This window comes from Boleophthalmus pectinirostris, unplaced genomic scaffold, assembly GCF_026225935.1.
Source record: "Boleophthalmus pectinirostris isolate CB_2022bp ecotype Guang Dong unplaced genomic scaffold, ASM2622593v1 HiC_scaffold_19, whole genome shotgun sequence".
In the NCBI taxonomy this organism is placed as follows: domain Eukaryota; kingdom Metazoa; phylum Chordata; class Actinopteri; order Gobiiformes; family Gobiidae; genus Boleophthalmus; species Boleophthalmus pectinirostris.
In genome coordinates, this window is record NW_026571140.1 from 16,895,663 (window position 1) to 17,023,245 (window position 127,583).

At 38.3% G+C, this 127,583-nt stretch overlaps 2 protein-coding genes and 1 long non-coding RNA gene across 5 annotated transcripts; 2 read left to right on the forward strand and 1 right to left on the reverse strand.

The window, feature by feature from the left end:
- Positions 1 to 8,653: 8,653 nt before the first annotated feature.
- Positions 8,654 to 9,333, reverse strand: LOC110175515 (uncharacterized). Its single transcript, XR_002319223.2, has 3 exons — positions 9,207 to 9,333; positions 8,952 to 9,141; positions 8,654 to 8,872 (listed from the first exon to the last, which is right to left on the reverse strand). It is a non-coding gene; the product is annotated as an uncharacterized LOC110175515 (long non-coding RNA).
- Positions 9,334 to 11,368: 2,035 nt separating this feature from the next.
- Positions 11,369 to 114,221, forward strand: LOC110175351 (carbohydrate sulfotransferase 8). Its single transcript, XM_055154844.1, is given in 4 exon segments — positions 11,369 to 11,525; positions 111,857 to 111,894; positions 113,039 to 113,267; positions 113,270 to 114,221. Coding segments are annotated over 4 exon segments (1,320 nt in total). The 3' UTR covers positions 114,166 to 114,221.
- Positions 114,222 to 122,948: 8,727 nt separating this feature from the next.
- LOC110175499 (uncharacterized) lies at positions 122,949 to 124,948 on the forward strand. 3 transcript variants are annotated; one of them, XM_020941690.2, is made up of 5 exons: positions 122,949 to 123,064; positions 123,501 to 123,648; positions 123,930 to 124,184; positions 124,459 to 124,525; positions 124,656 to 124,948. In XM_020941690.2, exons 2-5 carry the CDS (start codon positions 123,504 to 123,506, stop codon positions 124,840 to 124,842), a joined length of 654 nt encoding a protein of 217 aa, XP_020797349.1. In that variant the 5' UTR covers positions 122,949 to 123,064; positions 123,501 to 123,503; the 3' UTR covers positions 124,843 to 124,948. The 3 variants fall into 3 exon arrangements, with proteins under 3 accessions (XP_020797349.1, XP_020797348.1, XP_055010707.1); XM_020941689.2 differs by having other exon boundaries at positions 123,027 to 123,064; positions 123,498 to 123,648; XM_055154732.1 differs by having other exon boundaries at positions 123,049 to 123,074.
- The last annotated feature ends 2,635 nt before the right edge of the window (positions 124,949 to 127,583 follow it).

Below are 127,583 nucleotides of genomic sequence, written 5' to 3' on the forward strand. Positions count from 1 at the left end.
AGTCCTACTAGTCAATCAAAGTCATAAGCTGCTGCTGATTTCTTGCATTAGGCTGATTATAGGCAGGCACAACCAAGTGAAACTGAACCGAAACGAGCTTTCGATGTAGACAAACTCTAAAAGTAGGCGACAAAGTGTATTATGTAAGCATGCATTTGGCTACTAGATTCTCCCAACAAGAGTCAGCATTTTTGTTTTGTACAAAAAGTGGCAACCAGTGAATCAATACTAGCCTTTTAATAAACATAGACTGTGCATTTCAAATACAAGAATATGCAATTTAGTTTTTTTCCCATTTGTTACAACAAAATAAGCACCTTGGATTAGTGTTGTGCCTTTCATGGCTTAAAATTTAAATTTTATCTTCATGACTCCGAGCTAAACTTTGCAAATGATGAAAAGTCAGTGAAGCATGCACAGTTGTTAACACTTGAATGAGCGTGCCCTACACCTGTGGCTCTGATGGTCCGTTTAGCCAGATAGCTGCAGGATAGTGTTAGATAGAAGGTCTTACATCAAATGGATTAATTAAAATGCTGATTGATTTTTCCTTTGTTTTCCAGCCCTGCTTTTCTGCTGTTCTTTTTTTAGTTTATTGAAATGTGTGGGAGTTTTCATCAAATGCTCAGCCCACACATAACAAGCTAGAAATGTGAAATCATATATTATACAATTTCCATCCACTTTTCTTTATTGTTGCCATAGAAGTGTGTACGTGCATATTTGTGTTTTTTGTGTTTGTAAATTTGATTGTAGATTTGACCCCATCTTTATCAGTGCCATATAACCTCTCAGGAGCAGTGGGCGACTAGTGCGGCACCCAGATCTTCATCTCCAGATCTTTAGCCAGGATCTTGATCAGGATTTCCTGAGGATTAACGTACTGTGCCTTTTTTTGTCTGATGGGGAAAACTGGAAGACCCAGAGGAAGTGAGTGATAAGCAATAACTGCAGGAACAATTTATGAAGCAAACTGTAAAAAAATCCTTACCTGCATGTTAAGTTTAGTTATGTTTATTTAAAGTATTATTAAAGAATAGGGTGTGAGAGAAGCTGAGGGGTACAAGCAGTCTTTTTTCATTCTTTTTTTTTTTTTTTTTTTAAATAATGGCTTCTTAAGCAAACTACCTCAACACATAGATCATTTGTAGACCTTTGTGTTGTGAATCAGATAACCCCATTGGATCCGGGAGCCTATCTTGTTTGGGTCCACTCACATGACTTGTTCTATCTAAAAGGGCATTAAACTTAAACACCAAATCCTTATGTGGAAATCACTGTACAGAATAAAAAGTGGAGTCACTTTTCAAGAGTGGCTTTATTCCAGTCTTCAATTGTTTGTCTTTTGCTTATCTTGCAAAAAGCATCTAGAATTAACCAATTTTTTTTCCAGATTTAATCAATTGCCCTGTTAAATCAATAACCTGCCCCTCCAGTAGCCAGTTCAGGATGGAGGGAGCGCAGGTGTCATCAAAGCAGAATGGGGCTCCTTTGAGGTGGTGGGAGATGCAGGCTTCAATGACTTCAGTCAGCTGGGTCAGCGGACACACACACAGCAGAGCTTTTGACACATACAAATTGTGCTCTGAGACGCTGCGGCAATGGGTCCTGGGAGGCTGCACAAGCTGGCACAGCACCAGCAGAGTGGGGACATTGCACTCCAGATGGCCCGGAGAGGCCTGAGGAAGAGCCCAGAGAGGCCAGAGGGAAAGAGCGGAGAGGCCAGAGAAAGACTGTGGAGAAGCCTGAGAAAGAGTGCGGAGAAGCCATAGAAAGAGTGCGGAGAGACAAGAGGAAGAGAACGGAGAGGCCAGAGAAAGAGTGCAAAGAAGCCAGAGGAAGAGAGCAGAAAAGGCTAGAGGAATAGTGCAGAGAGACCAGAGGGAGAGAGCGGAGAGGCCAGAGAAACAGAGCAGAGAGTCCAGAGAAAGGCCCGAGGAAGAGTGTGCAGAGGTCAGAGAAAGTCCAGAGAAAGCAAGAGGAGAGGTCAAAAGATGGGCATGGACAGGTTAGAGGAAGAGCGTGGAGAGGTCAGAGGAAGAGCTCTGAGAGGCCAGAGGAATAGAGTTGTGTTATACTTGTGTGTGCACTACAGCTGATATTCCTTTTAGCTGCAACTGGAGGAAGAACTGCAAGATTGTGGATAGTTGCTTTTGCTAAAGTTTAGGGAAGTATGTCTTCATTCATTCGCCCAGGAGTGATTCACTGTGGAGAAAGTTTCATCAACCATTTACAAGTCATGATACTGGTTTAAAGCACTAAGGAGCATAAATTCCCAGTACTTCAAACCAGTACCAATAATTGAAAATGGCGTCTTACACATCTTGATTGCAAAAACACTGTCCAGAGGCCTCATCTATAAAGCTTGCTTACACAATGTGTATTGCGCCCTCTTTGCCACACGTGGGATTTATAAAACTCCTACTAGGCACAGCTTTCTGCACCAGCTGGGACCTTGGTGTGCGCAGTCCGCAAAGTCTGGAGACACAGGGAAAAGGCAACAGTCATGGAAAGGATCAGAAGTGAAGAGAGTTTGAGGAAGTGTTTGATCAGGAAATCATCTGAAAATTTATGTATGTAAATAATTTGCGCTTTTAATCAGATATTAGCCAAAACACTGAGAAGAGCTGTTTATTCCACTTATTATTTAAATTAAGAGAGATGAGCCATTGCAATCACTTGGTTCTTCGTGGAGTGTCTCCCCCTCCCTCTCTGTCATGTTTAGGTAAATCTCATTCACAAGTTAATATGCATGGTCCTTTTATTGTGAAGTGGAGGTGCGGAGAGGGTGTGGTCTGTCCTTTTATGATGAATTGAAGGTATTGAGAGGGCGTGACGTGAGTTCACATGCGTTCCAGCTGCAGGTAAAATCTATAGAGCTGCTTGCGTGGTGGAGTGCACACGCAGGGTTTTATAAATCTGGAGTTTGCATGGTGGGCACCTCCACTGGCCACTCGGAGTATGCATTTGCTTAGGAAAATTCCTATGCAATCCTCTCAGATGAGGCCTCAGATGACCACTGATGAAACTTTTTCTGCAAAGTCTAGAGAACTAAAAATATAATAAGGGCCAATTTTAAGTAGCCTTTGGTATCATCAATTATATATCATTATCCTTTTTTTTTCTCTTTTATATTGATAAAAATTTGAGGCTATTGCCCTGCCCTAGTTAGAATGTGCAGGAGTATAGGGATTGTGGATAGTGTGGGAGGTTGGAAAATCAAGGAGTTTATATACGTCTTTCTTTGTGTTTGAGTACTCGGGTGTTGAAGGAGTGAGAGTAAGGCAGGAAGTGAAATGAAAGCGAGATTGCAAAAGAGCACACTGCTCTTGTGTGGGAGGTAGAAAATATAAAACAAAAAAGTGTATTTATCTGACGTGTTTATGTTTGCAGAAATCAGACATGAGATTATGACCACCTGTCTTATTCTGCATTAGTGAATGTTCAGACCACCTGCCCGGCCCCAAAATACCATCCAGGAGCGGACAGTATTGAACAAATGAATTCTTCTTCATTTTAATCTTCTTTTTTATATTACCATGTCCAGATATGAATCCATCAGAAATGTGTTAAATGTGCCTGTTAATGTGTTGGTTGAGGTTAGGGCTGGGCATCTTTGTAATATTTTTGTGTACCAGCTTGAACGATATCACAGTTTAATCACAGTACAAGTCTCAGTCAGAACATATCTGTATTATTTATTATATAAAATGACAAAACAGAATTCTAAATTAGAAACACCCTATTGTGCACTTGCCGGACATGCTAGTACCTTAAATTTTTCTTCTAAAAACCATACCGTTACTTTTTAATGGTAGTGGTCCCAGTGCTAGGCGTGGTCCCAGTATTGCACACAATATGAATGGACTGTAAAATTGCGAAACTGTTAAAATAGTTATTAAAAACAATTACTCAATTTTTTAATTTAGCATATATCGCAGTATGACATATATTGCAGTATTATTCATATTCATTTCATCTCTGTGAAGAATGTGAGCACAGGGTTTGAATATGTTTGGATCCAGTTGTCTTGCTCAGTTCTGCCCTTGTCTCAATCAAACCTTGCATGCTAGTTTCTAACACATCAACATTGAGAAGGACTCTCCTGTTGACTGTCAAAAGGAGAACGTCACAGTACATGGGCAGAAAGAGACATTCTATCTGATGATGTGGTTTTGGATGGACTCAACGTAGACCTTGCTTTGGCTGGTATGTGAAGAGAAAGTGCACACATGAGTGGCCTTCATTACTGTGAGATAATGAAAAAGTAACTGGAGCACACTGCACTAGAAAGGTACAATAACATTAAACACTAACAGGATTTTTTCTAGGTGTGTGTTCCCTTATTGACCCACAGTCCCTGAAATCTACTTGCATTTTGATTCCCCCATATCACATGATTTGATTTAGTTTTACGTTGTTATTTAAAGTTAACCTGATGGAAAAGTTTATTATCAGAGCTTATCTCTATCTAATCTTATCTAACTGTTGCCAGCTGAGATGAGGTTTAATTCTTTATTTAATCCTCAACACTGTGTACAGGCCCTTTTGCAAGTTTAGAATGAGTGATATGTGCATACATACATGATTTTACAATTCTAAGGAGAACACAACAGTATAGACAAAATAGTTTTATACTATAGTTTTATATTATATTATAGCATCTTTCACATCAACTATAAGAATATTAGGTGTGTTCTTTTTCTCAGTGTTTCATGATGAACCAGTCTTTTATGGAGTAGTCTCAGCAGGTAGAGTGGGTTGTGTATTTAATCACACTATTTTGATGTTTTGACCATAATACATTTTTCAACATATTTCTGCAGCAAATATATTGGGTCTTGCGCATAATTTAAAAAAAAAAAAAGTTTAGAGTTATTTGTCCTATTATGGGGATTTTCTGTGATTTGAGGTGAGTCACTGGGTCATAAAAATCTTCTGTTTTTGATGAAATGCACAAAGATGAGGGTAGGCTCCACCTCATACACAGTGAATAGGCCCGTACATTCAACATGTTCACGCGCTGCTTCACTTGTTAGCTAATGAAATACTCTTAATCAGAGATTATTATTAGACGCTGGTCTGATGTATGGTAAGTTAATATTTTTCCCTTAGAATGTATAAACAAAACTATGAATTATAGCTAAGTGACAGTATTAACAAAAAAGTGAATATTGTGTGTATATGTTGTGAGTGTGACAAAGTGCACTGTTTGAGCTGCACACTTTGCCTCACCCGCTGTAAACCTTACCATCACTGAAATTTTGCTCATCCAAGCCTGACTTTAAGAAGACCAGCTGTACTATGTCTTTTGGAAGCTATACTTTCTAAGATAGAGCTTTGCTAAACCACTTGTTGGTTAACCTTTATTTAGTAAGCTGGTAGAACTGGCTATGCTAGTCTGGGGTCTCCAAACAAAGCTTACAGTTGTAGACAGCTAGCATGACAGTGAGATTTTTAAGTATGTTAAGTAGTAGCAGTCTCTTTCGCCCTTGTAGTTGTTATTCCCCCTCCAAATACATCATCCAGCTTTGCATAATTAGAATTTGCTATTTGCAACTTTCCTGAAATCGTCCCTCAGACTCATCGTGAAAGCCCATCACCTCTAATGGGAACAAAAGGTCAGTGCTTAATTATTCATCCAGGATGTCAAACAATGCTTGCAGGGTGTTATTTAGGGTGGGGGAGACCCATTTAATAATTCAGCGGAAGGATTATATTTCTGTGAAAATCAGCACAGAGGTTCAGATGTGTCCCACAGCCTTATCTCCGTTTGGGGTCCTGTGCCTCTCTCTCCTGACCTTGGCTGTCACAGTCCGCTAACACTGAAGGTGATGGAGATCTGTGTTGGACTCCTGTTTGCAGAATATCACTATCTAACTTTCCTTACAGTTTGGGCCAGACAGTATGGGTAGTTTGACTGGTGTAATATACTGTAAAAAGCAGATTAATCTTTACACACAATGAGCTCCTCTGCATTTTACCCGAGGTATGTGGTACGCCAGCCATGTCTTTTGCTACTAATCGGCTTTCTTAAAGTGAGGGTGTTTACTGCAGCTGAAGAGGCAAAAGCAGATATTAATGCTATTATAGGACATTAAAGTGGAGAACGCTCTAACAGTTGCTTCCATGAGGGAATTAGAGCCAAAGCTAATCTTGTTACATGTTGTAGGCAAAAATCAAATAAACAGACAAGCAGTGATAGCCGACAGAATGGAGCTATAGAGCTAGAAGAGAGGAGAAAAGTTAACTAGAGCTTCAAAGTATTTTTTTGATGATGTTATTTAATCAAAAAATTAAAGATGGGATTTTCATGGATCTGGTTCGCAGGTGAGGATCCAATGCAACCGTGTGAATAGGTCTTTTGATTCAAATGAACTCAATGTGCTTGTATTAAATATGAGCTGGATAATCCTGTATGTGTCATTGTGGGTGGCTCACACCTTCTGCTTTGCTTCCTCTCACTATGAAGCAACCAAACACCCCGACTATGCATTACAAAAAGGGTATTTTGTGGTAAAATGTAAACAAGATTATTTTTACAGCATCCTTGGATCACCCTTACTGGTGTTCTGCATCATTCTGAGAAAATATTATTGTTAAAAAAATCATTGTGTCTGACAAGTGTCTGACAATATGAGAGCCTTCATGCAGACACTGTTATGTTAAATGTGTGTTTCCATGTGCAGTAGTTAAAATTATATTAAGGTGATATCAAAATGCATTGCTCAAAACGACTCTCAAATCTCATTCCCCCTGCTTACATTTTTTTATAACCTCATCTTCTGGAATTGGTTCTATTGTCCCAGATTTAAGCAGCCTCAGTGAACAGCTATCCACCCTCAATTTACATCTTATACATTTTTTATGAGCAATTCCCGCTCCACCTGTCGCTGTGTCCTTCAGATTAATGTGCAGTTGACAATATTTCTGTATGTAAATGCATGTAAAGTCAAGCATATCAACAGGTGACTGAGACCCCTGGAAATATAGATACATGTTTAATATAAAATTGTTTAACATGTATCTATATTTCCTGGGGTCTTGGTCACCTCGATCTATCCATATGATTTTTGTAAAATAAACAAAACAACTTTACTGTGTTTAGCCACTGAAAAAAAATGAAATGAAAAAAAAACAAGAGTGCATCCATTTTGCCTCAGCAGCGCCCCCTGAAGCTAATATGGGCAGGGCACCGGTTGAGCTCTGTCACTTACAAAAGTTGCACTTTTCTTCTCACCAGGACGTGGACCTTTTCTCACATAAGTCTATATGTTGCAGCTCTGAGAGTCATGGATCGTAACAATAACAACTTCAATGTTGATAATATTTTACTTCATACACTGTTAGCATACACAAGATATTTAAGCTACTGCATACTAAACCATTGTTCAGTGATCAGTACTTTCACCTCTGTAATTACACAACCCTGCCTGAAAGAAAACTAATCCATTTTTGGTGATTTGGTCTGTTGTATGATTAGACAGACAAGAACCAAAGGCAGTTGGTTGCTCATTCAATTAGTGTTTCATTTAGCACATTTAATTACCCACAGTCCTCTGCCCTCCTTGACCCTGTAGGAAACCTCATATTAGTAATGAGTACTTTTCTGATTTCCTAGCCTGGGAATTACATCAGTGACTAATTCCCCTTCCCATGCACCTGCAAGAGAAGGTTGTCCTCTTTCACTGAGCACAGTGCTGCTTGTCAGGGCAGCTTCCTATCTCTGAAACAACCTTTTTGGTAAAAAGACAGCCTTATCTTCCACCTTAAGTTATATTGTATATCTATCCAATCCTAAAACAAGTGTGTAGGGAAATTCAAAATCTTCCTCACTAGATCAGAGCTATTTCATGCCCCAGGAGTTATTTGCTCTGCTAAAGCCTTAGTGCGACATATATATAAACAGTGCTTATATGATGATGTCACTAGGCTGTGGGTCGGTTTGATTGCAAGTGTGAGTGCGAGTGGCTACAGAAAACCCCATAATTGTGCTAGAGCACGGCTCAGCCTATTGTGAGTTACAGAAGTTACACACCGCAAAAAAGCTTGGCTAAAATTAAGATAAGAACACTTAAACCTATCAGAAAATGACTTAAAAGTAGTGAAATTATCTGTCCATGCAGCAAGATAATTTTACTTAATATGTTATCTTAAAATAAACTACCTCTAGACTAGAATTAAGCAGTCTCAGAACTAGTAAGTAGATAATAAATCTGAAAATAAGATGAATAACCAGATATAAGTGTTTAAATCTATGCAAGATCAGATAAATTTGTAGGACATATTCTTTTTTCCAGCCTATTGGGTTCTGTGTTGTGTGCTTGTGCCATACTGAAGGTAAAAAACCTCTCCGTGGGCATGTTAATGACAGAACCAATCTCCCTTAAAGCTGTGTAGTTCGTGCTAATGTTTGTTTTTCCTTGTTGTGTTTTTATATACTTAAGCTAACTTCTAATTGTGAAGTAATTGTGCATATACAGTATTTAAATACACATGTGGCGAGCGGGGCATCCGGGAGGGGTGTGAGGAGCACCCCAAAGTAAGATAATCAACATAAAACCAACAACGCCACTGGGCGTAGCCCAGAACTAAAACTAAATTTACTAAACTAAAAGGCTCACAGGTTCGTCAATTGACAGAGACAAGTGACTTACAAAACATGAAATTATTTATTATTGCCATAATTCATTTGTTAGATTAACTTTAAGAGTAGACTATTCACTGTTCACATAACTGCCGATAACACAGTCACCAAAAGCAGCTGTACGGTGATTTTGTCCTTAAAATTAAAAACACAGTAAAACAAAGCAGCAGCTCGTTCACAGGGCCACCGCTCCACCAGATGACATGCCGAAGACCACCCTGGACCCTAAAATGAACATTATATTTTATCATTCACTTGGTGGTAGCCCCATACATGAACCTAAACCAATGACCAGCCAACGTACCACAAAACACACGCTTCTACATCCACGAGGCTTGACGCCGAGCGGCCGGGGCATCTGACAGCAACACCGACCCAACCGTGGACAGCGGCTAACAGTGGCGCTTGTGGCGATCAACAGCAAATACATGCAGGAGCTTTACTCACGAGCCATAACTTCGATCAGGCACGTCGAGACTCTAGGAGCGGTGGCACTACAATAAAGCCACACATTAAATTATAAAATTGTAATTGTAATTAGAGAACAGCGGTTGTTTACCTGTGCGCGACAAGGCGGAGCCCTATCCCGGAAGTGCGCCGAGGTCAGAGAACGAGACGCTACGGGGAGTGCCCTTTTATAAGCCCAGGCGCCACCTGGTGGCAGAAGGCAGCAGGCGCGCACTGCTACACACAGATCCAGTGACAATATATTCATTGATGCACATAATTTATGCTTCATAGCATCTATTCTTGCCACAGCTGTGGATGCCTCTGGGAGAAGGGCAGTTTAGTACTGCCTGAGTAAGCATCTCATTTGAATATAAAATAAACTCAGACTGTTATAAGTGACCATCTATACTTAGAGGTGAGCAAGGTTGACAAAAAAGAATGTCTCAATATTTTGTGGGTGCAAGAGTGACACAAGTTTTTATTCTTTTTACATTTAATAACTTATTTTATAACTTTTTGACCGCTTCAGCTAATTCAGTATTGTCCCTCTTTCTACTCTTATAGTTTGAAAATAAATCCTTTGGCAGTAGAATGATTTACAGTAATAATCAGAACCCTGCGTGGCACTTGGCAGAATGGCTGTCCACTGACTATTGTAGCAGTGTGCTGCTCTGTGTCTCTGGGGACTTTTAGTGTGAGTGTGGAGACATAGGACTCAATAAAACAGTCTTGCTTTCCTACACACAAATGGGATAAATCCTGTATTTCTGTTATCTCCTATATATCATTATTGATATAAAGGGCAGATGTGCTGCGTAGTAAATGTTTTCAAAGTCTGAAGAACACAGACTGAGAGATAAACGCTTCAGTGAGTTTTAAACAAAGCCATAGCTTTACCAGCTGTTTATCTGGGTGCCACCCTTGTTGCCTAGCGACCCAACTTGGCAATTTTGATTGAATTTACAAGTGGATTATAACACAAATGATTGAGTTTCAGATGTTTAAGAAGAACATGCATGGAGATAGAGAAGAACAATATACAGTAGTTTGCATGTTGTAGGGGGATAGTTGGCTGATCTATAAACCAGACATTTTCATTTTTGGTTCTTTTTTTATAGAATAGAAGTCTCATTAGAGAGTAAGACAGCATGTTTACAAATAGGCTATGTGCGGCTCTTGTACTGGTCTAACAAAGTGTGACTCAGTAAATCAGTACAGTCATGTAAATGAGTTTAAAAAGTGTATTAATTTCACCAAAATATTTATACCATAGATGATCATGTGTAAATAAGAGAACTTTCTTGAAGCTGATGGAGGCCAGGGACCCTCAAATTAACCATACAGCTGACCTCCATTGCAACATTAAGTTGCCAGCGGTACTAATTTCAAGTGGCAAAACATGTTAAATCAGAGCCCAGAGTTGTTACACATTAATGGAATGCTGTCTGGTTGTTCCATTAAATCCGAGTGTGCAGAGCAGTACTGAGTCTGTGGTGTCTTTCCTCTTGTTGTTGCTGTGACACTACAGGGTACAGCTCCTGTGTGAGGCAGAGGCACAAGGATATTTGGGAATAGGAGAACAGTTAGGGAATGATCCTGTGGCACTGATTTGCATGGCATAAGAGGTGATTCACTGTTCTCACATGCACTTTGTGAAGTGTCATTAGACATGGTTCAGGTTGTGCCATCTTAATGATACAGTAATGGATGCCTTTGCCCTTGAAACTTGTGGTTGATCACTTTTCGACCTCAGACCTGGAGGCGGGATCAATCCTGCACTCTGAGTTGCACAGGATTGCACCATTTGCCTTTTAAGATGAAGGAAAGACATTTCTAGCATTCCACGCTCATTTAAAAATAAAATATACATTTTTTCTGTGGTTCTGGGGCTATATTTGCAATGCAAACTATAATCTGGATGTAATGTGTATGCTATGTTCACTGTAAAGACCAAGTTAATTTTGCTAAACAAGAACAGTTGCCCCAAACTCTATTGCAACATGCTCAACATGCAACATTCAAAGAACCTTTTCTGGCATTGAGGAGTGAAATATTGTATATAAAGATTCAAACGATATGACTTCAATCAGGCATTCAGACTTTGAATCAGGTCTTCAAATTTGGAGGAGCACTTCCTAGATTGCCACCACATGATGTAGACCAATGACTTCATGTTCTCCCTACAGACACCTTTGAGTTCCATCCATTAAACTTAACATATTTATTTCCATCTCCAGGTGCCTAGCGCTCTTTCTTCTCTTGTGGACGACCATGCTGTGGATGAAGTGGAGGATGGTGCTGGGGTCTCTTTTTGCATGGAGACGGAGGTGGCTGCGGTCTCTCTGGTTCCTCCTGCTCTTCACTGCGGGAACTTTAATCGTCTTTCACCAGCAAGATCTGTCTGACACAGTGCAGCAGCAAGGCCCAGGTACCATTATTCTCATATACAACAAATTTATTGTATTATTGGCATGAACTGATAGACTGATTGCCATTCAGTACATAAGGCCCAAACCTCCAGAAAATCTTAATTAAAGGGGAAGACAGAAAACATACCAGAAAACATACCAGAAAACATGCCAGAAAACAAACTGTTACAGCTATTTCACTTTTTCATTAAGTTCATAGGCCTTCAGACATTATGAATAGGAGAATAATATATATTTATATAAAATCATGAAATGATCCCTGCCTCAGTTGAGCATGTTCTTAAGGCTGGGCAGAATGAAGTTAAAGCGTGCGCCTCTGAATGATAACTATAAACATAATCCTTATATTGTTGGAGGAAATGTATCTGTTATATGAATTTAAATTACTTTATTATCAGCATCGGCAGTTGGCTGTGCTCCCATTGGTGCGGTTTTGGAGATCATAGTCCCTCAAGACATTTGAATTCAGTCTTTCCAAATGCTACGGCTATACTAGAGCTTGATCTGTGGGCAGCTGTTTTTTTTTATTTGCATTTGAACTTTTGTAAACTTGTGGTTGTGTTCTTATATACTGTAAGTTAGACCATCCATTTTCCTTATGTTGTTGCATTTAATGGCTGTCCAAAATGCTTTTCTAAATACATTAGAAAAGCAGGTAGCATTTTACAGTTATGTTGTGAAAGGACTGGCAAAACATGTTACCTTAAGTGTAAATATGGTAATTATATGATGTTTACTTTTGCCATTCTACTTTTCTCTTTTAATTATGATTCATCCTAACCCTACCCAGAATAATGCCTTTCAATGAACTGGAAACATGGTTCATATTTTCTTAATAATAGAAATATTATAGTTCTGAAAATGGCATATACACAGAGGTTGTATTTGGGGTTACCAGTTCACCAAATTGTGCAGAATTGATTTGCAGACTATTTTTTAAATATTTTAAAATATTTAAAATTATTCAAAGTGACCAGTTCAGACTCATGCTAGACAGAGATCAACAAAATATTTTTTTTTACATGAACAATAAAAACACATAAACAAGCATGTCATTAATATATCGATGCACAGACTGTTTTTGTTAGTACCACTCAAAGTTATGCTGATGAAGTAGTCTTGCTCTCTCTAGACCAAACCTTTGACAAGTGTACTGCAGGAGAAGTTTGTGTCTATGGAGTAGTGTTAGAATCATGTGTCAACAGCAGCGTGAATGATTATGAATATCATAGCAGTGTGACACTCCACTGAAATAAGAGCCACTTAGCCAGAGTGCAGCCTCTCCAAATACGTAATGCTCCCTGATTGTCGAATGCTTTCAGCCGCGTGTCAGGTCGGAAAAGGCTATTTGAAACACTACACGTATGCTCATGCAAGAGGCTGTCTCCAGTGTAGTCTGTCATTTTACAATTTAGCCTTGTTAAGCTGCAATTGTCTTATTGGTAAAATGAGGGGCATCTGGCATATTTTTGAATGGTTAATCCAAATTGTGATTTTGTTTACCTGACCAGCCAGAACCGCGTGCTTTCACAAAACTTTACAATAACATTGGATCCTGTCTCCTCAATTTAAGGGGCGTGATTGACAGGCAGTTGAACTAATCAGAGAGACGCTTGCTCTGTTAGTGTCAAAAACGAACATGGCCGCTTACTCTCAAAAAAGGGGAAAAAAGGACTGAGAAACAGCATGGCTTTTTGTAGGATTAACAATCGATGCACCAAATTATTACTTATCTCAGGTAAAAGAAGTTATATATTTTGTTCTGGATGACACAAGAATTTTGAAGAGGAAATGTCTTGCTGCATTTGAGAGATACATGCATGCATTAACTGGTTGGATCGTGTTAAGTTTGGATGGAAGATTTTCACCCTCTAATACCCAGTTCAAGTTTCTTCTTTATTCGAATAGAATGTAGAAGGGACTGGCTGATCAGGAAATGATTTTGTTAGTCCCAAAGCTAGCAGGATTTAATTTAATAACCATGATGTGATGTTTTTTTTTTTAATGTTCTATTCCCAACAACTTCAAAAACACCTCCTGTGATTTGGACACCAGAATAAATGGCTGTTGTAGCTCTCCTTCCCTGCATGTATATGAGCCAAAGTGGTTGGCCAATTCAACTGTTGATGGCTGTGGGAGATACTCACCATCTGCATACTCACATTACAGAATTTTCCATATCTTTTTCTCTACAGCAACATTTCAGTTAATACAAGCATTAAAATGAAAATATATGAGACCAAAATTGTGTATTGTAAATTTTGTCCAAATTTCATCTCGTTCTTGTGGGCCTCATCTTATATGTAATTTTGTCTTGTAAGAATTATCTCTTGCTCCCCTGCATAGAAGTATGCGAATAAGTATAGTCAATGACTTTGTTCGTTCTTTGATCTCCACACAGTGACTGACCGTGCGGCACAATGAGCTTGCAGTACCTCGCCTTAAGCCCAAAAGGGTCAGTCCATAGCAAAAGCTCTAATAAAGTGGCCTTATAATACATGTCAGGTTATATCTGCCTCCCCTTCCCTTCTCCACTCTATATTCGGCTTATATCTACTGCATTTCCTATGGTGAAGATTGCTCACACCATAGGTCCAAAAACAACTGGAGTTAAACTGAGAAGATCATCTCTCACTGGTCGCTCTTAGAGGACGATGGGAGAAACAGCAGATGCTTTTAGACAGGAGCTGAGGCCTGAAGTGCTAACAGTGATGGAGATAGATGGTGTGCACAGAGCACTTTGCAGAATGGAGGTTCACCTTACTGTCAGGAGCTACAATTGTTGTCCCTGTTTTCTCTGTGTTTAGCTGTTTTTGTCAAGTATGTGGAGGTTAACTATGCAAAGTGTAAATATGTTTTGTTTTTGTTTTTTTCAAACTGCAGATGATAACATAGTTCATGTTCACATTTTGCATGGCACCAGAACTTTTCTGAAGTGGGATTTTGGATTATAATTAATCATGAGCCCATTTACCACCCTTCTCCATTTGTGAGTCTCCCTGCTGCTCACCAGGAGCAGTGCATATTACCATGTGCTGCTCAAAGGTAAAATTTGATCTCTCTGTCAGAGGGCCAGTAATCTCTTAAGCCCTGTCTGTTTGCCCAGTCTAATTTAGCTGTCTCTTAATGTAATTAAACTGTGCCTGTGACCTTAACCCACACCCTGTATTTCAATCCAAATCTACTGTGTTTGTGGAAAAAATAAATTTAATTAATGTTAGCCCCAATATGCAGTGTGCAAAGCTTTACAAAGCATGATGTGTGATCACGTAACATAGTCCCGCTCTGGTTTTACACTATTATGTGAATGTATTGATAAAATGATTCTGTACTACAGATGTGTTTATTAATTTGAATGGCCACTCCATATTTGGGTGCCTGTTCTTGTTTTTGCCTTCAGGAGTAACCTAACTTACAACCACCATCGGCAAAATGCACCATCCTAATATAAAGGTGTCAGTGCCATCTAGACCCCCCCCCCAGCTTAATCTAGACATGGTCCAAACAGCTTTAAAAGAGATTTCCTCTGGGGCAAGTGCAAGGTCACATAATGCCTCCGGTTATGCCAAGGGTACCCAGCAACATAATCTAGTTGTGTTTGTGCCATCTGATCCGCCTCATCTGTGCCCCTGTGCACCTGACCATACTGCTTTGGCTCATTTTGTGATTGTGGTTCCGGTGTGCAAAGAACACCTCCAGCTATACTTTGCATTAGTAAAAATAGATCGGCGAGATCATTTGACATCTCTAAATAATAAAGACAATTCTATAAATGGAACTCTACCAAAATCAAGCAAGGTAGAAAATATGAAAGCACTAAGACTTAGACAAAACAGAGTTTTTAAACAGAACTAGTTCATTTTAAACAGTTCACTTACCTAATGCATTCCTTGCATACTAATCATTCACAGCCATACGTTCATGTGCTGTTCACAGCTTTTGGTTTACTGTCATGGTAGAGCTAACAACAACTAATGTGCTATGGGCATGCCTCCTGTTTCACAGAGAATAATTCAATGCAGACAGCAGCAATAAAAAGCAGCATATATGCTGAAACATTCAGGAGGTTTTGCACACAGGCAAACAGCAAAGTTCTAAAAAGAATGGTGGACATGGTAGTGCAGGTGAATGACTGTGGTGCAATCTTGGAAGTGGGTAAACACTCTTTTTGAGCCAGCCCAGATGACAGGGTTAGGGCCCCGCTGAGCAGCAGAGCAGGGGTGGTCTGTGCTGCTGGTGGTAGAGGACTGCAGGTTGGCCTTTCCATAGAGCCATGCTGAGCAACATTAAAAACTCCAAAGGAAATAAATCACAACAGGCTGAAGCACCACATGGAGCAAACTCTGCGTCTGATTTGGAAAAAGTCTTTGAAGACTGTAATCAAAGATTCTGCCTCATTGATGATCACTGTACATGCAGAGCAAATAACACAGGCAGGCTCTATTCAGTTTTATGGTTGTGGTCACAAAATACATTTTACATGCTCTCTATGTATCAAATGAATTTCAATGTAATGATATACGAGCTACTAAGAACCCTGTGGTGTCTATATTCAACAATTACATTTGAAGAGAAACATTTTTGCATCAGGGGATTTTATTTTCAAAGCTCACATCAGGCATTTAAATTTGCAGACATTTTTAGATCATTCCATCAGCTACCATGTAATTATAAATTAGTTGTTGTATAGACTAAGTGTCTTTCATCTACAACGGGTTCAACCATTTCATTACCCAATCTTACACAATGTGCATTTAATTAGAGAAGTGTCTAAATGAAACAGAGCATTTATTCAATAGAAAAACTGTGCTTCAATAATAATAATAATAATAAAGTACTTCTTTACTGTGAATTAAAGTTCCATTTGTCTGATTGCCTATTCAAGCATTATACTTGAATGAAGAAGTATTTCTTTTGCACAAAGAGGTAAGCTGTTTTGTTCAAACTACACTTTTAGAGCAAAATGTATGTTAGAAGAAACCCTTTAAACCACTAAGGTAACCTTGTCTCATAACTATACAGAAGTGCATGAACCAAGATTATATTAGTTGCTCCTTCCATCATCATCTGCTACAGCCTCAAGACGTCAGTAAATACACTAACCTTTCTTTTTTGGGTGGGCCATTGTGATCAGAATATTGTGGAGGAGGTTTCATCCTTACAGACTGGAGTCATATATGGTCTATTATCAAATTGAGCTTGTGCCTATTCCATTGCAACTTTTGAATAGATATCATTGTGCACAGGAGTGGCTTCTCTGTAATCCCTCTACAAAGTGCAGCACTCCTAAAGAAGATGAAAGAAGAGTGGACCATTCACTGTCTATGTGTGTGTGTGTGTGTGTGTGTGTGTGTGTGTGTGTCGGTGTGTGTGTGAGTGCAAATAGTGACCTGAGCCAGCCACTCCTTTGCCCTCCTCCCTGTCAGAAAAGAACAAAAGATTAAGGCCTCCTGCTATAGCCCGTGATAACAAGCTGTCAACTTCTAAAATGTAATGCGCTGACTGTGACTGTGGGAGGAAGTGCTGGTGTCAGTGGAGTGGGCCAGCTGATGCTATCTCCACAGCGCTGATGGAGAGTGTCTGGGCCTGGCTGGCAGATACACAAAAGCCCCTAGTGTCTGCTCGCAAACAAGGGATGAGCTGGGGAAGCCGTATCATAACTGCTTTTCAGCATATAGTCACACATCATGATGCAAGGACAAAAACTGTGAATGGAAAATGTTAAGATACGTTGTTAATTGCTACAACAATGCAAACATATTATAGACAGTTTAAATGTTTTTTGTAGAGTAAATCCTAGGGATGCGACAAGGCAATATCTCCATTAGACGAGACATGAGATTGGGTCCTCAAGAATGAGACGTGAGAAAGATTTTGACATTTATAATAAATAATTTGCTTTCTTTTCTTCATATACAGTAACAACTATATGATTTGATGCTTTCACTATACCTCTAAAGCTTAATAATTTTTACTACACTCTGTTCAAGGTACTCCAGTTGTTACAGAATAATGCAGTTTTTCTGGCACCTCCTCCTGTACCTTTGTAGGTTAGTACTAAAGACCAAGTTTTAGTGGCCAGCCCTAACAAGTTGTTTATTCCCACTTCAAAATAACATAGAAGTGGGTATCCTAAAATGGCCATACATTAAATACAAGATTAGATTATGTAGATTTTATACCACTGTGACATAAACAGGCAACATGACACCACTGAAAAGCATTTACTCTGAACAAAATTGATGTTAAGTACCAGGCACAACAGTGTCTCCATTGCTGAAAAAGGCAAGGCTTTCTTGTATTTATTTTGATTAAGAGTTTTCTGCATTGATATACCTCTGTTTGTCTACTCCATTGTGCACTCAATACGTTGATAAATGACATTAATAAAAGCCAATAGACTGGGGATAATAAGACTTTTGTCCTGACAATGTCGACAAGAGGGTCCCCTTTGTCCACTTGCCCATCCAGGCCCTTCTGCAGCCATAGATTAAACTCTCAGTGTCGCCACCCCAAGTCCTAATGCACACTTGAGTGGACAGTGGGCCGTTATGTGGAAGCTGTCATCTGTCCTATAGAGCCACTAAATCAATCCAGCGCCAACATAATGCTGCTTCTAACCGCACTATTGTCACTGTGCTAATTGTCTGTATGTCTCATAACAGTCCCATAGCCCTTGTCAGTCCTCTGCCACCACTTTGTTTGGATCTAAAATTGTCTTTAGATTACCCAGAAGAGCTGCCAGATGGCTAATAGAGCATGCACAGCCATCTTTGATCCTATTAGCTATTGATGAAGCTATGTGTGCGTACATTTAAACAAGGAGAGTGCCTGTGACCATTAGCCAATCAAACTGTGACATTTTTTATTCTCAAACTATAATTTCTGCAATACGCATCCTTGCTCAATGCAAGGTGTTGCATTGTTTTCTGTTTCATGTGACAAAGTTAAACCGAAACAGTTTCCTACTAATAAAATAGATTATTAGGTCGATGGATTTGTCCTGACATAAGCATTATTGGTTCAGTTACCTGACCAGCTGGAACCACTCGTTTGACAAAAGGTTACAAAGACAGGTTGTTCTGGAGTTGTAACCTGTCTCCCTGATTTGAGAGAGTGCGATTGACAAGCAGATTAACCAATCAGAGAGACATAAAACACATAAAAAGGGGGGAAACAACATATAGGACTGTAGGAAGAATCAACAATGGAAGCACCAAACCCTTATTTCTCTATAGTTAAAAGAGTCATATATATTTTGTTATGAAGCAAATTTTCAATAGATGTCTTCTGCATTTGAGAGACAAGTGATACAAATTAGCAGCTGTGGTTGGATCGTCTCAAGTTTGGATGGAGAATTTTCATGCTCCATGGTCCAGTTCCAGTCCCTTCTGATTTCAAACAGAATATAGAAGGGACTGGTTGGTCAGGCAACTGGTCCACAGGTTGGTGGTGCGATTCCAGTTCCCATAAGAAATACTGTCCTTGGGCTGCCTTGCCCTGTCTATGTACACTGGCATATGAATTTGTAATGAATGGGTAAGTGCTTCCTTATGGTAAGCATGCCTTGAAGAAAGTCCCTCAAAGAAGACATATTGTATCTCAATGGGTTCCTCCAGGAAAATAAATGTGATCATTTACCATGTTTGTTCTCTTTTTAACTAGGACATGTGGAACAATCCTCTGTTGTCCCATCTACACTACAACAGTAAAATAATCAGCTCAGCTCATTTTCTCCTCCTGCACATATAGCATAAAGGACCCTCACTATTGTTTATATAACCAAACATTTTAACAATTCCAGCAAGTTTTTAGACTGTTGTTGTTATGACAAGCACTTATGATCTCAGCTGATGGCACAGACAGGGGAATTAGTCACACTGGAGCTATTTCAGGCAATTTGATTTTAGGCCAAAACCAATGGGGGACTTTTCCCTTGTGTGCTCACTGTTATTGATCTAGAAGCACCAGTCATATGATCTGATATAGATACACTTTCTTTTCTGCACAACCAACATAAGAGAGAGAAATGAATTTGACCTAGCACGATTTTTCAGTCCTTTGGAGTCACTGAGGGCTACTGATGATGCCCGCTTCAAAAATGTACTTGGGGACAATGGTTCGATAAAGCAGCAAAACAAGGCCTGATGTATTTTTCTCTTTTTGTAACTTGATTCATTTAAGTGTGATGCTATCATGCTCTGTTCCAAATTGAGAACAATGGACAATATATAACAGAGAGGAACAAAGTGTACTTACAATGGTTGACAAATAAAGAAATCTTGTCCCTGGTTATAGAAGTCAATACCCTGCCCTGTGGGGTAGAACATGTAATTCTTCTAATCCCAAACAACAAAAGAATAGCACTGATTTATTTGATTTATTTATTTGATTGTTTCTAAACATTGAAAACTCCCTCCCCTTCCACAATAATAATAATAATAATTCAGTTCGATTCGATATATTTCAAATTGATTCAATATGGTTCAATAAAAAACAAAGGCTAAATGATGGCTACTGATACTAAAGGTCTTTGTTAAATCACTTTATTGCACAAAGTTAATTGGGAACATGTCTATTTTAATCATCAAAACAGTGAAAATGTCAAATGTGCTGCATAAATGATTTTCCTTCCTCTAAACAAGCAACAAAACTGTAGTACTGTAACAAAAAATACTCTTGGTGATACATCGATAAAGTATCATCACATTAAACTATATGATATTTCAATATTTCAATATTTTTGCACTTCCATAATAATAATAATAATCATCATCATCATCATCATAATCATAATCATGGTACATTTGCTATTCTTAGTCATTAAGGTCATTATAGCAGTATTCACTTAAGTGTTGGTTTGCTGCTTTAGTATAGGAGCTACACGGGGGCTGACAGAAATGTTTCACAGTCATACTTTACACAGGCAAAGTGGGTGTCCACAATACACAAAGAAGGCTTAAACTAGCAAGAGTGGAATTTGAATCACCAACCTCCTGGTTATAGAATGGCCATACTCTGCCGCTGAAGCCATGGCTCACTTACTCTGTTGGCATTTTACTTATATTTCATTAAATAGATACCCTGAAGCAAATACTGCCATGGCCCTGCATATTAAACACATATCATATCACAATGGATTTTTCTGTGGGTTTTAATATGTCTAAAGCCACTTTTATAAACAGACTAATCTATATACAAAAGCTTAGTTAGATCACATTCATTTAAATGTTCTCATCTTAACATGCTGTCTAATGTCTCCATGTTGATTGTAGTTTTTCAGACCACCACTTGGACCACACCACAGCATCAGTGATGGTAAATAGAAGCTGCCCACATCTTATCTCAGCGGCAGAGCTTTCTTGGCTAATGGCCTCCAACAACTGTATCACTAATGTTGTCAGTGCAGATAATGGGGCCATCAATAGAAACCTCCTTTCTCAGTCGATTACAGCTGTCAGCCCATGTCCATATCTGTGACTTGCCTAATGAAAAATCACCTCCTATTAAGAGACATCTTTTCACTTGACACATACATTAACCTTTGAAATGACTAAATATTGACCCTTTTCACAAATTTCTACGTCCAGACTTTGTACTAAAGCGGCTATTTTTCTTATAGCATTCACCAATAAGAGCTTTCCCAAACAAGCTTTTAGTCCTATTTCCGCAAGTCTTTTTTCACTACGTTTTAGCCTTGGCCCACAACACACTCAAGCCATTAAATTACACCAGGACAAATTGAGCTGTTCTCCAACCCGTTCCAATTTTCTCACACGTTCTAAAAGAGTGTATTAGACATAGATCCTCTTATATTTATTTCCTGGTCTGCCATGTTTTTTTTTGAAGCATTTTTCCACCCAGTGCCATAAAATAGTGCAGCGCTTGTTTTATGAGCACAAGTGAAAGGACTTAACCCCTTATTCACTGTCCTTCAATGCTCAGCTTTACCAGTGCACCATGGAGACACTCACCCCCCGTGTATTCATTATTGATTGGACTGCATTTAGCGGACATTCCCTCATTGCGCTCAGCTCTAATGTGGGTGTTTTTGTGCAAAGAGGATTCTGAAGTATCAATACAAAAAAGAGGAAACACTTTGGAGAAATAAGCCGACTTCAATGGGTGGATTTGTGAAGCCCACTCAGAGGTAGGAGGGAGTGTTTTTTTTCCAAGGCTGTTTGCTGCACTTTATGTTGCGCAATGACAGACACAAAAAGGTGTCAATTAATTTCTTCTCTTGCTGTTTCATCTTTGCTGAATTGAGGATTAAAATTACATGTAAAAGCTGGCTAAAATCTTACAACCATGGTTTAAATCCTATTCATAAATCGCTTGTCTAATGCTGTTGCATTGTGCAAACTTATCACACCAAAAATATTTGAAAAGGCAAATCTGTTCACATCAAATATTGATTACATTAACAGGATCATAATCACTCCAACCCCCCACTCTTAAGGATCTGCACTTGTACATTCATTTTTCATGTGCTACGTAGGCTTTTAATTAGGTGTGGTGTTTATAATTAAATTAGACATATTATGCAAATTGGTATTTTTGAGCTTTTAACCTACTGTTGCCCCTTCATCAAAACAAGCTTGGACTATTTTTTCTTCATTTACGCTAAAATCCACAGATAAAACTCTGGACATCTCCTATGCAGTTTTTAAATCCATAAACCATCACTGGACTCATTATTAGCATAGTATTCCTGGGGGTGAATGCTACCTATTCCCAAAGTGAAAGCATGTTTAAAAAGGAATTAAAGCCACAAGAATGCAAAATATGTATAATACTGTGTTTCTATTTTATTTTTTGATGAAATGTAGGAATGAACTAAATGGACACCCATCTACTTATCTATATATCTATCTATCCACTATCTATTTAACAACATAACAATCTAATATTAATGTCAATAGGATAGGAAAATTTTAACGTAATGTTGGTTTGATAGAGAACTTAAGAAATATACGAAAGATTAAGATTTCACCTAAGAAATTAAAATTCTGTGGACAGAACTGAATCCGGACAGAAGTTCTTAAGAATGATTATGTTTTGCCATGGATCCAAGTAGTTTGAAGAAGTTTGAGTGGTTGGTGATGGAACCTACCTTGACAAATTAGAAAATAAGAAAACATCTCAAGTTTCTTATTTACAGCCTTAAAGAGTTATTTTTGTTCAGAGTTCTTCAAATCCAACAATTTTCTTAATTGACAAACTGCTAGGACAATGTGAGGCCAGAGCTGACAAACATATCTGTTTGAGTGTGTCCGTAATGGCACAGCTGACCCCTAAATGGCAACTCTATCAATTCAGTGTCAGTGTGTGTCCCAACAGAGAGAGCAGGGAAGTGAGGCAGCATTAATTATGAGCCTTCAAGCTCCCAGGGACAGTTAATCTTTGTCTTTTTGCTCTGCAGACATTTGGATCTGCCACTAAGAATGGAACCAGGTCACAGCACTTGACCCTTAACTAAGAATAAGGATTCCACTCACGCCCCTGGAAGAAGTCATTTTGCCTTTGCACACACAATCACACACAGTGCCCTAAGACCTTATCATTAGTAGTCAAACACATTACAGAGAAATCAACAAACTGTTATTTTAAGCAACAAAGTTATACTTACATGAAATACAAGCTAAAATACAGAGATCAGAGCAAGCCTCTCTGACCAGGTTTAGTCAGGTCAGTACAAAATGGGTGTGGCTGATTTACATAATATTCTTGTGTTAAACAGTAGTATTTTATTTCACTTCAGCTTTGAAGGCCCGCCATCTAACTTTTAATACATAAAAGCATGCTTTATTTTTAATAATAACAATAATTATGCATGAGTCTTATAGCGCTTTTCCAGACACTCAAATTCGCTTTACAATTTGGTGCATTATTCATTCATTCCACACTTGGTGGTGATGGTAAGCTACCATTGTAGCTACAGCTGCCTTTTAAATGCGCTCGTACTCTAAGCGGACATGTATCTCTAAAAACACTAAAACTCATAGTATAGTCAACAATAGCTAAAATAAATTTTTTATTTTTTTTTACATGTCATACATGCAAGAAGATTAATTTTCAATATACGATAGAGAAATATCATAAGATATAAAAACGTGTCAGTCTTGTTTTTGTATTTTTATTGCTTTGGGATGGTTCATGTTTTGTGTCCTGGCAAACATCAAAACACAACCAGAGAATGAACGGAATGTAAGCTAATTACACCCTCTACAAATGTCAGGATGATGGTGACAGCTCTGCCAGTTGTTGCTTGTGGAATTAAATGCGTTAAAAATATTCTCTGATTTTGCTTGGTTTTCCGTACCTAAGTCATCAGTTAGTCATTGTCCCTAAAATAGACAGGATAGTGGAGGTATCATTACCCAGGTGGAAAGATTTGATTGATTCTTACAGATGATCCAAGCAACAAAGCACCACAGAACAAAAAACACAAAAAGACTCGGTGAGGGAACACTTTGACAGAATTGGGGCATTGCCTCCATTATACCTTTTCTTTGCCCTTTTTGTGTGTTAATGTCTTTGAAACAAGACAGGTTTCTCTGCAATGAAAACAATGATGAGAATAAATAGGCACAGCCCATGTACAGTCCAGCAATTCACTTGAGACTTGGCCTTGTGAGTGCTTGCATACATTGTCTGTGGGCTGACAGCCAGTCGAGGACACACGGCTAGCATTAGGGCTTAAGCTGCAGTGCAGTATGCAGGGTCACACACACACAGGTGGGGCAGACTCCAAGAAGCCTTTTCCCAGCTGCTTATTCTTTTAATTCTCTAAATGCTTTTCCACTGGTTCTATTCCCATTCACGCCCTGTTTGCCTTTCATCTGATCTTCACCGTGCACTCAATCTTTTGCTTTGACAACACGCCGCGCCTCCAGACATTGAATAGCGCTCTCTGGAGAATATGCCACCTAGCAGACGGGCAGAGAAAAGGAAAAAACACTGGCTTTAAAGCAGTTCTAAAGATTAATGAGACTCACGTTGTTGGTGTCACTTTTGGGCCATGGTTGTGTGAGGATGAGCCTGGCATTGCAGAGGGAACAGACCTGCTCTGTCTCCAGATCTGAAGCTTTCTTATCTTTGAAATACATCTCTAAACATTTGCTTCAATCCATGGTTCATCTTTAGCACACTACAGCAAACAGTGAGTAAGCTGATGACCTTGTAAAACAGTGCCGTCATTGTCCATCTACTTCCAAAGTGCTTTACTGTGGGCCGGCAGTTATTGTTCAGCTTTTAAATACATCCGCTCCATCACTGTCTAAACAAACCACAAATTGATTTTTCATGTTGTTAGCATAGAGATGTTAATATATATTATCGCGTGTGGATGCAGGCTCAGGGGAGTTGGGCCTATTCACACATTGTTCTCTGTAGAATTGCCTCATAGACATATGATAAATTGCTATTGAAGCCTTTGTCTTTGCATGCTTTATTTAAAACTAGCACAAAGAGAATGATCCCACCGTAAGCAAAACTGTGATGTATGGTAAAATACCAGCAGTGGTGGTAGTAGAAATTCACCATGAAAAAATAAAGTAATATAGAACATATGGTTTCTATTTACCAAACTGTAAATAAAATGCCTGTGTTACATATTACTGTAAAATACACATTTGTAATTTCAGACATTTTTTACAAAACATGTAGGATTTCCAACTTTAAATCCCATCACAGAAACACAGCAAAAGTGAAAGATGAAAATAATTTACAAAAATATTTTGAATACAGTACAACAAAACAACAGTGCAAAACAATGTAAACAGTTAGCAAATATCTTGGATTGAATTTAATAGTTTTTATCTAGTATATGTATAGGTACATGTATAGACTGTATTCATGACTTGAATGCATTAAACTCACCAGTTTTCTGTGGGGTTTGTGTAGTGCAACTGGTGTAAAAGGGGCTTTTTTTCAGTGGAACACCTGTCTTGTCTTGTAGTCTGTGCCACTCTCTTCACCACAAGGATTATTAGCACATCCAAATTTGAAAAGCTGATGAGAAAGGCTTGACTGTTTACACACTGTTTAATGGGAAGGACAATGGCCTCCTTTAATACAGGTGATGGCCACCAAATGAAATATGCAGCAGCATCCCTTTTCCAGCAAAACAGCCTTGAAGATGTTACAGAGTCATTATGATGATCCACTGCTGCCTACTGTTAAAAATGAGTCTGAACTCACCATATTATACCAGAATATAAGGTTAGCACGCATTAACTTGTTACTTAGAATCTGTTAAAATCAAAGAATAAATCAAGATCAAGCAAAACAACTTTTACCTAGAAGTCAACTGTGTTTTGAATGGGCATAAGATCTTCACCACCTACCGCGTTGCCATTAACAACCATTTGACAAATAAGCACAGTTTTAGACACGGTAATTACATTGTACCTCTGATAATAGGATAAGTGCTCCGCGTGATTTGACTCATTAAACAATCATAACATAATAAACATTTAAATTTGTTATTTAATGTTTCCATGCATGTGCCATCTACAGGAAAGGCGACATGGTAATCTCACTGTATGATTCTTGTTCCAGACTGGTGCGTAAGCTACGTGTGATGTCCTAAGAAAAGTCGAAGGTGACATATGCCAAATCTACTTAGATGAGTTTCTTTTTTTAACATGTTATAACGGTGTTCCCTAATTAGACTTTTGTTTAAATCCATGAATGTTCGAATAATCCTGTGCTGGCCTGCATTTGAGGCTTTCATGAATCACCTGCTCATATTCCAAGTGATTCATGGGGATTCAAAACATGTCTCTAACAATTTTTTTTTTTTTATTCAAAGCTCTCATTCTACAGTAAAATATGTCTGTTGCTATTATTGAGCACATTTCCATTAATATTGCAGTTTTCAATAGTTATAGTTTAATACTAAATGCTTAAAAAACATGACATATCTTCTTCAAAAACATTTCACATAGAGCTCATATCATGACACTGTTTGTTCTTGGCACAGTATGAAGCAGTGAGGGACATTCATTTAAGAATGCTCGAAAATTCCCATGTTGCCCTTCAAATTGGGTTTCCTCTTTTGCCTCATATGTTCTTTTATTTCACAGCGCATTCACTGTCCACCTGGAGACTTTAGGAGCAGGTTGATATTAAGTCCACAATTGGATACAAGGAACTGTCCTGATCCTGTGCCTTAGTTCCACAGTGATTCTCCCCTTGGTGTGGCTTGTGTCATTTGGGTCAGCTCAGGGGCGTTACTGGGGTCATTGGATTCAGTATGGTCACCTTTAATTACTTCGCTCATTAACACATGGCTTCAGACACTGCACTGGTTGTCTGGACAAAGTGTAGTGCTCCTCTAAGAACACGGCTCAATTGATTGGACTCACTGTTGTTATGGTTGTTAACACTGGGGAAGTGAAACGTCTAGAATATAAGAAGATTTTACAATAATTTTTTTTTTAAATGTAATAAAATGCAATAAAAAATGTAGTTTAGCTATAGTTTAGACCAATTTTCTTCTATTCTTAGGTTATTTAGGTTCGTTAATGATACTCAGCTTGAAAGCATTAGTCCATTCGAAGCTCTGTTACTCAAGTCTCTTGGGCTACATTCAGACTACGGGGCTTATTGCTCAATTCAGATTTTTTGTAATCTCCAATTTTTTTTGCGAGCTCATTCACATTTCCAATTAGATGCAACTTGTATGTGATCTCCAGTGTGAACTTTAAATGCACCATTGGAGGACATGATGACATCACACGCAGCGAGCATGCCTCATGTTTACGGAAGTAGCCTAAACATGGATGGTAGCATCGAGCACCTGGCCATTTTAAAGTTGCTGTTGTTTGATGAATGCAACCTGGCTGTTCAGACTGAAGTTGCATGTCATTAAAAGATCAGATACAGGTCGCATAGAGGTGAAAAAATCTGATTTGGCTCACATCAGGCTGCAATCTGGACATAGCCATAGTCTTTATTTTAACACTATATGGGCAAAAAGAGCTGGTTCAGTTGGAATTGCAACTGCAGGTGCAACTGGAATGATCTGTGATCTTAAACAAGTCTCTTACACATAAAAATGCAGTCACTCTTACTTTTTTGTTGAGCATCAAACACCTAAAGAGGACCATGAACCCTTATATTGATCACAGGCTTTTCAGACTATCTTAAAACTTGTTTGTCTGTGTTTGCTAAAGTGTGCAATGTGCCATCATGGTAACATTTTACCAATAGAGATGCATGCACAACACCTCCAGCATGATGTGACAGCAAAGTATCAATATCAATAGAGCTGGCATATATTAGTCCTGCTTAAGAGACAATTCAATATTGTAATCTCCAAATAATAGTATGGAGAGCATCAAATAAATCTGTGAAACTTGGTGTAAAAAACATATATATAATGATAGACAGGTACAGCCGTAATCACAGCCATTGTTATATTAGTGTCTCTATTTTTTTTAGCTAGCTCTAATGGTAATTTCTATAATTTTTCAGAAAGCTACACTTGTAGAAGGCCTTTGAAGAAGAAAAGGGTCACACACACCAAAGTTGTGAATAATGCATAAAGGCAAAGCTTTTCAGGGATCAGTAGGCCTTCTGCTGACCAGTGATAAATCATGGCCGCACTATCACGGGGCTAAAGTTAAGCGGATGGTAAGTAAGGTGCCACCAGACAATGATAAATTCTGATCCTTTCCTTTTGCAGATCGCTGGATTTTTGGATCTGCTTGGGTATATCTTGACATTTGTGTTATTGATTTCTTTTCTTTTGTGCAGCTCTGGGTTAGCTTTTTAATTGGATTATCCTTCTGCTGGCCGGACCTTTTGGCTCCATCTTATTACAGACCTTTAGAGCAGAATATACCTAGAGGATAGGAGCTTTTGTCGTTTCTTTTCTTTTCTTTTCATCATGGAAGTATAATATAGAAAAGGAATGCTCATACCATTTTTAGCTCACGTTTGTTCAAATGTGATTGTCTCAGTTTGACATCAAGCTAAAGTTACCCCCAATGGAGTAAATCCTGGCCCGTGGCGATGGGCATATCTACTGGCACAGAAACATCTAATATAGTGACAGAGCTATTGGAGCCACTTTGTTCCATTTATTTGATTCCTCTCTCTGGATTGGGCCCATTGTGTGTTGAGGCCCCGAGTTATTGCAGCCATTTGTTTGCCAGCTTTATGGAGAGCAGCTACAGTGGAGTATGTTTTGGACTTCAGCAGGACACGGCTTTTCTACACTGGAGGTTTGACGTGATGAATATTGTCATGGATAGTATTAAAAGAAATCTATTTATAAAGTCTAAAGGCTCCAACTGAGCTCCAACCTTTTTGTTAGCAAAGAGACACAGGCAGTCATGGCTTTGTGCACCACATAAGAGTTTTTATATGACTGTTTTATGATGATACAATAACTCCTAAGGGACACAAAGCTCTGGTGTCTATTTTTACATGGGTTTCTCGATAGTCCTATCTGCGCTATAGGCTTGGTTTTCCCTTTGTTGTTTTCTCTGCATTTACGTAAGATTTAAAACTGCACATTCAGCTATTTTATGGTATAATAAACATCTTCTAGTCATTATTCTAGAATAATGCAATGCTGAGTTGTTTGTATGTATTTCTGAGGATTTTAATTCTATGTGGCTTTAGGATGACAGTCTCCTTCCCCTCAGATGATCTATTCTAAAGCTAATAATAATTGAATTAGTGATGAAAGAATTACAGAATTCCTCTTTCGTCTTAAAGGGCCAATATTATGCTATTTTCTCATCTGTAATAATGTTGTTTCCTCATCACAAACATATCTGGAGTTTAATTGTTTTATCCACACATGTTTAACACACAAACTGTGCATATTTAGGCTGTGTTCTTCTCTCAAACAGAAAACACTTGGTTCCACCTTATGATGTCATGTTGTACAAAACAAAGTGCTCCACTGTGGTTTTAACTCCTTCACTAGAATCATTTGGAAATTCCAGGGCTGAAATCATCCATTCTTTACTGAACAAAAGTTAAAAGGTAGATGATATCTTGAAAACTACCACTACATAACATCACAGTGTAAAACAGAGCATTTTGATCTTGACTAGTAATAAAGCATTACTCAAACATGTGTGAATGAAACAAAGCAAAACTCCAGGTATGTTTCTGAGGAGGTAACAACATTTCAAAATGGCTTAAAGCTCACAAGAGTCAATTTTCACATAATATAGGATGTTTAATCTAAGTATGTTTATATTTTTATTATTATTGGCTATTCTCCAAAGAATACATATACTATATTATTATATGTCTGAAACCAAATGAACAAAGCTACAAAAGGAATAGCCAAAGAGAAAGAAAAGATTCTCTTCTTCCATAATGAAAACAGTTCACATATGATGTGAACGTGTGTTAGTCAGTGTTACATCTTCACATCAAACACATTGTGAAGACTGATTGTGCAATAATATAGTCCATATTGCAGAGTTGGTACAAGTGGCTATACCCTTCTGGCTCTTGGCGCTATGCTTGGTTTGCTATGCAGCCACCCATTCATGTGTGTTTTATGTGCCCCATGACTTGTCAATGCTCACTCACAATAAACAGTTCGTTATCACAATGCATTCCATATCCATCAGCAACTCACAATTGTTTGTAATGGTGGGACACTTAGCTGGTTGTAGCACACCACAGGGTATCTGTATCTAGAGCACAAACTCTAGATGGATGTCCTCATGGATTAAAATACACTCTCTTATGCTCCTTGGGCCTGGTCCAGGGATTAATTATGCTTCAGGCCAGTACATTACATATAAACTGTACCAGAACACAGCAGTTTCCCTGAGGCTATTCACATTATACATACTTGTGTAAGTGGCTGTGGAGCTTTAAAGTTTCTATGGTAATACGTTTCGTACTGCTGCACCAAAACTTATCCAATTAATGTGTAAATTGCTCATGCCTGTTTTTCCATTGTTTAGTATTTATGTTATTTGAGCTGCTTGTGCACAAAACATTTATAGTTGAAAAAAAGAATGCATGAATAATGAATACTAGTATATAGTTTGTTTCCAACCTGATGTAGAGAATTTTCTTTTCAATAAATAAAGGATTGCAAATAACTCAAGCCAGGCAGTGGCAAGTGCTTTATTCAAGACCAGTTACATACATAATCACAAATGAATTCAACACAATCAGATCTGACAACTAGATTCACTGCTGAATAGCTAAATAGTCAGTTAATGTACATGTTATTCTTATGAACATGTCTTCCCCTCCCTGTTGTAATCAGACTAAAGCAGCAAAAGCTTTCTTCTCTTGTTTCATGCCACACTAGTGATGTCATAAAAAAGGGCCTTTCATGTGTGATTAAATAGTTTGTGCTATCACACCACTAACTTACACTGTTTTACACTCACCAAATAGGCTACAGACCTTCTCAGCAGACATCATTCACCTATCTGCTCTATATTATATAAGCCAGGGAAGTGAGTGGAAATAGCTATTTTAAAAATCACATTTGGTTAATGAGCCCAGCGATAGTTCCACACCAGCACATTGGAATAAATGAATATATATGCACCTGGAGTGCCACAGCTCTGTGGGAAAGTTGGCTTTTTTGGCCCATGGCAGCTCCAGTACTGGAGGTCTTTGGGGTCCACAAAGAGGCGAGTAGGAGAATGATTATGTCGACTTGTAGTTCTCCTCCACAGCAGGGCGGGTCAGCCGATTGGATTAGCATTTTAATGAAAGCCACTCTGGGGAGGAGCAGTAGGGTGACCTATCAGGTGCGGATGTACATGATTAATTAGATTACAATGCATTTGGACGTTAAATGAGTGAGCAGCCTGTCAGCAGTGATTTCAGTGTTGATACCTTCACTTTCTAGCCTGGTAATACAACTGATCAGATGTAGCTGTAAGCTAAATGATACACGCATTAATTTTGCAGGTAAAATAAAACAAATTCTTTTGCTTTTCTATTTTTTTTTCCTGAAATTTTACCTCAGAACAGACCTTGTGACATTCTCATGTCAAAGCGGCCCTAACCTTGTCTATTTTTATCATCTATTTTTGTTGTTTTCTAGCACTGTTTTTTGCTCAGGCATTTGTGTTAGTAGAAGTAGAATACTTTGAGAAAATTGGCTTTGTGAAAGATTCAGTTGTCAAAAAGGCATTCATGCTAAGTAAGAAAGTTGTTTAGACAAATTTTAGTTGTCTTATGATTGAATCATTCTGACACGTAGATGTCAACCACGTTGATTTCCATCATACAATAATTTTTCCACGGGGCATGTCAACAGGATTTTGATGGAGTTCAAAATCTACTGTATGATTTCCGCTGAGCCCACAGACAGAAAGATTCATTTTCAACTAAGATGAATGCCCTGAGTCATTTAGAAAGTTAAGAAAAAAGCCTGTTTATGTTTGTTATAAAGCTGAAGGCTTTATGACAATAGAATTGCTTCTCAGCAGATAATGGCTTGTTTCGTGCAAAGCAATATTAAAAAGTCTGAGCTCACTAAGTGAAGAGACACACACAGCCGAGAGTTATCCTTCTGTAATGGCAGCTGAGCCACTCTAGCCGCTAATAATGGATGAAGTAGATAATAGAACAAACAGATATTTTATTTAAATGATCCCTCAGCAGTGGTACTATGGGTAATGAGGCTTCTGTGACAGTGTACCAGGCACTTACAGAACTATGAATACAGCTTCTGCTTCTTTGGGACAATCCTAATATAATAGTACGTTGAGTTTATGCAAAATAACACTGACTATGGAATAATGACCTATTTTTGGTTTTGATTTGGAAAATTGGAAAATTGTGAATTGTATTCCAAGATAAGGAAACTCCAGCTGCAAGAAATGAATGTTACGGATAGAGCTGTATATATTCTGTAAAAGTGTCTACTGGGAATATTTAAAAGTATCCTTGTTTGGACTGTGAGCTGTGTACAAGTGTTTAATGTTTGCCTGGCTTTCGTCATTATTTTGGTTCACTGTTAAAGTTGTTAACAGTGGACCATGTGATGTTAATGTGAAAACTACCTGAGCTTCGATGTGTTTATTTGTGCTGTGGAGAACAAATAACTTGAGACCAATTAGCATGTCTGAACATCACATGCTTCATCATAAATGAGATGTCATTTATCTATATTTACTAAAAGTTTGTTTTGTTATGGTAGCCATTTTTATTAGCAATTACAGCTAAAAAAAAGTTTTAGTGATTTAAATCTGGTTGTTTAGTAAGTGAGTAGGTTGGATTTCTGTGTTCCCTCCCACTTTCAGAGTTGAGCAGCCAGGCAGATGGGAGCAGAATCCCTCTCATTTAGAAGACCCTGGAGTTTGCAGGAGGTATTTAGCATGTGAAATCAGGCGGAAAATAGCAGCCTCTAAATTATGAAATAAGCCTAGGTTTAATGAAATATTCAGGCTCGATGTCATTTAGGTAAATTTAATGTCTTGGATGAGAATTATCTCTGTGTGGCAGGCGGTTCGCTGAAGAGTGTCACTTTGTCCCAATTTCAAATTTCTTTGTCTCAGCACTTGTTGTCTTCAGGATCCTCTTGCAAACTTCAAATTGTTGTTTAAATTAGTTTTTTTAATGGGAAATTTGTGCTAACTGCTGACACAACACAACAGCGACTTAATGCAGGACACATATAGAGAGTGGAATAAACAAATATGTGTTGGAGCAAAGCTGATTATACCAGCTTCAAGTGTTTAGGAATTCAGGATGTTGGCAAGCCCATAACTTGTTGGTTGTTTGACGTCTGCTTCACCTCTGTCGATAGTCTAAATAGCTTTAATATTCTGCTTAGGAAACCTATTCCTGCTTTATATGTTTTATTTGAATAGCAAAACCTTTATTTAGCCAGAAAAGCCCCATTGAGATTCAGAAACTCTTTTATAGGCCCACACAGGTGATCCTATGTAGTTTGTGTAAGCAAAACAGCTGCACCTGCAGGAATCCTTTATAAACATGCATTTTCATGCTGAGCTCTTAGTTATTCAGTTTAGTTATAGTTATTTGTACACTGTCACACCAGCTGGTATTATTTGTAGAATGCTGGAGCTTAGTGCAGGTCGGTCGATTGTTTGTCTAGAGGAGGAGAAGGCCCATCTCTGGTGCCAGTCCAGTGTGCTGGGCCTAGACCTTTGTGCTTTTGTTTCACTTTTCTTTATTTGGTTAAGATGCTCATTAGATTGTGGACACATGTTGAAAATATCAGAGTTTATAGTATCCAGAACAAGTTTTATTTGCTTTAATTTGTTTGACAAGTCATCTTTCTCCTCTCCTGGTGTGACACATGGATGCACTCTTTCTGTGTGCAAATACAAAATATAGAAGTACTGTAGATTTTTGTGACATGTATGTACTGCACAAAACAGAACAACCAGGAACAGCACCCAGAGATCACCTGGGTCCACTGTAAAGGACTCTAGACATGTCAACTCCACACACAGAGATCTCATACAGTCTGAAGAGCAAAGCAAGACCACCTTGCTGTGACACAAGTGTATAGCTACATGCTTTAGGAAATTATAAAATGTAAGTAAAATGTAGTCTTGTTAAAATAAAATTCATGGGCTTTAAGTAGCAATGGCCCTCAGTTGCTATAGTAATGAAGCAATTAAAATAGCATTATTGTTATCTTTTGAATGGCGAAAGGTCCTCATGCAATCCTTCAAATAATTTGTCTGAAACCTATGAATAGAAATTGCTCAATGTTCTTTTCTCCTTCATTATCGCTGTAACATACAACAAAAAGCATGAAAAAGTACCATCATGTTTTAACAAGAGAACAAGTGTCGTTTAAAAATGGTCAAATCTTACTTTGGCAAAGACCACTTCTTGAGCACTCACCCCGCCGCCCTTCTCATTCCATGAATTTATTCAATGTCCCCAATGTCTTACACATCGCTAATGGAAAAATCAAATTGGTCTGCAACGCAGAGCAGAAAAGCTGATCAACAAACAAAGGCAAGAAATGATCATGTGAAATGAGAGGCTCTGTGACAAGATGGTGTCCTCAGCAGAGGTCAGATGTGTTAGGTCTATGGTGTTTCTAGATTGGATTATTCTGCTACTCAAGCAGAAGAGCTGCTTGCCACACCAAATGTAAAGTGAGGAAATGTAATGCATAAAGTGCCATGGAATACTAATAGGAATGGCATATTGGCCTGGACTCATTCAGGAGCTGCATATGATATGTTTGTAGACTGAAGAGGGAGGCTGCACTGAGACTGCTGTTTACAAGAAAACTATACTATTTATATACTACAGCCATTTTGTTCCATGCATTTCTGATCCTTTGATAATAGAGCTTAATGGCTCGCCAATGGTAAGCATCTTGGCAAGGCCCTCCTCTGCTCCATCCATTTTGCTTCATTACATTCCTCTTGATATTTTCACTGGAGCTCTGCCTCTGATTTGGGTTTTCTACCACCTGTATTACTACCATATACTTTATATGAATTTATTACTACCCTGTAAAGACTAAATCTTTTTTACCAACTGTCACTGCCTTAATGTTCAGTACAGCAGTGTCTATTAAGTTGCCATAATAAAAAACAAGAGAAAGTGAAGTCTGAGTATGTATATAACAGAGAATAATAGCTCTTCTAGTTATGGATTTTCATTTCCTGTTATATGCATCATTTTGAGGACATTTTCCCATTCATAAGATATAATATTCAGTTTTAAATTGTTAATCACTCTGGCAACCGTGCTTTTTCACCATTCTAAAACCCATAGATAGAGACCATGATTTAGTGTGTATGATATGCAAGATGAATGAGAATGGGCTTCTATTGCACACCGGCTCTACGTTACCCATTGCAATAAGCCTCTTAATTAGAGCATACTAGCAGTGCTATATTTATTGCAAGGAAAGCTCTCACAAAATGAGCCTGTCAATCATTGTGCTCTCCCTGGACTCATAATATTTCCCTGTGCTAATGATTAATGGCATGAGTGTGGTTTATCAATGTGCCATATATGCAGAATTCACTTCATTATCCATCTCTATTACTCAGCAAAAACACACTCTATATTTTTACTCTGGAGATTTTACACAGCCATTGTAATGACGCTTGTTAGTATGCTAATGCAGTTATCCATTTGAAGCGCTCCTACACCACTTGGGCAGTGTGTTCTGAGAGAAGTGACTGTTCCCTCCAGGTTGACATGCATCACACGAGCTGCACACTGGAAAGACTCAGAGCCATTAACCAAGTCATCCGTAGCTAACAAGACAGTGGTATTTTTCCTCAATTACCAAACACAAGCCAAAGGAGTCGTAGTTGGTTAAGGTCCCATATTATGCTAAATTGATTCTCGTTAGCTTTAAGCCATGTTAGAGCATTGTTACCTCATCAAAAATATACTTGGAGTTCTTTTTGTTTCATTCACCCATGTTTGAGTAACCCTGCATAAGTCTGTCTCTATCTCTAAAGCTCAAAATGCTCTATTCCACCTTGTGATGCATGTAGTGGTAATTTTTAAGTTAACAGTACCTTTTACATTTAGTTCAGCAGAGATGACAATTCCAGGCATGAACTTATTCAGATGATTGTGTGTTAAACATGTGTGAATGAAACAAAACACAATGTTTTTGTTTCTGATGAGAAAACAACATTATAGCATATACAGCAGTCCCTCGTTTATTGCAGGGGTTAAGTTCTAAAAATAAACCACGATAGGTGAAATCCGCGAAGTAGTCAACTTTATATTTTTGGAGACCCGCACAGTACTGTACCGCACCTGCCCGTTAACCCGACATTATTTCAAACTTTTGCGCTGCATACACCATGGATTGAACCAAGACTAAACCAGGACTAACCCAGGACTAACCTAGAACTAACCTAGGACTGATTCCAGGACTGAAACAGGAGGACTAAACCAGGGCTGAACTAGGACTAAAACGGGACTAAAACAATACTGAAACAGACTCACTGTCAGAACGGGCTCGGAGGTGACCGCAGGAGAAAGGACCGGCTCAGCTCCGCACCTCACGAAGGTAAACGCGGCCGTCGCCCAGTGACACTTTGCGGACACCCTGCTTCTGTGTTCTCTCTCTTAAGTCCAAGATTAGTCCTGGTTAAGACCTGGTTTAGTCCTGGTTTAGTTCTGGTGTAGTCCTGGTTTAGTCCTGGTTTAGTCCTGACCTGCCCGTGTGTAATCACTTCCCACCTGCATACCCACCTGTAAAATTCCAGAACGTTAAAACCCGCCCGTTTCAGCAACTATTTGCCCGTACCTGACCCAATGCAGGACTCTGCTACAGCGCATAACTTCTACCTTCCTTCAGCGTGTCCAGAAGTCCAACTTTTTGTGCGATGATTAGCATCCTCCTCTGCCTTTTGGGTGTGACCGCGGGAGCCTTTGTCGGTGCAGAACGTTTTGTCGACATTTTGGATTTTTGGAGAAAACTCGCAAACTTGCAGCACTTCAGAATCACACTGCTTGCGATCAAACATTTATTTAAATTTGGCAGCTGAATGCATTCTGTACTATACAGGAGATATGGCACGGATGAGACTGATTGACAGTGGTCTATGTTATCCAATCAGGACGCAGCAGGGGAGGAACGCAATACGTGTTCATGCAGTGCAAAAAAGGGCAACACAAAATTGCACACAAAAAATCTGCAAAACAGCAAAAGGTGAACTGCGACATAGCGAGGGACAACTGTATCTGCAAATAGCAAAATATGGGCCCTTTAAATCTCTACTATCCGTCAGTATCCATTTGTTTTCATCTGTAGTTTCATTATTAAAGGTACTGTATCTGTCTTGAAAAATTATAAATGCTGTGATCGAAAGTTATTTATCTTATGTATTCTGAGCATTATTCACCGTGTGCTTTTCACAGCTTTCAGAAATAGAGTTTTGCTTTCACGGTTAATCTAATAACAACTAACATGCTAACACTGCACTTCCTGATTTTCAGATAGTAAAACTTATTTATAATTAGACGCAGACAGAACACCGTAGACATATTTTGAGTTTTTGACCTCAAGCTTCTTATACAATATATTTAATGGGGAAAGACAAAGTTTACTCTAATATGTCAGAAAAAATCAGGCACATGGTCTTTAAGTGTAAAGAGTAAAGTGGTGATGGATGATGTTGACTAAGATATTTTCTAATTCGACTCCAGTGCCTGGAATGCCAAACTGAAGAATATGAACTATCACATACCGCTATAGTGTCCAGGCATTTGGCCTCATTCATGAAAGGACATGTGAACCAGCCAAACACACATTCTCTCTGTCACACATTTTCTGCTTTTAGTTCGCATGTTCAAATGAAAAGGTAGATAGAACACACTTCTATGCCATTTCCAGGGCTGCAACTAACCACTGTTTTAGTAGTTGACTAGTCAGTGATTATTTTTTCAATCAGTCGACTAGGTACAGGAATATTTCTATACCACACTGAGACTTTTTAAATAAATTTTTAACCAGCTATGGGTTGATAACTGAAGGCTTCTAAATCAAGAATACTTACCAGTTTAATTCTACAAACATTTTGACATTTTGATTTTTTAGAATGTTTTTTACGTGTGTCTGTACAGAAAACGATAATGATAAAATACGACTATGATCATTTTTTATAGTTGATAGTCCCAATAGTCGTTCAATGGTTGCAGCACTAATCATTTCCCATAACCCTGCCAGTATGTTTTGAATACTCATCCAGACAAAACCACCAGCTAAACAATGACATAAAAATACATATTACAGTTTGAAATTGAGTAATATGAACAATCAGTGTTCACGTAAAAGCTGTTATTTCTGACAGCGGTGTGGCCTTGTGTTCACATTGTGTTTGAGGTTAGTGCTCCCATCTGAAAATGTCAAGGTGAAGGGTTCGACAGCTCCCATTCACTTCTTAGTCAAGACACACGTTTTTATTTCTTTGTGTTATTTTTGTCTTGTCTTGTTTATATTCTGTATTTTATTTGGATGGATTTATGGCAACTTGATATGATAAAAAAAAAAAAAAATCAGCAGCTGTTCTAAGCTGTCTTCTCTTAACATAGTAGATAAGAGCATTTTTACCTTAATTTTTTTTATTTATTTATATATATATATATAGATAGATAGATAGATAGATAGATAGATAGATAGATTTTTTTTTTTTAAAGACATCATGTACATTTTCAATCCACTTTTTCTCCACTGCCAGGAACTTTGTTTTAGGAGTAGTCTGAGGAGAAGTAGTCTGAGAGAGTCATTCAAGTGATTCAGTATGAAAAATATAAAATAAAAACCGTGGTTAGTGGTCACATGTGTTGACATGATGTGTCTGCATAATCTTTTGTCCTGCGAAGTCATGTTTTGTTATTGCCTGTGCAAATGAATAAAAACATGCAACCAAAAGATATGTTCAGTTCTTAAAAAAAACAAACAAACAAACAAAAAAACTGTGTAACATTTATATAGCCTGAAAGCATGTGGACAGAATCAATAGTTTTACTCATCTGCGTATTTTTCTCCTGACACAACATTAAATTCGTGGCCATATTTTTACAAATGTGACAAAACTGTATCCACATGACTCCTTCAGCAGAGCAGAGTTAGGGCTACTTTCCCCATTTGCATCCATTTGCGTATAAAAAGATGAAGGAGCCACTATACTCAGACAAAGCCAGGGCTGTTTGCTCTCTACTCAGTTTGAACTCTCTGTTTGTTGTTGACGCGCCTCAGAAGCAGTGTGGAATAACTATGAGGCAGGATTCATAAATTTGGGAAAGCACAGGGTGGCGAGGGCCACCGTGGATGTGCTGCCGCCATGCTTTTATTATTTATCCTGCAAATAACAACTGTTCCCATCATGGACACACGCGTTATGAATAAAGTATGTCGGATGTATTTGTCTATGAATCATTAATCCTAATATGACATGCAGACATCAGCCCATAGCTGCTCCAAATATTGTCTGTGTCCGTCTGTCTGCGGTGAGTGGTTGCCATGGTAATATGGATACTCTGGGCGGTCACATGTTCACCTGTGTGAACACAAAGGAGGCATTTGGTGATGAGTCTCAGATGTGGAGGCGTGTTTCACAGGGTCAGGGGCAGGTGGCGCTAACTTCACACATGCCCATCTGCAAAAAAAAGGTGTCCCTGTGAAATCTTCATCTCATTTTCTATAAACCAAATGAAAGGATCTGGGTCTCATATATTTTGTGTTTGAGTTCTCTTGGGCACATTTAAGAACAATGCTAAATGTAATTGTCACAAGCTAATGTAAAGGAGAATATGAGAAAAAAAAAATAATAATTTAATTAAATTACAACTTATAAGTGATTTGGTGACATTTGGTGATTTCTTCATTGTTTGTACAGGTAGAAATCCTTAAAACTAAAGTTGAAGATAACATGTGTAAAACTAATATAAAAGCGAATAAATTTCAAAAGGTAATGTATTTTTACAGCAAATTTAGGAGCACTCAGTATATGGTAGATGAAATGAAAGTACTGGAAAATATAGCTCTTAGTTGGACCTTTGACACAACATTCGTCGCTCCCTAAATCTAAATACATTGGATGAAACAAGGGAAACTCTGGGGAAATCATTCCAAATTATTGCTCTATCTACACTCTAATAGCACTGTATGTTCTTGTATTGGTTCCATTACTATCCTGGAATTGCAGATCATGATCTCTGGTGGATTTTGTGTTGGCTGCTATTACTTCTTATTTAATTTGCATGTCAAATGACTCAGGAGTCACCCCTCTCATTTACTAGTCTATTACTGTAACAGCTATTGAGTGAATTGACACACTTCCAGGCTTGTGTGTACTATAATCAAGTGCCATTCCTTATGTGCAAGACTGTAACCACAGAATACGTATGCCGTTTAGTCATTTCCGTAACTATTGAGATCTATATTTTAAACACATTTCATTTGATGTATTTCTATTATGCCAGCTGTTAGGTCTGGGTGGTCATTCACTATGAGAGACGGGCTCGGTACCAACTGTTTCTCTGTCAGAATTATTCAACATGGCCGCTGCTCAAGAGCCAGTTTGTAAAGACATGTGTGATGAATTTACTATTGAACAGACTTGAGCATTGGGGCGGAATAAACATGAGGCACATTATATCATGATGAAGACGCTGGGTCGGCCTTTCCTATAAACTGAGTCACTCTTCGCAGTACAGATGTATATTAGCTATCACTGAGTAGGTGGAAGAGGAGGCAGAGAATTTCATATTCACGTGTATTGGATCATTTATTGAAAGAAGAAATTAGATTAGTTACAAATTATTTGGGGTGTAGTTGCTGGTTGGGATAAAGGAAATGAGAAGATTAAAGAGGTTGGTGGTTCTTCTGGAGATTGGAGTGTTAAGTTTGACATCACAGGTCCGGCTGTTCCATAAAGAGATTTTTTTCAGAACTAACAGAAACATTTTAGAGCTATGTTGAAGAGAAGTCTGTGGACATAAACTGTTATACACTCAATAATATTTCATCTATATTTCCCAACAAAACTTTATTTTTTTCTTCATTGTTTTTGTGCTGTCAAACATTTTAAAAGGAGGAATGTCTATTGAGTGGTTAAATCTATTAAAATGCTATTACAGTACATGCATTATGTACTGAAATAGCATTGCTCATGGAAATCCTGGAAAAGTCATGGAAATTGAAAATGTAATTTTCCAGGCTTGGAAAAGTCATGGAATTTTGTAAATTCAATGAAAGTTTTGGAAAAGTCTTGGAATTTTAGTATTTCTTTCATGCAACTACAGCTTTCTGTTAATTTCTCATTAGGCTATTATGATTATTTTTGTAGTTATGCATGCACCTTTTATTTAAAAGAGATGACAATAAATGCATTGGCTGTAATTTGAATGTTAAAAACCTATAATACCAGACCATACAGTAGGGAAAGGGTTAACATTTCATATTTAGCCCTAAAAGTATGCTCAGTTCTACACATGCAGGGTGCTGTAAAGTCATGGAAAATTCACTTTAGGTCATGAAAATAATCACTGAAAAGTTTTGAAATTTGTTAGTGAAAAAGAGTGGGAACCCTGTATGTAGTGGAGTGGCACTGGACCCAAAAGTAGGCTACAGTTACGGCATCGTCACATCACCATTCACCAGAATGGTGATTGGTTTGCAGTCAGATTTCACGGGCATCTGATCAGACTTGTGAATAGAGGAAAATATACAATGTTCTTCCATACAATCTTTTTGTTCTTTTTTAATAAAGCAGTATAAATGTTAACATGGCTCAAGTCAGAATTGATTTCTTCACATTTATCAAGGTTTATCTGAGTGTTGTTCTAAGTGCACTTTATATAGCCTATGTCCATGTGCCCATTTATACACATGTCACAAGACCACTTACACTCTTGCTCTGGGATGACAGGGGGCATATTTCTGAGCTGCTCCAGCTGAGGTTTTGACAGAAATACCTTCTGAAAATAACAGGGCACATATCCTTAGTCATATAGGTTGCCATAGTGAGACTAATATTGAGTTTTTATGATCTAAAGCCTTGAGCCTACATTCGAGCCCGCTATAAGCTAGTCCCTTTACTTGCAACAGACCTTATAGATATTATGTGGCTTAAACCATAATGGTCTCCTGACACTATGTTACAAAGACGATTCCTTGGTCACATAGCTTAACTATAATGTGAATGCTGCCTGCAAGTCGGTCTGGGTTTTACAGTGGGTGCTTGGAGCCCCATTAAAAACAACTCTGTGTACCAGGTCATAACTCAGACTGGTACTCCTAGCCCCTCCCTCTCACACTGACCCAGAGCTCCTTTGATTGGCCGCTCCTGTCAAAGATCGGCCATCACCGCGGGGAGGCTTTACGAGGCACAGCTAGAAGCCTTGTTTATTTTACGACAGCCTTTTCAAATAAAAATAGAAGGAGAAAACACGGCCCATGTCATTAATTCCAGCACAGAGCCATGAAATGTTGTCTTGTTTGTCGGCTACGGTCATTTTTCCGCTGCATCATGTTCAATCTCTGCTTTTATAGCAGCACTTTGCTTGTTTTATGCAACTCATTTGGTTCCAACAAACTTTCCTTCGCTCTGCTGGACATTATTACACTTCCAGCTGTTTCTCCTCTATGTGCTATAGAGGCATACGGCACTAGACATAATAGACTATGGGGTACAAATTACCCTCATTATCACCTTACTAATATACTGTAAATTAATATGCCCAATTTGAATTTATTTTATATTATTGGTTACTATTTGTTATGTACATGTCAGAATATTTTCCCATAATAATATCATTAATATGGAGCTTTACTTTTTATGCTATTGGTGTGCAATTGTGTGGGATTGTTTTGTCATAAATAAAGTTTGATTGCTATAGTCAACACATCCACAATTTTGACTCATTCCTAATCTTTAGTTTTTGTGGAAATACATGGCAATGCCCAATATCGATTTCTGATTTCAGAAGCAAGGCTAGGCCTGGTTAATACTCCTGGGAATACAAAACAGTAAGACATTGTTGTTGTATCTATAGGCAAGACACTTCACCCACATTGCATAGTTTAAATGTGATGTGTATTGTTGTTGCAGATTGGCATTAGTTCACAGTAGGTCTACTCAACACATAAATTCATTTTATGGGGAAAAACTACTGATGTTTTCTACAAATAAACCTTATCAACAATGTGCATTTCCACTGCCTCCCTTTCTGCTGGATGTCGTGCTTTTATTGACCGTGCAGGTATTCATCACAGTGACACAGTGGTCAAAATACAATCACTTTGAGGTTCGATTGCACTGCACAAATTCTCTGTTTAATCCACTGTGCCTTCCCCTACAGCCAAGTTTGTTTGGTTTGGTTTGTTCCTGTGCTTTAATTCTTTTCACAAGTCACAAGTGTTTGTTTTTATGGATTATTAAGTTAGACACTAAGCTGGTGAAAAATCAGTTTTGTGTCAGTGCCAGACCTAGATAAACATAAAGGGCTGATTTTACATGGAAAACCAATAACCTTTGACCACATGGATGACTTGACTTGTTCAAAATACCTGCTTATTACCATGGAGATAGATATGTTTAATGACACATTCTTTACCCAAAGCAAAATAGGCAATTGATCCTTCACTAGAAAAGATTTTCTCCAGATGTTAAGATTATGCCAGCATTAAACTTTAAATTAGCAGCTTGTTACAAATGTATATTCCCACATACCCTGATTTGTTTTAACTCCTATCCCATGCATTGTATTTCTGACAGTGCTAGTACCCATAACCATTAAGACTCCTGCCTGAGAATATGTGTTACAAATACATTTGGTATGAGTCATTAGCCACAGTGTGTTGAAGATAGATGGGGGTATTATTAGACTGACTGAGTTTCACAATGAATTCAAAGCCTGCTTTTAATTCATTGTAAAGTCTGGACTGTGTGTGGCGGGGTGTGCAGATCAATCACGCTTTAATACGAATGCTGCTGGAGCCGGAGACAGGGATCATGGCTTCGCTGTGTCACATATTGGCTGCTCTGTCTCGGCAGTGGGAGGAGGACTGGGGGCTTAAAATGTCTGTCTTCTGATCTACAGGCGTGCTGCCATCTGACTGACATGGCATTAGTGTTAAGAAGTGTGAATCACCACCAGAAAATAGCATTACATCTGGCTATTTAAAGTTCTTTTTCTTCATTCATTTTTTTATTATTTATTTTTGGGTGTATGTTAATTAAAGGTACATTATGTAACTTTTCTGGTAAGGGCATTCAGGGTCGCTTCTCCACAGATCTGACCAGTAATTTGACCTGGTGGTGCCAACTGCTTGTCTCCATGGAAATGAATACATTTAAGTGTTATGCTGCAGAACACATTTTTAAGTACAGCATTCTTTGTCCCATATGTAGAAAGAAGCCTGCATGACCCGTCTCATTCACTTATTTAGCAAACGTATGTGTGTGCAAACATGAATGTATTAATATGACTGTTCATTGTCCAAGTGCTGTGGTAAATAAGGGTTTATGGTGCTCGGGTCAATTCAGTTAATTTTAGTAAATATGACAGGAGATAACAACAAACATATTACTATCAACTGAAGGATAATAAGAAAATATAAGCTGCTCTCTGTATTTGTTCAGAGTGAAATGAAATACAAATGTTGTATGCTGCTGAAATTTATGATTGATGAAATTAACGAGGTTTACCTTAAAATATTTGATTAAAAAAATTAAATTAATTTCTGTAAACAGGACAGGAAATATAAAACAAACATATTAAAATCAACAGAAAGCTAATAGGAAATATAAGATGCTCTCTGTATTTGTTCAGAGTGAAATGAAATACAAATGTTGTATGCTGCTGAAATTTATGATTGATGAAAGCGAGAGCTACCTTAAAATATTTGATTTTTTTTTTTTAAATATGAATGACAGTTGTAGCTGAAATTGTGTATAAATTGTGACTACTAAAGTGGGATGATGACCCGGAATTACCTGGACAACATCAGGACTAAATCAGAACTCGTAGTGAACCAAGCCAAGCCTATATTAGGATTAAATCAGGATCAAACCAGTGTGAATGTGTGAACACAAGTTCATTTTGATAACACCACATTAGATTTTTTTTTTTTTTTTTTTTAGATTTATTTATTGTCATTGTATGAAATACAACGAAACTTCAGCAGAGCAGATCTGTAGCAGTAAAAATTTACAAATATACACACATCCTCACATCCATACCAATAAAAAAAAACATGTATTAAATAAAATAAATAGATTATTGCACCGAGTCCCTTCAGGTCTTTTATCTGTGCCTGTGCCCTTGGAGCACGTCCACTGCTCGTAGATAGAAGCTGTTGCGCAGCCTGTTTGTGCGTGTGAGGGGAGTTTGAAGTCTTCCTGAGGGGAGAGTGTGGAAGAGGCAGTTCAGTGTGTGGGGTCCTGCAGAATGTTGGAGGCCCGTGTGTGGAGACGTGAAGAGTAGATGGTGTCCAGGTTCAGGAGTGAGGAGCCCACCACCTTTTCAGCTGTTCTCACCACTCGCTGCAGGTCCTTCTTTTCAGCAGCTGTGCAGGCTCCATACCATGATGTACAGCAGTACGTTAGAACGCTTTCGATGGTGCACCGGTAAAAGTTGGTTAGGAGCTTCTGGGAGAGCCTGTTCTGGCGGAGTGTTCGTAGAAAAAACAGTCTCCGCTGGGCACGCTTTATAACGCTGATGGTGTTTAGGCTCCAGGTTAGATTCTCACTGATCTCCACACCCAGGAACTTAAAGTTGGAGACCCTCTCTACCTCTTCCTTTCTACATTAGAAACAATACGGTGTCCAATTGTACCAGCAGTGCGCCTATAGATCCAGCTTTATCCTTATCACAGATCGGACAGATTTGAGAAATAATACATTTATGATGCACTGATGAGGCTTTACCACCTTGTATGTGGGCTGCCTCTGGCCATGTCATCACCACCCCTTAGATGCAGAATTTCCAAGTGAAATCATAAACCAATTTATATTTTAATGAGTGCGACATCAGATGGAAGTGTTGTATAGGCCATGCTCAGCTGCGCTAAGCAAAGGCCGAAGCAGGAGAGAGTAGAGTCCTATTAAAGGGGAAGAGAACCGGCTGACTATGATTTGTGGTAATTGGCAAGGCGTTCTGCTCCAACGCACTCACGCCGCCCGCTCGGTCACACTGTGTGGCTGGAGCTTCAAAAAGCAGCAAAAAGTGTAATTATGTTTATTACTTTTCCCCATGTGAAGTGAGTGCGATCGATCCCAACCGGATAACTCTGCTCTTTTTCAGCTGAAATGACGCGCAGTAATAGTGTGCCTAATTATTTTTGCTGACTGATCCAAAGCCGTGTTCAATGGGCCCCACTCTCAACCTCCCCAAGTTGAATTGTTAAGCTTTCCTCAAGTTGCAGTGGAGTGGTGAAAATCAGTCGATGTAGTAGTTAAGGTCCTCCAGTTGGAATGGGCGATGATGGCTGAATGACTTCTTGTTAAGGGTGGTGAACAATTTTATGAAGTTAAAGGGAAGCTAAATAAGAGCAGAACTTTTGACAGGGTAGGATTCACTATCAAATTCACATGCCTGGAACATCTCCCAAGGCATCCAGAACAGATGCCCGAGCTACCTCAGCTGGCTCCTTTCGGTGTGCAGGAGCAGCGGCTCTACTCCGAGCTCCCCCGGGTGACTGAGCTGCTTATCGAAGGGAGCGCCCAGCCACCCTGTGAAGGAAACTCATTTCGATCACTTGAAACTGTGATCTTGTCCTTTCAGTCATTACCCAAAGCTCATGATCGTAGGTGAAGGTAGGAACGTAGATTGACCAATAAATTGAGAGCTTTGCCTTTTGGCTCAGCTCCCTCTTCACCACAACAGTCCAACAGAGCGACCGCATCACTGCAGACGCTGCACTGATTCACCTGTCAATCTCACGCTTCATCCTCCCCTCACTCATGAACAAGACCCCGAGATATTTGAACTCCTCCAAATACTGCAACAAGAATTATATAAAATATGAAAATCTATTCATTCTTGTTGCTATAATGAATGTCTATAATAATTGTTCATAGTCATGCCCTGGTACGAAGTTCTATCTGAAAGACTAAAAAGTTGAATCTCAGCGATAATGATATTCATATTTTTGTTTTGTTTTTGTTTTTGTGTATGTGTCTTCAGAGCACCTGTGGTATTGTATATGTGTCATTTTAATGGTCATTTTAATGGTCATATCTTTAGAATTTACTGAGTCCAAATTGAATGTCCCCCTTTCTTTCTTTTTGAGCAGTTTACCTTCTGCCCATCTGTTGTTCCAAATTTTAACGATCTTATTAATCTCGGCGCCTGCTTTGTGAACTGCATGTTAAACAGCCTGACTGAGAAAAACAAATTCACTGTTGTCTTATCAGTCAGATACGATTACACACATTATCAAATAGATTTTCCTAAGTGCTAAGAGTTATTGCATCCTGGAGCAATGGGAATCAATTTACTATCAGCATTTACCTTGCTAAAAGCTACATTAAAGTACTAGTTAGCTTAATACAGTGCTATGAATTATGCATGAAAAGAGTGCACCTTTTTGCATGGAAATGAACCCGGAGCTAGATCAGAGCTAATTTTACAAGTCTACTGGTCTGTGGTGGAATACTGCAGTTTGATGGACACCTTTATCAGAGCGCTATTATTGTTAAGACTTATGATTGTGCATTTAAATTGATCCATAAGTTATCAATTCTAATATACACATTTAAATGTTAGCATTTTTATAATCTATGGTTTGTGACATGGTACAGCTTTTGGTACCACTTAAATTGCCCATATTACACTATTTGCTGATCTCTGTTATAATGTAGTTTTCTCACCAAAAACATACACTGAAAAAAAAAAGAAATTAATCAATTGTGGTCATTTTTACACTGAAATAACATAATTCTGTGACAACTCCAACTTATTTATTAGCAGTGGACAAAATGCACTTGTGTACAAGTATTGTGTTTAATGAGTAACTTCTACTACATAACCACCAATACATTTTAAAGGTTTTACAGTCTCTACACACAAACCCAAAAATATTAAGTTATACCAAAGTTCTTCTGGATAAGTTCCTGGACTTGGCAGCTACGCATTTGGGCTGGGGCAGTTGTTAAGAGCATTTATCCAGTGATTTGAAGGTTGGTAGTTTGAAACCCACTTTCTACATAAAAATAATAATAAATAATATTTATATATATATATAGATATATAATGACTTGCACATTGAATAATACTTATAATAATAATGGTCTTGAGTCCAGAATATAAGACCTTTTATAATACCTACATTAATTAGCCTTAATAAACTTATCTGGCTAACTACCTAATTAAGTGGTTAGGGTTAGGAGTAACATTAGAGTATTCATTAACTATATACTTAAACTATTTATTCATTTGCATTTGTTTATTTTCTTTATTAAAGATGCACTACATAACTTTTTGGTTGGGGGTTTGTCACCTGCTTGTTTCTATGGATATGTCATTGCTCTGGCTGAAACGTTCACACAGTGTGGTTTTATAGCTCAAAAATACCTAGAAAAACAGGCATTTTGACTGTGAGTGGGGTCACCTCTTCACAGATCTGACCTGTAACTTGGTCTGGTTTGGCCTTCAACGTGATAGAAAGGTTTAATACCATACACATGAAATATTCAAGACAAAGCAATAACATCTCCATGGAGAAAAGCATTTGACAGACCCTCCACCAGAAAAGTTACACAATGCATTTTTAAGGCTAACGTAAGTATAGTTGTTATAAAATGTTAATAGTTTCTTTCTGCATCTATTTTCAGTTGAGTTTTAAATATGGATTTATGGTCTTTCTTTGTGATAGGCCTATATTACATTTTGTATATTTTCCCTGTATACCTTTTTCTATCAGATGCAAATATATTCCTTTAGATTTTCTTAGGGTTTTTTCCATATAACAGTCAACATTTTATTTATTTACAGTTGTCATTTCGCTCCATAAAATCTGTATTAAAATAAACCTGTCATGTAGAAACACAGTTGTGACACTAAATGCAGATAAAAATCCCTTCGTGTCACATAATACATTATTAAAAGCAACATCAATGTTTGAATACATCTCCGCTCCTTATTCTTCTCATTCTTAAAATAAATGCATTCTTTTTTATTTCTGCTGTCATCCTTAAAGAAGCAAGTCTATTTTAAACAATCAAGAAAAGGAAGATGGCCAGGTTCAATGTCATCCCACCATTCTTCTCGGGCATATTTATAAGCTAATGTAAATGCAATCGTCAAGGTTGTTCTGCTTTTAAAATATAATATAAACTCTGTTAGCATTCAATATGTTGCATTAAAGAATGTATTTGAGAAAAAGCTCTCTTACCCAGTACACATACATTGTATAAGCTGCTCTTGAGGTAAAAAAGAAAAAAAAGTCTGCTGCCTGCTTCTAATTATAACGCATGTGATTCTCCGAGAACCAGGAAATGTGTGTTAGCATGGTAGTTGTGAAAAGCTCTTATAAACTTATTGTTGTGAATAATATGGGTGCTCAGAATGTAGCAGGTGAATGAAACTTTTATACCTCAACACTGGTAAGGTGCAGAAAAATATTATTAGAAATGTAAACCAATGTAGAGGAAATGAATCAATACCAGTATTTACAAATATAGAGATCCCACAAGGAAAAAAATAAAATAAAAATATGAACTGGTCTTACATTTGGCTATAGTGTGGTGAGTGATTTTTGGTCTTGTTGCAATGGGCAATAGTGCCTGAGGAGGCAAAAGCATGGTAAAGCGTGGACTGACCTCCATGTGGCCCCGAGCTGGAGACTCCAGGCCCCCATAGCTCAGACGAATGCCCCTCACGCCTGCATTAATTAGTCAAGAGAGGATGAAAAGTGGTTTTGAGAAGGACAGAAAAAAGCATTGTCTGGAGGGTTTGTCATGGGATTGTGCTGAATGGGCCCTGGAGATTTCTCTGCTTTCACACAGACAGGGCTTGAGTTGCTCCCAGCTCTCGTCGTCCATGTCCTGCCCTTCTGATGTACTTCTCATGTGACGTTCAAGGTGGATACAGTTTTCACCTGTGCATAGATAGACAAAACTGCTTAAAGAGGGGGATATTACACTTCTATATTCTATTTATTGTTAACAAATAACATATTTTGATCACCATGGTACAGGTTCGGTTTGACATCACACAATTGGCATGCATCCTGCTAGTGAAACTACTGCACTGCTAACCCTAATAGTGCCCGGGAGCTATTGCAAGATTGCTCAAAATGCATTGATGACATTTAAAACTTCTTCATGCATGTTTTTGATAAGGTAACAATGTTATAGCATGACAGAAGGCTCCAAAAAGAAAATTTTGCATATTACCCCCTCTTTAAAGTTGTAATGTCACAATTTCTCATGAAATAGGAGTGATTGTGTAGTAATGTGAAGCTTTCATATCACATCATTCTGTACATTCAAATGCCTAATAGTTGAATCTGATTAGTCAAAGCATCACAACAAGTCAAAAAAACTGAACTTGTTACATTCTGTTGAGAGAAAAGCGCTTAACTTCTGCACATTTTTCACAAACAAAACAGGCCAGATTTTTGTTAAAATAAGCTGAAGTATTTCAGAGTGCATCGGCATGTTTGTTTTGTTTGTTTTCTTGGCCTTTGGCTTCCGCACAAACCTCAATGCTGCTTTGTCATTGGTCTACCAGATGCTGGGTGAATTTGAACCTTACAGCGGGAGGATGTCAAGATGGATTCTCGTGAGTTTGTGAACTCTCAAATATTGTGAGAATCCATCTTGCTGTGCAAGGTTATTCAATGAGGGAATAGGCACTCAATTTAAAAAAAAAGAATGGTGCACACCTTCTATTTCATGTATGTGCTTGGATGAGCCACAACTATGAACAGGTCATGTCAGCAGTCCTCAAAGATACGTGTATTGCAGCGCTGTCACAGTGACATTTAGAGTACTTTCCTAATAACTATGATTAAATTTTCCTTCATCCTATAAGGTATTTTCTGTGTAAATTCCTGATCTAATGTTTTAAGATTTATTTGTGCTAAACATACATGTAAACAGCTGTGTTGTTTTGGTCAGAGAGACTAGAGGCACAGAATGTCAGCCATATTTGAAGTTACCATTATTATGTCATTATTGTTACATTTGTTTTATGAATAGTAATATTGTATAATAATTTGCCTTATTTTTCTTTCTTCCTTTGTGCTGGACCAATCACCATCTCACCTTGACATCTGACAGGTAAGCCTTTTCTCTCCTGTTGTATGTCCCGCTGATACACACCACATCAATACAAACATCACAGGGGTTTGTGTTAACTAAGTCACATGTTTAATTAAAGCACAAGCAAATCTCCCCTTTTACGCCCTCTCATGCCACCGCAGTAGTTATTACATGAAAGGAATGGTGCACACTACAGCTCTGAGCACAAGCCCTCCACTCCGGCATCCTCCTGCTGGGGTAAGTCATTCTCACAGTCTTGCTGTTCTTCTTTGCACAAGAGCATCAGGCCTGTGGTAGACAGTTGTTTTTGGCACACTTGAAAAACCGCAATGAGCTGAATATTGGTTTCAAAAGAAGTATAAAGCATATTTGGGATGAGTTCCACAAGGTTGCGTGTGAACACAGCGGAAGCACATAATAGATATGCAAAACACATCCCTATGCACAGAGCAGCACTGCACAACACATTTGAGCGGAGCTTGCATACTTGCATTTGTTTGAAGATATCAAGGCTATTGTTTTTCCCCTGGAGGAATTTGGCTGGTAGGAGGAGGACATTTCGTGAATTGTTTTCTATTTTGAGGCGCTTGTACAATGTGTGTAATGAATCCACTGCATAAAAGTAACTATAGAAGTGGATATGTGTTGATGTGGATTACAAGACTTCAGAGGGCTTGTTCAAATCAAGTGTATAGAATTCTTAAGAAGAAACCACCACTGGGAATGGGTAAGCTTAACATTTTGTCTTATTTTGGTTGTTTAATAACTTTATACATTTTCAATTATTCTAATCGGAAAATCAATTTCAGCATTCCAGCCCTGTGAATGAATTATGAGTTTATGTGTTAATTCTCACGTCAATAATCCACATTTGAGTTTAATTGGATCTTGTCCTATTTCAGTGCTCAAATCCTGGTTTGTAATCTGGGCCGAGGAGGGTTGACTGTACCGCTGTGTTGTGTGCTCTCCTCCTCTCACAGATGTTTCATTAATTTGCTCTGATGATGTCGGCCGAGACCTAAATCGGATTCCCTGCACACCCAAACATAAACAGGCCCACCTCAATATACAAACATGTTCACTTCATTGGCACTCTCCACCTGCGCACCAAGAACACCCTGGGGCAAAGCAAAAGAGCTCAAAAGTCTGCAGGATTCGTGTTTGAACTGCTTTCTATGATAATCAGTGGAACAATTCACACCAGCCATGGCATCACAGGCCTATTGATTATACACTCACAATAGCATGGACTTTTCAAGCTTATACCTAACAAGGGAATCACTTTGCTCACTGAAGAGTACTTTTGTGAAATTGCACTCTCAAATATTTATTCTTCAGGGTAGAGGAGTTGGAGGGGCTACCTGTACTAGTATATTGGCTTAAAGCTGTACTAAGTCACTTTTCTGGTAAAGGGTCTACCATCTACTTGTCACCATGGAGATGTTATTGCTTTGCTTGAAATGTTCTACACTATCTCAATGGAGGCACATAGCCAAGTTACATGTCAGATCTGTGGAGATTTAGTTCTGAATGCATGTTTTTTACGGTAGCTTTCACCAATTAAAAATCCAGAAATTTAAATAATCCCATAAACAAGATGCATAAATTAAATGCCATACTGTGGAACATTCCAGGGAAAGCAACATCATATGAAAAGTAGATGGTGAATCCCCCTCTCCTAAGAAGTTACATTGTGGATGTTGTTAAAATACGTTTGCAACATGTGTCAGTCTAGACTCAGCTAAGTCCTACCTGGTCCTCCGGTTCAGCTGGGATTCTGTTGGTGGGTAAATTAGATGGCAACCATGTTAACACAGGGACGTAGCTGATACAAGCCACAGTTGCAATCTGCCTCAGACACTTTCCAGTGAAAGTGAATCATCTCCCATAGTTCATAAAGTTGCTTGAGTGTTCACGGAATAACTTTTGTCCACTCATAGTACTCACAAGCCGATGTCCACACACCCACAGCTTGTTTATTGCATTCCTCTCACTGTCTTCAATTTCCTCGGTGCTGCAGCTCCACACATCAGCTGCCATTGTGTTGTCAAGATGGCTCTTGTCACTCGCGGTGTCCGGCTTGTTCGCTCCCACACTTTGTAGAGCTGGGGCATGGCCTGGTCTATTCCTGTTCTATGCTCCCAAACTAGAGTAGTCCTCTCTCTACAGGGCTGCATAATATATCGCAATCAAGTTACATTTTGAGTTGGCGCAATTTTCAAATCTCAAAGGTTGCAGTTATTTAGATAATAGAATGTCCAATGCAAAAAAACAAAATGTCATGTCTTTTTACTGAAAAATCTTTTAAACCTCTACAAATATGTTTTGAAATGCACTGATTAGTGTAGCCTATATTTTAATCTTGAGTTAAAATAGCCTATATTTTAATCTTGAGTTAAAATAGCCTATATTTTAATCTTGAGTTGTATACAATGTACACACATAGAAAGAATCCTGTTTTTTAAAGACACTGTACTACATTTTTACTGACTTAAATCAGAATTATTATGCTAAATCTACTTTTTAGAGCTCTTAACCATGTTATAGTTGTTTCCTTTCGCAATTTAATCACCCAAAGTTGTATTTGGAATGACTCATGCACGCTTGAGCAATCTTTAATCAATTATTTTCAAGACATCATATTGCCGTTTTCACTGCCACTGGCCTACGCCTACTGCTCTCTACTTACTTCAATCCCAGTTTTATTTTCTTAATCAGTGATATGCATAGGATTCAGCAGCATCACAGCATCATCTGTAGCTGTCCATCAGAGTGCCATCTTTTGTTGTGATGACGTTTACAGTGATGGCAGGTCCCATTGAGCACAGCATTTTTCTATTCAGCGCACCTGTTTCTTTTTATTTGTTTTAGATAAATATTGCGATTTAAAATGTGCAAATTATAACATAATTTTGGTGTCAAAAAATATACTTATATTGGACACAACCACAATAGATCTTCTTTTAAAACATGAAAATCATAACGATCCACAGTTAAATAGTTTGAAGTGTTATTACTGCTTTTCACAACTCTCAGAGACCAGAGTGGTGTTCTGCATTTGTGTTGAAGCAAGACAAATACATGGGAAAATATCAGGTACAGGGCTCTAAACACATCACAAATCTAATTGCAGTTGCAATAAACATGGTAATCAGATTTTTTTTCAAAGCCCTGCCCCCTCATAAATGTAGCCTCATCTTCCCATGAGCCTGTCTGCATCACAAACCCACGCCTCTTCACTGTGGAGATTTATCAGGGTCAGCTGCCCACCGAGCGAAGCCACGCTGCCAAACTGGAATCTAATCCTGCTTCTACCCAGCCCAACAGAACCATGCAATGAATGAGGCATGCTGCTAGCACCGTGTGCGAAAGGAGCCACTGTTTGCACACATACAGACTCCTGCATCCATTTGTGGGCTTGGGCACTGTCCGCTCATAGAAAGGATTCAAAGCACGGTGCCTTTGTTGAGGTCGATATCTGATGACAGACCAGCGTCTCTCACGAGGTTTTTAAGGAAAGTGAATCTGTACAATTGATTGGTACGTAGTTCAGATCTCTGATGGAGAGATGTTATAGGAAGAGACTATAAGATATTGCATTAAACATTAATGCCCGGCAATACTTCTCTTTGCTTTACGGGTTTTTTTTTTCTTGTTTTGCTTTTATGAATCTACTGTCAAACCACAATCTTAATGGCTGTATGGACTCCAGTTATCCTGGTAAATGCCATTCTTGGACCTCCTTATTGTCATGCTCTTGCCCTGTCAAATCTATATTCCTAATCCAACTTTGGCATTTGCAAACCTGCGTCATCTCACTTGCCTTGGAAACTGCTTATTGCAAAACCATGACCCTGCACAATGTACAAAGCAGACTAAGCATTATGATGGCCTGCCTAATTAGAGATATTGTACAAGATAGGCATTTTCTCTGTTGAATCATCCACATGGGCTATAGCCTCCCTTAACCTCCCATGTGCATCAATAGAAGCATAGGGATGTTGGTCCCCTGCATTTGACCCATCATTAAGTGTTATTGGGGCAACCTATCAGGAGCAGTGGGCACTTGACTCATCTCCAGAATTCAGACTTGGTCAGGACTACCTAAGCCAGAGGATTTTTACCTTTTGTGCATGTTTTGGGTTGATGGGGGAATCCAGGTTGCCTGTAGGGCTGAGACATGAGAAGACAAGTGCAAACACCTCATAGGTCTGGACAGGTCAGAAGTCAAACCTCGAATCCTCTTGCTGTTTGGTGAGAGTGGTATCTTGAACTTTTTTCTGCTTTCCTGCTCACTGCCCTCACTTACAGACATGTTAATTAAGAGAGACGTAGAAAAATATATTTCCTCTAGACTCAACATTGCATTTTTCACTCATATTGAATTGACTCTGAAACCACCTCCACATATCCAGAGTTCTATTTACTTGTTTATGGCCCTGTGGAGTTTCTCTCCTACTCAGCCCTGTCCTCCTACAGTGATCAAACAGTGCGGGGTTATACAGGCACATGCACACAGGGCTGTATTCTCAGCAGCCCACTGATCCATTGTGATTAGCCACGAGCTGGAGCAGAGGCAGCAGACAGCCTGTCCAGTCACGCACACACACACACACACCAGCGATGGAGGACTGCCCTTTGAAGTTCTTTGAAGACTTTGACAGACTTCACACATTCTACTTCCAAACTTCTCCCCTCTTCAATAAAACATATTTAAGGCTGTGCATAACTTTGTATAGGCATACCTTGCTTTGTTGCTGTTTTAGGTAAAAAGTTTGCTCCAGCTAGTTAGTGTAATTGCATCAAAAAAGTTTTACAACTATTGCCTATGACTTCAGTGATTTCACAACCAGGCAATATGTCTTGCCCAAAGACTGAAAAACAGCACATTGTTGGAATCAGGGGTTGAACTACCTACCTAATTCAAAAATGTTTTTTCACAAACATTGTTGTTTGTTGTTAGTCTTTATGTTATGTCTATTGGCAAGAATCCCTTTTGCTTTTGCTCAATACAAGTTTCTCTGCAGCATTTGAGTAATATTTGTCTGGCACAGTTTCTCAATTGAAAAATAATAATTTAAAACATTAAACAACAAAGTTTGAAAACAAATCCAAAGTCATGTTTTACCTTTATCAGTAAGCTAAACTCAAAGCGGTTTGTTCCTTGATAGTTGTTCCCTATTGGAGGTACAGGGTGTTATTCTGGATTTTTGCTCAGACCTTTGGTGTTGAACTTTCCACCAGGTTCACTTCATTCGTGCACCTGCTGACCGCCTCTCACGGTCACTGTGTCACATCAAAGTCTGCCTCCACAGAGCTGAGGAATCCAATTGCCCAAACTGCTGCCCTGAGAGCAGCCGAGCATATACAGACAACTTGTCAGGGTTTGATTTGTGAAACACATACTAAAATCTCCGATTCTTGTATCTGTTACTTTCAAAGACAACGGTGTCATCTGAAGCTTCTATTTCTGCTGATACTGTGAACATGTGAAATCTAGAACATGACCATCTTTTTGCTCTATGATACTTTAGAGAGTAAAGTGGGAAACCAAATCAAAGTGCACACTGAGTTTTCGAACACAATGTCCTCCATGGACTTGGACTTTCATAAGGCACTTCATTCATGACTCCATGTGGTGATAGGCAAGTTGTAAAGTGTGCACAAAGGAGAACAGAAATCTATTGTTTGGCCTGGGTGTCATTGTTGTATTAGATAACTTTGAAGACTGTGCCAAGGCAGAATGTCATGCTTGCAGGAAAATGTTAAACTATGTTATGTCTTTAAACGCATTTGACAGAAAAACAAATGTATTTGTCAAATGTGTTAAACAATCTTGCAGTAAGAATATTCAGGAGAATTCACTGGATCTAAATGATTCTATACGGCAAAATATTGAATGTTATTTATATTCATGACATATTCCAATTGGACTTTTAAACTTTGTATTAAAAAAACAAACCTTATTAAATAGTCTTTTATTCAATCAAGAGTGTGAAGTTATGCAGTGGTAACAGTGTTTCTCAGAGCTGCAGCAAACAGTGTGAAGCAGTTCCGAGATGAGTGGGCCTATCAGAACACTCCCAGGGCAAGGTCACCTCTCCGTACCCCACGTCCAATAGCAGTTGACAAGGAAAAACATTCCTCCCTCCTGCAACACTTTAAAGGAGCAACTATGGATTTAGTGCAACCCGGCTCTTTTTTGATGACGCAATGCTGAGTAAATACTTTTGCGCCCTAGAAAACTTTAATTTTATTTCCTCCAGGCATTTTCAGCACCCTGTGTAAGCTTTGACATATGCTTTGTCTTAAAAGGCATCTCTACCTTCAGCGTACAGGGTTCTGTTTCACAGTTGTTGTTTTGTTGTTGTTGGTTTTTTTTCTTTGGTTTAAGAACAAAATAATCCACATATAATATTTACAAATTACTATTATCATTATTAATTGTGGAAAGAAATAAGGCCAACAAATGTAACTAAATGAATTATTTTTTGTTGCCTAATACTTAACCTAATAATTTCAGTTATTTATGGTGATGTACTTTAATACACTGATATGATAAAAGCGTTTCTCTTTCTAGAACAACATAGACAAGCTCCTCTCTGTCAAATATTCCCAGCCTTTTCCAGCAGGAGCAGTAAAACTATTGTATTTGTATGGAAGAGAGCAGTAGTGACATTTCACTGACAGATTGATTTGAGCAGATTTAAAAACTTATTAGATTCTATTTATATGCCAGAGAGAGCTGTAATGTTCCAAAAAGGCCACAGTCTTCCTATCATTTGTTTCGGTTAATCACATTTTTTTCACACACATTTTATGAGTTCAATATATTTATCTGTAAAGATTTTGTTGTTAACAGTTAATGCTGATTTATTTGTTCTCCAACACAGATATGAAATGCAATGTGTGGATCTGTGTACAGTACTGTTGGGTGGCATGGTGACATATGGTTCACAATGAAATGGTCCTGAGTTTGAATCTATAATCCTGGGTATTTCTGTACACTCTACTTGATCTTAAAAACATGAAACTGTCTTTTAAAAAATGAAAAACCAAACTAGTCCTTATGCATTCCAAGCATCCTAATTATTCACAGCAATTTGTAAGTGCATTTCACAACTTTCAGGTCAGAGATCAGAGCAAAATTTTGCAGTACCATCACAGAAATGCTAAGAACAACTCCAATACTAACCTCAGACTTCCTCAGACTTGATTCTTGGTCAACAAATGCTTTATAATTAGATGAAAGCAGTACACAGTTGACTTATTTTGAGAGCTGTTTAAACAATATATCTCTAAGACAAATTTGCTCAAACACATGAAAAAAATATCAGGTACAAGTTCTTTAATGACATTTTGAAAAGCAATATGTATTGTTATTAGTGTGATTTATAGGGGGTTAAAACATGAACAAAATTGCATGAACAACACTGCTGCATTTGCATGTGTTCCTGTCTTCAGTAGAAAGACATTATCAGAAGTCTGTTGCTGTTGAAAAGAACCACATTATGTTAATGTGTGTTTTAGCTCATCATAACAAAATCGGATGTTCCCTTTGTTTCAGAGTTCAATTTGAATCAATCAAATTACATCTGTGTAACACTTCAGTCACCAGTCCAGTTGCCGGAATAAAATTTTCTTTTGAAATAATTTAAATTAGTTCATTCAGCAGAGGTTTTGCATGGCTAAATAGGCAGCTAGTCATGATGTCATCTCAGGCAATCAGATCAAGTCTGAGTACATTTAAGCTCTTTTCAGTAATGATAATTGCTATAGAAACCAGTGAAAATTGTGAGAACAGAAACAAAATTTGTCTTTTACTGTCCCTAAGCTTTCTTCAAAGGTAGTACAATATTGCACAAGCTGTTTACATACCTAGCTAGAGAATGCAAATTGCGAAATAGTAAACCATACCATGTATCTTAACCCACACTGTATCTTTACCCACACTATATACTGTATAGTTTATATTGGAATTCTTTACACATTCCCAAACCTCTGTGCTATCCATTATCCAAGGTAGAACAAAGCCTGTATGTGAGGTGAAATTCCAGCAGTGGATGAATTTGAGTCCATTTTTCTAGTATGGCTTTTCATTTGTCTTGCTCAGAGCAGGAGGAGCAGTGCTACCTCCCAGCTCTCTGATTAAACAGGGGAGAATTAATAACAGGTGTCACGCCGCAGAGAGTCCTGTCTGTTGGAGAAAAGTTCCCCAGGAAGAAAAGGCCACGCAACAAGCCACAATCTGCAATTAGAGGAAAAAGGTCCCAAGAGTTACTGGGTCAAATGTGGCTTTACCAGAGTTTGAAAGATAGACATATGGCTTGAAATTAATAGACAATGTTTAATATATTTCCCATGTTGTATTCTGTTTTTCCTTGCCTTTAAAGGCCGCTACATTGCCTTCAAAGGCCACTACATTCACACAGGCTGTTATAACCTTGAACAATGCACTTTGAACTTTGATGTAGCACCTTTATATTTTAGCTCCTTAATCTTGTTTATTTCATAGTGTCATATTTCATGGTGATTGTCTATTGTCTATGTTTGTTTGAGTGTTTTGTATGTGTTTTTCCAATGGGATTTGGTTACAAAAGGTAACTAAGCTGAGCAAACAGTATATTACCTAGACTAAAATATGGCCACACTATGCAGTCGCTACGCTGATTTGCTTTGTCTTGAGGAGTTCTTCCATAAGGCTTGAGCATGTACACTCTTTTTTTAAGTACATGTTTAATTTATTCATTCTATTTTATTCTGTTCTTTTTGCTATTTCCTCACATTGGGACAAATTAGTTCTCTAAAGTAGTGTTGCTATTCATTAGTGCTTACCCTGCAAAAGCCACAGTGACCTTATTTCTCTCATAATTGAAAATCGCTGCAGTAAGCCGCTCTAATAGGAAAGCAGCATTCTGGTATTTATCATGTTTACAGTGACACCCTGAGCTCATGTGACCAGGGTCTGTCTAAGCTCAAGTTGAGGTACTCAAGTCTAAGCACCGCCATTGTGAAGCCTTCAACAATAAATCTGCATTAGATTTACATTGATGATGAATGAATGCATGAATGTTGCCCTTTAAACATATCCATGAGGGAAAATGGATGGCTAGAGGTGCTGCTGGAAGCCAACGTAACAAATTCAGGAGAATCTTTGATTACCTCTAATGTGGTTATAGGTAATGGTGACCTGTCTCTAAGGAGCCGAGCCAGAGCTAAATTATATTTCAAATCCATTAAAGTGGAGCTCAGATCCATGATTTGCTTCCAGCGTGCTGCTACCCAGGGCAGCACATAATTGAATTTCAAACCTGGAGCCAGGAAGCAGATAGGCCTCTGAGCTAAGTCCTCATAGAACATAGAACGGGATTATGCATAAAGTCATGATTTATTTGTCCCTATCAAACGTGTAATAAGCCGCTTTCTGTCACACAGAGAAATAAGCCCATTTGTTGAAACAACATGCGCTCAGCTCAGTTAACCCTTTTTAAATGTAAGTACTTCTCAGTAGAGAGTAGACACTATAGAGAGATGGTGATAGACACACACCTGAAGTGTAGGATACATGCAGACTTTTGGGCATTAGCTGCAAATGCTTATGAGAGCACTCATATAGAGATATGGCATAAACTCTATATACACTGACACCCTCACTGTAAACAATAATAGTACTTATCAGCACATTGTTCTTCTTAATGTGTATCTGAGAAAAACAAGTGCTGTGAATGTGTGAGTGTGAACATTGAGAATGATTCCCAGACAGACTCTGGTGTGATCTGGGTGACTCTTTCCCTCTGCTTGGACTTGTCTGATGCTTCTGGAGCCGGACTCTGGGGCAGACTGCGTGCTGTTAATAGCAGATTCATGCACTAAGGCTGGCGCACAGCTCTCCTTTCTCCTCTGTGTCATCTCTGCTATTTCAGGACATCCTTCAAAGTGCAGTCACGACAACTGACACCGCACTCAATAGTAAATCAATCACTCCACCAATTTAACAATTAGTCTCATTGTGCACTAAAAATAAACACATAAACCCTGTGCTGTCTCTGCACACAGCACTCAGGCCATGGGCGAACAGGCTAACTCAATTACAGGTATTGTCTGGTACTTTCTGGCAGCTAATCATCTCTTTATGACTCTACATGTGACACTGCAAAAGTGATTTAGGACCTAATCTCCCCCAGTAGGGCTAGGAAAGCATGCAGAGTACATTGGCAATATTTGAATGGTGTTTTACATAATCAATTTAAACTCACTGTGTGGGTAAGATCAACATAGCAGAACCTGATCTTTTCATTTTCAACGATTTTCAGAGGTTCAAAGTTATTCCTTACTTTCCAAATGCATTTCTTGCAAACAGCACAATGAGTTTCTAATAGTTTTTCACAACTTTCATAGGCCAGATTGGTTTGCTGCCACATTAAACCTAACAACAACTAGCAAGGTAACAGCACACTTTAGAATTAGGTGCAGATATCATGCAGCAAACAGCAGTCTCATTCTGATCCTAAGAGCTGGTTCTACAATATATTTGTAGTGGGGCAAGTCAAATTTTGCTCAACTACATGAACAAAAATACTAATACATCCATTTGAATCATTTTTCATTTTTTTGCCATTAAAAAAACAGCTGTAGCTTGATATTTACTCTTGACATAGCAATGTTTTCAAATGGCAAATCTAGGCCTACAAAATAAATAATTCCTCCATTATCAGTTTCACTAAAGAATCTATTTTTAAATGCTCTGATTCAGTTTTGTTGCCTATCACCATTGCTAACTGTAGTGTTACATTCTGCTGCCCTATCCACTGTATCACGCATGTCTTTGTAATGAAGTCTGTTTTTGCTTTTTATTGCAGTACACATGATGCTTAATGAATGCCCACCCACTCTCAAGCTCCCATAGTAATTACCAATGCAGTTTAATAATGGCTAACGACACACTATTGACTGATCTTTCCAGTCGACTGGTGTGAATGTGCGCTGCAGTTCGTCCAAGTGAAAGTAACCGACTTAGGAGTTAGAAGTTAAGATTGTGAGACGTGGTGTATAATTGATGGTTGCGAGAGTGGCTTTGTAATGATACAACAGGAGCTCTTGGCACGGTCCGCTCCCCTGGCAGCCTGTCTCCGCCTCTTAGACTTAGTGCACTGCTGCTGCTACTGCTGGTGCATGCTCCATCCACCTGTCACCGCACGCACAAAAACACTTCATTCACACCAATACATGCCTGTGGCTCTCTGTGAACCAAAAGGATACACACTCACTGCCATATTGTCCAGCTTAAAGGACCTATGTTACGCTATTTTCTTATTTATGTTATAATGTTGTTTCCTCATCACAAACATACCTGGTGTTGTGTTCTTTCATTCACAAATGTTTGACGCACAAACCTTGCATATTTAGGCTAAGTTCTTCTCTAAATCAGAAAACACTCTGTTCCACCTTGTGATGCCATATGGTAATACAGGACGTGCTTCATTGTGTTTTTAAGATCCACATATGTTCACTAAAATCATTTGGATCATTTCAGCCCTGGAATTTCCATCACCTACTGAACAAAAGCTAAAAGGTTGCTGTTAATGTAAAATCTACCACTATATAACATCACATGGTGGAACAGAGCATTTTGAGCTTTGGACATGTAGACGGAATATTAAAGGATTACTCAAACATGTGTGAATGAAATAAAACACAACTACAGGCATGTTTGTGAGGAGGTAACAACATTATAACGTGGCTAAAAGCTCACAAGAGGCAAAACAAGTTTACTAAAACAAATAACAGCATGTGCATTCACACTTGCACAATCTTCAAAATTGAGACTAAACAGGCACTAAACTTGGAACAAAACCTGGAACAGACATGATTAATTTAGAAGTAAAATTAAGTAAAGTAAGTTGTTTTTTTCTCACAGGTATTTGTAACACTATAATTTGATATGGAAACATTCCAACCAGGACAAAACCAGGATTAAAGAAGACCAAACCAGGACTATATCGAAGGACCGGACCAGAAACAAACAACTTGAACACAGCCTTAGTCTTAGACATAATTGATCTAACACTGAAAAATATAGTATTAAAAAAAAAAAAAAAAACATTATTTGAAACAAGCAGATATAAGGAAAATAAGCAAACTTTAAATACTAATGCAGATATGACCTAAAGCAGATGTGATACACTGATATAACGCACACACATATTAAGGCTGTGCAATTAATTTAATTTTAATCACAATTTGAATTTGTGTGTCAAACGATCTCCAACCTCACATAATCAAGTTGAAATGATTAAGCTTAACAAAGCATTTTTTTGTTTGTTTGTTTGTTTGTTTTTTAATATAGAGATTGTAGAACAGCTGGATTTTTTTTTTTTTTTTTTATTTTTTAATGCATTTATGTTTTTCTATGCCTTATTTCATGTTCAAAGTATATTTTATTCATTTTATGTTTTATACAATTTTAGAGCAGTTTTATAAAACTGCTCTAAGGTACATATTTGTAGCCTATATTTATTTTAAATTAAAATTTTTGGCATAAATTATCAATAACAAAGTGCTTTTTTTTTTTTTTGAAAGTGGAAAATGCTGAATAAATGCATCAGGTAACAAAAAAAATAATAGTATGAATAATCGTGATTTCAACATTGACCAAATAATCGTGATAATGATTTTTTTTCCATAATCAAGCAGCCTTAGCACATATAATATATTCAGACTTTAGTACTCTACCACAGTGTACGTGTATGGAAGGAAATACAGTACAGAACTAATGCCAAATTGAAATGCAAATCACTGCATACTTGGAGGCTATCAATCTGTGGTGAGCCTCAGATTTCAGATTGTTAAATGAGTACAAATATATAACAACTAAAAAAATATAGTATAGAAGTGCATGCTATCATTGTTGGCAAAAGCTGGCCTTACACACAGACACAGCACAGCGCACTATATGTACCTCCACATTTGCATCGGCTATAGTGCAGATATATACCAGCACAACTGTTTCCTTATGACAGGGCGTTTGACAAGTTAACAAGACACGTCGTACTAACAGAGCCTGAGCTGGAGAAGTGCAGAGAAGAGGTAACGGATTCTTCTTCTACAGACGCTGCTGATGTCAACTACCTCCCAGAAAGTGCACTCCCAGAATAGAAAAGAACTGGTTATTGAGTCTGCCCTACGCCCAAGTGAGCTTTATGATTTAGTGCAGCGAGCCATCAACTCTCTGAGCAATGCGCGGCAAACAAAAAACATTTTATCAATATTCCATCAGGCAGGAGTCCTCTGTGTTAATACATCGCCTGGGCGCATCTCAGCCCCTCCCAGTGCACTCAGGCAGGACTCCCTAAGCCTGTCGCCCACAGCCCAAGGGACAGCACGGTGCTAAATTGAATGCCAGTGGCCAATGGGATGACAAGCATGTGTTTTCCTTTGATGCTAATGTGTTGAGGCGGGCATTATCTTAACATTTTTCTTTTTGACACTTGCAGCGCTCTGGTGTTTATATGTGCTCCATAGACAGTTCCCAGAAAATAACTGACACAAGTTATGACTGTCAATATTCTCAAATATGTGACAGCAGAACGCGTATACTTATCCAGCACATCGTTTGAACTGACATTTGTTGAAGGGTTCATGTTAAGTAAAATTACTATTGCAACAACACATCATCAGTAGGGTATAAGTAACCTGTGATGTCATAACAGGTTGTGGTAACACACGAAACACTTCACCGTGTTTTTAAACTCCTTACAGCTTTACTAGAATCATTTGGATCATTTCAATCCTGGAATTGAGAATCTCTACCTAATAAAATGTAAAAGGTAGCTGTTAAATTGAAAAGTACAGTATGACTACATGAGATCACAAGGTGGAACAGACCATTTTGAGCTTTGGAGATGTAGAAAGTCTAATACTGCAGGATTGCTCAAACGTGTGAATGGAAAAAACACACACACACACACAACTCCAGGTTTGATGAGGTAAAAAAATTCTAACATGGATCAAAGCTCACACGAAACCATTTTGTGTAATATAGGACCTTTCAAGATGCACTATGTAACTTTTCTGCTTATGGGTCTGCCAATGTTTTCCTGGATGGAGATGTAATTGTTTCACCATATGACATTAAACTGATCTCTCTCCAAGGAGATTATAGGTCGTGATCTGTAAAGATTACCCCACTCACATGTTTTTCGATGTATTTTTAGAAAAGTAAAAGTCAAGTAAACATCTCTAAGTGAATAATTAAAAGATAGAGAAAGTTTAATGTCATAATGTGTAACATCCCAGAAAGAGTTTAAACATCTCCATGGAGACAAGGGGTAATGGACCACTCACTACAAGAGAGTTTAGCTAAGGAAGGATTTACGAAAGACCATGTGAAGGATATTAAATAGATGTGAGCCTTTTTTTGTTTTTGTTTTTTTTTTGGTTCATCATTGTATTGCGCGCCAATTGGAACTCTGTGCTTGGTACATCCCTTTATATTTCTTGTATTTGTTTGATTGTATTACTTACTTAATGGACTCCTTTATTTCACCATATGGCTGGGGCTTGCCTTGTTCTTTGGCTCCTTTCTTGTCATTGCAAAGCTACTGAAACGTCTCTAAGTGTAGAAGATTTGGCAGTCAGCTTGATCGTTCTGTTTATTCCTCATTGAGTCATAAAGCGACTGGAGTGCACGGGGATATTTTGAGTGCTCTGTCCCTATTAATTATGAATGAACATATCCAGAAAGCAGTATTTCCCATTATACAGTAAAGCCCGTTATGTATAAATACCCACATCTTTTAAACAGTGCTTGATCGTTGCATTAAGGTACTATGAGCGTGACAGTACAATTGCTTGGAGAAAAGGATTGCTGTTGTGGATGTGTGTCTAATGGCAGTGCACTTGTATGCGCGGCACAGTAATCCAAACAGCCCAGTGTGATAAGTAGATGGTGCAGCGGTGATTGTGACCCTGAGGAGAGGAGCTGAGCCGCCTCTCCGTGACAGGGAAGAAGACTAGCACTCTCCACTCATCACCAAAATGGATGACTCTCTCGGAAAATCACTACCTACCTTATAATCTCTGTAATTCACTTCAAAATACTCTCGCCCGCACTATCTTTTATTCATGCTGAGGAGAGTGATTGAATTTAAGGTAGTTTCCAATGAATGTAGCATAATGAAATTTGTCAGACCTTTTTAATGTACTTATAGAAGAATAGGCCAATTTGCAGTAAAACATTGGCTTCTGAGCGAGTGCCAAAACTACAGTTTCAGATCTCTTGATAAAAGTATTTGGAAAGCTGTTACGTTCACTTTATAAATTATCTTCCAACAATATTAAATACAAAAAAAAAATGTTTTATTTGTTCAGATGCAATAATATGTAAGTAAAAAGGAATCACTAAAATCAAATAAGGAGCAAAATACATTACAAAAACTAAATAACAATAAAACTAACACGCTTTGGGGTTAATTGTGTAGAAAAAAAAAAGTTTCCACATTAGGATACTAGTTCTATACAGTTGTAATTCAGTGCAAAGTTATACACTTACAAGGCACACAAAAATATTGTACAAGTAACAGGGACGCATTCCATAGTGTTTGCTGTTTGTGTGAATGGGGAGGTTTTCTATTAATCTGCCTCAGTGGCTGGAACATTCTGCATTTTCAACCGAGGTTAAATGCGAACATCCTATACAGTACTTTTTCCTGCATATTGCTTTTCTCTGTACAAAATGAAATGTGCTAAAGTCTATGAATAGGTGACCGCGGCAGAGAAAGTGGAAAACTTGCCGACACAACACATTATGAAGTGCTTCAGTCTTGGCGATGCTGCAAATGAGGGATTTGATGGGGAGCACTAGAGCGATGGCTTGAGTGGCAGAATGCTCCTAAAGCCCAGGCTAGTTCTAATGAGGCGGCTTGATGTAGCAACCAGGTCCAGTGGGCACAGGGAGGACCAGATGTCGCCTGCACACTCCCGCGATCCTCCAGCTCCGCGTGCATTCACTGCTCAGCCCATCTGCGCTACCCAACAGTCAATATTTAGCCACTGGGAAAAGGACAGGCACACACTGCACCTGGATCATTATAGCAGCACTGCTAAATTGGAGATTTTTTCCCCTGTAAACCCAAGTAAGAAAAAGTAAACAAATCTTTTCCACCCACGCACCATAACCTCCCGGACAACCTCTTGATGTTCCCAAAGATTTTGTCAGCTCCCCTAACGATGTTTGCTAATGAGGAGAAAATATAACACATTCCGTTACGCGATCATATCCAGGAACGGTTGAATAACCCTCACAGCTCATGTTGCATGAGTCAACAGTGAATCATGGGTTGCCAAGACGCCACTGAGAGAAAAGTGTCATGCAATATGCCAATTCTCACCAGAGGAGCAGGCATTAACAGATGAGGAAGAGAAGAGAATAAGACGGTTTCCTGTTGAAAAGTGAGAGTCATTTAAAGCCTTGATATGCTTTGGCAGTGGGTGATTTGAAACACGCACAATAACTGTAATTTCAAAAAGAAATGCGTGTGTTTAGATGTTTTGACGCAAGTTGTCTTTTGGAGTTTTCTGAAAGCATTTGATTAAGTGTAGCCAGTCAGTAATGACCACTGACAAGTGTGGCGATGATGAATGTGCAACAAGTGATGCATTTCAGGAGCTGTTGCCTGTTCAACACTGTTCAAAATGTAAGCTATCATTGCTCAAATTACTGCTATACTAAACATATAATTATATTGTGGGGATGGGGATGTGTATGGGATGTGGGGAAGAGCTGTAACACACTTTTTATGCAACTATTTTGGAATATTTTTGTGGAATTATTTTCTTTTACAAATGTGCTCTTTTTATTTATATATACAGTATAAAAACAATATTGTGCACAATTATTGAGTAATTAAGGTTTTGAGTATACCCCATCTTATTTGATATGTCTTGCCATTCACATCATAGTGGAAACAGCTGGTATTTATGTCATCCAGCAGTGTGATCCCCAATAAAACTGAACTCATGTAACATTTTATGCTCCTGACACATTCCCTTGGGTCATTTTCCATAGCCTTGTGTTTAACATGACGATATATCAGCAACACTGTATACACCATTGGCTTCTTTGCTCAGTTTTAAGCTCCAAAACACAGAGAGCAGGGCAGATGACACGACCGCGATCTTTCCACTTTGTGTGGGTGTTGTGCTAATTTGCAAACTTAGCCAGTGCTATGTCTTCTTCTAACCATGAGCCTGTAAACATCAAGAACATATCACGCCGTCTTCCAAGATGGTGTCTGTTGCATCAAGTTCCCGATTTTATATTCAAATTCATAAAAGTCATGCTTTGTTAGATGTGCCGTGCTTGGCTCACATGAGGACTCAGCCAGACGCGTGGATGTCTTTGCTCCCAGGCACAGACTCTCACGACATTGCCCTCTGCAACTCTGGAGATTCATTTGCATTCAACAGTGCAGTAATGTACGGCACGTGGGCATGTCTTATTATGAAAATGAGGGTTAATCAGCAGTCATGGCTTCAAACTTTACTTTAAACTTGCAGAGATATGCCTTCAAATATTTATCACCCAGTTTGAGCTGTCTAAAAAAGAGAAAAAAAAGTCCATCCTATTTCAATGTGCATTATGAATTATCTCCCAACACAGAGCAGACTGCAAAAGGGCAGAAAGACTTTAATACCACTTTTGACAACCTGACCGCAGTACTTTCCACAGATAACGGTATGCAGAAATATAGACTCAAGACACCAGTCAGAAGATATGATGGAGAAAAAGAATGGTTTGTTAAGCCTAAAAAACAATATACTTTTTGACAGTGTTCTGATTTATTTGTTATGTATTTGCACAATAGTGTTTTGTATACAGCTGAAAGAACAGTGAGCGTTGCTCGCTCCTTTATTTTTGCTTATGTTTACAAAAAATTTGTTCTGCAGATATTTCAAAACTAAAACTAGTATCAAAATGAAATACACATTTAAGCAGCTATGACATCAAAGAAACCACTCTTGAGGGCCTAACCTCATGTATTTGAGCAAAATGTGTGTTGCCCCAGTGCAGATACTAGTACATAAGCAGCTCAAAACAGAGGTCAAAACAAGACAGCTGTGTACTATCTGTATCTATTTACAGTTTAAAGAAGTTTTCTTGTCCAACAACCAAGAGGTGCATGGTTAGCTGTTGTTAGCATTACCGTGATGCCAAAACTCGCCTGTGAAAAGTAATTATAAACTCATCGCTTTGAGTAATTAGGATCCTCGAATGTGACAGGAATCATTTTGGATCACTGCAAACTGTTTTAAATGACTAGATCTGTTTTTCATGTTTTTTAGGTACTGCAGTTTCAGTTTGTGTTGAAAATGATATACTAGTGCAACTATATCAGGACTAATGAATGTACCTTATATTCTCTGAAATTTCCGTTAACATCGAAATTGAGTTTGATATTGTGGTACTGTGACAGCCATTAGAAGTAATTTGTACTAGGTCTATAATTATGAGTTATTTGCAAGATGACAGACATGTTTTCATTAAAAGGGACAATTTGGGTTTCACATGACATCAAAACATCTTCTAAGCTTGTAGTTGTGAGTTAAATGGGAGCATTTTTTTGGTTGGTTCCCATTTCACAAAATACTACTTTCACTGACAAAAGAGTGCTGTATTCAACACATAATGTCTTGTAGTTCTGATATAAAACAAAACATTTCTAAAACAAGTCCAGAGTCCAACGTATTATGCAATTTTTTATCCAGAATAATCACTTAAATCAGTATAGAACTTCAGTATCAATAAGCATGGATTCCCACTTTTGGATCCCATTTTCTCTACAATGAGAACAGCCTGCTTCAGTTTAAACAGTTTGAGCAGGGCATTTGTCTTTGGCTGTTTGCGGATTGTAAACACACTCTCACATATATCTGTGCAGAGGGCTGTCACGTCCCGCCATGCTCTCCATAATCTCTGCACGGCGACACCATGTCATCAGATACACATCTAATAGGGCGTTATGAGGCCAATGTGCCTTCAGGGTTGGATTGGCCTTTTCAGTTTGTGCCTCTGTAATTGCATTAGCATCCGACTTAAAGCGCCGAGATAGCACTTTGGTAAGAGCACCCAAGGTAAGGACGACTCACAGCTCCTTCAGCTCAAGCGATGTGTCTGTGAAGCCCAATCACACAGAGCACACACGTGAGAGAGTGCAGTTGTGTTTAGGGGGTACAGCCTGGAGAGGTGAATGGAAGAGAAGATTTATCAAGCACTTCTTTCCTTAAAATGAAGGCTAAAATCACCAATAGTTTAATAGTTTAATTGGATGGGTCCTTCACAAAATTATCGATTAATAAAAAGTGGTTCCACAAATAATTTAGATTTAGTTGTATGAAGTAAAGTAAAGTTTACATTGCACTGTTAAAAGCAGTTTAAAAAGTCTCTCTTGGTACAGTCTTCATTAATTGCTGTTGTTAAAGCTATCATGCGGCAGGGAAAGGAAACTGCCCGAGCATATGGTGTTTATTTCTCTTGTGAAAAGCTCTTAGAGGAGTTAAATCCAAGTTTGTTAGTGTCTCTGTGAGTATCTCTGCTGGTGGGCGGCTGTGGCCTGCTTCCACACAGCGGTGAACCCAGTGGACACGCCGCCTCCCACCAGCACACTACAGACCGACAGAGCGCTCACTTACATTTATTTACAAAATACAATGTAAGTTACCTTCAAAAGCAGGTGCGAGTGGAAGAGGAGAGCTTAGCCAACAGATGGTGTCTTAGGAGACTGGTATCTGCTGCAGCACAGTGCGGAACAGCACCATCAGGATTCTGGGAAAAGAGACGCTGTGGTTGTCATGGTTAGATCATGATTAGCATGTGGAAACAGTGCAGAAGACAGTAGTGAACAGCCATTTAGAGTAGAACTGCTATTAAAGATAGTGGGTAATGTTGTGAGTGGATCGCACCTGCAGCAAAGAACCCAGAAAACAGCAGGGGGCAAATGTGAGATGTTAACAACCCATAGTACATGTTTGTGATGGTTGAAGCTAATGTTTAGGATAAGCTTAATTTTTTTCTTGATAATTGTATTGTGTGAATTAGCTTTAGTTTTACAAAGGGTGTGGGTGTGTATGGGGGAATGATACGTTGTATTGTCCTATTCAACTTATAGAATTAAATATAATATAATATTATGGAAATGAGCCACTTTGGTTATAACCTTTACACATTTGCATGTAAATGTTCATTAATATGTGCTGTCCCTTTACAAATAAATAGCACAAGAAATAAGAATAGTACACAGCCAAGAACATGGCGTTTACAGTTCCCTACCGGCACAAGAATCCAATTATAGCCGAAGCAAAATTGTATTTATAAACTCTTCTGATACAATGTTTATTGGACTGAATGTTTAAGTAGGGCACATTTTATTAAGAAAGTTGAGTTCTTTTGTAATATTCCAAAGGGGTGAAAGGGGCTCTTTTGTTGGACTGTTATATTCTGCAAAAAGTTTGAGGCAGAAAATATATGAAGGAACCCCAGAAAAGCCATTTCAGTGCATTGTGAGAAAATGGCTATTCTCTCGACCTGAAGAGGCGCCCTAAGAAGATTGCATCAATCAGATTTCTTTCACTTCTCAGATTACTTTGATATATGCAGCACAGTCAATCCTATTACAGAGGCACACAAAGGACCAGGAGTGTTTGTGCTTTCTCTACGGCTCAGCACTTTTACAGTAGAATTATGAATGTGTACTAGTGTCAAGGTCGCCATGTTGGATACCTCACCTTCACCTCTGAATGCTGTGCTTTTTACCTGGCTTTACCCCTATATCAGCTCACCCTTCAAAGTGAGATCTCTGTCAGCAGTCCGGGGGAATTGCTCCGGGGGCAGCTGCTGGAAAATTTGCTTTTAGTGCAGAATAAATCAATCCAAAGAAGAGGCTTTAAATCAGGAAAAATGACATCGTTGTCCCATTTTGCCTGGCTCTCTCTGTGTTACTCTAAAGTCTGCCTCCATAGTCTTGGCTAAAGGTGCTTGTATTCCCTGTAATTTCCAAAGATCGATAGAGCCATCCAGTGACCCACAAAAAATGGGAGCTTGACTGGGGCTCTATTTATAGCGCCCCGATGTGTTTGCGCTCCTCTGACACGCTGTTCCATTGACCCTGCCAGTGTACAGCAAGTTCAGTCTTGTTAGAAATCAAGTTGTCACACAATATATAAGGAAAAGTCCACTTCTGTTCTACTACTGTGAGGTCAGGCAGGTCTGAAACTTAAAGAAGTATTACCACATTTCACCCCTATGTATTTTATTATATTAAATAATTGTAGCAAAGTCTAAATTAAATATAATTGTGTGACCAACCAGATTTGAATAAACTGCAGCAACAGAAGAATGGCAGTTGAATTTCAGTGCCAAACTATATACTACTGTAGTGACCTTGCGTAAGAAGCTCCACCCATCTTGGAATATTCTGTGTGTGTGACCAGTGCTGGCAGAGAGAGAGCCTCAGGACAGCTGTGACTACAGGAATAGCTTATTACATCCAAGTGTGAGGGAGTGAGTGAAAAATGTAATGTAAAGTGCTTTTGTTATCTCGAAAAGTGCAATGTGTATCTAATATTATATTTACTATAGGATTGTATGTTGAGTTTTGCACAGCAATTTCATTACTTAAATTTTCCACATTACAAATCTCAGATAGTGCAGTGGTAAAATTAGGTCAGTTCTTCATCCAACAAGTTTCTGAGTAAGTATTTAAGTTAATGTAATGTGGCTGGTGGTTTCACACACACTGCAAAATCTGCAATATTTAAGTGGTATGGTGCAGCAGAGCAACTAATCAATTACGAGTGGAGTAAATTGGAAGGCTGTGAAAGTCGGGATGGGCAGCTGATGACATATTTATCAAGGCCCAATCACCACTGAGGAGCCAGAGCTCTGAATGACAGATGGAGCAGGCTGCGTCTTTAAGCACTTCCCTGGGAGAGGGTCAGGAGCAGCACAAACGCATGCAGAATGTGTGAGCTCACTGTGTTTCAGGGCTTTAGGCAACGCTATAAAGAATTCATCTTTTACCTGCAATAATAAAATGAAGGCAGAGTTTAATCCTTAAGTGGGTGCCCTTAACCATCAGAGGAGTAAAAGAGCTGGTGCATTCTGTAAATCGACTTTTTGGAGCTTTCTGCCATGTTATAACGCTGTTGCCTAAAGTGTTTTTATATGTAATCCATGTGTGTTTGAGTAATCTTGTAAACTCTCCCGGGCCCTATTGGAGCCCTCAGTACAAGTTCATGCTTCTTGTACTCTCTGCAGTGCTTCTACATGTAAAAACATACAAGAGCAGGATACAAATACAAATACATTACAACTTCACAAACCTGATGCGTTGTGTAGTAGTGTCTTAGCGGAATGCATGTTGATTCTTCATCAAAAACTAAAGTGAAACTAATAAAACATTTGAATTTGTTGTTCCCAGCAAATGTAGCATTTCCAAAACATGGTGATCTAAATATGTTACGTGTGAATAATTAAGACCCCATAGAAATGTAATACCCCCTATAATTCTAACTGATGAAAGGCCAATTCACCAAATTACTGATTAGATATCAATTTGCAAAGATTTGTGAATTGGTTGTAATTGATTGTAGTATTACAAAATATTAAAATATAAAAATTATTAAATAAAAATATTTTAAGAACTATTCCAATAAAATGTGTTGGATCTATAGAAACAAGATGTACTGGAAGACAAAACTTTTTCCTTTGTAAAACAATTCAGTGAAAAAGACGGGAAGCTGTGGGCATGTGACTAATTGGATTGTGATTGGCCCGGTCAACTCAATATTACATTATATAAGTAGCCAGCCTTAAAATAGAACAGCTGATCCATGCCATGCTTTGTATGACACTAACTTGCTTCCTGCTCTCTTTTTACAGATTAAATGTAATGTTTCTGTTGGGGACTGGGATTATGCTTCCCTATGGATACATGTTATTAAAATAGTTTAGCTCTGGTTTTGACATGCTGCCAGCAGAAAACTGGACTATTCTAAGATGAGCAACAGTTTTCCTGGACTAAAACTATTTTCTTGGCAATCCTTTCCTGAGTCTTTAAATATTCATTGGATATAGTAGCAGTGGCTAAAATAGGATCTCTCAGATTTCTAGGTTTCATCACCCACTAAAACAATGATGTCCTACCATATGACACACTCCCTAAGACCTTTGTTTCCCCCCATGCTCCAAATGAATCACACCCATGTTTATTTCAACGGATTAATTCCTATTGCATTGTATTATTCATCCAGCTTTGGAGGGCATCCTTGCTCATAATATACCGAAGCTTGTGTCACATTCTGAAACTGACTGAAGCACAGCTAAATTGTCCTGAATAATTCATTTTGAGCTGGTAAATAAAACAGCATATGAGGCCAGCACTTGTCTGGATGGAACACAGTGAAAGGGCTCTCCGATCTCCAGGTAAAGGAATCGGCTGTGTTTTTCCAAAGCACGGGCGCGAGGGAGAAGTGCGCATTATTTAAGCTTGGACACACCGGGCCTTCTTCCAGCTCAGCGGATAGCTCCAGCAGGGATGGGGGTGGGGGGAGGAGGAGGAGAGGAGGGTGGGGGGTATGGTGCGTAGGGGGAACAGGGGGGCGGGGCAGAGGACATGGAGTTGGCAGGCCATAGAGGAGCCAGCAGTGGGAAACAAACAGTACCAGTGAACAGAAGGCGCATTCTCAGAGGAGGGACGAGCTCAAAGGCCTGGATAACACGGCATCACACGCAAAGAAAACCAGTGAATAGAGGGGGAGAAGTTTGGGGCAAAATGTGCCAAAATGAGACTTTTACATTTAGAAAAAACTATGCTACTTAATCAAAAAATGTCTATATATTAAAGCTTGTTCTCACAATACTAAGATTTTAAACTCAGGAAGAGACTCAATATTCAGTCATGAAAAACTACTTTTTGAACAACAGAATGTGATTTTTAACATTAAACTGTAGTACTTCAAATTTATTTGATATGGTTCAGTAAAAAATAAAGGCATTTGGCCCCAGCATGGTCAACCCCATTTTAACAAAAAAGCAACATTAATGGTGTATGGGTATCTATTTCCCATTTGGTGAAGATGAATGAACATAACAAAGTGCTTTTTTTTAGTGCATGTTACGAACAAACTGTTGCATTGGCCAGTGCTGATTCATTCACAGCTTGCACGAGCTCTACATGTACTTGTACACAGGGACATGTTCAGTTTAAAGGCTCACAACAGAACTAACATGACTGTGATACTGAAAGTCATTGTTAAACCACTACCTGCAAAGTGAATATGATATGAATATGATAATACAGCCACTTTTAACATCCAAACAGTCAGTATGTCAAATGTGCTGTATAAACCAGTTTCCTTCCTCTTAACAAGCAACAACACTGTAGCACTGTCACAAAATAATTTGGTAAAATACACACAAAATTACTCTTGGCTATATTCCACTCAAAAAATTTTTTAAACAGGACTGGTTTATTTTGAAGTGCTTGGCAAGGTTAACATTAACTAGCTTTTGTAAAATTTTCAAATGTTGTATAATTAGATGCTGACAGCACACAGCAGTTTCCTTACATTACACACAAAGGAAATCAAAGAGGAGAGAAGAAGTTTGGGGCAAAATGTGCCAAAATGAGATCACAGCTCATAAGTTTAGAAGCGTAACTATGCTACTAATTTTAAAAATGTCTGTATACTTCATAGCATTTATTATTTAATTTATTTATTTATTTATTTTCTATGCAGATAACATAAAAAAAAAAAAAAAAAAACTCAAGTTCCTTATAAATAAATCGAATGAATCTATGATAAAAATCAAACATAAAAATAACATATTCTAATGTGCACTGAGGTGGCTTACCTGGTATACTCTCAACTGTTTTATTACAGTTTTAATACTTCATCCCAAAAGTATTAAAACTGTAATAAAATAAAAATGTGTTTTTTTAAGACATCAATTAAAAGTTTTGTAAAGGGTAGATGAAATAACAGGGACAATATTTTTTTTTAAGTATTGGAATCTATCTTCGTGTTGCCATAGGTTTTTCACATTTTTACTGGTTGTGCTGCAAACAGCCGCATACTGTGACAAAAACAATTTATGAAAACTGTCAAGCCCAAGAGCACAATGATAAGGTTTAGAGCTCATCGATTCTCTGCCACTGTTGTTTCAGAACTTTCACTTATACAGAGAACAGAATTCTAAATCATGAAAACTTTTGCCTAAATTAAAGGTACACCATAAAACATTACTGGCTGAGGGATTTCCACTTGCTCTCTTTACCTGAAATGTTCCACAACATGCACTTAATCTATATATTCAATTACTGATGTTTTGATTGCTTAAAAATATCCATAAAAGATGTATTATGTAGGGTCTCCTGTCTACAGATTTGACCTGTAATTTGACCTGGTGGTGTCACCCGCTTGTTTTCATGGAGGTTTAATCTGATAATATGGAACATTTCGAATGATAAATAACTTCTCCATGAAGACAACATGTGCCTGATCCCCCACCAGAAAAGTGACATAATGAAAAAGAACATTCATATCTCTAACCCTACATATCTTTTTCTATATACTTCTGTAGCTGATTATTTCAAACTTTTTTTATGAGGACACCAACGCCTCCCCTTGCTGCTTCACCTGTGGATACTGAGCTGACTTATAGTTTATATTAAAGGACTTCATAGCAAATTTCATAGCACCTAGGTTGCATCATGTGACTTTACTGGTGTATTTAAACTGGAGCCCAAATGCAAAGGTTAAACATGTAAAATGTTGTGCTTCTTTAATGTTTTGTCTTGCAATTTCATGAACATGAACATAAGATCTTACATCCAGACCAGAGTTAGTGTGACAATTATTGTTGCTTGATATTACTTGTCCACATCTCCAAAGCTCACAGTGGAGCACCTCCTGTATTACCACATGATATCACAAGGTGCAACAGTGTTTTATATGTGAATGTAATATGTTTTTTGTTTTTTTTTGGTACTTTACCCACCTCTGTCCAGATGTCAGACACTGAATCCTCCCTCACTAAAGACTTTTCATATTTTATCGTGTCAAATATGTGGCCGATTTACAGTCTGGATTATGGCTGCACTGACAGCAGCGTGCTAACTCCAGAGGCAGTCACTCACCATTACCCCGCCTAATCACTGAACATGCTGCTGTCTGCCTGTAATGGACAGACAGCACTGGGATGTGAGCAGAGTGGCAAAGGGCCCGCCTGACTGAGCACCTGATTGGTCCGTCAGTGCACAGAGCTGTTTAGTCTTCTGCCTTCATGATCTGATGAGAGGCTGCTTGTAGACACCGCAAGGAGGGAAACAAAACTGACACCTTGTTGTAGGCTGCACTGTCAAGAAATAAACTTTAATGGGCTGAATTACAACATGCAGCTCTACTCCAATTAACTTAAATGACTCATATTCTGCATTGCTAGTTATTGGCCTTTAAAAATGTGACAGCAAAAAGGCTCAGACCAAGTCAAGTCATGATTTATGGACTGAAAAACTGTGCTGTATTTCTATCTTTGACATCACAATTCAGGGAAAATTTTAATTGAGGTAGAGAATTCGCTGACTAGGTTTGAGAAATGGCTAAGATGTAAGTAAATCACAAAGATATAGTGCCATAAACACCTGGACCCAAACCAGTGTCTAGTTAAATTGAGAATCATATGCTATACTAAGCCTCTGTGTTGCATAATGACCACAAATCAAATTGTTTGTTCATTTCTTAATTTACTGACATCTTGTGGCTGGAATTGTTTTGAAAAAGAATATTTTTTTCATGAGTGAACTTTAAAAGGTGCTATCAGTTCTGTCAATCAACCTATATTTACATTTTATGATTTAGAGTAATTGCTGCTTTTTATTCTCTTCATGGATTCAAAGACCCTGCCATTATGCATGATTATGTTGTTTGTGTATGATTATTATTCATTTATATTCAACACACCTTTCATTGAGTAAAATGACATTTAAATTGAAATCATTATGTGCGTAGTTGTTTTGCTGTTTAGATTTACATGTTGATATCACTGTTGAGTGTAATTAATCATGTGGCACAAAAGGCACACATAACTTTTTGGCTGAATGGCACTCCTCGTACTTGTCTCCATGGAGATAGCATTCTTTGCCTGAAATGGTAGATAGTGCAGCAGTAAATGGTTTTCACTGCTAAAACTCTTGAAAAACATGCATTCTTACTGTGAGCAAGGTCAACTCTCTATAGGTCTGACCTGTAACTTGGCCTTATTTCTCACCTTTTTGTCTCCATGGACATAGAGAATTTTAAAACCATATTTCAGGCGAGGCTGTAACATGTCCGTGGAGAGAAGCAGGTGTAGGACCCTACACAAGAAAAGTGCGGCGTTAAAGGTTGATGTGTAGATAAAAGTGCATAGAACACTTGAGCATGTGTGGTTCCCGTGTGCTCTGGTGCTGCTGGAGCCTGTTTTCCTGACACTGACAGGAGCAGACAGTGGGTCAATATGTTGATGCTGTCTGCACAGAGGTGTGGTTATTATATGTTCCATGTATTGAAGTGGTCGATAGGCAGTCAGGCCTCGTCCCACAGCTGGTTCTGGCTCCTTAATGCTGCTACCAGTTTGTGAATAATCGAATCTCTCCCTCTCTCATTCTCTCTCTTTTCCTTCTCTCTCTCTACCTGAAACATCTTTTAAACTCGATATTTGGAAGATAAAGAGGTACTATGCAGTCTCTTGTCTTATTTATGGAAAATGAAAGAAAATCATATGAGACAGAGAAGCCCTAAACTTGCCAAAAGTGACAGATAAAGAGATTTACAATGTAGACATTACCACCGTGTCCTTGGGCAAAACACCTCACAATATTACAACATAGTCAGTCTAAAGTCAAAGGAAAGTTCTGTGCAATTTTCTGGACACTGATTATACTGTATACTATTAGAAATTTTTCAAGTTTCTTTCAGATGTCAAGCCATATTATAACTCCAATCAGTGTTACGATCACTATTTCTGGAGCATGCATTGAAATAAATTAATTAGAAGATCACTGTAACCAAATGTAAGAAATCTGCTACTGTGATCCTAAATGCGCCCCATCTGTCTTCACTCTAAATGTTTGGACCTGAGGCTGAGCATTTGCTTCATTTCAAACTGTGCTCTTACTCCATCAGGCAGTCTGTTTGCCTCATGAAATATGTGAGCCTAAATTAAAATCTCATTATGTTGTTAACCTTCCCTCTGTTTGGAAAATATACCAAAAAAAAAAGAAAAATATTGTGTACAACTTGATTAATCTAATTTGAGATAATTTCATGGAGAAGCAGCTGTAGATATTTGAAAACACAAATACAAACTAAAAACGTTCTCATAGTTTAAAATGATTAAAAGATCTTGCTACAGTTTCTTAAGCTACACTCGCTGTCACCATGCGCTTTTGTACACAGATAAAATGAATCCTACCGAGGATATTAAATTATAAGGTTATTAAAGCTGCTCTACAGGAGAGATGAACCTCTACAGACCAGTACTTTTTAATAACAATATAGCTTTAGAAATGTGTAATAAAAGTGACACTATCATTTCATGCTTTCGCGCCTTTATTAGTTCTGTTGTATATATAATTAAATGAGCCATGTGCATTGTGCCTCGAACTATGGAGCTCAAAAGAAAGCCCTAAAATTAAGATTCATATTAAATCTATGTTGCATATTGTGTCTTATTTAAAGGCCCTGTACCCATTTTTTTTTTCTTGTGCAGATATATTGCTCTGAAGGTCAAAATATGCTGCATGCTGTCTGCTTCTAATTATTTTAATTATTTTTTATAGTCCAGTATTAAGGAAGTGTGTGTTTGCATGCTAGTTGTTGAAAAAATGCTTCTAAATTTATGGTAGTGAATAATTAGGATCACTGCAAACCATTTGAAATTAACTAGATTTGTTTTCCACCTTAAAAAAAAAAGTAAAAATCATGTATTGTTTAAATATATGTTATGATTCCCTAATTTTAGGGCTGGCCTGATATGTGTTCAGTCTTTGTGAGAGCTAGTGTAAGGCATGTCTGTATTTCTATAGCCTTTAAAGAATGGCATTTAGGCTGTGCTGCACTTTGAGGAACAATGATTTCTTCATGGAGAGTGTGTGTTTTGTGTGTAGCCATGTTAGTCATTTCCACCGCTGCTGCTGCCTCTTCTTAAATTCATGTGTGTGTTTACCTGATGCGGGGAAGGCCAGGTGCTCTGACCTTTGCCTGATGGATTGTTTTCTCTCAAATGAAGACATAAAGGAGGCAGTGGAGGTAATGGATGTGTGGGGGAGTGTGGCCTTTATCCAGGGAACAGGGCTTTTGGAGTGGTCTGAGATGAGCCTCTGCTCTGCCATGTAATTATGTCCTCCTCCTTCACCCCTTTTCACTCTCTTGCTCCTCTCTTCTCTCCCATGTAAGCGGGGCCCCCAGCTGAGCCTCAGGTGCTAGCAATCTCTGCCTGTCCCACTGCGCTGACTGTACCTCTATACATGCACATACACACACATACACACACATACACACACACACGCGTTGGATTTCCGTGCTTTTTCTGGACATAACGTTTGACTTACTTTAATTTACTGGAGACTAATCCTAACCTTAAAATGTCTGTACCCGAAATGTGTCTTGCCCTAGTACAGATATATCATATGAGCAGCTTTTGGCGTCAAAATAAGTGAGCTGTGTACTGTTTTCATCTAATTACAAAGTGTTTTACTGTCCAATAAGCAAGAAGTGTGCCTTAGTATGCTATTGTTTGAATTACTGTGGCAAACTCTGCTCTTGCCTATGAAAGTTGAGTTATCAACTCATTGTGGTGAATAATTATGATGTTCAGAATGCATGAAGTAAGAGGAATAATATTGTATCACTGCAAACCTATATCAACCCAATTTAATATTAAAGGATGTCTGTCATGGGGAGTGTGTGTACACATTTTTGGTCCCCACAATGCAATAATACCCTCTCAGATAGGTGTTCACAGAGAGGGGAGGGGTGAGGGCAATAACAGGCTTTAGCTCTCAGACGAAGAAAAAAAAAAAAAAAAAAAACTCAGCAGCCACACAGCAAACTTAAGAATTCATGCACATACACCACAACTGATATCATCCACACTCCACTGGACACATGTGTGGGCAGAATATCTCCGGATAAACATTCTGTCTACATAGAGCCAGGGTAGCAGGTTCACCACAAAACATCTTAGGGTAACGCAGAGTTAAGAGCAGGAATTAGAGTTAGGTATTGATGAGTAGTAGTGAATCATTCTGATTAAACTATTAGCCACAATAAAAAGGAAAAAAAAGTAGCAAAAATAGCAAGAGACTGGGGTCAAACGAGACATAATTATATAAATGTATATGTACAAGTAAAAATAAAATAAAACATAGAAATAAAGGAATAAAAATATATCTCAGCTATATTGCCAATTGCCAATTCAGTGAATTGTCAACAAAGCTTAAAACATGTAAAACTGGTTGTGTGGCTGGTTGTGAATCATTTAATGTATTCAAGCACCGCTGGTCTCCAGCAGCTATCTAACATCTGTTCAGCTTACGGTGTGGAACATGATATAAAATATAATGCAACTAAGAGTATGCTCATGATCTGTAGGACCAAAGAAGACAACCACATGAGATATCCTGACTTTTGCCTGTCAAATGTTGTGTTGCCTGTTACAACAAAAATTTTAAAATCTTCGGCTTATCATCACTGTGGACATGACAGATGATGATGTATGTACAGACAGTGTAGGATGATCTATGCTCAGGCAAATACTCTTATGCGTAAGTTTGGTTCTTTTACAAAGGATGTGAAGTTGTTATTGGTTAAATCATATTGTACAGCGTTGTGCACAGCCCACCTCTGGATTAATTCCAAAAATTCAGTTGCAAAAATTGCAGGTGGCTTACAATGACGTTTTACAGGTGCTTTTGAGGAGGCCACAATGAATGAGTGTGGCAGAGATGTTTGTTATTGAAAGAGTGAACACTTTGCAAGCTGCACTAAAAATTTTAATGTACAGTTTTATTTGCAAACTGAACAAATCAGACAATGAAATAATAATGTCACTCACAAATATGGGATTTAGTGTAAAAGATATCATTCCAATATGTGGACACTGTAGTAATATGTAGACACTGGTATGGTTGTCTTTTAAAAACATAAAGATGATGATGATGATGATTATTTATTTAGCAGAATCTATATTGTAATTTCCTCTATAATGAAGCACCAGCTCTGAAAATCCTCTTCTTATCCTCTACCATGTGTGTGTTCATTTCCTGTCATCTGTATCGTCACTGATCTAATACAAGCATAAATCCATGGGAGAGGAGATTATTAGAAGGATTATATTACCAGTTATAGACTTTAATCATAGCTATGCAATTCATCATCACAGAGTTTGACATTTTATCAGTCCCTCCAAATTCCCACATAGTCAAATTAGATTGAAATGAGTCTGCCATTTTTATTCAACACGATTTTACTGAGGTCACAATAAAAAGTTTTACTATTATTGTGAGAAGAAATGCCACAGCTTTACAATTATTCACAAATTAATGAGCAAACAGGCCTTCATTTCCTCTCATTCCCACTGTTAAATATTTTACAATTTCTTTAGTGTGTCACCATCTTCATGAAATCCAACTTTACAAATGATAAAGTAGAGTTTTTAACCTAATTTTGATTGTTTCTAATATACTCTTTTTAATTATATGGAATATAATGTGACAAAATTCAATTAGCCAAACAATCATGACATCACAAATATACAAATATTTATTGATTATGGCAGCCTCTATCCTTTGGAATCCAGAATACACACTTTTTCTATTCTTGTGTGATCCCCGGTTTCCAGATTCAGATGAGCATGATTGAAAGGTGGATTAGCCAAACAGTGACACACATGCTCTGTCCTGAAGTGAACAAATATGCAAGCCAGGTTGGCACCAACTATTACCTCCGCTCAAGAATCGGAATACACTTGACGGTTTGCAAGAACCCTGGAAGTTGTAAACCACACCGGCCAATCAGCTGTGAAGCCAACAATCACTTGGACACCACTGAGCATTTTGGAGCACTACATATGTCTCGACTAAATAGCAGCGATTGGTTAAATTAAAAAAGTACCCACCAACCGTCAAAGAAACAAATCCTAACATTGCAAGGTCAGATGGTTTTCACAAAGTGAAACTGGCTGATGAATCAGGCTACAAATATACTGCTTACGAAGAAAAACAGTGGATTTCTGCCGAATCCATGAGCGAAGCACTAAACTTTGATAGTATGAAATTTCAATTTTGTTGTCAACGATGGGTGGCCAATGAACTCCTTTGTTTCACTAAAATAAAGAAACAAATTGCATGGTCCCGTTTGAGACTGGTTTGAGGAGCGATGGAAAAAGTGGTGACCAGAGTAATATCCCTCTGACTAAAATACAGAAAGATATCATTCCGAACATGCCTGACAACCCTATAGTAAGAGTAAAAAATTAGTTTTAATTTTTACGGGTGCTTGGATGTTTTTTCTTATCAAATCGCAGTTCTTTGTTGTTGTTCTTTGAGACACACTTCCCCAGCGGAATTAGTCCTTTTTTTTTTGTCAGGCCGGGTTCACTTTATATGATGGTGGCCTTTCATTTTGCTAATGTGGGTGCTTTTTTTTCCCTTCATAAAAGCTCTGTAATCCATCTCCCGCTGCTACCGCTGTTACTGCTGCTGGCAAAGGGGCTGATTTATATTGCATAACACGCACTAAGACACCACAGCCACGAGACCAGATCTGGCGCTCCAACTGATAACACTGCGGAATAAGATAGAGCGCTCAGATTAGCCACAGCGACGCATAAATTGCATGCGATTGCAGTAAGTTTGGAGACGAAATTCTCTGTTGTGTCAGATCTAACTCACGGTGTAGAGAATCATGGGTGTCAAATGAAGCGTAGCCCACTCCACATGAGATCTCACCGAGCATTGACACATACATGCACATATCCAACATCTAATCTGTCATTCTTCCATTTGCCGTATTTTTCCTGGTCTCACTGGAAAAATGTTCTGAGCTCCAGCAGGGTGCGTTTCTATATCTACAAAAGTCGCATTCTCTTTGGTGGATTTTTGAGCATTACAGACTTTCATCACAATTTGACAGCCGTAACCCAGAGAAGCAGTGCACACAACTTTAAACTTTTTTTGTTATTATTCTTGGTGAAATCCTGATCTAATATACTGAAGTTAATATCTCATTTTCTACTCCGTGATCATGGGTACATTTTTCTCGTTTAGCATTTAGAATTCCAATTATCTGTTAATTATAAATGCCCCACTGTAATGATATTGTAGGAGTATTACGTGTATTGCACTTAATTGGAAGAAAATTAGATAGCACGGAACAGCAGAGGTCTTTACTTTTGTGTTTAAATGATGAGGATTTTTACTGAGAATTAGTTTTTGTATTGCATTTCCAGATGCAAATTTATAACCATTAATTTAAATCAAATTGAAATCGGAATTGGAAAAAAAAAAAGAAAAAAAGAAAAGAAACCTACTGGTTCTGATATGATATTTTTCCACTAGCCTATTTGACATATAATATTAAAATATATGTACTTAAACTATATAAAAACTTTCAAACTGACCTCAACCTACCTGTGACAAATCAAAAAACAGCTTTGTGTTCCTATGGCTGTCCATGGTGCTGAAATATCTGAACCAAATCCTGATTCATTCTTTTCCTTAATGGTATGCTTATCTTGGCACTGGTAATAATGACAAAAAATGACAACTATTTTTTCCTTATCTTAATTGCCAGCATATATTTTTTGTCCTTGTCGCTGACCATGGTGCTGAACCTTTTTCGGTCATAATTTGACCAAATAATACTTTGGTTAATAATCTAATCCATAATCTATGATATATTTTTATCTCATCCTTATCCCCATGTTATGTTTTTATCTTAATCTTAGCTCAGGTCAAGCAGCTTTGTGTTCTAGCTGCTGTCCATGGTGCTGAACTCTCCATAGTTTCTAAAGCATTTTAAAAAACTCGTAAATATTGTGCATCTCCAAATTGCCGTGGACAATGAATGAGCAGTAGTCATTATTCAGTCACCCTACTGAACGTAATGGCCTCATCCTTAACCATGTTCACCTTCATCTTTGTATTGACCTTTCTCCTTTCTGTCAACCATTGAGTCTCTACTCCTTTGTTTGTGGGTATGGGCAGGTATTAATCATATTGTGGGGACTAAAATTTGTGTACACACTCAATTTATGGAGACCTGCTTCCTTAAGGAGACAAAAATCATCTTTATATGATGTTTATTATATCATGATTATTAGCTCATGGTTTTCAGTTAAAGGTACACTGTAACTTTTGAAGATAGTATGTTAAAATTCCATGGATATAAGATGCTTTGTAACATTCTCCATTTGTTTTTGGCCATAGTCAGATTTGTGAAGATACATGCCCACTCACATTAAGGATACATGTTTTTCAGTGCAGGTTTATATGGTGTGTTTATTTGGGTTTGGGCAAGTAATGACTTTGGTTAAGGTAAGGGCTAGTCAATGTAATGTCCCCAAGAAGCATGAAAGCTCAACATATGTGTGCGTGTGTGCGTGGTCTGGGCGTCGACAGCGGTTCTTCTTTATTGATGGCAATGTTCATGAATATTTGAAAGCCCTCTCAGCCTGGCATCAGACAAAATGGGAAAACAGCAGCCTTTGTGGTTGGCATTTATTCTCCCGGACCACAATATAGTCGTCTCCTTAACAGCTCCGTACAAACGTGGCAGCGTGTACAGCCTCTGTGTTTTAAAATGCCAATATAGGTCAGAGGTCGATAAGCTATTGTCACTGCCCAGCTTTTGATTTGATTGCATTATTTTGAATGATTAACTATAAATGTGCCAAATATGGGTCCAGTTGGCATGATTATCCCAGTGATTCATCTGGCTGCAGATGGGGCCCCTATGTCAGAGTGTACATGTGTGCTTGCATATTAAACAGCATGGCTCCATCTAGCAGAGGCAAACAATGCGGTAAGCGGTATGCAAATACACATCCTACGCAGAAGGGGGCAGAGAGGGGTCAGGTAAAGTCCACCGGCCCATCACCTGCCTCTGTACCAGCTGCTGCGGAAGAGAAACATGGCCGACCTTTGCGAGCAGCAGGGTACGCTTGGAGAGGGCTGTGATCTTCATCTCAGCATCACTTGCGATGGTTATTTGAAATGTGCTTGTGGATTCAATCACCATAGTGCTGTTGTTATCTGCAATGCCCCAGTATATTTTTTCCATCCAGTCATGTTTCACTACAAAGGTCAGGCCTGAGTAGGCTTTATCGGACAGCTTTGCGCCCCAGACTGTGTTGTGAACACTTCTCCACTTCTATGCTGATGCAACACGTAGCATTTTGTTCAGTTGTTAAGTGGGAACTGTTTAGAACAATGGTGTTTTGACAGAAATAGTAAGATAAGAAACTTCACAGTGTTCAGCTGCTTTTGTTTGGAAGAGACCTTATCAAAATATGTCCATCAGCCCACCAATAGCCTGCATATATTTACATGACTATAGTGAAAGTGAGAAATCATAAATGTAGGACACTGTATGTGCTATTGTGCCATTTCTAAATTTATGTGGCTATCTTGGACTACAGACAAAGGTCACTTTTTTGTTTTAGTTTTTTTTATTGATTTTTATTGCCCTGTGCCTTATATTGTTTCATGTATTTGAGCAAAATGTGTCTTGCCCCAGTGCATATATATTCTATTAGAACCTCTTGAAATCAAAATAAGTCGGATGCATGCTGTCCTCTCTGAGTATAGCATTTTATTTTTCAGATAAGAAGTGCAGGAAGTGCAGATAAGCATGCTAGTTGTTGTTAACTTTACTGTGTGACCTACTGTGTCCAAATAATTTCCCTTGTGGATCAATAAAGTTTGTTTAAATCTAAGTCTAAATAATGTCTAATTAAATCTATAGTTTTATAAATAATTTAATTAGCATTTAACAAAGTAACAAACTCAAGATATTATTTTTTGAAAAGATAAATTTAGCTGCAATAGTTAATTCAATAACATTTGCCAGTCTGAAAAACGGTACCAGTGTTCCCTTATGCGCAGTTATGTAGTTGCCAGCTCAACAGAATGGCTCCTCCAGGCTTTGACTTAGTATTAGTGTTAATTAGTCCATGTAAAGTCACCCTAATGTTCCAGTGTACAACAACGGTGTACCCTATGGGCCAACTCTGTACACACGAGGGGAGCTAATATCCACTTTGCTAATTAGCCTATGTTTGGTCTCTGTGTTGTTTAGCACTTATTCATTTCCGTCACTCAACCAACATGCCCCCATCAGAACCTGTAGAGAGATGCCTGGGCTTGTTACATAGCTTTTTCCCACTTGGATATATGCTATGGGAAAAGTTTATAGATTTGTAATTTCACAGATGCTACCATTTTGCCTGAATGATATCCTATTCACAGCCATTAGACGGATTTCACACACTCGTCTCACATACAAGCTTATGTATGTTACCGGGTTATTTATAGATGCAAGGTGAAGATGGATGTTAACATGTTCTCACGTCATCTACTGTTCCATTGGAATTTACATGCATTTCTTAAAACCTTGTTCCCTGTTATTTCTCTATCAATAGGTAAAAAAAAATTAATTTTAATTTAATTTTCTGCCTTCTCCAAAGATATGAACTTGACTATACAATACAATACAATATATTCTGTGAACATGTTTATTTATCACTAATATTCTGAAATGTTGAAATGTTCACATTCAATTCAGGAATAATTATACTGATACAGTTAATATAGTAGTATAGTAGTCATAATATTCTATGGTATTGTCGATGTTATATTACAACATGGAAAGTTCTGTCCTAGGGCCTGTTCTTCTGTAATTGGTATGAAATATCTTTATTCAATTTCTCAGTATGAAGCTCTACTTCTTTAAAGTCTGTCTTTCATGGAACAGCATGTAGGTCTGAGGGATCATCTGCTTTTGCAGGTTTTACATGAAAAGAAATACTGCGCTTTTGAACCAATTGCATTAGATTTTTCATGAATTCATTACCTAGCAGTATGTTCTCCTTTGTGACCATGGGATATTGAGCATTTGTTCAGCAGAGACCTTAAACGCTGGAGATATCATTAGACATTTAAATGAAGCCGCCCATGTTCCATCAAAGTGCCATAACCTTCAGAGTGATGGAAACACTCAATAGGAGGCTCTCGGTGTGTGCTGGCAGGGCCCCGCAATTACCGCGCGGCACTGCAGGGGGCGGAGGGTGCAACCTGGCACAAATAACGTTTTAAACTGTGTCTCCACACCAGCCGGAGGTGTGCTGAGCCAGTCACACCAGTGCTTGTTAACTGGTTAGAAAATGCTCTAATGAACGTAAGGTGATAGTAAGGACAGGAAAAGTTTAGATCTTTTATAGAATATTTTTATTGTGATGAAAATACTCAAACTTATGTTTTTGGTTGAATCCCACTCCCACTAAAAATTATATGACAGGTTAGACTTATAATTCCATTGATCATAGTTGCAAATTGGTAGCCTGACTTGCGTCACTCGACCCCAGAGCAGCTATGGCTATAGAAGCAGCTAGCCACCACTGAGTATGGCCTGAATGACTAAAGTACTGTAGACACAACTTTAAAAGTCCTATATATATTTGCATCATTATAAATATTATAGATTACTCAATAATATTACTATTACTCAAGTTTACACAAAAAATAATAATTAAAAAAACTGCAGTCCTATTTGGCTCTACTGAGTATACAGGATAGTCCCTCTAATAAAACAACTGTTCCCATGAGTCTATAGGTATTGTTAGTTGGGCCCTGTTTTGCCATTTTGAATATTAGAACATGAATTTTGTCGTTACTGAATCCTCAATTTGATCAGTGCTCAACAAACAAACTAGCAATCCCCCCTCAATCTCCCCATATAGTTTATTTTACCTCTATTTCTAACTAATCTTTTTATTCACCAAAAAAACATTGTGGAAATGACATTGCACTTCTTCAACCATAAAGCTAATATCTTCCATTCTAGTGTTAATGCAGTGTAATAAAATGTTTGGTGCAAAGTATGTCAGTTATTCATTACTGGCCAATCTCAGAAAGTATGCGCCCCCTGAGCTGCCGGGTGTGCCTTAAAAGCCCAGACGAAATAGGGTTTTAAGTGCATATCATTAATAACAGTGCACAAGCTCAATGTGGCAATAATTTGTAATATGGATTTGTGAGGCAGAGTCATCAGGTAATGCGTCATTCAAACTGGGATCTCCGTGAGCTGTGGAGGCCGTCCCCAGAGCTGTGATGCATTTAATGTCTGTCAGGAAACTTAGTGACAGTTTGTCTTCCTCTGAGCTGATGCCATCTCGCTGTCACCCTGATGCAGTAATATTGGACCCCATGCAATATCCGCACTGGTAAGACTAGTGAATTCTGCACAGTAGATGCAAGGCAATAAAATTAGCCGAGGAGCGATTAGCATATCAAATATCGAACATTATGACAATTGCTCATTAATTTGAGGATAAGACTGTGTCTTTAATTGTAGAACTAGAAACCTATGTTAGTATCACAGATAAGATAAAACAAAAGGTAACACTTTAAATTAAGCTTCCTTAGTAAAGGTGGTAATAAGCACTAATCACTGTTTTTAAGCATGTATAAACTTTTGATTGGAATAAACCCCAAGCATGCATGCAGATTAGCAAGATGGATACAGTAATATGCAAATTTGTTTTTTTTTAAAAAAGGTGCCCTCTAAAAGTTTTATTTAGAAAATGTCATAAAAGAATATCTGTTTGTCATGGACAAATTATAGAGAGCGTATTTGTGACAAGGAACAATTTGACCAAGTTTCATCTTTCTAGAATTGTCTTTTAAAAAAGGCGAATAAAGGATGGAAAATCCATAATCCAATTATTATGCATTCTTCTATCTCAAATTTGGGGTAATAACAAAGTACTCAAATATTTGAGCAGGGAGGGGCTGTGTGGTGGGAACACTGGCGGTACTGTAGGGAACTTCCTAGTTATGTAGGCTTGTGGGTGGAGCCTCAGACAAGATGTCTGCTTTCACCTAACCAAAAGGAGAAGGGGCTAAGAGGGTATTTAAGATCATTCTGTTTTGTTGAGTTCATGGAAAATCACCTGTTCCACAAAGTTGAAGAACTGAGTTTTCTGGATGCACTGCTGCAATCTGATTTGATGTCTCTAAATGGTAAACTGTAATTATGTATCAATTATATTCTAGGAGAAATTGCAGAGGAAGAAATTGTTTAACACCACGATAACATATTTTGTATGAAACATAATGAAGTATCACACCAAAATGTTGCACAAGCTGTTTTATGTATAAAGAGCTCTACTGAAGCATGAGTTCCTCTAGAGGTGGGATCTACTTGATCCTGGAAGGGTCTCGAGCTGTAGAAGGGTCTTGCGTCTAGGGACCAATTCGAGTCCTGAGACGTTCTCAATTCCAGGGATCTGCTCAAATCTTGGGAGGATCTCGAGTCCATGGATCTGCTTGAGCCCTGGGAGGGTCTCGAGTCCTGGAAATGTCTTAAATCCAGGGGTCTACTCGAGTCCTGTGAGGTTCTCGAGTCCAGAGATCTGCTTGAATCCTGTCAGGGTCTCGAGTCCAGGGATCTGCTCAAGTCCTGGGAGGGTCTCGAGTGCTTGAAGGGTCTTGAGTCCAAGGGATCTGCTCGAGTATTGGGAGGGTCTTGTGTCCTAGAAGAGTCTCAAGTTCAGGGATCTTTTTGAGTCCAGGGATCTTTTCAAGTTCAGTGATCTGCTCTAGACCTAGGATCTCCTCAAGCTCTGGGATCTCTTCAAGTTCAGGAATCTTCTCGAGTTCTGGGATCTCCTCAAGTCCTGGGATCTCCTTGGGTTGTGGATCCCACAGGACTTTAGAGGAGACTACCTCAGGGAGGATATTCTCTGTGAGCAGGTCTGAAGTCACATTGAGGGTGAGCGCATCTGCACTGGGTTCCTCTGTTCGTTCCTCTGAGACTTCTTTGATGATGTCCTCAGGAGGAGGAAGAGCAGGGGCAGCAGACTACAGGTCTCTACTGGGGTCTTCATGCTGCTTGGACTCAATAGGGAAAAGAGCACAAATCTCTTCTACAATGAGGTCAGTGCTGGCCTCCAGCTCGCTGGGGCAGGAAGATTCCATATGCTCCTCCAATTCTTCATGGGGAAACATTTGGTGATCTTCGCCATGATTTTCACAACCATTTGGTCCTGAATACAGTCCAAAAAGGACACTCTCTGGAGCATGTTTCCCAGAGCTTCAGTGACACTATCCAGGACACAATAGGTCAATCCAATGGCTGGGATGCTTAGCTCTGCGTGAGGCAGAGGCTGCCACAGGTCATGGAAGGCCTTTGGGACAAATGCGAGTACCACGTCCCTGGGCTGGAGCAGGCAGGGGAAGTCCCCTGTCTGCTGAAAGAGCCCAAAAACTCCTAAACCAGGCGGAGGATCTTTGGGTCTGTGTGGAGACAAAGTCAAATGAGCTGAAAATTCATTTCAAACAGACATGATAAGGAACAGAGTGTGTAACCTACAGAATGTTTGCAGGGATGTCTTCAGAAGACATGAGGAGGCTCATTGCCTCAAACATGCCAATCCTCATTTTGAGCTGGTTCATATCATCCCAAGTCTGAGACAAAGAGAATCCAAATTAGTCAGGACTGTCACAGGACTGAACTTAAAGGCTTTACGGACGAATGAACATTTTTCCAATTCAAAAGAGGTCTGGCGTCCTCTTCACTTTTCCCTCCATCTCAAAGTCCCACATCTGCACAGGGATGGACCTCTTTGCCTGCACCTGCACTGCCCTGGTTATGCGGTCAGTAATGACCGCAGAGGACAGCAGGATCACTAGCTGCTGCCCCAAGAGGTGCAGGACCATAGCAATCTGTAGGACAACAGAAAACAAACACACTGGTTGACTTCTTTCTGGTAAATATGGAAAAAGAGAGTGATACTTACAGTGACTCTGTATGAGGGCACGTGCCAGTAGAGCTGGAGTGCTCTCCTCCAAATTGGGGTGATGAAGAGAACCTGAAAATAGGAATATAGGTGATTGGTTATTGCTGTGTGTCATACTATATCATATGATACAATATGCCTAAAGGCTATTAGGCATATAGTATGATATGTGTAAAATCCATATTGGACAGTTGGGCAGTTAGACAGTTAAACACCATTTTAAAAAGTAACTTTAAAAATGTTCATTGTTCAAGTAAATTGATGCACAATTTTAAGTATAGAAGTGAACATCATCACACTGCACTGTGCATGAAGAGATCATTAAAACATTTTATAATATTTATTATGCCCAGTTTCTCTACAGAGGTGTAGGTAATGGTAGTAGTGCTTTAGAATAAGGTTCCCATTTAAATCGATTTTTTGAGGTGGCACTACTAAGACATTAGTATATTTTTTTTCTTAGGGTCTTCACTCAAAATTAGAGCTTACTGTGTTCACATTTTTGATACCAGTCACTGGCATGCCCATTCGTTTTTACTACTTGACTTGACTTGCAATTTCCAATGCTCTTGCCTACATTCCATATATGTTGTTACAAAAGTACACTGTGTGACTTATTAACAGGCTTATTTGTTGAAGCCTAACTTAAAATAAAAAGTTACATTTTCATAGTATGATTATTTGTGGTTACAAAAGTAGTCCATACTAGAGATTAGGGAACTGCAACACCACTTTATAAAATTTACAGTAATAAAGTCTTGGTAAATGTATTTATTACCCACCTTCTGTTATAATCAAATGCAGCAGGTTTATTAAGGGCTTGAATACAGTACATGAATCACTTGGTTTGTTGCTAATAGTATAATAAGTAGCTTATTAATGCTCACACTCATGTTTTGTTGTTTATGGCATTGATGACATTATAAAACATCTACAAATGCTAGCATGCTTTAAAAGTCCTTATAAACAAATGACTAGTACATATTATAGCCTTATAAATTCTTTACTAAGGAACCTTATTTTAAAGAGCTGCCAAAGAAAAATGTTTAAAGATGGGATATTGTACTTGGGATATGTGTTATTGTTAACACATAATATATTTAAATCATTACATTTTATTTTTTGAAAATGACATATTCGCTAAAAAGAGTATATTAAAATGGTTAATTAGTTTGAGTTGAAAGGCTGAGCCTTGTACAAGAGGTGTGGGCTTGTACTGCTAACCATAAAGATGAAATAAGGATGATAACATAAATATGTATAAATAACACTTTAAGATTCATAAAATTTTGGAGGCATTGGTGCAGTGACCTGACAAAAAGTCGTAACATAATCACACTAACTCCACAGAGAAGAGACAAAAACAATTAGAAGAAGCAATACTCTGGCCATGCCTCCCTGAATTCACCTAGAGGCAAATTGGGCCAAAAATCCTCTGTTGTGCTGTTTGTTTTAGACATCAGTATAATAAGTTTTGAGCTTTGACGCTCTCACATGCAACACCACAGCACATAACAGCTTCAACCTAAGACATATTCTGTGAACTTAGGACAAGGCCAGACCAAATATTTCTCTTTTACCTCTCACTCAACATTGCAGAAAAATTGTCGTCATGGATGTGCAAAATTTTCCAAAGTTGCACCTATACTCAAACTTTATAAAGGATCAGAACCACTAGACCTTCATTTGAAAACCTATGACAAATGTCTGCCTATTATGTGATCTGCCTATTCACTGTTTTATTGGGTTGGCTGCATTCACTGCTGAGTGTATGACCCTGTATTGATGAGACGTGAGTCAGTGGTAGATCTCATTAATTACACAGAGGAGCGACTGTGTTTGGGTAGGACATGTTTGTCAGATCTGGGTCACTTTAGTTTTTGTTTTGTGGTTTTGTTTTGTTAGGTTTTTACTTGTTTTTCACGTTTCATTTCACATGCTCCCTGTTTTTTACTTCTGTTGCTGTCATGGCAGTCCTTGACGTTGTTCATCTTTTTTTCTCTCCTTCTGATCAATATATTTCCCCCTTTTTTTCTTTCTTATGTTTTGGTGTGTTTACATCCCAGCTTGCCTTTATGTCCTGCTTTTTCATGTCAAACCAAGCAAACACTCTTGGTTATGAATCTGTTGTGAGCTGTTGTGGATTCAAAGGAGAAGTTCCCAGTCAATATACTCAGAATCTTCCTTTTGCAGTGCACCATCTAACATTCTCACGTCGACACCCCAACCTGCTCTAACCTACTTTTCATGCAACATCAGAGCTGTCATCAACCTGCTGAAACCCTCTATAATGCAGTAAAAATACGATAAGTGATACATCTTTCACTGTTTCTGCGTTACTGAGGCTGCAAAGCAATGATGAAATAAGCTTAAAGGTTTAGGTCAGCAGCACAATAATAGTGTTGGGCAAGCGGTGCAGTTTAAACCATAGATGACTAGCCATGAAGTGTGTGTGCTGCCCTTACAGTGTGTGGACTATGTTGGTAGAAATATGAAAGATTTTATATTTTCTGCCAAACTATGGTAGCGTAGGTTCACAGAAAACGAACGCAATTCCCTCATTTCAATTCATACTATTCATTTTACGGTACAATAGACCTGATTACTGTTTGTAAACAATCAGATCTGCGTGGGAATATTGGCAATGATACATATTAAATTGTTGGGGAATTAACCACCAAAAATCACAGTTTTTGCTCATGATCTTGGGTGGTTTTGAGAGAAATGGATACAATAAACAATATAGTTTAGATTTGACTTTAATCACTAAAGGCTTAATGTGTAAGTGCCATAATTCAAGGTTTATAATTGTCTTGACATAGTGCTTGTTTTGCATTTCCTGGACATTATGCATATTGGCTACACATAACATAATGGCAGGCTTCTTGTCATCTGTTCTGCAAGCAAAACATAAGCCGTGAAGTAGTAGCATAGCAGTGGCTTAAATAGAAAGATAAAAATAATGATTTTGCTCCACTATAAGGACTAACACTTTAAAGTGATAAAACACTTCTTGGAATGTCCGTTGGGACAGTTTAATGGTTGTACATGTTCAGTAGTATTCTTCAGCCATGTATCAGCCCCTCTCCTCTGTGTATTTACAAGCTAAGTGTGCTGTTAGCACAGGAAGTATTCAGATCCCACTTGTCATTCATGTGTAGACCATCTCTCACTATACAGCCTTGACCAACTGTGAAATCAGTTTGCAAAGCAGCCTTGTGGTGTGCTCAACAAACCTTGTCTGTTGCTTGGGAGATGTTCAATACAAATAATGTTTAGAGTCAATATAAATGTAGCAGGCTAAACTGAATATTGAGTGAATGTGTTGCTTAGGGCAACACAGGTGCCCTCTCACCCAAAATAAATGCCTCATTGTGCGTGGAGCCTGACACAAGGTTAGAGTCTTTTAAAATCCCATTAAAGCTCTGGAGGTACTGCATTTCTTCAGTACTTCTTCGATTCAAATTCTTCTTTTAACAGCCTGAATGTGGCCACAGTTAATCTCCAATACATCAGTTGGACCTTTGATTCAAATTTAACTTCACATGGCCTAGTACATTTTTATAAATTTATGACTATATTCTAACTCATTCATTATTTTTCATTCATTACAAATTTAGAATTGACTTTTTCATTTAATTAGGCTCAATTATTTTCTTAATTTTTCCTAATATTGGAATGAAGATGGGGGCAATGATGATCTATTGTTTATTCATGTGCTTGTTTTTAATATCTCATGAAGCACTTTGAGCTATTTGCACACGTTTTTCCAACTACAAATGGCAACTAAACTAAACTAATCTCACCTAATAACAGACAAGGTACTGTTAAAAAAAAAAAAAAGCATCACCCTGATACTTAAATATAAAGTGCCCACATCTAACCTTCAGTTAAATATATTTATAATTATGTTTGAAGAAGCAATTATTAGGATTTATTTATACTACTCAAATTGTTTGTGTGTTTAGAGAAAATGATTTAATTTTTTTTCCCAAAATAATTGCTCAAAAAATTGTCATGTGTTTGATTGACGGAGCTAAGTGAGATGTTTTTCTTACTTTTATATTCCACACAGCACAGGTAAGAGATTTTTGTCAAGAACAGAACATTCCACATACTCTATGCTAAGTGTGTGCTAACTGCTCACTAGGGGACTGATGTTTTGCCGTAGCATAGGAAAAGTTCTGTGTCATTATGTAAAGTTGGGGGATGTTTCATGATTTTCATAAATAAATTCTTGATTACAGAGTAAATTAGCAGAATCTATTAGCATAAGCACTACAAGCGTTAGCACAACTGGTAAACACTTTTTGAGTGTAGGCATAGGTCCGTAGAACAAATATTATGTCCCTTTTATTTAAAATGTATTTCCTGTGACCTTTTTATATTATTATTTGAGGGATAAACTGGATTGTTATTAGAAAGAATACATCCTTCAATAAAAAATACAGACATAAATGTAAAGAAAAAAGAGAAACCAAACTAAACTAAATAAATGAGAAGACAGCAGATTTAAGACTAAATCTTAAAGGCTCTGTACATGATTTTTAGTCTTTTGAAAATGAAAAACAGAGCTAGTTCATTTTAAACAATTTGAAGTGAACTTATTTTGACATTTTAAAAGATGTGGAAAAAATTGGGTACAGGGCTTTTAAGGTAACAGCTGCAGAAAAAAAGCGTCAGTACTTCCAACAATTAGTATACATGCATATGTGTACCAAGATAGAAATCTTGGTTTCAGGGCATAATTGTGTTGTTTTAGTCCATGTAAGTTGTAAACATAGGCTCACAGTCCCATTGCCAGAGCTGAAGTCTCACCTTGTTTATAATGCTGTCAGTCTTCCATCTCTCTGACAAGATACAGGCGTCTGCTTGACCTGCACCACTCTCAGGCTCACACTCACATTCACCCTCACATGCACGCTCGCATTCAGGTTCATGTGCACACTCACATGCACACTCACATGCACACTCACATGCGCTCCAGTGCACAGCCCGCTCTCTGTCCATCTTATCACAATCTGTGGCCATAGGCAGATATGGCCCGCTGCCTGTCTTTAAAGGGAACCCACTGAACGGCAAGAAAAGCCTTGCCTAGCCCATAACGCTATCGCACACATTTCACACATAAAGTACTCCAGCACCCACCACCCAGGCAGCAGGGTTAAGTCTTTTGACCTGGGATTCTAGTTAGTTATGTGCAGTACTGTAATATAAGTTCTGAAGTTTTTTTCTTTTTTGTTGTTGTTTATTTGTTTTGTTTTTTCAAATATCTATGAATATTAAGAATTTTATATCAATAATTAGCTTTTATATATATCTTTTCATCTTTATAATTGCAATGCATTGCAGTGGTGCACCATTATTGCTAAAATGTGACAGGCCTATTTAGAAGTGACTAATGTATGTATATTTCCATAATATTTATCTACCCACAGGTAAATGTTAGAGGTCTCACATAACAGAAGCAGCGGTGGGCCCTCCCTCTCTAATGGATAATGACAGGGCTCAGCAGCGGGAGAGGGCTGAGTCACACGGCCAATGAATAAAAGAACCAGAATGTAGTGTGCATGAAGCACTGGCTGGATATGCTTTGATAGAGCTCTGCTCCTGCCAGTTTCCCTGGGTAATCCTGCTCATTACACCACAGTGTCCCTGAGTTCTGAGGGTAGCCACAACACAGAGTCCATCTTACCATAGCCCCTCCGTGTAGAGAGAGAGAGCACACATACTATACACATCTCTAATAGATGAACATGTCATCAACTTTATACAATACCACCCCATGCCCAAGTTGTACCAGACTTAAGTGCAGCAGGCTTTTTCAAGTGTGTGATTTATTATGGGATGTGAGTTTCCACAAAATGACATCTCTGGTGGTTGGACTCATTTATCATGTGTTAATAAGAAGATTTACACAAAGAAGGATGTGTTCTATTCTGCTCACTCAAGAAGGTAATTAAGATATTGGATGAGACCTGCCACTCATCCGCGTGGTGTGCTTATAAAATAGCTTGTCTTTGATTGGTTGGCCTTACTACAGTAGCAGATCATTCTTTGAGCATCTCTCTGGGAGAGATTTGGAGGCATCTGTCCTCACTGAGTTTTGGCCAATTAAAAGCACAGCTATATGCTCCAGAACTGACCAGTACTGGCTGGTTGTTCAAAGGACCTCTATATCATGGTTCAGTCTGGTCTACTACATTCGCAGGTTCAAACAGATGTGGCATGAGGTCACGTGTCCCATTTAACAGATTAGCCCGCCTAATTTAGACAGACAACTCGTGATATCTATTTTAAGAATCTCCTTTTGCATTTTCTTCTTCAATTCCACTAGGACATATTAAATGTCGGACAATCCGCCAGTGTCACATTGACACGTAAATGCTATTCCAATTATTGGGGGCCCTCACTGCTTGCTGTCAAATTACCAGTGTGAGGAGGGGAGGATGGTTCTTAGAGCTGCTCTCTGGCATTTTTCCTGACAGGCAGAAGAAAGGCGGCTGAGAGCAGCACCAGGGAGGGTTTGGAGCTCAATGAGCATTTGAAATGCTGAATCCAGGTAATCAGACAGACTCACCCTGAAACCACCAGGCTAGTCCAGGAAGGAAGATGTTGTATCCTGACTGGAGGTCAGCCAGGGCAAGACCAACAGGTGAAACAGCCTGCATTACATATCAAGCAAAAATAAAGATTTCTTACAAGCTGAATCTACCTTGAGGCACTGAGAGGTACAGACCTTCTCCTGCAGTGGTTTGTTGCAGATGGAAGTCAGAGCATTCGAAGAATGTATGTGTGCTGAATATATAGGAGTTATGCAATGGCAAAGCTATGATGCTTTGTTGAAAGAAAAGTGATAAAAAGTGCATTGCCATCCCATGAAAACCTGAGTGCAGCTGCAGATGTCATGCAGTCCCTTTAAGCTCCTCCAGCAGAGCCCTGCTCTCTGCTGCAGGTTATTCTGGGCTTTGTTGTGTGCTCACTGCTGGAGCACATTTTGTGCAGGGCTGGCTGCTCTATGGCACAACCATGTCTCCTGAAACAAGCTGTGTTTCTTAAATGACACCTCAGCTCTGGGGACCTGGGGCCAACAGACACCTGATGTGTGTTATGTGTGAGTTATTTCAGGCAGAGCGTCAGTCATCGCGACAGCCCTTTGCTATATTTACACACACACACACACACACAGAGGCAGAGGGCCTCATTAGCACTGCGCTGTAGCCGCTCTGCTAACGCTTGCTCTGCTCAGATGTTCACACACACTTGTCAGGCACACGGTGCAACCAGCGAGAGGTTTCTCTATAAAAAGTGTCTGAGCACAAACTTTTACCGTCATTTTCTGAGTCTTAAGGTGCACCACGGAGCCAAAGACAGAGACATACAGAAGAAAGTTAGCACAGGCGTGTAGCTTGTTAGCACGATTGTTAGGGCGGTTCTTATTACTTTATTGGTTGTTATGAATGCAGCCAGGTGGGGATCTAAAGGGAGCAGGAGGAAATTATAGGTTGGAGGTCGGAGACCAGAGGGGAGCGGCTGCAGAGAGGTGCTACCGGCTCCAAGCAGAGTGATAAGACACAGAGAGGCGGGGTAAAGGGCTGGCGTGGGTGGGAGGAGAGGATGATAATAGAGGAATGTAAAGCCAAACAAAGGCCAGACCAGAGGCATTGGAGGAGAAAACAGCACAGTGCTCGGGGCTAATCAGGAGCTGTGGCACAGGCTGGGATGGAGGTGTTTGTGGGCTGCCGGGAGCCCAGAGGTGAGCCAGCAGGCATGTTAACAATGCATGCTCCAAGGCCACACACACAGTAATAAGGCTGAGGCGCTCACTGTCCTCCTCAGAATCATAATGTGTGCACACAGCAGAGAAACCATCTTTACCAGAGCTGGATGTTTAAACACAGTCATCTGTTCCCTCGACACGATTACCCTCCTGTCATATTACTTTAATGTATTTACACAGCGGACATGGGGAATTAGACTTTCTTCCTGCCAGCTTGGTTCCTCAAAGCTATCTATATTCTGTCTTCTCTCTATTCTCCTCCAGCATCACCACAGCAACACATACAAAATGTGAAGTATGTTCTTTGATTCCAACCCTGTCCATTTGTCCAGGCTTGAGACCATACATTATCATTTGAAAATGAATTACTGCTGTAAGTAACTAGCTGCTAAATTGTATGAAATTAAGGGATGCAATTAATCGACTATTTTTGACTATTCAACTATAGAAATGGTGGTAGTTGTGTTGTAATCATTATCTGCTATATACTATATACTCTGTACTATACAGACTCTAAAATCTTTGACAAATATTGAGGTAATATTACATCAAAATGTAAAAAAAGAATAAGCTATTTCAGATTTTCATTAACAATAAACTTGTTCTTTTGTTTCCCATTTAGAAACCTTTGATCACAATATTTCAGCCTATATTTTGTTGAAAAGATTTAACAGTCTCAGTGTACAATGTAGAATAGTGGATAATGCCAACTAAAGGTAAAATGAATTGCAGACTAGTAGACCTTTCAAATAATCATTAGCTGTAGCCCTGTAACATATGTATTCTACAATTAAGTAGTCACATAAAATTAATGTGTTCTTAAATTTTTCATTGTCATAAATTTCCCTCTTTTTCATTTTTAGAAAAATAGACCTGAGGAGCTGAATTATGAGAAGTCAAAGAATCACTATTTACTCTTATGAAAATACTAAACAGACTCTCCTATGCACAAGGCTGTTGCTGTGCCCTATTCATTATGTATGGGCATGTAAATCCTCATAAATCCCAAACTTGGCTCCCGCATAGGAACAAACTGCAGGCCTCTGACACTGGTCATAAATACAGGCGACATGCTTAGAGAAATGTGAAGCTGTGAGGGCCAGCCCAGCTCCACAGGCTCCAGAGCACACACGCTTTTACTGGAGCCCCAGTCTAAAGAATGAGTTAACAGTCTGTTGATAACATTCTGATTACATGAAAATGGACTCACTCAAAACATTAAGAAAACATTAACAGTAAATGTACTACTCTGTCTATCTGTTGGATCAAACTACTGGAGCTTAATTTATCTTTAGATTAGCTAAGATAAACCTAACCTTAAGTGTAGTGTTACCCATTTTCAGTATTTCTGTGATTAAAGGGCCCATATTACACTTTTTTCTGAACTATGTTATAATGTTTTTTCTTCATCAAAAACATATGCGGTTTTGTTTCATTCACACATTTTTAACACACAAATCCTGTAGTCATGTAGTAATACAAGAAGTGCTCCATTGTTCCATTGTTTTTTTAAACTCCATACACCTTCACTAGAAACATTTGGATAATTTCAGCCCTGGAATTGCCAATCTATACTGAGGAAAAGGTAAAAGGAGCTGTTAACTTGAAAACTACACTTTCTTGACATCATGAGGTGGAACAGAGCATTTTGAGCTTTGAAGTAAACAGACTAATAATAAAGGGTTACTCATGTGTGAATGAAACAAAACACAACTCCAGATATGTTTTTGAGGAGATAATAACATTATAACATAATTTATAACATGACTCACAAGAGTCAATGTGGTGTAACATATGACCTTTTAGTCTGCTCTAAGGATCTCTAAAATGAAACAAAAAATGCATTTCTGTATATTAGACAATGTAAAGGATTCACTTTTTTAATTTCTTGGTTGTTCTCTCCCTACCCACCGTAAGAACTTGAGTCAGGATGTTGACCAGGAGGAATCATAGTCACCAGGTCAATCTAAAAAAAAAATTAAAAAAAAGATTGTAGAGAAGGAAATTGCAGTATGAGCAAGCTCATTGATTTTGGTATAACATGCAAACTCCACAAAGAAAGAACCCTCAATGTTTAGTATCACAGCGTCACCAATATATAGATACCTAATGTGTTACAGTGTATTCTTGACAAAATTATTATCAAACACACCGCATATTTGATGCAAGCACATGCCTTAAGCTACTAATGCTCTACTGTATCTTCTGATGTAATGGTGTGTCAAAGCTAGTCCCTAAACTATTGACTTAGCATTCAGGAGCAGCGGCTGGGCTTTACTCACATGTCTGGCCTCATCAGTCCCTGCTGTAATCAGGAGAGCACTGTCAGAAAACACAGCCTGGGCTACTGTGGAGGGTACGTGAAGCTAACTCCAATGAGAGCGCTGAGTAAACAGTGACAGGGCCAATTCCCCTTACCAATCTCAGCACAAATAAAGGGGAACAAGGGGGGCATGGAGACTTAACAAAGGCGTAGCATCAGTTGATCACAGCAGAGTCGCCAGAGCACTAATGAAAACATATACAAGGATATGTCTAAAAAGCAAAATTAATATTGGTCTGAAAGGTCATCAATCATTTATGAAACCATTTTCTTTGGTCAGCAGCTTGAAATGACCTTGTTTAACAAAATTTTAATCTACACTGGAAGTGTGCGATTAAAGGGCATTGTGTACATGAATATTTAGTAGAGATTACATTTTTAAGCTTCACTAAATAATTTTGTGTTACGTCTGGATAGATTTCAGTAAAGGAGTGTAACAAGCTGGGCCAAAAGGCTTTTGTTTGAACAAAGATTTCAGCACCGGGAGCTGTCCACTTTGGCTGCAGCTAACATGAAGTCATACAATATAGTTTAAATTCTATTCTTGTCCTTTAAATAATTTATAATGAAACTCAAAATTTCAACATACCTGGCTAATTAGTTTAATTATTTATTTTTAAAAGTGTAGAACACTTAAAACATAAAAGAAAAGTTGACAAATTAACTTTTAATGATTTTACATCATTTTAAAGCCCTAGTTGCCACTGTTTTCTATTTTCTAAACCTTTCATTAGTATCACAAAGCTAATGCTAAGCTTGTTGTTGTTCTTGTTTTTGTTGATATGACTGCACTGATGTCAATATGAATGAAACAATGTTCCATTGTAAAAGAACATAAAATGTTTACTTGCTCCATACATAAATAATAAAAAATATTTCGATACTGACAAGTTTTCCAGTTCTTATACTGAAATATTAAACCTTGCACAGCACATTTTAGTTGCTAGATCAGTATTTATTATTTAGGATACAGTTTAGTTTTTCAGTTTCTGTACACTTTTTCACTCACTTTATGAAGTATTTGTATTGACTCAACATACTATAGCCCTATAGGTTTACTTGATATTGCATAAAAACATAAAAACATTGGTATCGACCATCATTAGCCAACCATGTCTTTTTACACTAATTTTTATCATTTCAATCACTTTTGAGTATACTAGCTCTGCTTTGAGTACCACCTTCCAAACCTTCACCTCTGCTTGGTAAACACACTTACACTGTATCCATGTTGCACTTTTGTCCTGCTCCACTGTTTACCTGCACAGCACTCAGCCAAATCCAAAGCAGTATCTAAATAAGATACATCCCAATTACTTTCCTTGTAAACGTCTCATGTGAGGCGCGATAATTCACTTAACCCGGGGCAGACAGGTACCATTTGTTTACACATCCCTCTCCTTGTGTGTGCTCGATGGCGTATTAAAACCAAGCTGCCTTCCTCCTTTCACCAGACCCCCGCGTAGCGCTCTCTGGCTCTCTGTTTCCATGGAAATGTGCCCTGGGAAGTCTTTACAGCTCCTAACCTTGAAAGTAAGATTGACTCAGAAAATATAGTGTAGTCGGGATGGAGGTGTCATAACAGTAATCAGCGCTGCATTTGATACTCCCTTTGAGTCTGCCTTCATTTCTGCCAGATTCATTATAACCACCCCTGCTGTGTTAGGCGCCTAAGTTGCCAGAAGGAGAGTGAATTAGAAGATTACAAAAAAGCAAATATATCCCAATTTGGAGTCAATTACATTATGGGGAGTTTTATTCAATAGAAGCTTCATTGTTCACTTTTTTTCGTGAGTGTAAAAGTTATTCCGAAGACAAGTTGTGCGTAGGTGTGATATGATGTAAGCAGTAACACAGGTACCATTACAGCCACATGTGCCTCCCAGTGACAGCTGTGCAAAAATTGGGCAGAGGTGCAAATTCATTCTAACACATTGTCATATTAATAAAGTTTTTCACCGAGCAATCTTTTTTTAATCTTCTGAAATGCTGGATTATAGAGCGCTTTGGTAGAAATTCATAATAACTACACGCCAGTTAGCCTTAATAAAGTATGAAGAAAGATTTTACAGAGCTTACAAGATGCACTGCAGAACTGTTCTAGCATTTCCATGATGATTGGTTATTTCTTTGTGTAAAACGTTTCACAATATGTCATTAAAATTTTAAGAAACAAGATGATGCCACCAGAGTTACAGGTCAGATCTGTGGAAAGACAGCCCCTCTGACTGTGTGAATGAATATTTTTCAAGCTGTTTTTGAACGATTTTGAATTATGTTAGACAATTAATGGAGAAAAACACATAACAAACCTCCAACAGAAAAGTTACACAGTGCACTTTTAAGCAGTTAGCCTTTGTTCATAATTTTTAGTTAACTGGCAGTTTGTGAAGAAAAGTTGAAAATACAAATACAGGAAGTAGCAGGGGGTTTATTGTATTGTAATTTGTTTTAATTTGTCTAATCATAAATATTGTTTAAATTAGACGTAGTTTGGCCCTTGTTAACATTATAGTTGCTAGGTAACATACCTCTTTGTATGTCACATGTGCTGGCTATGTCCAACCAGGAAGTAAAATGATTAACTTTAAAACACCAAACTTTAAATAGTGTAGAAAAGCAATGCAAATGTTTTAGTAAAAGCTTAAATACAATGATACTAACTGTGTTTTGAAGAATGACTAGTCTAAGCTGTCATAAGCACTTTAAGACTATAATGAAATGTTTTTATAATGTGCTCCCAGTGGTTTTGTATTCTGCACTGCAATGAGACAAACCATGTGTTATTTATGGTCTTTGACATTAATGTGGGGTGAGTGAGATCGGAAGGGAAATGTCCTGTGTCTCATCTGAATTTCAACTAACAGCGATTTATGAAGCATTCTGACGCTTGACTTTCTGCAGGGGTCAGAGTTCACAGGGGGAGGGCCATGATTAGGAAGCCTGTATAATTTATGTATTTAACTAGCCAAGCAATCTGTAAAGATGTAAGCTGTGAAGATGAGTAGTGCAGTAAGGGTCATGAGAATGTCATAAAAGTCAGAAAGGGCTGCCATTGTTTAGTCAGTCATGGATATGTAATTGCTTTAATAGAAATTTGCATAATCTAATTGATGATTAGATAGTAATTAAAATGGACATAATATGTAAAGTTGACTTTTATGTGCTTTTAACCATGTTACAATGGTGCTCCTGATTGATTCATACATGCCTGAGTAATTCTGTATTGTCCTGCATTTGAGGCTTGAGTGCTTGGAAAATTTCAGTTTTCACCTACACGCTGTCTTTGCAAACTACTCTGTATTTACTCTGGGTCATACATGTAGGGTTCAAAAATGTCATGGAGTCATTTATCAATATGTCACTAGGCGAGGGCTCCCAGATCTGCAGTTCTGAACAGGAAATCACTGACATGTTTCTGTTTTTTTCTTTACGGTTTACATAAAAGAAAATGTAAAATACTATGTATGTTACAGTTGAATATTAAATACCAAGAAATGCATACTATATATTCTTTTTGAGCATGATCATTTTGGATTGAATCTGCTGTGTTTGCATGTATCTGCATAAAACCCTGTAAATGCTGACTTTATGAAATTATTTTCCCTACAACCTAAATATAAAAATTCAAGTCTGTTTATAATGCTCATGTGATTACAGTAGATTACATATATAGCTGTTAATTTTCATCAATAGAGGTTCGCAACTTCAAGCCAATCTGATGTGTGTAGTTCCAAATATAAAAGGCATGGAAGCGACAGGAAGTGCCTCTGACAAAATCTGCTCCAAATCATCAATATGAAAGTTTTCACTGAGCCCAGAGGCAAATAATTACTAAGTCAAGCTGAAAAAGTAGAAACTGCATCTTCCATCCCACTCAAACTCCCTATACGGATGATTTCAAGAAGAACACTGTTTTCATCTTTTAAGAGAACAAGTTAAACATCAATGAACTCTATCTTAACACCTCCGTTCTTTCTGCTTGGCAATAAAAGTCCCATATTCCCACACTGAGTCAAGTGGAGGAGGAGCGAGCATCAGTTCAGGTGTGGGTGGTTCGCTGGAGAGAGGGGCTCTGAAGTCACTGCTAACACACTGAGCAATGACTAACACAGGTTTACTGGTGTTTGTTGGGTAGAGACACGCCTATAGTCTGGCTTTATTGGCACTCTGGTCCAGTCTGAGCTTAAATCTAGCATTTAATAAGTCTACGCTCCACACAGGGGTCATCGTCTGTCACTTAACCAGCTCATTATTTCACATTGTTTTGGTCTACAGCTCCTCGTCAGTCTCGGTGGCAGGGGAAGGAGGTGTTTGATGTGTCGATCAGTTGGAGAGCTGTGTGAATGGGGGGCTTTGAGAGGGGAGGACGGTGCGTATATAATGTCTGCTAATGAGGTGGCCCTGGATCACGGTGGTAATTCTGGGCTGTTCACATGAATATTCACAAGCAGGAAAGGGCTTGCTCAAGGTGACTGTGGAGGGCATCACAGGACAAGAGGGTGCTCTTAAAATCAGGCTGAAGCTAAGAAATAAAACTAAATTTAGGCTATCGCTGGGAAGATAGTGAATAATAATGTCTGGTTTGAAAAGATAATTTGAGGTCATAATTTGTTGCTGTAATTTGGTAAACTGCGAACCCTCATCAGAATCTTGAGCCTGGGGTGTAATATGTATAAGGCTTACTTTATTAACCCAATACAAATGTGTCTTTTGTATGTGACCCTTTCTTTAGTGCTTGTAATGGATCAAACAGAAAGGCAGGGACAAAGGTGTAAAAATAAGTTTCAGTTTAATAAAGTTAAAAAATATTATTTAGCAAAGGCAAATAATATTTAACAAAAATCTGGCCCAACTGTGGTTAACTTAACCAGAATAAAACAAAACAAACAACAACAAAAAATTACTCAACCAGACAAAAGAACAGAGGCGTTTAAATACAAGAGGACTAACCCAAAAAGTGAACACAAGAGGGAGGTATTACACTAGAAGATAAAGTAACACTTCTAACTCAGTCAAAGTAACAATAGAGTAAACCATTATAACTATACAGACAATAATAACAGTGATAATACAGAAACTTTAAACAAACTAGGCAAGCGAAATGAGCAAAACTAAACTTAAATGTATGCCCCCTCCATATAAGGACTTTCCTCCTCCTGCCCAGATCTCTCATCTAGCAACTCAAAACAAAATAACAGCTACAAGTAAACCATTCAGATATTATTAACTCAAATGTGTGCACCCAAAATTTGAAAATGTGTGCCTAAAGAAAGGAATTAAATTAAACTATGTGCATTTTAATACATTTTATACACTCACTTAATAAAATTTGCTGTATAAAATGCAAATGAAAGTAAAATAAAACCACAGTGCTGTTGGGGCAAACTGTCAGGAGCAGTGGGCAGCCATATTTGGATGATTTTCTGTATTTTTTAAAGAAACATTGACCTGTGTTCCCAGATACGAGGTAAACATGTTCAAATCAAATATACCTTTATACCTTATTTATTGCTGATACATTCTTAGTTATGTAATGGATAGATTGCACATGATGGCCAAATTGTTTGTGATGATTTCTGTGATCAATTCTCCAGATGATTATCCAAGCAAGTGATCAGAACACAGAATGAGTCTCACATGCGTTTGGTGCTGAAATCCAGTGGGTTTTAATCCATAAAGTGATCTGAATCCTTACTAAACCAGCGCCTGCAGCCAGTGAGGTAATTCTGAGTTAAGTTACATGATGTCCATATACTGAGAATTAGAAAAAACTTGTATGTGCTTCTATCTGCAATTTAAGGCGTTAAACAATTTAATTCACTTGTGATTGTGGTTCTTTTTTTGAAACAGTAAGTGAGCAGGTTACATACAGTTTCATTAGGTTGCTGAGAAGAGCCATGGTGAGCAGATTAAAGTGTTGTAAATATCCCAGTGTTGGGAAGAATACACTGAAAATGTCTGTAACACATTCACAATGCATTGTATTATAGTGTAAAAAAAAATTGTTTCACTGTTTGTTATGCATTTATTTGATTGGGGAAGGAAAACTTTTATAAGAGCAGTGTTTTCTACTTTTTCACTAATTCCGTGCAGTTTGAAGCCTAACTTGTGTGATCAAATACCCTGATGTATTCATGATTTTAGAAAAGTAGCTGTATTCTGAATAAAATGAAACCAAATGAACCAAATGAAAAAGCTGCTGTACCAGACTACAGTTAATCAAAATTAGTATTCTGATTATGTATTTTTGTTACTTACCAACACTGGATAACGTACTGAAATATCTAGATGGAGAACAAGCAGGCATACTATCAGCTATTTTTATTAAAATCATTGTTACTCCTACTTGGAATATATTGATTGAACTTATTTTTTATTATTGTTCAGTATAATCATTTCTACACTTTTGGCAAACACCTACTTTGAATAATAGCTTCATGTCTTGGGCTCTTGAGGAATTAGGGAGCAGAATATTCAGTATCTCCAGGGATCAAACCACCGTCTTAACAATTCATCACTGTTTCGGTGCACAGCAGTAAAAATCAATAGCATAGTTCTACTGAGTGGAATTGACTGAGTGTGAAATTGCAATCAAACAGCAACTATTAGCCTCCACCAAATAGATACAACAGAGATGAATGATGTTTACAAATCCCCTGAAATCCACTTTACACTGTCCTATTACTTTGTTCAGTTTGTCTCTAAAACACCCTTGTAAATGTAATTTGAGCTTCACACTCGAGAGCCTATTGCATTATCAAAATGTTGACATCTATTATATTAATTTATCTTCATGCTTTTTAGCCGGCGTCTGTCAAATTTATTAAAACCATCTCTTCAACAAGAGTCCTGAAAACCATGGGTGCTTTTTCTGAAAAACAGCTTTATATATTTGCCTGAATTTAGGAACTCATTTTTGATTTAGGGACTCATTTTACCACATTTTCCCTAAATTAATGTTTTTTGTTTTGTTTTTTGGTTGTTGTTTTTTTCATAATGTGATTTTATTACTAATTGTAGTAACCACAGTGTTCTGTATCTAATAGAACATTTGGTCCTGCTGATGGCAAAGTAGTGAAAAGAGCTTTGGAAGTCATTATAGTGAATAACTAGGATGCTAGAAATGTGCTGTATGTGCTTGTCTCCATTAACTGACTCCATAGATCTGATTTGTACCTTGACAAGCTGTCTCCCCAGTGACACTAGAAAAGTTACGCAGTGTATCTTTAATTAAGTATGGCGAGAAGAAAATTCATTTTGTCAACTGGACAAAGGTTAGTTTGGTTGAAGACGTTTTCACAACTCATCCAAACTGCTTCTTCAGTTCTTCAGTTCTTTAATTAAGTAAGTGTGAATCATTCTTTATAAACGATTTGTTAACCATTATAAATTAAGAGTTTGTTTATAGTGTTTAAAATGATGGCCCATACTTGAGTAGGAGTAAATACAGCCGCATTATATGCCTCATTTTAAAGTCTTCACTGTGCATCACTCTGTTGATTGTGGGCAAATGTCAGGGTCACCAATGTGGAAGTTAGCCAAAAAGAGAAGAGGGAAGTGTCGGGCTCCCTGCTTTAATAGACTTCCAGCCAAAAACCAATGAACTTGAACTGAAATACATAGGCGGACCTTCCTCCCAAAGCCCCTTCACAATAAAAGCATATTTTGTGTGAGAGAAATATACTTTTTGCGTCTGCCACAACATAACAAAAACAAAACTCCTCTATACTCCATACAACAGACATGCCGTATTCACAGTGAGAACAAAAACAACTGGTACACCACCACAAAAGTTCTAGGAGGAAGTAATTAGACCTTTAGAGATTTCAATTACCACCTTGATGGGGTTCTCAGGATCGATATACAAGTCTGTGTCTTGACAAGATGGCCAGGGATACAAAGGCCGGCTCTGCCTCATCAAGTTCAGCACAACAGTCAATGAAAGAGCGCTATTATTGTTGCACTTGGATGTGTTCCTCTGGCAAAAGCACCCGCGTGTATTAACATAAATATTCATGGCTGTCGTACCCACTGATTTCATAGATACCGGCCCCCCACATGAACTATCATTAAGGTTAGAGGATCAAACAGCAGAAGCAGCCAAACAAGATTAGAAAATGTCACCAGCGGCCTCCTTATTCTGGTCTTTTTATTTTTCCGCTATACCTCTCGTGCCCAGCGTCTGCACCTCAGAAGAATGAAGACAAGAGCGAATCAACAGCGAGCCAGACAGCGACACGGGCTTCCCAGCGAATACTAATCTAAAACAACATTGCATTGCACCAACAGATTCTGCCACTGCCCACCGGAGCGTTGTTAATGCGAGATAGGGCCGTGCAGATCTCATCACTTAGGGAAGGTTGCGGCCTGCCTCTACAGCAAGCCCCCCTCCCCTCGTACCCCCCCAGTGCAGATTCACATCATTTCCACTGTCAAATTGGAAGTGACAGGCCACTCAGGCGGAGGTGTCTGTGTGCCCCCCCGATCGGTGTCCGTGCGTCTCCACTCAGAGCTGTCAGCTTGATTACATATCAGCGGGGGCGGGGTGTGTTTGTGTGTGTGTGTGTTGGGGGGGTGTACTGGGATGAGGCTGAAGGAAAGGAAATGTCCAGCTGCAGACAGAGCACTAAACACATCGTCTGAGCTGCTGCCGCACATCTGCCAGTACGCATCCCACCTGTCGCACCTGTCACCACGGACACCAATCTGGGCTTTCCATCAGCGCTCACAATTGAACACTTTCAATCTTCTCTCACCAAATAACACATCGACTTAAGTCAGCAGCTGTTTTGTCCCTGCTGCTAGTATAGGCGCCATAGTTACCAACTTCTCACTGGTGACAGATCGTGTGTGGAGTTTGGTGCTAGACTTGAACAACTGTTGTGTTGTGAGAAGTATTGAAAAGTTACTAAATTATTCAAACTGTATGTAAGCCAGGTGTGTTACATCTGACAACCAATGTTGAATCATTGCTCTGGCATTCACACATTATTAGAACTGAGCTGTGGCTCTTTGTTACGAGACAAAGAACACAAAGACAAGCATTGTTTTAGAAAAGAGTTTTAATTATTCTGATTGTATTCATTCCCTCTCCACTGACAACTCACTGAATAGTGATACAATGTAATGTAATGTGTAATGTGTCCGTCTGGGTCTGCATGGAGCCCACATTGTTATAGACTTATTTCTTGTCCATAAAGGAATGGTTGGTTGATGACCCAGTTTTTGGTCTATTCACCTGTGTCTGGCTGAGGATAGTAGGTTGTAGTGCATAGACAATGGGAACCGGGTTTTGGCACACACACACACACACACACACACACATAACAATACACATGCCATTTCCAATTGCTAATGAGCAGTTGTTGACAAAGTGCTAATTTTGTTTTCTCTTCTATCTCCAGGTGTGAAGCAGAGAAGCACTCCACGGCAGTCCAGAGAGGTACTTTATTACGCTATCTCTTCTTATACGCGTTACTAACACCTGCTATCTGATACAAAGGGGTGAGTGTCAGCCCTGTAGCTCTCAGTCAGATAGGATCTGCACAAGCAGGCTGACCACAGACAGCTGTGGGGATGGTTCTAATAACTAGACACATTCAGAGCTTCTACTCAAACTTTTTAAAGTGTTAATTGTCATATGTGTAGTAATTAAAAAATGATTCCCTTCTATCATGAGATTCTTTTTTTTTTCTTGCCACACTAAATGCCGTATAAAAAGTAATAACCAGCTCAACTGTTTAGGAGTCTGACAGCAAAAGGGAAGAAAGCATCTTTAAATCTTCACTTTTAAATCTGTTGGTTGTGCCCCTCTGGCACCTGTACCTTGGGCCTATAGAAGCCCCTTGCAAGTTTCAAAGAGTTGTGTATCTGTACTGTGTGGACGCAGCAATGAAAAGGGCAGAGGGTTGTGTGTGAGTTGTACAAAGCTGCATCTATCCGTGGCTCTGGGTCCTTCACCCTGATGAACACCCTGAGGAGCGGCTGTCTGTAGGTTACAGGGCAACATTCACCTTGCACATTAAACAGAGGAGGGAGAACCACTGCCCCCACTCCCTTTCTAAGCCCATGTACATGAAGTTATGTGTCCATTTAAGTCAGGGGGGACAGTCAGGGTGAGATTCATAGAGGGCCTATTACCTTGTCTGTTGTAAAATTAAAATTACACATCCAGTTCATTGGTTTCATGATGCCATTACAGCTTATAATTGAAATAAAATGTCAGAATACATAATGGCCTGGAGCATTATCTGATGTAATCGGGCAGTCGATGAGTATAATTTAGATCCCTCATTTTGTGTTTATTAGACATTTATATGATTTTACAATTCAGTATATGTACACTATAGACACCATAAGCAGTATAGAGCTATAGCTTTCTGTTACATGATATGACCAAACAGCACCACCAAGTGGAGAGAGTTCATATTACAAGATGCGGCAGGTGCACAGCTAATGAGGCCAGGCATTGTGGACTTGAATTCATTACACCTGAACAAGTGCCACTGCATCAGATATTCTCAGTGTTTAATAATCTTCCTTAGCCTAATGACTTTTTAATGATTTGCTTACTTTTGTTCTGGCAGACCCTCTCCACAAAGGACAAGGATGGAGAAAAATCAGACCTCATCACAGACCACCTCACAGACGAGCACAACTCCTCCAGTCCAATCCCTCCAATGCAGTTTCCACATTTTGAGAGGAGTAAACTACCTGCTGAACACAGATCAACAAAGCAAGTGTTCGAACTGCTTACAGTTACCCCTAAATCCAGAAAGACTTTTAAAACCCGACCGCAACTCCACCATACCAACAGCGTACCCCCCTCCCCTCCTCCCCCTCCTCCCCATCCTCCTCCTCGGGGGTTGCAGAAAACTGGTCAAAACTGTCTCGGACTTTGGAGGCGCGCAGGGAGCTGATGAGGAACATGTGCGCCAAGTACAAAAGCCACACCTCCAGAACTATCACTCGGGAGCATGTGCGAATGATCTATGTGGAGGACAGGTACAAGCTCCTGTACTGTGAGGTGCCCAAAGCTGGCTGCTCCAACTGGAAGAGGACTTTGATGGTTTTGGCAGGTATAGCCTCTGATGCGCGGTCTCTCTCACATGACACAGTCCACTATAAAAACCATCTGAAAAAGCTGGACAGTTTTGACTACAGTGGTATCATGAGACGCCTTCAAACTTACACTAAAGTTGTTTTTGCTCGGGAACCTATGGAAAGACTGGTTTCTGCATACAGGGACAAGTTTGAGAATCCCAACAAACATTACCACACTGTTTATGGGAGACCTATTATTGCCAAATACAGGACTCACCCTTCTCCAGAGGCGTTGAGCTCGGGGGACGGTGTTACATTCACAGAGTTTGTTCAGTACCTGTTGGATGTGCACAGGCCCGTTGGAATGGACATTCACTGGAACCTAGTAGACAATCTGTGCCACCCGTGTCTCATAGACTACAACTTTATAGGCAAGTTTGAGAACATGCAAGAGGAGTCCAACTTTTTATTACGAGTTATGAAGGCACCAAGGAATTTGACGCTACCACAATTTAAAGACAGGAACCCAAAAGACCAAAAGACATCGAGTGAGATCACAGAGAAATATTTCGCACAGGTCAGTCCATGGCAGAGGCAGCGGGTGTATGACTTCTACTACATGGACTACCAGATGTTTAACTATTCCAAGCCTTTTAAGGATATACACTGAAACTTTATGTAGAGTTCTATCCAATCACAGTCACATTCCACAACATCATGAGTTGTTACATCTCCTGTAAGCCAAACTTTCTCACAGCTGACAAACTACTGGTTAGATATTCCTAAAGCCCAGACTATATTATCAAATGGTTTATTATGTGGTATAACTGTACTAATATTATGTCTACTGTCCGAAATGCAATTGTGCACTCTCTCTCTCTCTTTCTCTCTCTCTAATGCAATTGGGTTCTGAAACTGTATGCTTATAAACTGTATTGTTGTTCAACTGGCTTTAAATTGAAACTCACTGTGAGTCAAATAGCATTTGCTAGCATGGCTGAAACAGAAATGTGTTCTGTTTTGTAATTAAAAACTACATTTATTCTTAAAATAGGTTATACTATAAAACATTAGTTACCAATGTGAATAATCCAGGTTGTATCACATTATATTGGTAAATTAATGTAAATTACATTAAGTAACATTTAGGAGCATTCCTGATACACTGATCTGTTCTGAAAATAGAATGATATAGAAATATGAATACATGACCTGTTGCTGTGTGACTCACAGTGAGTTCAGCATTAGTATACCTCTGTGTAAATGCGTAGTACTAATACAAATATATATATACATATATATTGTGATGGTGGTTTACTAAGCTGCTTCTTATGCTTATCAAGCATAAGCCTTACTATATTGAATCTATATCCATAGTATAAATCTTTCAAACTGTGTCAAGTGCTGCCCTTCTAAAAGCTTTCTACACTAATTGTAGCATTCCTCTTTTTACCTGTCACTTTATTCTTCTCACACCTCTCTCTATGGCTTTTATAGATAACAATATGTGTTGATCTAGATTTGATTGCAAGACTCATAAACATTGTCCTCTTTGTATCTTTCCTACATCCTCTTCAATCATCCTTTTTCTGATACTACTGTGTAAAACTGTACAATGGGCATTTAAATGAATATATTTTTCTATGACTTTCTAAAGTATATAAATATATATATATATATCTCTATATATTCAGTGCTCCTCTGTGAAGTTATGTTTCTTTGCTTTTTGACGTCACATGTTTTATTACTTAAATGATACTTGTGTAATGTAACTAAAGAGTTTTTATTTCCAAAACAAAACCCACCAGCTGCCAATCACTCTCAAGGATCTCTGGCAAAATGTTTTGATAATTAAAATAACTTGTACACCATTGAAAACAAAATGGAAAAATTTGACTATGTTAAAGTTTTGGAAATGAGCTCCTTACTTACTGGCTGTTATGTCTTTTGACTTACTGACCCTGTACAGACAAGCTGCATACAACAGGAGACATCATTCTGCTTAAGACATGTTAAGCAAAGCTTCACCACTGTCCAAGTCTCTCTTTGTGTGAGAGACCTCTTACATGTCTGTTTTAATCTTTGTTCAAAGAAAACACTTTTAGGTACATGCAACTGGGATGGAGGCTATGGAGAATGTGATGAGTGATTGGTGGTGGCCAGAGATGCAGATGGTTCAGATTGGCAGTCTTGCTTCTGTCAGTCTGCCTCAGGCTAGCTGTGGCTACAAAAGTAATTTACCCTTACAGAGTGTGAAGTGAACATATAATGACTACAGTGTGGCACTTTGAGGGGTAGTCAAGCTTGTAAAGTGCAATACAAATGTAAGTTATATGATTTTTTATTATTAAATCAGACATCGTAAGTCACAAGGAAAAGAGAAATGACATTAATTATTAACTTCATTTTCTCTTGCTTTATTCAGGCTTTATGAAATATTTTAGGACACACAGACCTAGGCTTTTTACGTGGTATGACTTCATCTATATGTGTGTGACACACAGAAAAGCATTTGTCTTCACTTTGTTCTAAATTTACACACAACTCATCAAATATACTCAATGGTTTAGTGAATGATGGCAGACGCTGCAAACAAATAGCTTTTTGATCTTTTGGTGCTAGGAATGAACTGTGTACTTCTGAAACTCACTGAAAATGTACTTTATGTGACCAAATACTACAACAGTACTTTGACAATGAAGTGGTTTAAAGTTACACATTATATAATGAGCTTGCTATTGCTTTCTTCCTCCTGTCTTTGATGATCTGATCTGATGATTTGTGTGATGCTGTATCCTGAGAAACAAACTGTGTTCTGGTCATGGGGTCATATAGAGCACTCATTACTATGGTTTCCTTGGCACACGGGGTTGATTTGGGGCTAAACTCGCATATAAGTGAATGTATATGTGTTTCTTGTCAGTGCAGAAGTGTACAAATGATCTTAAACCATTTGCCTTATTTTACACTGCCAATCAAATGGTGTTTTCAGGATGACATTCCTCTGATTGATGAGTGTCTACTAATAAACTATCTTGAGTATTTTCAAATGGCCTCTTGTTTTGTGCTTTATGTATTTAATGTTTAAACCATTGGCATACTGAAAAGTGAAAATTAAATATTAAAAAGTTGATCAGAAAATCTTCTATCCAACATCAGAAGGTTTAAGAGAGTGAGCCTGTGTAATCTTAATATAGGAAACATTTACATTAACAAGTATTGTGGATTTCACCATGCAGTAATTAGAACTGATTATTAATTGTACGCGTGACATTGTAACTGCCTCTGTAATTTTTTTTAGAAGTAATCCAAAATGTCATTGCTTCTAAATATTCCTGGGTTTCAGCATCCTGTTATATGCTGCCATCTTGAGGGCCGTTGATTATTCAAAAGATACAATATTTTGTTTGGAATTGTTAATTGTTATGGCAACGGTCCTAAATTTTCTTCATTCTGAAACCCATAGACAGAAAAACAAATGTGCTATGACATGACTTCAATTGCCCCATATTAAGTGTCCTGCCTTACGCGTTTGGTTGTACTATTGCATGGGCTGTGATCATCCTGTGATTTGAAGATTTGATTTGCTGCTCCGGGCCCGTTTGTGTAGCCTGTGTAGAAATCATGAGCACTACAAGAACAGTAAAAGTGTGAGGAGAAACAAAAGCTATCTGTTTACCTCATTAGCGTGTGTGAGAAATGTTGACGTGCTCTGAAGAGAACGTGCATATGTAGCTAAATCTGCTAAAGGGCCTGGAGCAGACGTGAAGGAGGCACCCAAACATCTTCCCAGTGTGATAAACAGCCATGCTATGCTTCAGAGCACTGTAAAGGGAGACTTCGCCCCATTTTTCAACTATTATGATGATGAATTCCTCTCTTAATCTCCATGTTTGCCTCTGAGCTGGCATTTACATGGCCCATGACAGGCTGGAGCTGAGTCTCAGAAGACTCACAATGGGCTACAATGGCATCATTTCTATCAAGGCTTTTCTAAAGATGTGCTCTTTATTAGTATAATAAAAACTATTTGTGCTGGTGACATTCTGGAGTTTCCTCCAACAGCTCTCTGTATGCATGGCAGGTTAGATCTCCTCTTTTCATATGAAATCTTTGTTTGCTCTGGCATCGTGTGAAAGTGTGCTCCAAATCTATCTCCCAGTGATAGAACACTCATTAAAAAGATCTGCCTGAGCTGCAATATTAATCAAGCAAAACCAAATGACACCAGGGAAATGACTTGATCAAGCATATCACAGACATCTACACAGCTGAGGACCCTACGCCAGAGTTTTGTGTTTGTTTTGTTTTTTAAATTATTCACGTTTTTATATTTTATAGAAAAGTATTTGAGAAGTATTTGAATTTAAATAAATAAAACGTGATATACTAAATAGGTGTTTATTCATACTTTTTGATATATTATGGACATATTATGATTTATTGACTTCCCAAACAATTTCAGATCACACCAGGTTCCTTTTGAGGTCAAACATACAAACCATAACTTAATATAGAACCAGCTGTCGTGAGATATACTTTTGTGTTATTACAATAACAGTTGTAAATATAATCTTGTAAGCAAACACAACTTCCACTAAGCCTTACTTAATGTGCTACCTTGACTGTGCTTCTATTGTTTGACCTGAAAAGTCCCTGTCTTTGTAACTCTAGTTTCACAGAAGAGTGGTGCAACACATTAAGAACAGATACAGATACCATGTGATATTACGTCATGAAACAGTAGCATGAGTACACAGAAAAATACTGGTTTGACAAGAACACTCAATGTATTGACTGCTGTATGTCTTCTTCTTTATTTGGTTATGTCAGTTGAGAATGAAAAACTTATGATGATTTATTTACCGTAATCTTAAAATGAATGTTAATTATAAAGTTATAAATTACCCTTGTCTCTTCAACTATACCACTTTCAAATATTCCTTCCTGATCTGAAGGATTTTGGCAGGACCATTGCCTTTTTAAAAGACAAAGTTTTGAATTGTGTAACTGAAGGACTGCTGTCATTCCAAAACCATCAAATCAGAACGGCCTCCTTATGCCTGAAATCCATGAATAGTGTAAAGTAAGTCCTTTATGTGTTCTTAGTATTCTTTATATGTGCACGTCACATGTATATATCCTTTACATACACACATGTCTGTGTGATATAAGTAAATCCAACAGCATTGCTTTAGATGCATAAAAACATTTTAGTGTCCATGGGCCCGGTGCAAGCTTTGATCCTGGTTTCCGTTTAGAACAGATATGTCAGACTCAGGCCCGAGGGCCAAATTTGGCCCATGATACAATTATATTTGGCCCACGAGATCATATAAAATATGCATTAAAACTGGCCCTCCGGCTACAGATAGGCTATAGAGACTATTTATTTAAAATTTTGTTATTATTTTATATTCTGCTTGTTCTGGATTCAATGTTTAAGCAAAACTGTTATTAAACATTTATTTTAATAAGAAAGGATTTAACATTACATATCTCAAAAGAAGAGAAAACATGCAGATGTTGTTGAAATTTTTGAATAAATATTTAGTTTGGCCCACGACTTTGTCCCAGTTTTTAATTTTGGCCCTCTGTAAATTTAAGTTTGACACCCCTGGTTTAAAACATGCACACAACACACACATGTTTGTTTGTTTCTTTGTTTTGTTAGTTTGTCCATTTCAGGGGCGGCAGTAGCTCAGGTGGCAGAGCATTTGCCCACTGATCTGAAGGTTGGTGGTTTGATTCCAGCTCTTGACATAAAAAAAAAAAAAAAACACATCACAGATCCACTAACCCACAGGTTGGCTGGTGTGATTCCAGCTTCCACAGATGAATGTTGCTGTTGTTGCCTTGGGCAAGACACTTAACCCACCTTGCCCACAGTGTCTGTGTGCACTGGTGGGTGAGTGGTTCCTTGTTGTAAAGCGCTTTGAGTGCCTTGTAGGTGGAAAAACGTGACATTTACCATTTTGTTTTTGAACCATAACAGAGAGTAGTATGGTTACACATATGCCCTCTGCAGAGTGAGTGGGCTTAATTAGATTCACAGTAGGAGTATAACATGGACTGCACAATTACCACAGTGTCGGATCAATGGCCTCTATGGGCCCCAGTGCAGCTGCCCTGGCTGAACTGCCTGATACAGTAGCTGTTTATATCAAATATCATAAAAATGTGTCATGGGAATTTGAGCCATGACTGTGCGGAACGGACCATTGTTTGTTATGTTTGACATTAGACATAAGAAATACAATGACAATAGTACTTCAAAGCCTGCCACATATCTATGATGTAATAAGGTGTTGCAAGAGTGTACTGTACACAGACACAAGTTGAAAGGGCATATGAGGTCATAGATCATTTAGTAATGTGTGTACAAATGTCTCTGATTGGAAAACAAACATATAACTCAGAAACTTTATCTCATTTTTTTTAAATAAAGGATTTTTGAGTATACTAAATAGAAAAAAGATGAAGAAAAAACAAAGACAGATTTTCAATAAGATTTTTACTAGATTCACATGAATATGGAAGATTTAGATTTGACAGTGATTTGATAAACTGTCATCTGGAAAACAATAATTATAATAGAACCTTTGTCATCCCTTCCATTCAATGTTCCATCATTTTCATTAATTTAATCCTTTGCTTGAGCAGGACCATTCAACTGAAACTCAATACCCTTTTACTGACTTCGCCATAGCTCATTTGCTCTGTCAACAACATTCTCTTCCACAAACTTGAGGTGAGAACAAAAGCTGTCAGTTTAGTTTACTTTGCAAAGGTTTGCAAAGGTTTCACATATATTATAATAAACTCTAAAACGTACAGCTATCAAATTCACCTGTTTTATGATCCTCTCAAATACATAGAAAATTATATAGTTAGTATCTGTACCAAACGTGACTTCTCTTGGTAGGAGAGCTTCTTGTCTCCATATATTGGTTGCAGCAGATTGGGAATTAAACTTATCTATTTCCATTGACTCAAGGTAATGCCACCAGGCCAAGTTACAGGTTAGATCTGTGAAGATGCATTCACAATTTAAAGGTCCTATATTGTGCAAAATTGACTCTTGAGCTTTTAGCCAAGTTATAATGTTATGTTATTAGGTTATTTTGTTGTTGTATTTTTGTCATCAGGTTTTGTCACTCTCTTCGTACTGGTGGAGGCAGGATGACAGCGCCATCTGCAGTCTGACTTTCTCAGGACAGGTGTGTAAGAGTAAAAAAAAACCTTGTCCCAGTTTATAGTTCCATGGACACATTTCTATATTTTGATTGCATTATTAATCCACCAACAATACTTGTTGTCCTCTGTCCCAATGATGTTGCTCCATTCCAGTCCGTAATGTGGTTCTCTCACCTCAAAACCTGTATAAATCAGTTGACCGGACAGGTCACAGCAACATCACATGACCACTCTGAGGAAGACCACTAGTGAGCAGTCCAAACTGTCAGGTAAGAAAACAAATCCTTGGCCTCAAGAAAGAACCAAATAACATCAATAATCAGAAGACCAAATGAACCTCATTGGACTATCACATTATAAAGTTACCTCATCAAAACCATACCTGGACTTGTGTTTTGTTTCATTCCCTAGTATTAGTAGTCTTTCTACAGCTCCAAAGCTCAAAATGTCCTGCTCCACCTTATGATGTGATTTTAAGTTAACAGCTACTTTTTACCTTTTGTTCTGTAGAGATTGGTAATTCCAGGGCTGAAATTATCCAAATGATTCTAATAAAGATATATGGGGTTTAAAAACACAGTTGGGCACTTCCTGTATTACCATATGACATCACAAGATGGAACAAAGTGTTTTCAGTTTGAGAGAAGAACTCAATATGCAGATTTTGTGTGTTAAATGTTTGTGAATTAAACAAAACTCAACCCCAGGTATAAGGAAACAGCATTCTAACAGATGAAAACATTAATCTTACAAAATAAAGCTGTCATCTATTTTTATTAGTCAAATTACAACTAGTGTGTAATTTAGACATGCTTTGGCACTGGTTTACATTATGGTTGCTAGTTAACAGTTATGGAATTACCTCCACTTAAACTTCACCAGCAAATGAAGGGCTCATATTATGCTATTCTCATGTTATAAAACTGTTTCCGCAATGGAAACAGTCGTGTTTTGTTTCATTCACATATCCTTCACACACAAACCCTCCGTATGGCTGAGTTCTCTTAAACAACATTCAAAAACAATGTGTTCCACTTTGTGATGGCATGTGGTTATACAAGAAGTCCTTCACTGTGTTTATAAATTCCAGACACTTTCAATGGAATCATTTGGATAATCTGAGCCCAGAAATGCCTGTTTCTACTGAACTAAATGAAAAAGGTAGCTGTTAATGTGACAAATAATCTGAGCCCAGAAATGCCTGTTTCTGCTGAACTAAATGAAAAAGGTAACTGTTAACGTGACAACTACCACTCAAGGCAAAACAGAGCCTTTTGAGCTTTGGAGATGTAGACAGACTAACAATAAAGCATTGCTCAAACATGTGTCATTGAAACGAAACACAATCCCAGGTACTGTATGTTTTTTCAAGCATGGCTAAATGCTCACAAGAGACCATTTTGTGTAAGATAGGACCTTTAATAAACTAAGCAAGATTTTTTTTTTATTTTAACATTTATGTTAACTCAGTTTTAGTGAAATTTGTAGTCTAACCTGCACTTTAAATTGTATTTTGGGATATTTTTGTGATTAAAATAATAATAATAATAATAATAATAATAATAATAATAATAATAATAATAATAATAATAATAATAATAATAATAATAATAGAATAAAAAACAGCTAATTGTAATGCTACTGTGGAACATTCAAGCAATTGAATGAATGAAAAATGAAGTTTGTTTTTGGTTGTTCACATAAAAAATAAATAAATAAATTTTCTATTTGTATTGGTTTAAAAAAAAGGACTGGACCACCTAACAACTCAACAATATAGTCATAACATAAAATTATCCATTTACGTTATTTTAAAAAACTATATTTTAGACACAGAAGTCTTGTCTCATATAAACCTTCTTAATTTACAAGCATGACTTAATTTGTGTTTTAAAGTTTTAGATTTTTTTGAAAATCAGTAACATCTCCCCACAAAGTTCACATTTAAGTATATTAACCATTATAATTCAACAATATAATATAATAATATATGACATTCCCAGCGTAAGATTTGCCCTTTTTTCAATGAAAATGCAGACATATGTCCTATGACATGTGCTTTTGCAGACAGAACAGTTGGGGAAGCACTGATAAAGGCTTTTTGGATCATTGAATTATTGAATCATGAAACGGTCCATAATCCCATACTGTCCCCTCCCTGTTGTTTATTTTCCATCAAAAGGTATTCATTGTTGATGAAGTGATGCTTAAATGGTTCTGAGTCACTCCTGTGTCATTCTTCTGAAAGAGGGCAGTGTCTAGAATCAAACAAAGGTGGGTTTTGGTGTGTTGGGTATAAATACAGCCGTGAACGCTGTCTGAACATACACTCAACTTCTCCAATTAGGAAGAGGAAGAAGAAAACCTAACTGGTAAGAAATGGTAATTTTCATTATTTAATTTAGTATTCGTTTTTTGTGCATAATGATAATTTTAGCCATTTAATGCACAAAATAGCCTTATAATAAAGACTTTTTCATAGTTATTTATCTATATTTTTAATGCACATTTTCAATTTCCTATTGTTTTTGTACTGTTGCAACACTGAAATTTCCCCATTGTGTGCAAAAATAAAGGTTATCTTATCTTATATTTTTCATTCATTGCATTATTATTATTTTTTTTATTAATTAGTATCTACTGTCTCAAAATATAGATATGTATTTTGTTTGTTTTTGCTTTTAAGCTCTCAGTTTTTATTTCAGTGGCATATACTTAAAATTCCAAAAGTGTATTTAGTGAAAACGTGAATATGTTAGTATGACTTAAGTTATAGCGGCCTGTTTCTTTCCTCATTTGTCTCAGTAGAAGATGACCCTCAGGCCCGTCGTGGTGCTGGCTCTGGCCGTGCTGGTGCCTGTGCTGTGTATGGACATGAAAAAGCGCTGTGGGCTCAGAGACCAAGTCAGGGCCTCACAATTCCCAAGGAGAGTATGGGAGAACAATCTGGCAACAGGTGAGACATTGAGCAATATTTCAATTGATTCATTAATTAATTAATTTGTTTGTTCTTAACCCTTTGATTTCATGATCTCTGATCACATCAAATTTTGTGTTTTTTTTTTTTTTTTAAACTAAGTGTAAAACAAATGCAAAATGCACTTTTAAACTGTAAGGTGTCTTAGATTTCTACATAAATATGATATAGCAGACAATTACACCCATGAATACATAAAGCACAATATTTTCCATTCAACATTCATTAATAAAGATCTTCTCTCTGCTCTCTCTTTGTAGTCATCTGTGAAGTGGAGAAATTTGTCAACCACTCCTTGATGAACCCACCCATGCCTCCTCCTACTTTTGCACCCTGCAACTTCAGTACCCCTGCTCTTAACTCCACCTCGGCACCCTGTACCCCCTCTCCACCCCCTCCATCCACAACAATCCCTCCACCCCCTCCAACAGCAAGTGAGTCCAGCTCCGAGGAGGACAGCAGTGAGGAAGGGAGGGGACGGGATGGAGTAGGCAAATACCTCCGACGCTGTGTTGGTGAGTGGTGTATATTGTAATACAGATATTAAGGAATGCTATACTTTTACTTGTGTACTTGCCGCTACTTTCCACAATTTGCACAGACCCGATCAATCTAACAATGACATTTTTAATAGCATAGATTAAAGCAAACTAGTGGTAGCATGGCCTTCTGCAGTCTAGTATGTTTTATTTTGTAACAAAAATAAATATTTTTGTCCTCTTTATGTTCATGTTGGGTTGGTGTATATGTTGATGTGCAGTATATTAAATAAGTGTGTTTTCTCTGCAGTTGTAATCAATGGCACCAATGTGAAAGTAGATGGTGCCTGCCTTGGAATGAACAAGGTGTTTGTTAAGTAAGTTTATGCACACATGTAGAGTGTATTTTAAAAATGGCTGGCTAAGGTCCTTTACAGTTCATTTTCTTGTCAGTAAATTTTACCAACTACTTTAAAATTAGAACATGTGTTCTATTACTTCCTGTAGGATCTTTTTGAATGCTGGTGAAGAATGTAAGAAGATAGACCCTGCTCTCTTCTTCCGGGACTGCCGTAATCCTGGACCACCCAAACCTAACTCTGGCCCTGACAACTCTGACTCAGATGAGGATCGTCCCAAATTTAAGCCAAAGTTTGGATGGGCGCCCAAACCTGGGAAGAAGCCTCGCCACTAGAGGTCACCATAGTGTTTAATTCAGACAATCATAAACTCAGTGTAACTGATTAGTTTATTTTTTGATTTGTCATTAAACACTAAATTAAACACTTTATTCAAGTGTATTCCTTGTTGCAGTTGTTTTTTTTCATTGAACTTTCTATTGCTTCTTTTCTGTCAGCAAACTTGTTTCGTTTGTCTTATGTTGTGAATACAGTGCAAATATTTTCACTGAATAATTAGACTTTTTACTGACTAAATTATGGTATAAGATTATCTACAGATTCTCTACACAATCATAGATGTGATAGATGGAATATTTAGTAAATTCAGTGTCACTGCGTGATTATGACCACATGATGGCAGTAGAGTCTCCGTAAACGTCCCAGATGCTTCGTGGCGTCTCTCTATTTAAACTTGGTAGATGTTTGTGACACATTCACGTTTACACAGGTTTATATCTATAGCTAATGTGCCTTTTGCACATGTGAACTGGTACGACTTGTAATCAAATGTCTAATTGTCTCGCTGTTAAGAATTCTACACCAGTGTTAATGAATAAAATAAATAAATAAATATATATAAATAAATGTCTTCTATAAATTAGCTAACCTATATCCTATGTGTGGTATAATCCATTGATCGTGTCTTGTATTCAAATATCCAGCTCATGTTTTATGTTGCTGAAGAACATAATTATTTATTTTGATCCTTTTAAATGTTAGGCTCTTTGGAGCATTGCTAAAAGTTTCAGTATTTCTTTTATAGTTTTGTTGAAATCCCTTCTCTCTCCTGTTCTCACAGCCCTCATGAATCAGCCATGGCCCAGCCTTATATGTGAACTTTGTCTTCCTGTGTCCAGCAGCATGAGTAATGGACATGACAGAGAAGACACCTGCCCTGACTGAGCTCAGGAGAGGAGGGGCACGGTCCTGATGGGACAAACACGACCAGGCTACAAACTCTCCAACGCTATCACTTATGGTGACAGGCCAGGAGGGGCCGCGCTATTACCAGACCAGGGGCCAGGCCCACAGCGGGGCCCGTCCTGCCCACGATGGATGGCTCTCTCTGGGGACTAAATTAATACTGGGAGTGGAGTGAATTGCTTTTGGAACAATGTCCTCCTTAGGAGCTAATCAGACAGGAGTTATCTAGTTGTGCCTGTGGGCTGCAGGGCTGTGTCCAGGCACCAGGCAGCTGCACACTGAGCCATGGAGCTCCGCTCTGCAGCAGCACTTCACATGTTTCTGAGCCAGAGCTAATACACTTGTGAGTGACACATGAAACCTATTAGAGAATAATAAAGTACAGTAACTGTTAAAAAAAAACAAAACATATTTATTACATCTTAGACTATTATTTTTATGTTTACCTCATCATGATTAAAGCAATTAATTCTTTAGATCTCTAAGGCAGTCTTACAATTCATATACTTTCTTGCTTTATGTAATAGAATCAAAACTTGTGACACAACTAAAACTTGTTCTTTGTGAACAAACACAGTGAGTGCTTAAAAAGTCTCATCCCACTAAATAAGTTGGGGGATTGCATGTTGTGACCAGAAAATGTCATCAGCCAGCAGCTCCAGTCGCCATCAGGCAGTGTGCAGCACAGAGCGCTCTCCTCTGGCCCTGGGCACTGGGCACTTGAGCAGGCCCCATCCCCCTGTCCCTCCCCTCCTCCTCTGTCTGTGTGTCTGTCTGTCCCTCTCTTTAACCAGGCTGCTGTGTGGCCCCACCCTCCCCTCTCTGTCACCCTCGGGCCACGGCTCCCATAGTGTCAGGCCTGGGTGTTGACAAAGCAGCTCGTCTTCAGAAGACACATCAAAACTCGCCGCTGTTAGGGTGTGCAGCATACAACAAAAGGATAGAGACTGAACTTTCTTTCTCAGGCCATTACTAGACCCAACAACATGGCCGCCGACAGAAACCCTGGAGGATGCTCTGTGTACCAGGAGTCACAACCGCATCACCATTCTCTTCAAAAGTGCAGATCCCTGTTCTGCTCTGGCCGGGGCTCATGACATTGATGGATGATTGTAAATCTAAAGCATAAGTCAAGGCTTCTGCTTGATGCCACAGTGACACATGCATTCTAATGAGGGCTGTGGGTGCCGTGCCGTGCCAGGGACTCCCCCCGAAGGCACGTTCAAGCCAAGGGACTGCTACATGATGCATACCAGATGTGATATGCAGGCATCACACTGTTCATTCTGTTACTGTTAACCAAATAGTAGCAGCAGCAACAAAACCATAAGATCATTTTTCCTCTGCACAACATTTCAACATGTAGACGTGAATGTGCGTGGAACAGAGCAGAGCCACAAGCAAAAAAAGTCAGGACAGGTCTGACAAATTAGAATTGTGTTACAAGGAGCAGTTTGGTCAACTTGAAACACGAGGAAAAAAAAAAAAGCACAATAGTAAAACAAATAATGAGGTCCTGAGCAGTTTGGACATAAGAGGTTAACCCATATGACACAAAACAGACTATAAGAGAAAATTCAAAGATTATTTCTCATTGTGCATTTTTGTTATATCTGGAGAATGTAACAATGTGAATGTGTCCACAAAATGGTTTGAATTCATTAATGAGCTCCACAAGAGTAGACTGTACTGCTGGAGAGCTGAAGGGCATAAATACAACTTGCCTTTATAAAGCCTACGGTGGTCAAGGACTTTTCATTGTAATCACTAGAACAGGATCTAATGTCAGATTGATACATGTTCTGGGACTCTGTTCTTAAATCAAACAAGA

Bases quoted from the DNA above. Each gene is read 5' to 3' on its own strand.
- LOC110175499 (XM_055154732.1), top strand. The intron at 124,185-124,458 runs GTGAGTGGTGTA...TTTTCTCTGCAG, and splicing joins ATACCTCCGACGCTGTGTTG to TTGTAATCAATGGCACCAAT. The intron at 124,526-124,655 runs GTAAGTTTATGC...TACTTCCTGTAG, and splicing joins ATGAACAAGGTGTTTGTTAA to GATCTTTTTGAATGCTGGTG.